Source organism: Crotalus tigris, unplaced genomic scaffold (assembly GCF_016545835.1).
Source record: "Crotalus tigris isolate CLP2741 ecotype Arizona unplaced genomic scaffold, ASM1654583v1 scf7180000017683.1919423, whole genome shotgun sequence".
Taxonomy (NCBI): Eukaryota; Metazoa; Chordata; class Lepidosauria; order Squamata; family Viperidae; genus Crotalus; species Crotalus tigris.
This window is the reverse complement of record NW_024096563.1, coordinates 1,375,067-1,519,245: the sequence shown is the minus strand read 5'-3', so window position 1 is coordinate 1,519,245 and position 144,179 is coordinate 1,375,067. Positions and strand designations below refer to the sequence as shown.

Here is a 144,179-nt window from a genome sequence, read left to right as displayed (position 1 = left end):
TGAAAGCAATTACTTCTCGGTGAAGCCGATTCCTTTTGAGCGCCGAAGATATATTTAAGCATTATGGCTAATGATTCCTCAGGAATGTTCTCCATGAATCTGAGGGAAGCCATCTCTGGTGGGGCCATCAACCTCTCTGGCGACAGGAACGTCGATAAATTACATGTCGAGATGAATCGAAAAGCCTCCTCTTTCATTTTTCCAGTGGTATTCCACGCTCGTTCATTTCCCCCGAATGTTAATTTCAGCAAATGTTTTTTTCTTGATGCCTGATAGAATCTGGTATTACGCAGGTATTTAAAAAATATCGGCCTGTCTTACAATTTCTCTTTTCCCGGCGACGTAAAGCCGGCGGCTGTTTCTGCAGCCTGGGGGCATGAGATGTTTACGAGGCAGCATGGATGCAAGTCAAACATCTGGATCACGACATCTGGGATTTTCTCCGACCTTGTTAACGGAATTAGGTGAATGACAAGCGAGGCGGGTTTTGTCCGAGCTGAACTGTCGTCAGAGGGATTCGCAAGGGCCCGTCCCAGATGATGGGAAGGGGAGGGGGGACACTTCACGGTTTAGGAAGGTAGGTGAGGCCATCCCTTGCAGGGAGATAGGCCTGAGATTTTACCCATTAGGGGTACTCCTTGACTTATCGTTCATTTAATGACGGTTCAAAGTTACAACGGGACTGAAACAAGGGACTTATGACCAGTTCTCACAGTTATGACCACTGTAGCATCCCCAGAGTCACGTGATCAAACGAGCTATCCCATTACCGATCCAACAGCAGATCAGGGAACTGTTTTTGTGTGGAAGCATCTTTTTCAGGGCTGCTTCATCACTGGAGCACAGCGACTTGTCTGAAACAATATAAGGACTCCTGCTTGAGCAGGGGGCTGGACTAGAGGACCTCCAAGGTCCCTTCCAGATCTATTCTGATTCTGATTCTGGTCTTGAGTTGGAGAAGGGGCTTATTTTATTAGCCTGGGGATGCTTCGGAGACCTGATCCACAGCATCCGCCGAGAGAAAAGATAGGCTCAGCAGCACTGAGCAAGGGAGAAAAAAAACAGCTGTGGACACCTGAAGGTGCAGTGATCGCTTTGGGCTTGTAAGCGAGAGATACAGGTTGCCCTCAAATTAAAACCCTTCCAATCAAGCAATTTGGCAGCAAAATGGCATAAAAAGCAGAGGAACGGATTGCTTGTGTCCTACTAAACTGAATACTTGGACAGAGAGCCATGAGAGAGAGAGAGCAGAAAAGAGAGACAGAAAGATAGTGGAAGAGACAGAGAAAGAGGACTAGAGAAAGAGCAGGAGAGGGAGAGAGAGAGAGAGAGAAGAGAAGAGAGAGAGTGGAAGAGAGAGACAGAGAGAGAGAAATAGAGAAAAAGCAGGAGAGGGAGAGAGAGAGAGAGATAGAAAGTTAGCAGGAGAGACAGACAGAGAGAGAGAGGGAGAGAGAGGGAGGGAGGGAGAGAGAGAGAACTTGGATAATTAAATTTGAGGCCAAACAATCTGTCTTACATTTCCTGCAATCACCTGGAAGGCAGAGAAGAACCGGCAGCTGCCAGGCAGAGACATAAAGCAGGCCAGGAAAATGTCTGGAAGCCACGCCAGCTCAGACTGAGCAAGGGGTCAAAGCACCCAGGGATTTTGACACGGCGGTTTTCTTTAGCAACAGGAAGCTGACCTCTGCTTCCCAACCTCTCTGCCGGAGACCAGATGGGGTGATGGAGCTGCGCATCCGCCTTTTCATCTCCGCTAAGCTCCCTCTTCCGAGGGCCTCCCAGACAGCAGAGGGAGGGCACGGATATAGGGATTCCGGGATCTCCCCCCCCCCCCCCCCCGCTAGGCTCAAAGGAGGGGGAGTGGATTTGACTGCCAAGACACTCATGGAAAGAGGTGGGGGTCCTGTCCTCTTGGGTGGCTCTTCTGATGGGAACTGAAACATGGGTCCCCGAGAAGGCAAGAAGCTGGGTGTGATTAATGGTTTCTGTAGTTCATCTCTTCAGTGTGGACCTGGACTCCATACTGGGTAGCTGGTGCAGGCCCTATTCATGAAATTGAGTCCACAAGCCAAGAGAAACACTTTCTTAGGATCATCCCCTACACAGATTAACCAGAATATTGCTGGAAGGGACCTTGGAGGTCTTCTAGTCCCACCCCCTGCTCAATCAGGAGACCCTATGTAATTTCAGACAAGTGACTGTCCAGTCTCTTCTTAAAAACCTCCGGTGATGGAGCATCCACGACTTCTGAAGGCAAGCCCTTCCACTGGTTGGTTGTTCTCACCGTTAGGAAGTTTCTCCTTAGTTCTAGGTTGCTTCTCTCCTTGAGGTGTTTCCATCTGTTGCTTCTTGTTCTGCCTTCCGATGCTTTGGAAAATAAGTTGACTCCCCTCCTTTTTGTGGCAGCCCCTCAAATACTGGAATACTGCTATCGTGTTTCCCCCCCCCCATCCTCCTTTTCTCTAGACTGGCCATTCCCAAATTCTGCACCGTTCTTCATATGTTTTAGTCTCTAGGCCTTTAATCTTCTTTGTTGCTTTTTTTTGCACTTTTTCCAAAGGCTCAACTTCTTATTTATAAGGAGGTGACTCAAACTGGATGCACTATTCCAGGTGTGGCCTTACTAAGGCTTTATAAAACGGTACTAATAATAGTAATAGTAGTAAAGTTGGAAGGGACCTTGGAGGGCATCTAGTCCAACCCCCTGCTCAGGCAGGAAACCCTACACCATTTCGGACAAATGGCTGTCCAGTCTCTTCTTAAAAACTTCCAGTGTTGGAGCATTTACCGCTTCCGGAATACTTTGCGTGATTTTGATTCTGTGCCTCTGTTGATGCAACCCAGGATTGTGTTGTATACCAATTTGCTCACTGTACATCAGCTTCCCTTGGAGATGATTCCAAAGAGGCTCCATGGGGTGCATGCATAGGTCAATGTTTCTCAGACTGAGATTGAGAAAGTTGTAGATGTGTGTGGACTTCAACTCCCACGTTTCCCCAGCCAGCTGGAAATTCTGGGAGCTGAGATCCGCACACCTGAAAGCATGCTGGCTGAGAACGTCTGAGCCAGGAAGAAGCAGCACAGGAATATCCAGAAGAGACCGACAGAATACCCCCCCCCAAATGGAATGACACAAATGGAATGACACATCCATATCCTGTGTCCTCCTTGGAGATCTCCCACCTGGTTCCTGACAACTGCTGCGATCATTTCAGCATCGAGTTGTTAACCTGAACATGTCCTTTAATGACAGCTGATTTAATTTTTCTCCTACTCCTGCTTTCCTTTCTCAATTACATTTTCTTTCTGCTTTCCCCTAACAGCCAAGGACACCCCCAAGGATCTTATCCAATAACTGCAGTGACAGCAGCCAGGAAGGGAATGCAGACGGCCTGTTTATAGCCCCATAAACTTTTTTCAAGCCTTGCATTTAGCTTTGTGTCGCCACCTCGGTGCGTTAAATATGAAACATGTTGCCTTCCGTGACACAATGGCTGCAAGCAGGAATATTTAGGTCTAATAAATAATAAGCACAAAGGCTTCTACATATTAAGAATGGCCACAAAGAAAAACAGTGACACCTGCTCCTTCCAGCGCTCAACCCCTCAGGCACAACCTGAACTGGGGAAAGAGCCCCCATTTTTCTAAAACAATCTCCAGTTCCAATTTATTACATAAATAATGCACATTTGTTAACTTGAACCATTGGCCAGGGGCGTCTGGGCTACGGCACCCCGCACAATGCCTGAAAGACAATATTAAACTTTTGACACACAGGGAGAGAAAAAAGAGAGAAAGAGACTAAAGAAACATCTGTTTCTGCATTTTGCAAATAATTCAAAGTCTAGCTTGCATGATCTCCACTAGAAATCCAGAAAGCAGAGAAGCAGTGCAGGGGGTAGGAAGGAAGGAAGGAAGGGAGGGAGGGAGGAAGGAAGGAAGGGAGGGAGGGAGGGAGGGAGGGAGGGAGGGAGGGAGAGGAAGGAGAGAATGAGAGGGAAGGAGGGAGGAAGGAAGGAAGGGGAGGAGGAGAGGGAGGGAGGGAGGGAGGAGGGAGGAGGGAGGGATGGGAGGGAGGGAGAGAAGGAGGGAGGAAGGGAATGAAGGGAAGGGAGGGAGGAAGGGAGAAGGAAAGGGAGGGAGGGAAGAAGGAAGGGAGGGAGGAAGGGGAGAAGGAGAGGGAGGGAGGGAGGAAGGAAGGAAGAGGGAAGGGAGAAGGAGGGAGGGAAGAAAGGAGGGAGGGAGGAAGAGGAAGGGGAGAAGGAGAGGGAGGAAGGGAGGGAGGAGAGAGGGGAGGGAGGAAGGGGAGAAGGAGAGGGAGGGAGGGAGGAAGGAAGGAAGAGGGAAGGGAGAAGGAGGGAGGGAAGAAGGGAGGGAGGGAGGAAGAGGAAGGGGAGAAGGAAAGGAGGAAGGAAAGAAGGAAGGGAGGAAAGGAGGGAGGATATAATACAAGAGAGAGAATTGCATTACATTTATTTTGCATGATCGTCCTTCCTCACTTGCCATTCCACCACCATCCCCTGGAGCTCAGCATTTTCTATTTCCCTTTTTCTCCCTCCCTGCTTGAAATCCCTTTATCAAAATGGCAATCTGGCTTTCTCAGAGAAGCAAAATCAGCCCTTTGAACAGGACTTTGATGTGGGATTTAAGCCATCTGGGAGGGGGGGGCAGTGGTGTTTTTCTTCCTCTTTTCTTCACACATACACATACACTTTTGTTGAAAATGTTAACAGCCATAATCAGATAATCAGAACGAATGCAAAGTAAAATAGAACAGAGACACTGAAACAGAAGAGAAATAACCAGGAAAAGCTAAAAAGACCCCCCCAAAATTTTTTTCCTCCTGTATGCAACAACAGATACTGGGACAAGATTCAGGAAGGAATTTCATGCTTAAAAATAGTGCCGGTTGATGTTTTAAAAATTAAACATATCCGGTATCTGGGGAAGAAAATTCCTGATGTCAGGATCAGGGATGTGGGTGTGTAAGGACCCACCCCACTTTGCATCTTAAGAAGACAGAACTCTTGCAATATTTCTTCCAACAGGCATCTTTATTAAGAGAAGATGGTTGCAGGCGTTCTAGACAGGACCTGGGGCTCAAGCCCTACCATTCAAGGTTTTAAGGGGTCCCAAGCAGCCCCCCCCCCACCCCACCGTCCTTCCAGCGACAATCCCAGGCGTTACATTTCCACCCCCTTTTTCCTCACAGTTGGCGGAAGGGAGACTTCAGAGAGGAGTAGATGAAAGCTGATGGCCCCATTGTTATGGTTAGTCCTTTTGGTGATACCCACATTCAGTCCCTTTGAAGTTGTAAGGAAGGAAGTGAGGGCCATAAAACCCCTTTGCTCATCCCCCTTCCCCTTCGTAGTATGACAGAATCCAGAGAGGGCAGAAATGGGGTTTTCCACAGTCGATAACTAGAGATGAAATATAATTGGATTCTGACAGGGTGTCTGGAAAGTCGATTTTTTTTTTCAACCCAAAAGCAAACAACAACACTGGGACAAGACTGAGGAGGGGAGAGGTTCATGCTTCAAAAGGGTGCAGGTTGATATTTTAAAATGGGTTGTCAACCTTGGCAACTTTAAGACTTGTGGACTTCTGGGAGTTGAAGTCCACAAGTCTTCAAGTTGCCAAGGTTGGAGACCTGTGTTTTCAAATCTCAAGCATATCGGGTGCCATGTCTAAGGCTTGACTAGAACTCTCCGTCTCTTGGGGATTTCACAAGGAAGCATGCTCCTTTGTCTGAAATAAAATGCCTCTAAAGGAGAATATTTGTAGCTCAGGGCTGAACTGTTGGGGCCTTGGTGCTCTCTGAGCTTGGGGGTTTTCTTGCAGACGTTTCATGATCCAAATTAGGTAACATCGTCAATGAATAATGAAAGGTCTGCGAGAAAACAAGCAAGCTCAGAGAGCACCAAGTCCTTCTCCTCCTCCTGCTCCTGCTCCTGCTCCTCCTCCTCCTCTCCACAAACCCTCTTCCTTCTAGGACTGATGATGTTACCCAGCTGGGTCATGAAATGTCTGCAAGAAAATTACCAAGCTCAGAGCGCACCAAGGATCCTACAGTTCTCCTCCTCCTCCTCCTCCTCCTCCCCCCCCCCACAAACCCCACTCCCTTCTAGCACTGATGATAAAGAAAAGAAGAAAAACAAGCCAGCTCAGAGTACCCCTCACAGATACCTCTGGAAGCCACTTCAGCAAACTCTTTCTGGCAAAAGTTGCCAAAAGAAATAAAGCAATAAAACTCTCCAGAAAGGCAGACTCTGAAGTTTAATGGCCTTTTACAAAGCAGCCTCTCTTCATGGAGCCAAGCCTGGGCCAGAACAGAGCTGAGTGCCTGTCAGTAGCTGCCAAAGGTGCTGGGATTTTTAGCGTGTCTCGAAACCCTGCGCTGCAATATTGACGCTAGGATTGCCATAGCAACTGGGCAAAAATAAGACCCCCACCGTGCTCTAACGCAGTGCTCTTGACTGGTCTCCTTCCATTCCCTGGACCCCCCGACTCGTACTTGTCCTTTGCTTCACAAACTAGCCGAGCGAGCCAGATAGCCCCAGAGGGTGCCAGAAACATGGAAAGACCAATTTTGACCAGAAATGGGATGGGATGGAGAGAGGACATCCAGCTGTCTCTTTTCTAGCAATCCAGATGAAGCTTTCAAAAGGGAAAAGAGATGACTCTGAAGCATCACCCCCATTTCTTTGGAGGCAAATTGGTCCAAAGCTCGCCCAACTGCATTCTATTTCACCTCAAAGACGGTGTTCTCCAGAAAGTCTTCTCCATGGGGTTGGGAATGGATACGGTAAACCATCTCTGCTTCCACTTGGGAAGACTGCAGGAGACCTGAAGGGAGTTCCTCCATTCTCTGAATTCCCCAGAGAAGTACTGCAAATACCAAAGGGTGGACATCCTTTTGACCTCCAAAGGTTATTTCTCGTTGATTTCAACAGTAGACCATGCTCCTCTTCAATGGAGAAACTGCCATCTGCATTGACCTGGCAACATTCTTGACCACAATTATCTAACCTCAACTTTAAAACTTTCAGTCGAAGGGAAACTCACCCTTGACCTCTCCTTGTGACCTTTTACTTCACTTCTGAAGGTCACATCTTCTGGAAGGTTCCTCTTGATGCCCAGTGAAGGAGTGGTCTCTTCTAACCTCTGCCCATCAAATTCCCTAGAGCAGGGGTCCTCAACCTTGGCAACTTTAAGACTTGTGGACTTCAACTCCCAGAATTCCTCAGCCAGCTTCTGGGAGTTGAAGTCTACAAATCTTAAAGTTGCCTAGGTGGAGGACCCCTGCTCTAGACCAGCAGAGATCCAGCTCTACCAGTTTTGCAAACATTTTTCTATTTTTCTGGCCAAAGGGTTTTGCAAATCACTTTGTCTCCCAATAGTGTGGCTAACTCAAGTGTGCTGGATCTTTTTATGTACCTGCTGGCATATTTGCACAGCCTGCTGGATCTAAGAGGCTTCCTTTCTCTTCCAAACCACAGGGAACTGTTTTTTTAAAAGGGTCTCTGAAGGCCCACCTCCGTTAGGAAAGTATATCGCATGCCAGAGTGGTCTTTGCAAATCAAAGGCTGAGTGCGTGGTCAAATCTTGGACTGGACATGAAAAGAGGACCTTGATGGAAGTGCTGTTGGGCTGAGGGAAACGGTCACTAAATAAATCCAGCTAAAGAAACATACCTACAGGTGGTCCTCAACTTACGAGCACAAGGGAGCCCACAATTTAAGTTGCTAAGTGAAAAAAATTGTTCAGTGAGATTTTCCCCCATTTTACGACTTTCCTTGTCTTCACGTTTCTTGAGCGAATCACTGCGGTTGTTAAGCGAATAACGTGGTTGTTAAGCGAATCTGGCTTCCCCCGTTTGACTTTGCCGGTCCAAAGGTCACTAAAAGGGGATCGTGTGACTCCGGGAGAAGCTACGACCGTCACAAAGGGGAGCCAGTTGTCAAGCATCCAAAAGTAAATCACGTGGCCACGGGGGATGCTGCAACGGTCGTATAAGTGTGAAAAATGGCTTTTTTTCAGTGCCATTGTAACTGCCAATGGTCATTAAAGAAACTATTCAAAGTCTAAACCAGCGGTTCTCAACCTGTGGGTCGGGACCCCATTTGGGGTCGAACGACCATTTTACAGGGGTCGCCAAACAACGCAGTCCGCCATTTTTTCCCCTTTTCCTTAGCTGTGCTACTCCCTTTTATTCTATTGGCTTTTGAAAGCCAATAGAATAGGCTCTCTTGAATAGAGTCTAATTCTATTGGCTTTCCAAAGCCAATAGGAATTGTCCAGGCTGTCTCTGCCCTGCTGAGCCCGCCAAAAGTCCCATTCTGCAAACGGGGCTGCACTAGTTGAGTAGTCCTCGACTTACAACCGGTTGAGTAGTCCTTGACTTACGACCGGTTGGGGGTCGCGGCATTAAAAAGGTTGAGAACCACTGGTCTAAACGTTAGTCTTTCGGCTGGCTTCTGGTTTCTTTTCTCCCCATTTTCCTCCCCGGCTCTTCCTCATAGTCCAGTGATGGCGAACCTTTTACAGACCGAGTGATCCAAAACCGCCTCACCCCTGCCCCGCCCCCGCCTCTCTTGCCCACAGGGCCACCCACCACCTCCACGGCCCACCGCTGCAGATCGCCCAAGTGGCCCAGCAGCATCATGCCCTCTGTCCATGCCCCAAAGCATCATCTGTACGCGATGAGGCGCAAGGGCGGAGTCTTGTCCCCGCTGCCCGGCTGCCATGTCCTTGGCTGCGCTGCTCCGCGTAGGCTGCGCCCAGGGTGACTCTCCTCTGGGGGGGACTGCTGGTGAGGAGGGGGCCATGGGGAATGGCAGGGTTGGGGCAACAGTGTGCGTGCCCACAGAGAGGGTTCTGAGTGCCACCTCTGGCACCCATGCCATAGGTTCGCCACCACTGGCATAGTCTCACTCCAGCCTCCCTCCCGATTCTTGCACGCCTAGCGGAACTTTTGATGATGCAAATTAACCCCCATACACACACACACACACACACACACACACACACACACCTCCCCCCCCCCACTCCCAAGCAACTCCACCCCATCCACCATCTCAGACATGGCAGAAGGGAATGAACAAATTGAAAAGGAATAACCTCACCGCTCAGCCCCAGAAGCATTAATTACATCGGGTGACTGACGGACATTCAGCTCCCCAAAGCCTTTGCATAATTATTCCAGCTAATAGCCCAATGGCAGCTCTCCCCTTCCTCCTCCTGCTTCTCCGGGGTGGGAGGGGGTGGGGAGAGACAAAGTAATTGAAGAATGCGTGAACATTTCAAGGAAGAGAGCCGAGGGATCTTCAAGCAGAAGGAGCTGAGAGCAAATTGTCAACATGATGCCTTTGGGGGGGGGAGTGCATGCCCCCCACCACCACCACCAAGCATGGCAAGCCTTAGTCTCTGTTTCACCACAGTGGAAGTTGGCTTTCCCCTGCTTCCCCCAAGCTCCTGCTCTCCAGAGGGTAAGATTATCCCAGTATAATGAGATTTCAAATTCCAATTCAAAATAGAGCTGGAAGGGACCTTGGAGGTCTTCTAGTCCAACCCCCTGCTCAAGCAGGAGACCCTATACCAGTGGTTCTCAACCTTTTTAATGCCGCGACCCCCAACCTGTCGTAAGTCGAGGACTACTCAACTGGTGCAGCACCGTTTGCAGAATGGGACTTTTGGCGGGCTCAGCAGGGCAGAGACAGCCTGGACAATTCCTATTGGCTTTTGAAAGCCAATAGAATTAGACTCTATTCAAGAGAGTCTATTCTATTGGCTGTCAAAAGCCAATAGAATAAAAGGGAATAGCACAGCTAAGGAAAAGGGGAAAAACATGGCAGACTGCATTGTTTGGCGACCCCCATGAAATGGTCGTTCGACCCCAAATGGGGTCCCGACCCACAGGTTGAGAACCACTGCCCTATACCATTTCAGACAAATGGCTGTCCAGTCCCTTCTTACAAGCCTTCAGGGATGGAGCACCCACGATTTCTGGTGGCAAGCTGTTCCACTGGTTGACTGTCCTCACTGTTAGGAAGTTTCTCCTTAATTCCAGGTTGCTTCCTCTGCTTGATTAGTTTCCATCCATTGTTTCTTGTCCTGCCTTCAGGCGCTTTGGAAAATACTGAATACTTTAACGAAACAAGGAATCGTTCAAGTAGATAGAATCCAGGAGCTAGCAGAGACGGTTAACCCCTTTCCTATGCCTGGATTTTGCCCTCTGACACACCACCACCCCCACCACCACCCCACTGCCAGGAGAGGTGTCCAAGCAGAGAAGAACATACATTTTTCACCTGTCATTGGCTGGTGCTTGATCTTTTCGGTTAAATACTCACCTTGCAAGAGATGGAGAAAACAATTCCCAGCTTTGCTAAAGAGGATCAGCATGGATGGTCCAATAATAATCAAAGCCTGCTAATAATTAATAGCTGGTCATCGCTGTTTTATCCATTCCCTGGCTTAGAATCCATATTCAAGCTTTGTTTTTATTGGGAGGCTAAGCTAAATCTTAATGGCTTGGCTCATATAATGCACTAAGCTAGGGTTTACTTAACCACAATCTGCTGAATAAAACTCCTTTGCCTGATCTTAGTCATTTGTTAAGCCAGAGAGCCTTGCTTTGGGTCTTGTGAGAACCTCATCAATATTGTGGGCGATGTTTGGCTTGCTGAGTGATATGAATTTGGCTATTTGTTTTGTAAACATGATTGATGGTTCATGCATGGTTATTTGAACATAGCCAATTATGGCTTTTACCACTACAATATTCTGCAAGCCGTAGCTTGGGAAAAAGGCTGAATTCAGTCTCACGCTCACTTTCTCACTCTTTCGTGTGCACTCACACATAAACACACAGCCCAAGATGTATTTCTATGCTGTAATGTGAGCATTATCTATCCTGAGAACAGATCATTAAACTGGCAGATGGTTGGGTGTCCCAGTGAGGCAAGGTTAAAAATAGAGAACCCTGGAAACCACTAGGGCAGCTGGCTGAGGAATTCTGGCAGTTGAAGTTCACCCATCTTCAAGTTTCCAAGGCTGAGAAACAACCTTGTCAACAACTAAAATCCAGCAGGTCAAATGCAGCACCACGGACAGCTCCTGGCTGAGTGCAGCACCCTGGACAGCTCCCATTGCCACAATAACTGGACAGAAGTTATTAAGGGACCTATAGCAGATCAACAGTCCCAGGTGACCATCACTAGGGTGGTGGGAGGGGTAGTTGTGCAAGCAGGGTCACAAATGTCAACTGGGTTCCTCTCTCACATTAAGCCGTGAGTTGTCTAATCCTGATTTATTGAATAAATCACCATGCACTGAGCCCTCTAAAGCAGAAGCAAATGACATTATGGTTTAGCATGATGTATCAAGCAGGCTGCTGAGATTTGGGTCCCTGATGTGATGGAGGTTGATTCCTTGTGGCAAGCGTAAGCTCAGAAGATCTGTGATTTGCTACAATCCCAATTATTTATTCTACAAAGAAGCTCAGGAGTTCTATTCAGCAAAGGATCTCGGCAAATCAATTACACGTTTATTCAACTTTTGATATTTTTAGGAGCTTTTCTAAAGGGAAAAGAAAAAGAAGGCTCTTCGTCCCTTGGCTATGCTCTGAAAAAGACAAGCAAGGTTAGATTTGGCTAATAACTGGATCGGAGGTGATCAGAAATGTCCAGAGTCATAGGCTCACCTGGAAAAGAAGAAAGAAAGAAAGAAAGAAAGAAAGAAAGAAAGAAAGAAAGAAAGAAAGAAAGAAAGAAAGAAAGAGGAAGGAAGGAGGGAGGGAGGGAAGAAGGAAGGAAGGAAGGAGGGAGGGTGGGAGGGAGGAAGGAAGGAAAGATGGAGGGAAGGAGTGAGGGAGGGAGGGAGGGAGGGAGGGAGGGAGGAAGGAAGGAGGGAAGGAGGGAAAGATGGAGGGAAGGAGTGAGGGAGGAAGGAAGGAAGGAAGGAAGGAAGGAAGGAAGGAAGGAAGGAAGGAAGGAAGGAAGGAAGGAAGGAAAGAACATTTTCATTCCATCATGCTATCTTGTTGCCAGGAACACAACAAAGATGTGTCCCCGTAGTTTGGGAATTTGACCCCGAGGTGTCCTTACTGTTTTTAAAGAAAGAAAACAAGTGAAATGCACTTTTCCCTTTTGCCTGATCAGAAACTGACACGGTGCAATTAAGTTAAGAAAGTCTAGTCAAGAAGTAGCAATTTCTACTTCATACTCATCAGCAGTAAAAACAGCTGGACCTGCAATGGAGGATGCCTGTCATTAAGTGCAAAAAAAAAAAAGGAAAAAAATAAAACCCAGAAGGAGAAGCCCTTAAAAAGCATCAGTAGCACATCATCCATTTGCACAAGCCCTCCCAAAATAACATCTCAGGTTTGTGCCCGAGCAAACCAGGGGCTTCATTGCAAAGGGTCAGAATCTCAGCTGAGTCCTTCCAAACACGAGCCTGGGACTTTCACAAAGCCCTGGGGCTCTTAGGGAGGATCCGCCTTCACCCTCTTCCTCTCACACAAATTAGCTGAACTTCGCTGTCTCTTGCTGCTCTGGAATGCAGCCCCTCCCTTCTGGGAATCCAGAGTACATTCCACCACACTAACAAAGAGAAAGAAATGTAGAAAACAGATGGCAGAAAAAGAATGCATACACTCAAATATGCAAACACACACACACAGACAGAGAAGTGCATTCATGCAATGACACAGAAAGAGAGACATAGACACACAGATCCACAAGCATACCTCATTCCTGAGTGGCCATTATATATATGTATGTATGTATGTATGTACGTATGTATGTATGAATGTATGTATGTGCATGTGTATATTTATATATTGAAATAGGCACACATTACTTGCTCCTGGGCTACCAAGGGTATAAACTAGGTTTCAAGAGAAAATCTTAGAAAGAGAAAGATCAGCTTCCAAATTCTACTGATTCATCTCTCATACATTCATCGTCAGGCATTCCCCTCTCTTGGATTCTGCATCTCAAAGCAACTTCTCTATTTATTCCTTCATTTCATTTGCTGCTTCCCTCTTTAAAGCCGTTTGCAGCCTTCCATCCTTAATTTGCTATCGTGTTTTTGCAATTGGTTAAAAACCAGGAAGTAGGCCCTTTTTTCGTTCACGCTGGTGGGGTCTCCCAATCTCGACTGGGTTGAGCAGACTGGAGATCACGGTTCCTCAAAGCCAGTGACTAATGGGGAGAGCCTACAAATTGCCCCCAGCGGTGAGACCTAATCAGGTCACTCTTGCTTACCCATCTCAATTCATCCAGAGGGAATTTCGTGGCTTTCTGTAAAAGTGGAGCTTTCGCGCTGCATCAAAGCCAGACAAATGTCCCAGGAGAAGAATCTGTTTAATAGGCCGTGCTTGTCTTTAGCAGTTGCTATCTGCACCCCAGTTGCTTTCCATGGAAGTCTCAAGGCCACGTTAAAAGCAAAGCAGGCTTTTAGAACCAGGTCTGCTTCTTTCCTCAACAAAGAGCTAAAGTTAACACATCTTCAACTAAAGATTTACTTTCTTTGGTCGCTAGAAAAATCACTCTTCAGCCAACAACATCAGTCCCCTCCCAAACAGCTTCCAGAAATAAGTCAAGAGAGGAGATGTTCTTGTGCTTAGAAACTAAAAGGAACAGCATAAAAGGAAAAGGCAAAAAATAAGGTCTTACAAGGAAAGCAAGACTCAGCAGAAGCAGCTGACTTGACCTATAATTTTTTTCCTAGATTTGTGGTTCTTCAGTTTCTACAATCCCAGGTAATTGACCCTTGATCTTCTTCCTAGAATCCTAGACCTGGAAAAACACAGTTAGCCCGCTGAGGCATTCTGCTTTAATTAAGTACAGATATAAATCGAACCAATCTAAAGATTCGTCCTGGTCTTAAAAGGGTAGCTCAAAGCAGGCTAAGGCAGGTCACTTGTGATGGAAGGTGGTCTGGAAGGAACTGTTTCTCAGAGGGCAAAGAGGCAGCGGAGTTGGGAATGTCTGACAGGGAGGAAGAGGGCAAAGAGAGTCCCTTCCTAGCAGTTCACAGCTATGCAGTTACAGTTGCTTTAGTCTGGCAAGATTCTGTCCATAGGCAGACAACAATAAAAAAAACAACAACTGAGAAGTAACTCCACAACTCATTCTGGGTTCCTTGGGTCACACGGTGCTGCCTTCCAGTTTATATGCTGGATAGAGGTGGGATTGAAGAGAGGAGGATTTAAGAGAATAGGTAGGGTGGCCTGGAGGATTTGCAAACCGGGAAATAGCTTGGTGGTTGCAGCAAAACCAGTAAGGAGGAAGAGAGGAGAAGAAGGGGAAGGACCCTCCCCGCAACCTTAACCGAGAGGATACAGCAATGCCTGCCCCACCCCCATCCCCCAATGACCAGGAATATCATTATCCTGTAATTATTTGATCCAACATCTTAGGCCAGGGATAGCCAACCTTTTAGAGACCGAGTGCCCAAACTGTAACCCAAAACCCATTTATGTATTGTTGTGTGCCAGGTGGGCGTGGCCCATTGGGTGGGTGTGGCCCATTGGGTCGGTTTGACACATTGAGTGGGCGTGGCTGCGGTGGTAATGGCAAACTGGGTGGGACTAAAAAGTTCAATCAATCAATACCAACTTTGCGAGATCTTTTTTTTTTTCCCACAAGAAGTTGAAATTGACTGATAGATTGAAACTGTTCTCTTTTTTTCCACAGGCAGCAGAGGCCTAAAGCAAAAAGGTTTTATAAAGCCCAGCTGAAGGCCTAGGACTGAGGCGACGGCGCGTGTGCCCACAGAGAGGGCTCTGCATGCCACCAGTGGCACCCGTGCCATAGATTCGCCACCACGGTCTTAGGCCCATTGAAATATTCATAGTTAACTAGTAACTGGAAGGGTAAGAAGCAAATGACCTTCAAAATTATCTCAGCATCGGTTGGACACCACACAAAGACTTCTTGGGAGTCCTGAACTCTTATGGGTGGGGGGTCTCCATGTGTTGCTATTAGAAGATTCCTGCGTCAATCCCAGGCAATTGCTGGGCCCAAGCGCTCCCGTTCTCTCGTTCTCGCTCTTTAAGAAGAAAGAGAGAAAACCTTACATACAGAAATGTACAGGAAGTCCTCAACTTACGATCACAATTTCTGTTGTTAAGTGAGACATTGGTTAAGTGAGTGTTGCCCCATTTTACAACCTTCCTTGCCACCATCGTTAGGGGAATCACTGCAGTTGATGAGTTAGTCCCCCAGAGAATCTGGTTTCTCCACTGACTTTGCTTGTCAGAAGATCGTAAAAGGGGATCAATGACCCCGGGGATGCTGCAACCGTCATAAATATGAACCAGTTGCCGAGCATCTGAATTTTGATCATGCGATCATCGGGATGCTGCAACAGTTGTAAGTGTGAAAAATAGTCATAAGTCGCTTTTTCCAGCGCCATAGTGACTTTAAACGGTCACTAAATGAACTGTTTTAACTTAAGGACTACCTGTATTTATGAATCTCCCGGTTACTTAAGAAAACTAATGATAATGATAATAAAGTTGGAAGGGACCTTGGAGGTCTTCTAGTCCAACCCACTGCTTAGGCAGGAAACCCTATACCATTTCAGACAAATGGCTGTCCAGTCACTTCTTAAAAACTTCCAGTGTGGGAGCGTTCACTGCTTCTGGAGGCAGGTTGTTCCACTGGTTAATTGTTCTCACTCCCAGGAAATTTCTTCTTAGTTCTAGGTTGCTTCTCTTCTTGATTAGTTTCCACCTGTGGCTTCTTGTCCTGCCTTCAGGCACTTTGAAAAATAGCTTGACTCCCTCTTCTTTGTGGCAGCCCCTGAGATACTGGAACACTGCTATCCTGTCCCCCCTCGTCCTTCTCTTCATTAAACTAGACATACCCAATTCCAGCAGCTGTTCCTTATATGCTTTAGCCTCCAGTCCCCTAATCATCTTTGTTGCTCTTCTCTGCACTCTTTCTAGAGTCTCAACATCTTTTTTACATCGTGGTGACCAAAACTGGATGCAGTATTCCAGGTGTGGCCTTACGAAGGCATTGTAAAGTGGTATTAACACTTCACGTGATCTTGATTCTGTCCCTCTGTTAATGCAGCCTAACACTGTGTTGGCTTTTTTGGCAGCTGCAGACCCTTGCAGACATTCCCTTGCGGCTGGCATACTCTGGTTTCATGGAGATGGAGGTCAGCCTTTTGATCAATAGGAAAGTAAGGGGAAATTAAACCTATAGTTAATACATGCCGCGCACATTTTTAACTCGTCCTCCAGGCAAAAGACCAAGCGGTAGAACAGAGAGGTGATTTATGGAGACCATTTGGAAAGGAGATCTCTCCGTCTTTTGCATCTTTTAGGGGCAGTCATAAAAGGGTATCGCATCCATGTCAATTGTCATCTTCTTAAATCCCTGATCTCTGATCAGTAATTCAATCATCAATCATTCAAACGAAGCCTGTGGATCTTACAGAAATAAAATTAATATTTGAAGTGCCCTTATCCAAAACGGAGCTAGTACAGAACACCAGGCTGTAATGTAGAAAATTCTGAGCATCCTGTTTCCAACCACCAGGCAACCTGACTTCCCGTCCCCCCCCATCTCGCCACCCCTATTTTTTTCCTGAAAAGACGCATGGATGGGCCCACAGCTTGGGTCGCAACGAATCAGCTTTCGGTGTTTAATAAGTTGCTGATCGAAGCATCAAGGCAGCGCCAACAAATTACACACTGCAACGTGTGATGCAGTCAGGGAAATGCAGCGGTCCTGTAGAGAAGATGACCTTGACGGAAAGATGCAGAAACAGTTAGCTAGGCAAAAGGGACTGAAATGTTCCTTTGAAGCTCACAGAAACGAGATGACATCAGGAGAGGCTCAGAAAGACACTTCCCTGATTCACTGGAGTATAAGACGGAGGAGGAGGAGGAGGCAGGGGGCTGGTCTAGAAGACCTCCAAGGTCCCTTCCAGCTCTACTCTATTCTAAAGGAAGAGAAGAACAGCACAGCGCAACCTGCAAGATCCGTTATTATGGCCTAATCTCAATCAAAGTGGTGTGAGCCTTCTTCTAGAGCTATCCTGGTCTGTTTACCTCGTAGGGCTGAAAGGTTCCACCTTTTAAGCACCTGGGCAATATCTCAGGTGTGATCAGCAGGAGGCCACCAGGATTGTGAAGCTATTGGAGACTACATCTTAGGGAGGACCCTTGAAATAGCAGCAAATAGATGTTGGTCTTTCAAAACCTGAAACTCAACATGCAGTTGTTAGACCAGGGGCATGGAGTGGACCCATGGATCATGGACCAGGTTCTTCTCTGCTGCTCCTAGATGAGAGCTAGAACCAAAACTTGGGAAAGAAGGGAGCCAGCTAAAAATTAGGAGAAGCTTCCTAAGACAACAAGGTGTTTGACGAAAGAACTCAAAGGCCCATGTGCCTGAGTGTATTGGAACAAAGGCCGAGGATCCCTCAGTATGTGCTAGTTGCAGCTGGGGTAGCAGATGCTCCACTACGCAGGGGTCTAAAAGCTGAATAACCTGATTCCTGGGGGGGGTCACATCTACTCCCCCTAAGACCATTCCAAAACGCACATTTTTAAAATGTAACAGATGGGAGCAACTTTTAGATGTGCTTGTCAAGCAATCAGACTAGCAATATTTTTATTTCCAGGGTAAATGTAGAGAAAGTGGAATCCAATAACCGCTTTGTCCTGGCTGTAAATAAGGATTGTGGGTCCTGCATCAAGTGTCACCCCAAATCTCTTCCATCATTAGGTTGACTTTGCTTCCCCTGTTCTGATCGCCGAGGGAGGTGTCCGGTCCTCTGGCCAGGCAGGGCGACAGGACCCCTCCCTGACGAAAACGACTTCAAAACGGAGACATCGCTAAACGTGACATCTACAAAGGTAGCCCCATGTCACGTGGCCACCAGGCTCACCAGCTATCACCCATTTGCTAACCCAACAGGGCTTGACAGATCAGAGGAGACAATGGCTGATGATCTCAAGACATTGTGAAGGCTGGACTCAAACTGGCTGCTGGCATCTCTGGGTTGCATTAATCTACTGTGACAGTGTGAATCAACGTCCCCCATGTTATCTAAATAGGACAATCGCTCAGAAGCCCTTAAAGGGGGTTCAGGGCAGGAGAAAACCCGCAGGAAGCTGAGACATGGGGGAAAGAGACTGCCCCCCATCATCATCATCATCATCATCATAGAGTTGGAAGAGAGCTTGGAGGTCCTCTAGTCCAACCCCCTGCTCAGGCAGGAAACCCTATACCATTTCAGACAAATGGCTGTCCAATCTCTTCTTAAAAGCTTCTAGTGTTGGAGCATTCAGAGCTTCTGGAGGCAGGTGGTTCCACTGGTTAATTGTTCTCACTGCCAGGAAGTTTCTCCTTAGTTCTAGCTTGCTTCTCTCTTTGATGAGTTTCCATCCGTTGCTTCTTGTCCTGCCTTCAGGTGCTTTGGAGGATAGCTTGACTGCCTCTTCTTTGGGGCAGCCCCTGAGATATTGGAGCACTTCTATCATGTCCCTCCTCGTCCTTCTCTTCATTAAACAAGACCTACCCGATTCCAGCAACAGTTCTTATGGTGGCCATTGTTCCACCACCTCCTTGGGCTCCAAAATTAACCTTTTCAGCCCCGTGCTTTCTGCCTCCCCACGGCAAGACAGGAGTGGTGGGGAGCCGTCACACATGGCCAAGCCTCCTTTGGTATCTAAAAATGTGATTTCGGAAATTGATAGCTTTTAATAGCCGGGCTCCTTTTTTCTGAATGTTTGCTTTTTTTGAGGCTCTTATCGATTTGTTTTGCTTTACCCTATTGATCTCTTCCCTTGCCATAAAAACTCTGGCTGCTGCGTTTGCTGCGGTCTTTGCTGTGATGATTAGTGTTGTTATGCAAATAATAACAGATGTCATTTTTCCGTTCCTGCGATGGTTTCATAATAGGTGTAGACATCTTGGTGGCTTCCAACGGATGCTTTGACCCAGTTTGAAAGCTTTAAATGGAAGTTCCCTGGGGGAACTGCTTTTCTTTTTTTTTAATTTGATTATCTGCCATCAAGTTGTTTTTGACTCCTAGCAAAAACATAGATAGATTTTCTCCAGGATGGTCTTCTCCAATCTGGTCCTTCAGCTTTTCTGACAGGCATCCATTGCCACCATTACTGAGTCTCCTTCAGCTTGCTGCTGATTATCCTCTTCTTCTCTTTCCTTCCTCCTTTTCCTGTGTTATTATGGGCTTCTAGTTTCTGGAGAAGGTGTCTCATAAACCACCATGAGCCCCAGCAGCAACGTGGAGGGACTCAATCACAGTGACGATGAGGGAACCATTGGAAGACCTTGAGGAACCAGGTTGGGGACTGTTCTTCCTGCAAAAAAAGCTATTCATGTGTTCACCAAGACTTGATACCAACTTGATGGCACATAATCAATCAATGGGTGTGGGGTTTTGTGCACATGGATTGTATTATTGTTGTTCTGGAATGCTTCCGATGGGGTTTTCCTCAAGAGGAGCAGAGAAATGTAGTCAGATGAACAGGATTTCAAGACAGGAAGCTGTTTGCAATTGGTTAGAGAGCACTGGGTGTATCTCTACTCTGCCTGTAGACTTAGGACATCCATCGACCTTTCACACCAAACCGGCTTCATTTCAACCATTTGCGCAGGAATAATTGTCTAAGAATCTCTCAAGTCCAGACCACATCTTGAGATAACTCTAGCCCGGTTAATAATCCCAGTTTGTTGAAGGACCCAATCGCTTCTTCCTCCCTCCCTCCCTCCCTCCCTCCATTCCTAATCAGCCAAGACTCCCGTCCCCCTTTTAAGCTATTTTTCAATCTATCAAAGACTGCAAGGAGGGAGAAAATGAGACACGGCTGAGTGGCAGATAAATAAAATTAAAAGGTTTCTGAATGGATGGATGACGGACGGACCAGGGTGGGTGTCAGGCCCGCCATTAACCAGCCCCACATTCAGCTGCACAGCGTCTGGCAGGCAAATTTATCCCAAGCCGGCGCTGCTGATCAGCCACCTAATGAATAAGTTAGTGAGGTTGCCACTGTGGAATCAAAGCAACACCCTGCAGATGTGAGGCTCGTAAGAAACAGGTCAAGCTTCTACGTAAATCCCCAGAACAGAGGAATGGATAAGGAAGAGGATGGCGTTCACAGAGATGGCAACATCGATTGCTTGAATTAGAAAAAAAGAATATGATCCTGCTTATTTGGTTTCTACTTGGAAACCACTTCTGGACTTTGTGCTCAAGATAGTGAAAAAATGAAAACTTTTCCTTTGGACGTTGTGGATTAAGCTAGTACAGTGGTTCGCAACCTATGGGTCATGACCCCATTTGGGGTCAATTGACCATTTCACGGGGTTGCCAAGCAAGGCTGTCCGCCATTTTTTTCCCCTTTTCCGGCGGATGCCTTACCTCCCTTGGGCTGGGCCAGCTGGTGGCCCAGCCGGTGGTCAGCCTGCTCCGTCTCTGCCGCTTGACAGCTATGCCTCAGCTGGCGCAGGGGGCGGCACCACACATGCGTGGCGCCCCCGGGCAGGGAAAGTCCTCGACTTAGGACCAGTTGGGTAGTCCTTGACTTACAACCGGTTTAGTCCTTGACTTAAGACTGGTTTAGTCCTCAACTTATGACCGGTTGGGGGTCGCGGCATTAAAAAGGTTGAGAACCACTGAGCTAGTAGGTCTTTATAGACATGGTTAATGCTTGTTAAGTTGGTAAAATAAAACGTTGAGGGTCTATTTTGTCTTGTACTTCACTGAAAAAAGTTGGAAGTCGGTGGTTTTTTTCTCCTCTTCCTCGCTTATCCTTCCCCTCTCTTTCCCATTCCCATTTCCCTGGCCTAGTGCTTTTATTTACATTCATACTTTATGTTATGATAATCCTAAGGAAAAAAAACTGGAAGAAAAAAAAAAGAAGAAATAGGCAGAGCTTGAAGCACCCTCCCGTGGCTGGATGTCTTGGTAGGACATCACTGGTTCTTCGGGGGGTCTCCTACCCCTTCTCTGAATGTGGGGTAGAGGAAGCTAAAGAGTGGGTCACCATCTATGCAATTGTGAGCAGCCAAAAGGATAAGTCAAGGAAAATCATGTGAATGAATGGATAGTTCAGTGGTGGGATTCAAATATGTGAACAACCAGTTCTCTGTGTGGATGCTGCTTCTGGAAGTCCATTCTGCACCTGGAAAACAAAAAATTAGCTACTGGTTCTGCTGAATCCCACCACTGGGATAGTTTCTTTCTATCAACCACCTGTTGTGAGTCTGTGCCAGCCAGTGGACCCAGCAGCTGAGTCTGAGGAATCAGAGGAGGAGGAGGAAGAGGGGTTTGAAGAGCCATCAGAGTCGGAGGGAGGCTCTGATGAGTTACAAGACTCACAATTTGATGAAGAGCCTGGCCCCTCCAATCGTGGTCAGGATGAGACACAGCTGGGTGGGGAAGATGAGTCAGACTCTGAGGACTCACTGCTGGAAGTCATTAGAGACACTTGTAAACGAAAGCAGTTAACTAGAGGAGGTCAGAGGGAGTCAATACAGCAACTCCAAGGGAGAAGGTATTGAGAAGCCATGCCTTGAGGCTGCTTAATAAAAAGGGAAGGTGTGGGCGGTGCTGGCTGCTGAAGGCAACCATTGCAAAGTACTTCATGGGTTCATGTTCTGTTGGTATTGCCAGTGACTAATTCCTTGTTTTGCATTGTGTTTCATGTGGACAATTTCCTCCATTTGGATTGTGTTTTGTTGCTTTTGTTTTTGGACCATTTGGCAGGTTTGTTACCAATATTAAAATGGGTTTTGTTTTCTTCTGAGTCTCCAGCCTGTTTCTCAAAAGGGGTTTTGTCCTTGTGCATTTCACAAGGACAGCTATAGGCTGGGACAGAACACCACCCTGTCTGACCTAGCATGTTGCATTAAGCCCTGGTTTGTTTTAAGGAGGGTTGTGCGAACCAGCCATACCACAGGAAATAGAAACAACAGAAATAGAAATAGAACCTTGGAGATCTTCTAGTCCAGCCCCCTGCTTAAGCAGGAGAAACTATACCGTTTCAGACAAGGGACTGTCCAGTCTCTTCTTAAAAATCTCCAGTGATGGAGCACCCACAATTTCTGGAGGCAAGCTGTTCCACTGGTTAATTGTCCTCACTGTCAGGAAGGAGGCAAGCCATGAGCTGCAAGGCATGGGACTTTGAGTGCACAGGAGCTAAGCCCAATGCATAAAAAGCAATTTTTTTTCTGTTGTTGTTGTTGTTGTGAAGATAAAACAGAGGATGCTCTGAAGACATAAAGTCTTCTACAAGGATTGCCTTCTTTTCCTTTTCCCTCTGCACCACTTCTTCCTTCGGTGCTGTCTCTAAAGAAACTATCCGGTTTCTACTTTGTACATTGGGCCTTCCAGCTGAATTCTCCTTGTTGCAGCAAACTGTGAAGTCCACACAGCTTAAAGTTGCCAAGGTTGAGGAGCCCTGGGCTAGGAGAACAGGCTTAGTATGGCCAACCAGGTCAATACAATCTTCAGCAAAAGCTCCAGAATTCTCCATCTGATGGGTGAAAGTCTGAATGAGTCAGAAAGTAGAACTTTAACATCTCCCAACATCTCTTCTTATTCTTTCCAAATCCTTTTTTTTTTTTTTTCATTTCCTGGTTCCCTTCACCCGCCCTGTGCCCATCACCTCTTTTCCCCCACGTTCCCGCCCGACTGCCTTTAACGCAAAATAAAAATACATTCCAAATTGTACAAAATAAACCCCTAATTTTGCAATCAGAGGAAACTATGCAAATTAAGGAAATTTATGCCATTCCGTACCATTTGCATAATTTGTTCTTATCAGAGAAATTGCTTTATTTATTTTTAGTGTGGCGTTCTTTACCTGCTTGCCTTAAAATGTTAGCACGGAGGTGTTATTCTCCGGTTACTGAAGACGTCTCCCCAGTTGTCACGCTAAAAATACCAACCTAGAATAAACACAAAAAACTCCGAAGATCCCAGTACCGCTCTTTTAATTCTTCAGGGTCCCCCACTGCCCACTCATCTCCCTAAAGTTTCATTTCTCTAATGCTAAAGTTTACCAGGTTGCAATCTGAATTTTGGGTACAGATATATTCATTCATCATCATCATCATCTCCAAAGCGCCTGAAGGCAGGACAAGAAGCAACGGATGGAAACTAATCAAGGAGAAACTTCCTGACAGTGAGAACAATTAACCAGTGGAACAACCTGCCTCCAGAAGCTGTGAATGCTCCAACACTGGAAGTTTCTAAGAAGAGACTGGACAGCCATTTGTCTGAAATGGTATAGGGTTTCCTGCCTGAGCAGGGGGTTGGACTAGATGACCTCCAAGGTCCCTTATTATTATTATTGTTGTTGTTATCATTTTAGCCATGGTCTATCCACTGCTGGATGAAGCCCTCTTCTGCCTATTTCCAACCCAGACGGTCCTGGGCTTTCTTTTGTCAATTGGACCTGCCCTATTTGCTAATGTGGTCAATCCATTTAGGTCTCTTTCGTGGACTTTTGATCAAGTGAGATCCATTATACGACCACCTTGGTCCACCTGTTCTCTGTTCTTCTTGCTATGTGGCCAGCCCGTTTCCATTCCAACTCTTTTACTCTCTTCATGATATTGCATCCTTTCGTTTGTTCTCCAATCCACGTGTGGGTCTTTCTATTTTGCCTTGTGATGCCTGGCTTGTCTATTTCCATGTCTCTTTGCACCACTCGTAGCTTTTGCGTTGATTAGTGTGTCTTTAACCACTGAGCCATCGCACACATACACACACCCTTCTGTAGCTAGCTCTTTAAAACCTCAAAGATCCCAAAAAAATTAGACCAAGACAACTAGGTTACTTAATTATATTTTAAAAGGTGTACTGTATTTAATGAATTGATACAAAAGATATATTCATTAAATATAGTAAACCTTTTAAAAATAATTAATTAACCTAGTTCTCTTGGTCTAATTTTTGGATTTTTTTTTAAAAGAGCTAGCTACAGAAGGGGGGGCGTGATGGCTCAACTGTTAAAGATGCTGAGATTGTCTGATGGAAAGCTGACATTCTAGGTTTGAGACCCAAGCGCTATGCGATGGAGTGAGCTCCCATCCCTTGCTCCAGCTCCCACCCACCTAGCAGTTTGAAAGCATGCAAATGCGAATAAATCAATGGGTACCACTTTAGTGGGGAGGTAACAGCGTTTGGTGCGCCTCTTCATATAGTCATGCTGGCCATATGACCACAGAAAATGTCTTCAGACAATGTTGGCTTTCTTGGCCAATAAATGGAGATGTGCACTAGAGTCGGACACAACCGGACAGGGTAACCTTTACCATAGCTACAGAAGAAGCATCTTTTCCTGAAATGAAAATATTTCAGAAGTCGTATTTCCTGAATTTGGAAATACGACCTCTGAATCCTGAGATTTTTCTTTCTCAGGCTTTGCACCCACAAATCTCATCCTGATTTCTCTGGAAGGTTGGACTACCCCTCCCCTCGTACTGCAACCAGCAAACCCTTTTTTACACTGATGGATTAGAACAACTTCTTTTTCTGTTTCTGACACAGCAACTGTTGTAATCCCAGTGATTCAAATCTGCACTATATACAGCTTGCAATATCCTCTTTGTCATTCTTTTATTTGTTTTTTTTTAATTGTCATATTTGGGGATTGCTCTGTTAGTTCTTCCTAGCTAAACAAATATACATATATTAATTTTTGCACCAAAAAAATGGGGCCCAATAGTGCCATCTGCTGGCTGTTTTCAATCTCTGCAAGTAGGAAAAAAAACAGAATTGTAGCAGAAGGAATGGAACAAGAGTCCTATAGATCTCTATTCATAGGCAAAGTGGAAAGTCCAAGCTCAGCTGATGACTAAAGCCTTTGTTCAATTCCCAAAGAGCCTCAGGGAAATCTCAACCCTCTGATTTAGGTGTGAAAAGCTTCCACTACGCAGTGCTGCAAAAGTGCAACTATTAAAGGAAATTAAGTATGGTGTCAGAATCCAATTATATTTCATCTCTAGTTATCAATTATAGAAAACCCCATTTCTGCCTTCTCTGGATTCTGTCATATGATGAAGGGAAGGGGGTGAACAAAGGGGCTTTATGGCCCTCACTTCCTTCCTTACACTTCAAAGGAACTGGATGTGTGTATCACCAAAAGGACTAACCATAAGAATGGGGCTATTACCTTTCATGTAGTTCTCTCTGAAGTCTCCATCCAGCCAGCAGTAAGGAAAAGGGGGTGGGAGTGTAATGCCTGAGACTGTCGCTGGAAGAAGGGGGTGATTGGGTGGGGCTACTGGGGAACCCCTTAAAACCTTGAAGGGGAGAGCTTGGCCCCCAAGTCCTGTCTAGAATGCCTGCAACCATTTTCTCTTAATAAAGGATGCCTGTTGGAAGAATTATTCCAAGAGTTCTGTCTTCTTAAGATGCAAAGTGGGGTGGGTCCTTTTTTTCCCATAAAAACGGCCCCCTCTTGTATTATCAGAATTCCATGGTGCATTTGCCCATTTCCCAATCTTGGGAACTGGCTGGGGAATTCTGGGAGTTGAAGTTCACCTTTCTTAAATTTTGCAAGATTGAGAAACACCCATCTACAGTCTGGGGAAGGGGCATCAATCCTCATGCTGGAGAGACCAACAGCTTTGCCTGGAAACCTCTGCAAAATTCTCATCATCACACGAGTTGTGCAAATGGCAGTGTTTGGTACGGAACGAACATTCCTTGTGCTGTTGCAACACAACGCAAGTCAGCTGGTGGAACAGCATCAGCAGAAACATTAGTGCATGGTAGTGGGGGGGGGGGGGAATGGATCCAGCAGGAATAAAGAAAAAAATTACAGTAATCTCAGGGTGGCATTTAAAAAGAATAACTTCCATGTTTAGTTAATCTGAAATTAATGTCACCCCGCTGTGTTATTATCACAAGGACTGGGGGAGAAAGCTTACAGAGCCTGATTAACAATCAGAGGGCCTCATAAACAAGCATTAAAATCACTATTGGGAGAAATGGTATGAACTCTGTAAGAGCACAGCCCTTCCTGGACTATATTCGTGGGAAGTAAGGGGAAAATCTTGGATTTCAAGAGAAATGGGATCCAGGAAAGGGTCGGCGAGCAGACTGGTTCTGATCTGCTAAATCTGAATGGCCACTAGATGGAAGCAGAGGGACACAGAGAACTCTTCCCTGCTCTCGAGTATCCAGTTGATTTTAGGCAGCCCCAACTACTGCAGTAGCCCTAGTCCAACCTCCATCTTTGATATCCAAAGAAGATGTTCAAGACCAATCTGGATGCTTGAGTTAGTGGAGGCAAAACACTGGGGTCCTTGGTGCTCTTTGAGCTTGGTTGCTTACTTGTAGAGGCTTCCATTTCCAAACTAGGTAACATCATCCAGAGTGGGGTTTTGGGAGAGGAGGAGGAGGAGGAGGAGGAGGAGGAGGACAACAACTACGACTGTGGGGTCCTTAGTGCTCTCTGAGTTCGGTTTTCTTTTTATAAAAGTGAGTATAGTCCAGGCCATGGTTTTCCCAGTTGCAATGTATGGCTGTGAAAGTTGGACCATAAGAAAGGCTGAGCGCCAAAGAATTGAGGCCTTTGAACTCTGGTGCTGGAGAAGACTCCTGCGAGTCCCCTGGACTGCAAGGTGTTCAAACCGGTCAGTCCTAGAAGAGATCAACCCCGACTGCTCTTTAGAAGGCCAGATCCTGAAGTTGAAACTCAAATACTTTGGCCACCTAAGGAGAAGGAAGGACTCACTGGAGAAGAGCCTGATGCTGGGAAAGATGGAGGGCAAGAGAAGAAGGGGACGACAGAGAAGGAGGGGGCTGGATGGAGTCACTGAAGCAGTAGGTGTGAACTTAAATGGACTCCAGAAAATGGTAGAGGACAGGAAGACCTGGAGGAACGTTGTCCATGGGGTCGCGATGGGTCGGACACGACTTCACAATTAGCAACAACAACAAAAGCTGTATAAGTGCAGGGACAAACCAAAGGCCCCAGAGTTCAACCTTGATTTACACATTTTCTCTTCTACCAGTAGGGCAGAACAAGCAGAGGATACCCCAAGAAGACACAGGGTTTGAGAAGATACAGTCTTTATCTAGAATTTCTGTAGGCAAAAAAGTTGAAAATCAGTGACGTTCCTACAAAGGAAGACTAAATGATAAAATTAACCAAACTTGGTGAAGCGGACCACTTTGGTCCGAGGGGAAGAAAACTGAGAAAGACTTTTCTAAGAGACTGGAAGCCATATGAAGACTTTTTGATGAAAGAAGAATAGATCAATTTTCTTTCCAGGCCAAGGACACCTTTGGCTTTTGAGCAATAAGACCTTTTCGGGGGGGGGGGAGGGAGGAGGGTATTCCTGCTACGACAATGAGCTAAAGTAGGCCGAGCCCAGGCAAAATCTAATTTTGTTTGAATGAAACGCTGATTTAAATTTAATGTGCTTCATTAAATGCTGTTAATATGGCCCCTCTTGAATTCTTAAATCATTTCTCCTTTCAGTTCAATGGTGTAACTTGGTGACATGCTCTACCTGGAGGCAAATAGAGGGGCAAATGCAATCATATGGGAGTACCCAGGGCACCCCAACTTCAGTCTAGGGCAGTGGTTCTCAACCTGTGGGTCGGGACCCCATTTGGGGTCGAACGACCATTTCACGGGGGTCACCAAACCACGCAGTCCGCCATTTTTCCCCCTTTTCTTTGGCCACGCCCCTGGCACCCGGTGATGTATAAGTGGTTGGGGGTTACCACAACATGGGGAACTGTATTATGGGGTCGCGGCATTAGAAAGGTTGAGAACCACTGGTCTAGGGCAACGTTTCTCATTCTTGGCAACATGGAAGATGGGTGGATGTCAACTCCCAGAATTTCCCAGCCAGCAGGTCAGACCAGCATGGACATCAGTTAATCTGATTGATTAAACCTGTATAACAGCTAAGATTAGCCTAAGATTAGGCTGGATGGTTTGTGGCTCAGCGTATCAGAGGAACTTAGCCATTGTTTTAACACTCAGACCATCATGTTAAATCAGCATTTGGGATAACCTGGGTTGAGCAGGTTATGTAATCACAGCCATTATAACCTGCTTAGGTTTAATTTGGTATTTCTCAACCTGGGCAACTTGAAGATGGGTGGACCAATGGCCAGAATTCCCCAGCCAGCCGTGCTGGGGTAGAACTCCATCTACTTTGAAGTTGTCAAGGATGAGAAAGGAAGGAAGGGAGGGAGGGAGGGAGGGAGGGAGCCAGGGAGGGAGGGAGGGAAGAAGGAAGGGAGGGAGGGAGGGAGAGGGAGGGAGGGAGGGAAGGAGGGAAGAAGGAAGGAAGGAAGGGAGGGAGGGAGGGAGGGAGGGAGGGAAGAAGGAAGGAAGGAAGGAAGGAAGGGAGGGAGGGAGGGAGGGAGGGAGGGAAGAAGGAAGGAAGGGAGGGAGGGAGGGAGGGAGGGAGGGAAGAAGGAAGGAAGGAAGGAAGGAAGGAAGGAAGGAAGGAAGGAAGGAAGGAAGGAAGGAAGGAAGGAAGGAAGACAATTTAGTGTGCTCTGTGATGAAAAATTGGCTTTTCAACCTGCATCCAGAAAGCTCTGCTCAGCACTTCAGGCTCCTACAGGCTGAGGCCCTTGCCAAAGTGCCTGCACTTTAGCAAATTGGAAGAAAATTGGTTTTGATTTCACCAACTTATGAGCCTCTGAAAGCGACATACTTAGCATGCACCAGAGTTAACTGCTGTTGTGCAGCTTCGCCACTCCATTAGCATATTCGTTTTCCATTTCATTAACTAAGTGTGGCAAACGGGTTTTGTGGTGTTTTTTTTCCCCCGTTAATTATTTCAGCTACAGACATTATTATTTTCCCTTTTGGAAAAAAAAAATAATCGGCCTCTTTCAGGGATCTGTCATCCTTGTAGCAACGGACGGCCCCCGGTGGGACTTTGTCTGCTATCCTTTGCCCAAAGCATCGTGTCTGATCCTAAATGAAAACATCCGATAAGAAAGATTTTCCCAGAAGCAACGGAAATGATATTCCAGGCAGGGATATTCTCGCTTACCTCTGGGACTAATTTCACACAAAGACCCGCTGACGGCTAGTATGGAACAGGGGGAGAATTTCTTACTGTAGCGATGTGGTGAGAACTGTTTTAGAAAAGGAGCTGAATATGTAGACCTCGAGTTGTGACTCAAAAATTCTGTTGCTACGTGAGATAGTGGTTGAGTGAGCTTTGCCCCATTTTACAACTTTTCTTGCCACAGTTGTTAAGTAAATCCCTGCAGCTGTTAAATCTTAACACAGCTGTTAAGTGAAACTGGCTTCCCCAAGTGATTTTGCTCATCAGAACGTTGCAAAAGGGGATTGCGTGATCTCGGGACACTGCCAACTGTCATAAATATGAACCAGTTGCCAAGGGTTTGAAATTTGAGCACGTGACGAGAATGGTATATAATAGTTATAATAGCAATAGCCCTTAGACTTATATACCACTTCACAGTGCTTTACAACCCTCTCTAAACCGTTTACAGAGTCAGCATATTTGCCCCCAACAATCTGGGTCCTCATTTTACCAACCTCGGAAGAACGAAAGGCTGAGTCAACCTTGAGCCGGTCCAGGATCGAACGCCTGGCTGTGGGCAGAGTCAGCCTGCAATGCTGCATTCGAACCACTTCACCACCACAGTTCTTAAAAGCAATAGCCCTTAGACTTAGATACAGCTTCACAGTGCTTTACAGCCCTCTCTAAGCAGTTTACAGAATCAGCATATTGCCCCCAAACAATCTGGGTCCTCATTTGACCGACCTCAAAAGGACGGAAGGCTGAGTCGACCTTGAGCTGGCCAGGATCGAACTCCTGGCGGTGGGCAGAATCAGCCTGCAATACTGCCTTCTAACCGCTGCGCCACCACGGCTCTATAAGAATGAAAAACAGTCATACATCATAAGTCCTAACTCACTTTTCTCAATGCCGTTGCAACTGTAAACGGTCACTAAACGAATAGCTTTCCATTGAGGCCTGCTTTATGTTCTGAATCACTCCAAGCTTTGAGGAAATCCTGACGTTTCCTTGAATGAGAGACTGTTGGACGTTCGAGCTCTTGATTAGTTAATTCGCCAAGCTGCTTCCCCTGTCCTGAGGCTGCTTATAAATAATGAATCTGCCCTTTGCTTACTATTTCGTTTGCCCTTTCGGGTCACCATGTGACTCAGGGAGGAATACAGATTGTGAATTTCAGAGATCTGTTTATTAAATATCACCTCTGCCAACCTGGCACGGAGGACGCAACTCGGCCAGGCCTCTTCAAGCTGCCGAAGCAAAACTGCCAGATCTCCCACCCCAAGGCTTTTCAGGAGCTCTGGGCCCTGGATTGGAAAAGGTCAAGTTGCACAGAAGAGGTACCCCAAATTCCTCTTTCCCGGTGCAGAAAAATGAAGTGTCTGCATTTGAGTTATTGATTTTGGGGTCTGGCTTTGTGGGCAAAGTGGCCGTGATGCCTCTTAATGGGGCAGTCTTGGGTTCAACAGGGGCTTGGAACTTGACTCTCAGACACGCTACAACTCCAAGCCCCTGCATAAATAAATCAGAAAACAGGGGCTAAATCGAAGCTGCCTGAAGAGAGACCCAAGGAAAAGGAAAAAAGAGAGAAGCTGGGATAATCTTGTCTGATAGGTCACCACACTATAAAAAAAGGAGTTGAGACTCTAGAAAAAGTGCAGAGAAGAGCAACAAGGACAATCAGGGGACTGGAGGCTAAAACCTATGAAGAACGGTTGCAGGAACTGGGCACGGTGAGTCAAGTGAAGAGAAGGACCAGGGGAGAAATGACAGCAGTCTTCCAATATTTGAGGGGCTGTCACAGAGAGGAGGGGGGGGTCAACCTATTTTCCAAAGCACCTGAAAGCCAGACAAGGAATAACGGATGGAAACTGATCCAAGGAGAGATTCAAGCTGGAAATAAGGAGAAATTTTCTGACAGTGAGAACAATCAGCCAATGGAACAGACGTTGCCGTCAGAAGTTGTGGGAGTTTCATTGCTGGAAGCTTTCAAGAAGAGACTGGACTGCCATCTCTCAGAAATGTGCTTGGGCAGGGGGTTGGACTAGATGCCCTACAAGGTCCCTTCCAACTCTGCTATTCTATTCTATTCTGTTCTATTCTATTCTAGTCTAGTCTAGTCTACTCTACTCTATTCCATTCCATTATTCTATTCTATTCTATTCTATTCTAACTCTACGCTATTCTAACTCTATTCTAATTCTATTCTAATTCTAATTCTATTCTATTCTACTCTATTCTATTCCATTCCATTATTCTATTCTATTCTATTCTGTTCTGTTCTGTTCTATTCTATTCCATTCCATTCTATTCTATATTCTATTCTATTCCCATTCCATATTCTATTCCCATTCCATATTCTATTCTATTCTATTCCATTCCATTATTCTATTCTATTCTATTCTATTCTATTCTATATTCCAATATCTATTCTATTCTATTCCCATTCCATATTCTATTCTATTCTATTCTGTTCTGTTCTGTTCTGTTCTATTCTATTCTATTCTATTCTATTCCATTCCATTCTATTCTATATTCTATTCTATTCCCATTCCATATTCTATTCCCATTCCATATTCTATTCTATTCTATTCCATTCCATTATTCTATTCTATTCTATTCTATTCTATTCTATTCTATTCTATTCTATTCTATTCTATATTCCAATATCTATTCTATTCTATTCCCATTCCATATTCTATTCTATTCTATTCTATTCTATTCTATTCTATTCTATTCTATTCTATTCCATTCCATATTTTCTGTTCTGTTCTGTTCTACTCAAGACGGGGTAGTTCAAATGGGTGTGGAACCTTCTCAGATCTTCCACTGTACAGGTGACCCTGAGGGCAAGGATAAACCTCCAAGTGGCCTTAACTCTCAGAAAGAACGCTAATGACCAGGTGACTGCAAGGAACATAAACCAGTGGTAGCGAACCTATGGCACGCGTTCCAGAGGCGGCACTCGGAGCCCTCTCTGTGGGCACACGCACCGTCGTCCCAGCCCCGCCTCCTCCCACAGCCCCCTCCTCACCAGCAACCCCCCTGGAGGAGAGTCACCCCGGGCACGGCCCACGCAAAGCAATGCAACCAAGGACATGGTAGCCATGCAGCGGGGACAAGACTCCGCCCTTGCGCCCCATCACATGCAGATGATGTTGCGGGGCATGGGTGGAGAGCATGGCCACCATGGTGCTGCTGGGCTGCCTGGGTGATCTGTGGCGGGCCGTGGAGTTGTTGGGTGGCCCAGCGGGCAGGGCGGAGCGGGGACGGGGGGGCGGTTTTGGGGCACCCGGTCTCTAAAAGGTTCGCCATCACTGATATAAACCCTTCCATCCTCCACCATTCAGTCAGAACTGAAGCAGCTTCGTGGATGAGAAGTGAAACATTTTCAAGGAAAAACAAAGACAGTTCAGTTGCCTTTTAGAAAAGCACCTTTGGGACAAAGACCAAATCATTCACTGAAAACCACAGTGTTTCACAACGGTGAAAAACTGGTAAAAGAAATTAGGATTAGCTGACTTACTTTTCTCGTCCAGAGAACGTTTGATATCCTAATTAAACCAGTTCAAGTTTTTCTTGCTTCCCAGCTTCCGTTCCAAGATCAATATTTCCATTCATTTAAAAGCATAACAAGGTTAGAGAGGTGAGCAAAGTAAATAATTAACTAAATTGCAGGTTTGGGGAGGGGAAAAAAATCAAGGCGTTGTTTTAATCTCTGGGGTAATTACCTACGTTGTTGACATCAATCACAGATGCAGCAATTATTTAAAGTATTTTCAGGAGAAGTTTTTTTAAAAAAAAAAAAGTTATTAAAGTGCCTTTTGCCAATCAGGCTGCAAATATTTAGCATTGTGTAGCAATCTCAGATGAGGGAGTTGCTTTATTTTTTTCTGCATCTCGTCCGTATTTCTCCGCAACACTGCACTAAAAAGCCCTACCAAAAATTGCAGAAAGCCGCAATGTTTTCTGGCTCACAAGAAGGAAAAAAGCACGGTTCAGATCACAAACATTGTGTGAAGTCACGGTTTGTTGAGTCAGCCACGACGGCTGATTTACAAAACACACTACATCGAAATTAAACTACATTATAACTTGGCATATGGTATGAATCAAGCTGTTGTGATTGGTAAGTATGAGATACGAAAGCCTAGCCCAGGGATGGCGAACCTTTTAGAGACTGAGTGCCCAAACCGCAACCCAAAACCCACCTATGTATCGCGAAGTGCCAGGGCTACATCGGCATTGTGGTGCCCTCAATGGGGTGGGAGTGGGTGGGGCCCATGGGTGGGCGTGGCTGCGGTGGTCACAGCAGACTGAGTGTGCATGGCTGGGGTGGGCGTGTCCACCTTGATGTTGCTCGTGGGGGGGATGCCTGTGGGGGCTGGGCAGAATTGGGGAAGATCGAGGGGGTCTCTGGTGGGTGGGGCGGTGGGCAGGAGGCTCGTCCTGCGGGGTGAGGCAGGGGGTAGGGGAGGGGTGCCATTGCTGCGGGGCAAGGCGAGGCAGGGGCGGCTGCTGCCTAACACCATCAGCCCCCGCACACAGAGGCCAGCGAGTGCATGGGGGGCGTGCTCTACCACCTCTACTCGAGCTTGCTAGCCAGATGCTTCGCCTCCTTTGTGCTGGGTGGGGCTGCCGCTCCGGGCACCAGCGGTAGCCTAATAGGCCTGCGCAAGCTGGCGGCGGCAGGCGTGCCCACAGAGAGGACTCTGAGTGCCGCCTCTGGCATGCGTGCCATAGGTTCGCCATCACTGGCCTAGCCGTTGTGGTGACTAAAATAAGCCATGGTTTAATACAGGGCATCTATGGAGATTCTCAGTGATCCTGGTCATAGTTATCCCAAAGGTGCTTTTTCACAAGGCAACTGCACTTCCTTGCTTTTTCTTTGAAGATGTTTCGCTTCAGCTTCAGAACTGAAGAAGCTTCTTGGATGAGAAGCGAAACATCTTCAAAGAAAAAACAAGGAAGTCCAGTTGCCTCCTGAAAAAGCACCTTTGGGTCTGAATTCAACCCCAAGGATAGTAGGAAGAGTTCGAAGTCACCAAATACTGTATGTTCATTCGTATGGTTGATTTGTTGACCTTCCTGCCATCCGCTGTCATTCAGACAAGCGTCAGTCCCAGCAACATGTTCAGAAAGCTTGAAGACGTGGTTTTGGGGTGGGATTCCTTATTTTAATAAGTGCTCAAGACCACCGTAAGAGCAGAACAAAATTGAACACAGAACATAGAATTATAGGGCTGGAAGGGACTTCAGAGGTCCTCTAGTCCAACTCTCTGCTCAGTGCAGGAGCCTTGCACCATCCCACACAAACGGACATTCGCTCTATTTTTGAAAACGTCCACACAAGACAATGCAATGCATGACCCATCCCAATCAAACCATGACCCATCCCAATCAAACATGACCCATCCCAATCAAAGCCAACTCAATCCAATCAAAGTCAACCCAACCCAACCCAACCCAATCTAAGCCGATCCCGTAACGGGGATCAATTTAGAATCCAAAACAGCGGAAGTCTAGATGAAGTCAAGTATGTGGAATTCTTGTTTTTCCATTCTTCTTCTTCTTGACAATAACTCAAAGGAGCTTTGTATAGAACTGCAGCCGAACTGAAGACGCTTCCTGCATGAGAAGCGAAACGTCTTCAAGGGAAAACAAAGGCCAGTTGCCTGTTGAAAAAAGCACCTTTGGGACAATTGTGACCTGGATGACGGAGAATCTCCATAGACGTTCCACAGAACATCATCCAAACTTGGAGCTCCTTACTCAGAGATGTTCGTTTCAATTATCTGTTATTTCCTGGATATTCATCATGCCTCTGCTCAGATAAAGTGTTCCTTGCCAACAGACACGCAGCAGTGACACTCTCGGAGAACTCCTCTCTCAGAAGCCCTGCTGACAGCTCCTGTTCTCTCCTGCGGGTGATCGTGTCATGCTTCTAATAATATTTATCGGGAACCAAATGTTGACAAGCTGGCTTGCAATTTCTCGCCTCAGCTAAATACCTTTATTTAAAAATGTAATAAATCATCATCCTATTAGCTTCTTTCTATCTGCCAGATCTGGAGTTTTATTGGCAGTTCAGAAATGCTGCAGGTTTCCATCAGTTTGTAGAGCTAGACGTCTTCAGAAACAAAATGCTACCAAGAATTCAGAAGAAGCTCTGGATTATGATACTCTTCTGACAGCTTTCTCGTGGCTGCCAGGAAAACACGTTGGGAATGTGATGTTGCTGCTTTCATTTAATTGACTTGACTTTTTTTTCCACCAGTAATTGATAGAGAAATGTTTCTCATAGATCCAGGAGGGTAGAAAGGGAAAGCACGTGTACGCTAAAATCCATTTATTTTCTCCACTGCAATTTATTTACTTATCTTTTTCCTCAAAGGGATTTTGAGACCTTTAAGCAGGCATGTGAGGCTCTGGAAAAATTGTTCTGCTTCATTTTGTTCATGCGATACAATAATCCAACCACAGGACCACCAGTCTCTTAACAGTAACAGGACAATCTGTGTTTCCTCTGCCTTAGCAACAGGTCAGCAACGCTGCTTCAGAATCCTGCCAGTTTTTAAAGGAGGAGAACTTTTCTGTCCACAAAACCCACCGCAACCCTCTGAAAAGGATTCCACAAACAGCCCTGTGGCTCTAGGCAAGGTGTCGGTTCTAGCAAGTATTCAGAAAGCTGGAAGGCAGAATTTGGGGAAGGGGGGGACTTGTTGTTTTAATAACTGCTCAAGACCATTGTAAGAACATAACTGAGTACACTGTAACACAACACAAGGCAAGGCAAGGCAGTGCAATACAACATAACCCAACCATGCCCAATCCAACCCAACACAATGCATCCCAACACAACCACAACCACACCCAACACAACACAACCCAATCCAATTCATCCCAACACAACACCACACCCAACCCAACTCAACCCACCTCAACCCAATTCATTCCAGCACAACACAACCACAGCCAACCCAACTCAACCCAACCCAACTCAACCCAACCCAACCAATCCAATCCAATCAAACCATTTAATGGCGGCCTTATTGCAAGGAAAAAGTTCCATGACTATTTTGGTAGGCAATCAACTGAGGTCAGATCTAATGGCCATATTAGTAGCAGGAGCTTCATGTTATCCTTAGTGACTAAATTGGTATTCTCTCCTTGATACAATGAAGCCACAAAGCTCTTGACTGAATTGAAATAAGATCACTAACCAAGCCTCTCCAGACTGCCCCCCCCTCCCATTATAAGTGCAGAATACTGGCCCATAAAATGTTGCCTCCAGAACAAGAACAGCCTATGCGGTTCTCTCCGTGACCTCTCGTTTCCTGGTAACCCAGACCTTAGATGCAAAACAGGAGAGTTGAGCTGCATAATTCATTCCAGAGGTTAAGCTCTGTAAAGCCTCTCAGGAGGGCATTTTAAATTTTGGGCACTTCATTTTTAAAAAAAAAAGAAAAAAAGAAAAAGAAAAGAAATAAGCAACAGTCTTTTTTTTAAGGGATCTATAATGGCTGTGATATTAAATATTTAAACTTCTATGAATATTAAAGGTTCTTTGGTCGCCATTAGCAGCACAGACCACGCGAAGGCTGCAAACAGCTGGGGCTGGCAAGAGGTCAGGGTGCCGGAACAAGATCTGGAACCCAGGGACAGAGTCAGTTTGCGGAGAAATGTTAGCTCTCCCCGTGCGCCCCCCCTTTCCCCCCAATCTCTGGGCTGTGCAAAAGGCCCAATTAAGCATCTTTTTTCATTTGCCTGTTTGCTCCTTCCAAACTGACTTTTTCTAAAACCTGCAAGCATTCAGAAAAAAAGGCACTCGAGATTTAGGCAGCTGGATATAATGAGGCCCAAATAAAACCTAATTGGGGGCATAGTCTCCTGCTTGAGGAGTTTTGTCAAACTTGGTTTTAAAGTTTGCTTATTTATATATTTCATCTGGAAAGCAAAGACACGCAGTTGAAATATTTTGCTTTTCCACACATTTTTCCCTCCGGGAGTTGTGGAAAATTGGTTGAAAGAGGGAAGGAGGGAGATGCTCAGTCACAAGCAATTGTTTTTCGCCGAGCATTTTTAATATAAAACTTCACTGATTCCATCCCGCTGCTACAGGATGGTAAAGCAGAGATTTCAGAATTAATGACAAATATAATAGGGAACGTTTTTATGCAGAGAGAAGGACAGGCAAGAATCCATCTCACTAAAAAGGGCTTAACTCTTTCAGGAGCTGTTGATTGGCAGAAAGCCTTGGGGCTAGTGCAGGGGTAGGCAACCTTGGCTCTTTTATGACTCGTGGATTTCAACTCTCAGAATTCCTGAGTCAGCATGGCTCAGCTTGGAAACCTCTCCCTTTCCCCTCAGCGTGGCTGGCTCAGGAATTCTGGGAGTTGACGTCCACAAGTCATAAAAGAGCCAAGGTTGCTTATCCCTGGCCTAGGCCTAGGCCGCTTTATGACTCGTAGACTTCAACTCCCAGAATTCCTGAGCCAGCATGGCTCAGCTTAGAAACCTCTCCCTTTCCCCTCAGCGTGGCTGGCTCAGGAATTCTGGGAGTTGAAGTCCACGAGTCATAAAAGAGCCAAGGTTGCCTACCCCTGGGCTAGTGGGTCTATGTTTGAAGAATGCCCCATCTAGGTTCTCATTTTACACTGAGTTATGATTTAACTGTGGGGGGAAGGTGGCCTAGTGGTTAAGACACTGGGCTTGTTGACCAAAAGATTGGCAGCTTGAGACCCAAGTACCACATGATGGGGTGAGCTCCCGTTCCTTGCTCCAGCTCCTGCCAATCTAGCAGCTTGAAAACATGCTAATGCAAGTAGATAAATAGGTACCACTTTGATGGGAAGGTAACAGTGTTCCATGTGCCTCGGCCTATAGTCATGCTAGCCACGTGACCACGGAAAGGGTCTTTGGACAACGCTGGTTCCCTTGGCTAGGAAACAGAGATAAGTAAAAAGTAACGGATGGAAACTACCCAAGGAGAAAAGCAACCTGGAACTAAGGAGACATTGCCTGACAGTGAGGACAATTAATCGGGTTCCCTCCAGAAGTTGTGGGTGCTCCAATACTAGACATTTTCAAGAACTGTTTGTCTGAAATGGTACAGGGTTTCCTGCTCATCCGGCGAGTTGAGTTGCAAAACCAAAACCACACAAATCAAACGTGAAACCAACCATCAACAGGTTTTCAGTCTGAGCTCCGATTCCCCTCTCGAAAATAAATGTAGATTTAACAGCTTCAATGTCAACGAGAAATCAGTGGGGACCCCAAACTTAATTCAAGGCCTGTTTATTGCGAAAGAGTGGGTTTTTGCAACCCCACAATTTATATTTATCCAAACCAGCAGTTCTCAACCTATGGGTCGTGACCCCATTTGGGGTCGATCGACCATTTTTCGGGGGTCGCCAAAGGCGGCAATCCGCCATTTTCTCCCCTCCAGGGGCGGTGCCGCGCATGCGCGCCACGCATGGGGGCGGCGGCGCGCCTCCGGGGGCGGCGGCATGCCGCGCATGCGCATAACGTTTGTGTGACGGGGTCGCCATCACACAAACGTTGAGAACCGCTGATCCAAACTTGCCAAATTTGGTAGCCGTGGAGCTTTTCACCCTTAACGAAAGCCTCGGGAAGGAAAACTGTCTCTCAAATTAGGGGGTGAAGCAGACCCAAGGGCAACTCTTCCAAGCTTAACTGAAAGGGGAAACACCCACTCAGCAGGGCTTCCTTGGAGAAGGCACCGGCTGTATAACTCCCATCTCAAATTAAAATAACAATGTCTCTGCTTAGCCTGTGTTTAGAGGTTAATAAATTGCACTTCGTGGTTGGTGAGATGCTGACTTAAGCAGCCGCTGCTCACGAAAATCATCCATCATGGCTCCATTTGCTGGAGAAACAGAAAGGGTGTCTTTATTTCTTACTGGTGGGTTGAAACGAGGAGAGTATCGGGCCGTAGCAGAGGCTGCCCTGGGTACCTGCTCTGAAGGCGCCCCGACGTCCCAGACGCACATCCCGACGGCCCGACATCCAGCTGACTAGTGGCATGCGTGGAAAGCGCTCCGACAACCAGCTGGCCTTGATTGCTCTGCACATGCGCAGAAGACAACCAGCACACCACAACGCATGCGCAGATGGTCGAAAGGGCTAGAACTGCCCAGTGTGCATGCGCGGACACCGGAACGAAGCCACGGACACTAATTGAAGAAATACAAGCTGCCAAAGCGTCGGGAAGCCGTCGAAGCGTCGGGAAGTGTCAGGAGGTGGCAGCTAAAGGCTAGTATTATTGGGACGGTTGCCCATATAGGGGTATGTAGGACGGTCCGGAAGAGGGTGGTGGTGCTGGGGTGCTGGCGTGGGTGTGGACTAGGCGGGGTATTTTGAATTGTATAAAAGATCCATGATTGTAATGGTTGTCAGTGCTGACTTTAAACTGCATTTTTGCTGAATAAAAGTAAAGTTCTTCGTTCCTGACGTGGTGGTTCATGACTGTTGGTTGCGAAGTCAAGATGAGGCAACAAGAGGCCGGGAGACAAGGAACAGAGGGGACAATTTCCCCTCTCTCAGATACAGGTAATCCTTGACTTAAAACAGTTCATTCAGTGACGTTTCAAAGTTACAACGGCACTGAAAAAAAATACCATTTTTCACACTTACGGCCGTTGCAGCATCCCTGTGGCCACGTGAACAAAGTTCAGATTCTTGGCAACTGGCGTCCCGGCGTCATGTGATCCACTTTTGCGACCATCTGACAACGGGGAAGACGGATTCACTTAACCCCCGCGTCGCTAACTTAAGAGCTGCAGGGTTTCACTTAGCAACTGGGGCAAGCACATAAAACGGGGCAAAACTCGCTCGATAAATGTCTCGCTTAGCAACAGAAACTTAGCAACCGTAAGCCGAGGTCTTTCTGTATAGGATCCATGCAATTTTTTTCTCTCTCTGTATGATCCGCCATCCTTCAGAAACTATTTCACTTCAAAGCAAGGATATAATTCTGTTCCGATTGCTTCCGGAGCTTTGCAGTCCTCCATAATGCAGTAGACTGGGATGGATGGATCCAACCTTCAGAAGGGAATTATTTTTTGCAACCCTTAAAGAGATTGTGGTGGGTTTTTTTAAAAAAAACTTTTGGAGACATTTACATTTCCTTCAGCTCCTTCCAGTCATTGAATAATGCAGCAGGATGCCACCTGATTGAGTTGTGCACAACTAGAGATGAGAAGGCTTGGGGGGGGGGACAAAAAATGGGGGGAAAACGTGTTTTTTTTCTGTTTTTTTCTTTTCTTGTTTTCCAAAGCCATTTGGGAAAAGAGCCTGGTTTTTGCCCCATTTCTTTCAGGTTTTTTCCCAGGCCTTCCCATCTCTATGGGATAACCAAAAACACCTTTGCTGATTTAACGTGGTCATGCGTCCTCCCGCGTTTTGCCAGAGAAGGAACTTTGCCGAGGATGAGGAATTAAATAAGGAATTAATAACCTTCTGATATTTCCAAAGCCGGAAAAAGCGATTTTCTTCTCTCCTTGAAAGAGAGAGGAAGCTGAACTATTGTAATAACACTTCCTTATTAACCAAGCCTTTAACTGAACAAATCCATTGGGGTTGTGAACACTTGAAACAGTATTGGAGGGGGGAAAAAGCTTTGGGGCTCAGGAGAGCAGAAGACCACCTGCTAGTCCATAAGACACCTTCCTTCTTTCAAGCTTCAGCAGAAGCCTGGGAGACAAATCCCTGTTGCTTTAAGATTTGACAGAATAGCCCACACGACCTCCTACTACCCCTTATCAAGTAGTGAAAAGCTTAAGGCAGTGGTGGCGAACCTATGGCACGGGTGCCAGAGGCGGCACTCGGAGCCCTCTCTGTGGGCACACATGCTGTTACCTCAGCCTTGCCTCCCCCCGTGACCCCCTCCTTTCCAGAAGCCCCCCTGGAGGAGAGTCACCCCTGAGTGTGGCCCACGCGGAGCAACATAGCCAGGGACATGGCAACCAGGCAGTATAGACAAGACTCTGCCGTCACGCCCCAACGCGCATAGTTGATGCTGCAGGACATGGGCAGAGGGCATGGCCGCCACGGTGCTGCTGGTCTGCCTGGGCGATCTGCGGTGGGCCCTGCAGGTGGGCAGGCAGGGTACGGCGGAGCGGAGGTGGGGCAGGGGGTGGGGCAGGGGGTGGAGCAGGGGTGGGGCCAGTTGTTGGGCGCTCGGTCTCTGAAAGGTTCGCCATCACCGGCTTAAGGGGAATAGGACAGGATGATCACCTAGAGCAGGGTTAGTCAACCTTGGCTCTTTTGTGACTCCTGGACTTCAACTCCCAGAATTCCTGAGCCAGCATGGCTCAGCTTGGAAACCTCTCCCTTTCCCCTCAGCATGGCTGGCTCAGGAATTCTGGGAGTTGAAGTCCATGAGTCATAAAAGAGCCAAGGTAGACTACATCTGGCCTAGGCCTAGGCTGCTTCATGACTCGTGGACTTCAACTCCCAGAATTCCTGAGCCAGCCTGGCTCAGCTAGGAAACCTCTCCATTTCCCCTCAGCATGGCTGGCTCAGGAATTCTGGGAGTTGAAGTCCACGAGTCATAAAAGAGCAAAGGTTGCCTACCCCTGACCTAGAAGTCCTTGACTTACAACAGTCCATTTAATGACCATCCGAATTACAACGGCACTGAAAAAAGAGGCTTATGACTGTTCTTCACATGAGCGTTGCAACATTCCCTGTGATCATGTGATCAAAATTCCGACACTTAGCAACTGACTCATATTTATGACGGTCGCAGGGTCCCGGTGTCACGTGATCCCTTTTTGCGACCTTCTGACCAGCAAAGTCAACGAGGGAAGCTGGACTCACTTAACAACCGTGCTATTAACTTAACAAGTGCAGTGATTCACTTAACGATGCAAGAAAGGTCGTAAAACGGGACAAAACTGAACAAATGTCTCGCTTAGCCACAGAAAGTTTGAGCTCAAATGTGCTCCCAAGTCCTAAGGGTTGGTTAGATGGCTTTTGGCTCCTCTGCCTAGCCCATCGCGTAGTCAGAGAAATCCCATCAAAATCACCTTGAACTCTTAAGAGGAAATGCAAGATACAAATGTATTCCACAAGGTACAACTTAGCAAGGATGGCAGAAATTCATTAATTATCCTCTCCAGAATAATGCAAAGGGGTCCTGCTGATTCCACTATGAACGCAGAGTCTACTTTTGCCAGATTGCAACGCATACCAGGGAATTTCCAAGCGATTGTCTGGTTATTTATTATCTTCCTCTTTTATCTGTGAACTTATTTTCCTATTTCCTGTGAGATAAGAGCCTAGTTTACAGTGTCCGCCTCCTGACCTTGTCAGGATTTCAGCCTCATCTAGAAATCCGTCTCCCAGCAAGCAGCAGAGCTTCGGGGAAGTTTTGGGTGGTTCAATGTAGTTCCATTTTTCCCTTCCTTTTTATTCCTTTCGGAATAAAAATTTAAGAGAAATCTTCTCTCTCCCTCCCTCCCCCCGTTTGATTTTGTCTTTGCACCGTCTTCTTAAGCTATGCTCATTTAGTCAGCAAGCAGGAAACACCTATACAAACATTTGTACAAACCATCCCTGTTAAAATTAATGCAGTCAAATCCAGCACTTAGAAAAAAAAATTGCAATGTAATGTAAAATTACTGATAAGCCAGAGCAGGAAAAACAGTCACGCTTCAAGGAATCCATTGACCTTCGGTACAGTTGTTGAAAGACGGTGATTTAACATTCTGACTATTTTTTTTTAAGTGCAAGTAAGAGATGGCCCCAGTATTGCAGCCAAACCAGTATTTCAACCATCTCCTGACTCACCAACAGAAGCTGATTCACCTAGCACGCTAAGCCATAATTCATTAATTTGTATTTGATATCCTAAGTCTCAGCCTCCAGCCAATAAAAACAATTGTAAATACACCCGCCAAAAAATGTTAATTAGGAACCGAGGCATTTATGATGTCCTCTCTGCAAGATCAGGACTGCCTATAATAGCCTTGCCGTTCACCCGTGCTTGAAGCTGAAATGTGATTTTTGTTCATTTACAGCAGTGGTTCTCAACCTGTGGGTCGGGACTCCATTTGGCGTCGAACAACCATTTCACGGGGGTCGCCAAACAACGCAGTCCGCCATTTTCCCCCCCCACTTTTCTTTAGCTGTGCTCCTCCCTTTTATTCTATTGGCTTTTGAAAGCCAATAGAATAGACTCTCTTGAATAGAGTCTAATTCTATTGGCTTTCAAAAGCCAATAGGAATTGTCCAGGCTGTCTCTGCCCTGCTGAGCCCGCCAAAAGTCCCCTTCTGCAAACGGTGCTGCACCAGTTGAGTAGTCCTCGACTTATGACCGGTTGAGTAGTCCTTGACTTACGACCAGTTGGGGTCACGGCATTAAAAAGGTTGAGAACCACTGATTTACAGCAATGTACCATTCATTTATAATTTACCAAGGATCGGAGCTCCTTGACACTTTTTCCTTGTTTATGCTTAGCACTATATTCCTTTGATCTGTTTCTTTTTTTTTTTTTACTTGTGTTTGTTTAGATGTTTTCTCTAAAAAGATTTTTTTTAATTAAAAGGTTCAGTTACAGTGCTAATGATTTTTTTTCCCCTCCAGGGTTACTCCGAATTTGAAGTACACACCCAAGACAGGCCACTAGATGGCAGTGCCTCTCCCCAAAAATATCGGATCCACCGAGCTGTGTTAAACATCTGGAAATAGGGAGTCGCCCTCTGTCAAATCCTTTGCATTGCACAGAGGGCAAAGACTTGGCTCCACTCCCTCCCCTCTCGTGAGCATTTGGGGAATGTACGGAATTCACCCAGATACATATATATACACACATACACGTAATAAACATATGGCACATCCCGTACAATAGCAAACAAGCCGGATTAACTGCGTGAGCCGTCTCCAGCGTGCAAATTTGTGCCAAGGGTCCTTTTGAAAAACAGATGAGGAATGATGAGATCAGCCACGGCAATGCTTTAAAAAAACAAAGAGTAAAGTGATAAAGTATTCCAATATCTCAGGGGCTGCCATAAAGAAGAGGGAATCAAGCTATTTTCCAAAGCACCTGAAGGCAGGACAAGAAGCAACGGGTGGAAACTAACCAAGGAGAGAAGCAACCTAGAACTAAGGAGAAACTTCCTGACAGTGAGAACAATTAATCAGTGGAACAGCCTGCCTCCAGAAGCAGTAAATGCTCCAACACTGGAAGTTTTTAAGAAGAGACTGGACAGCCATTTGTCCGAAATGGTGTAGGGTTTCCTGCCTGAGCAGGGGGTTGGACTAGATGACCTCCAAGGTCCCTTCCAACTTTACTACTACTATTATTATTATATTTGTTTCTCAACCTTGTGGTCTTTTAAGATGCATGGATTTCAACTCCCAGAACATGGCTGGCTGGGGAATTCTGGAAGTTGAAATCCAGGCATCTTAAAACTGCCAAGATTGAGAAATACATCACGGAAGGGGTTGGCTTGATTCTCCCAGTCTGCTGAAATCTGCAACCTGAGCTATGAATATTCTCTACAATTTCTCTCCTGTTCTGTCTCTGGGTGTGTACTTTGGGGGGTCTTTCCTTTCCCGCCCCATCCTTCAGTCTACAGTTACACACACACATTCACACACACTCAATACACAATGCTGCCGCCTTGTGAGAACCTAAACAACAGCAGCAGCAACAACAACAACAACAAAAAGAGGTTTTCTTTTGTTTCTCCCATGGCCAAAGTTGCGTGCCAACCTCACTTCCGGTGGCTGAAGCAGAATTGCCCATGGAGCAATTAAAACGTTTGGACGAAGAAGAGCAGGAATTCAAAAAGAAAACAAAAAAACAAAAGGCACTTGTTTGAATCTTCAGCCAGGGAGTTTTCTCTCCCAGGACACTTCCCTAGGCTGATGCAGGCGCTGAATTGAAGGAAATAACACCAGGACTGGATTGTCTCCGACTGATGCACTCAGAGGCGTGTCCAGATGGCAAGTCCTGCTCTGGGACTTATATACAGATTGTCCTTGACTTATGATCACAGTTGAGCCCAAAGTTTCTGTCGCTAAGTGGGACAGTTGTTGTGAACGTTGCCCCATTTTACGACCAGTGAATCACATTGCAGCCGTTTAGTAAAACCACATGGGGATTCCTTTACGGTCTTATCCTCCTCCTACAAGGATGGAGGTCTTTGTTTCTGCCAGCCACAGAGCCGGCTTTGCAGCGCCCATACAAGGCTCACTGCTGCATCTCCCAGGGCAGGGGTAGGCAGTGGCTCTTTTATGACTCGTGGACTTCAGCTCCCAGAATTCCTGAGTCAGCTGGGAGTTGAAGTCCACAAGTCATAAAAGAGCCAAGGTTGCCTACCCCTGTCTCAGGGGAAGGGGACAGGAACCAACAGAAGATGTGGAGGTCCTTTTGGGGGGGGGACAGCTCCCACCTTCTTCTTCTCCCACAAAATAAACACCTGATACCCCCACGTTTCATGGAGAAAATACATTTTATTGGAGCTCTTGTTGAAATCCAACTAGCCATTGTTAGCGTCGAACGAGATGGTGTGCCCGCACACGGTGCCTTGCAGTGACTGACTTGCTTGTTGGGGTAAGCCCTAATCACCTTGGCTTGTAAACCACAACTGATGATGGCTTTGTTCGCCAAGGCAGGGCCAAGAAAACAGAATCTTTGTACAAATGGGCGAAGGCAGCCACCAGGCGAAGGAGAGAAATAGGCTGCAATTAGTGAATCAAACAAGCCTCTCATTCTTAGCGTAAAAAAAAAAAAGCTTGTGCTCTCGAATCAAATTAAATCATTGTGACAATGTAATTTCTTCCATAAAACCGTACGTTCCTCACCCGTTCAGCAAGATAATCGTCTTATATAGCGGCAAAGCCCACTTTTGCTGCAAAGAGGTAGAAACTTCTTTTGGAAGCAAAACAATCATTCATTCCAGGGTGAATTTAGCCCTTTAAAAAAGAAATAGGAACAGAATAAAATATACATCCCTGGATTGAACTCCTGTTATTTTTAATCCTGGATTTATGACTGCAATTGGGATTGGAATTTAGCTGGATTAGATGTGGTCTACAGCTACAACCTCATGCAGATACAACTGTCGTCCTACGAGCAGCTACAAGGAATAGCTTTCCCCAAGCTAGCCTCTTCCAGCTTCATTGGGAACGTCTATGGAAATTCTCCATCATCCAGGTCAATAGTTGTCCCAAAAGGCAACCGGACTTTCTCTAGTTTTTTTCCTTGAAAATATTTCTCTTCTCCTCCACTGAAGAAACTTCTTGGATGAGAAACGAAACATTTTCAAAGGAAAAAAAAACAGAAAGTCCAATTGCCTTTTGGAAAAGTGCCTTTGGGACTTCGTTGGGAGCCCTTCCTTCATCCTGGGAAATGTGGCTGTTGGGTTGAAGAAAACCGATGCCGAAGGTCAACTCAACTAAATCCAAAGGAAATCTGCCCCCCCTCCCCCTTTCGGGGAAACCCACGTAAATTACAAAGGGGAAGTAGTTGGCGGAAGAGGCTGCGACCTTGGTTCAGTTTTGACACTGACCAATATTAAGCAGGGAATCAGCCCAGCAGCTGATAAGGAGAACAAACTGAGGAGATGTTTTTTCTTTTTCCGTCTCCCGCATTCTGCTCTTCCTCCCGAGGCTAGTCGCCAGCTGCTGCTTGATGTCAACAAGCTTAAGTCGTGCTGGCCAAACGGAAGCGGGTCTCCTGCCCTTTGGGTTGGAGTGAAGGCTTCAGAGCTGGCTTCGGGGTGCAGCTGGTGTTCTGCACCGAGTTTGGGGACGGAAGAGGATGCAGAATGGAGGAAATGTCATTTTGCCGGTCGCTTCTCCGACCGGACTGTCTACTCCAAATGGCTTCTGATCCCTGGCAGCTATCCAGCGTTGCAACTGTATTTCTTAAGGTCGTCATTTTGAGGGTCAGGTTGGAAAGCTAAACTTAGTCATAATGCGCAAATGAACCCCAGGTAGTCCTTGACGGCGGCCACAATTGAGCCCAATTCAGCGAGACCTTTGTTAAGTTTGAGTTTTGCCCCATTGTACGACTTTTCTTGCCTCCCCACGTGGCTAAGTGTATCGCTGCGGTGGATAAGTTAATAACCCGGTTGTTAAGTGAATGTGGCTTTTCCCACCCTGACTTTGCCTGTCGGAAGGTCGCAAAAGGAGATCATGTGACCTTGGGACACGGCAATGGTCATAAGTACTGACCAGTTGCCCAGTGTCTGAATGTTGATCAATGATCCTGGGGATGCTGCAAAGCTAGCCTCTTCCAGCTTCACTGGGAACGTCTGTGGAGATTCTCCATCATCCAGGTCAATAGTTGTCCCAAAAGGCAACCGGACTTTTGTGAAAAACGGTCCTAGGTCACTTTTTTCACTGCCGTTGTAACTTCAAATGGTCACTAAATGATTCTACGAATCAAAAAGGGATTTCTCCTATCACTGACTACCTGAAAATTTGAAATTGCTTCTGCGCAAATATCTGTAAGATATTGTTGCAAAGCCAATGAGCGCCAATTCTCCGAAGACAAGCAAGCAGAAAATCTCATACAGGCTTCCTCGTGGGAAGTCTTGCCGTGTTGAATACGCTTGCCCCTGAAAATTCATTATTATTGCTTTTAAAATCCACAAAGCCCATTGCTTCTCAAGCCGACAGAACATAATTCGAAACAGGATCAAGGGAATGAACATGTTACAATCTGGAGCTTCCGGGTGCTGTGAGCTGCAGCCGGGTCCTGGGTAAAACTCCCCTCATTAAAAGGCAATTAAAATCAAGGTCGGAACAAATCTAGCCTTAATCATATTGAATGGAGGCAATGTTAGGAAAGCCCATGCATTCTCTTTTTAAAAACACTTCTGGAGAAAACGGTGGCATTTTCTTAAATTAAGAGTGATCAAAACCGGCAACCGAGTGGTGTTTTGTCTCCATACTGCAAAAGATGGATATTCTTTCTTTAACCTGCCAGATTGGGGAAACCCCACAATTTATTGCCATAAAAACGATTATAACGCATTCGAATATGTTCTGAATGGAAATCCGGAGAAGCTGAATTTGTAAACCAGAAGCAAGGTTTACATTTTCAAATCGAAATTGAACTGAAGGACATTTGTTTTTGTTTTTTAAATGTGCTTTTGTGGTGGGGGTTAAATGACTCTTATTTGCAAATAGATCACGAGTTCTAATCCCACCTTAGGCATGAAAGCCAGCTGGGTGGCTTTGGGCCAGCCCCTCTCTCTCAGCCCAACCTACCTCACAGGGCTGTTGTTCTGGGGAAAACAGGGGGAACGAGTATTAGATATGTTTGCCTCTTTGAGTTACTTATAAAGTAATAAAAATGGGATAAAAATCTAACAAATAAAAATAACTCATTGGATAGGAAGATCTGAAATAAGTATTGATAGTTGTTACCTGTCAGAAGAAGCTGACTGAAACACAACGGTTCAAGTCTAAACCCTGATTTATTAAAAGACTTCCCCAATCTGGAGCCCTTCAAATGTTTTAGATTTTAATTCTCAGGTTTTCTCTTTAGCCTGGGAAAATCTGAAAGATATTGTTCTAGAAAATGCAGAAGGCATCAGGCTGGCAAAGGGCTGAAGAGTTATAAAAGCAGGTTCAGCAAGTCATGAGCATCAGGCAGAATCACTACATGGCAGAATCCCTTGCAGCTACCTGTATAATTTACACCTGTGGAACACCTGGCTGTACCTGGGCAGCTTTCGCTGCTACAAAACTGCTTAACAGTTAAAAGAAACAAGGTGAACTTTTCAGCTACTCAGAAAGTAGTACAAAAGAAATGGACATCCCTTTTTAACATCATTTATTTCTTAAGGATCATCACATTTTACCAAAAAAAAGGGGAAGAAATGTAACCCCCCTCCCAGACACACACAGAGACCCTTTGCACATTTCCTGGTTTTGAGACAGAGACAGACAGACAGACAGACACAGAGAGAGAGAGATTGGAGTAAGACTCCCGTAAACACCAAACTAAGTAGCATGCTACAAAATAAAAAGAAGCTGGGACCATGAAGATCTACAAAGTGTACGTGAAGATCTTGTATTTTTAATGTCGGGAGGAGGCTGGTCGGTCTTCACGCCAAGGGAAGCCCAGGGAAGTTTGTGTTGGGCAAGACAGGACCCAAATGAAACTGAGGAGCAAAGAGGCAGGCAAAATGCTCTCCTCTGGAGCACGTGAAGAAAAAACATTTCAGAGCTTAGTTTTCATTGCCACGAAAATACAACAACCTTGACTCAGATGAGAACGAAGCACAGCCCTCGTGTTGTTCTGCGCAGTTGGTCCATGGCTAGTGGATAAACGATAAGGAATGGAGGATGGGGCAGAAAAACTGAATTGAGAGGAGGCCATTATCTTATCGCAACTTCTCAAAACCATAGTCCTCCTCAAGCTTTAAAGTAAAGAACTGGAGCTTATCTCCAACTTTTTGCCTTCCATTTCTTGGCTTAGTTCCACACAAGGGGTCATGTTCCAGGCTTCTTTCCCACTTTAAGGGGGAAAAAAATCCCTAGAAACTGCAGATAAAAACAGAAGAGGGGAGAAAGGTGGATGAGAAGATGAGCTGGGATTTTGTGAAGGTACCTTTGAAGAGTTAAGCCCAATCCAGCTAAGGTCCATAGAGAAGTTGTGTCTTGGGAGGTAAATTGGCAATGTCCCCCTGCGTCACACTTGCTGGCAGATGTGAACTGTTAACCCACGTGACCTGCTTTGAAACCATCATCTCCTAGATCAGAAGTGTCCAACCTTGGCCACTTTTAAGACGTTGTGGACTTCAACTCCCAGAAGTCCCCAGCCAGCAGATGTTTTCATGATCCAACCAGGGATGGCGGGCTGGGGAATTGTGGGAGCTGAAGTCCACAAAGTCTTAAAAGTGACCACGGTTGGAGACTCCTGCTCCTCACGTTCTCCTCCTTCACTTTTGCTATCATCTTCCGCTGAAGAAAATTGCTGAGACGAGGCCGACGGGAGTCTTCGGGAGTCCCACCCACTGGGAACCAGCACGGTTAACTGCCTTGTCTAGGTTATTTTTAGGAAGCGAGAATGTGACACTGATGGGGGGGGGGGAATAAGGAAGAAAGAGAAGAGTTTGCTTTGGGATTTTTTTTCTGTGGTTGTCATTTCTAGTCGCTGAAACCATTTTTTTCGAGAAGGAAGCTACGCTTGCCTTTGGATACCCCAAGACACATTCTTAACTCCCCCGGGATTCATCCTCAGAAATGAAACGGGGACTGGGAGCCTTTGGGGTGTCGGACTCCTTGGAGAAGCCTTGGTTGAAAAGGAGAAACCAGGAAGAAAAACAGCTGGCCCAGAGTCTCCGCTGCCCTTCCAGAGCCCGTCTAAACGGAACTGCCATGTTCTGTCACTGCTCTCCCCCCATCTGGAATCCCCCGAGTCAGCCTTGGCAGTTTCCGGGCAGAATAACCGCCCCTGTCCCCGAAAGAGATGCTTTGTCAAAAGAAAGGACCCGTCAGATGCGGAAAAATCCCAGGCTTGCATCCACAAGCTGTTTCCCTTCAACACAGGGCAGCAGAAGTGCGGCTGATGTCTCCCGCGGGGAGTAGTCATCTGTTCCATCTGGCTGCTCGCTGGAAGGACAACGGACTTTCCGCAGACGCCAGGGGATAATGGCGAGCGTGCAATTAACAGCACTTGGCAGTGATTATCAAAGGTCAGACTGGAAAAGGTTGGGCTCTTCTCCCTTCTCCAGCACAGATGGGCCTGAACTGAAATGGCATTTGGGGTTTTTTTGTTTGTTTGTTCCCCCCCCCCCACTCGCAATTCACAACTGAGAAGACAGGAATTTAGCCTTATGGACTGGGAGGGAAGGGGAAGGGGAAGGGGGGGAGGGGAGGGGAAGGGAAGGGAAGGGAAAGGAAAGGAAAGGAAAGGAAAGGAAAGGGAAGGAAAAAAAGGGAAGAGAAATAAAGCAACCATGCTTCTGCTCTTTGCTATTTTGAAAAATATATCTAGACCAGTGGTTCTCAACCTGTGGGCCGGGACCCCATTTGGGGTCGGACGACCATTTCACGGGGGTCGTCAAACAACGCAGTCCGCCATTTCCCCCCCCCCCTTTTCCTTAGCTGTGCTCCTCCCTTTTGTTCTATTGGCTTTTGAAAGCCAATAGAAGAGACTCTCTTGAATAGAGTCTCATTCTATTGGCTTTCAAAAGCCAATAGGAATTGTCCAGGCTGTCTCTGCCCTGCTGAGCCCGCCAAAAGTCCCATTCTGCAAATGGTGCTGCACCAGTTGAATAGTCCTTGACTTACGACCGACTGAGTAGTCCTCGACGTACGACCGGTTGGGGGTCGCGGCATTAAAAAGGTTGAGAACCACTGATATAGAAAGATATAAACATTACTGAAACTAAAGCACTGTAGGAGGATTGGTTATTTATGAGCGAATACTAAGAGTTTGGTATTGCTGCATGCGTTTTTTTTACAGTCTGGGCAAGGGTAGGCAACCTCGGCTCTTTTACGACTTGTGGACTTCAACTCCCAGAATTCCTGAGTCAGCCATGCTGACTCAGGAATTCTGGGAGTTGAAGTCCACAAGTCATAAAAGAGCTTGCCTACCCCTGGGATTCTGGGCCAAGATTTCAATTCAGCTCTGAACTGCCCCAGGTCCTGATAAGGTAGAAACTCACCAAGTGATCAATTAACGTTCCAGATGGTTTATAACCTCCCGGACGGTCGCTATAAGAGTCTCGTTGTCTTGTGGGTTGGCCAGGATAAGGTTGTGCAGCCGATTCATGTAGGAATCAATAGTGTCTAAGGTGGGGGTCTCCCCGCTCCCTGGAAAATAGAAACAGAAGATGGGCCACTTGGCAATTGCCTTCCCGAGGAATGCAGGGAATCTGCAGGATGTCACTAGCCCAGTAGCAGAAGGGAAGGATTCCCTGGGGCCCCTTGGTGGCATCTGAAGCCAACCGTGCTCCAATCCACACAAGCCTTGATGCTCTGCTCTTGGTTTTTTTTTAGACAACCTTCAACAAAACCAAATAGGACGGTAAGCGAGCGGGCTGCAAAGTGAAGCGCCAGCCTCAAGCACAGCGGTTCTCAACCTATGGGTCGCGACCCCATTTGGGGTCGATCGACCATTTCACGGGGGTCGCCAAGCAAGGCTGTCTGCCATTTTTTCACCCTTTTCCAGCGGGTGCCTTACCTCCCTTGGGCTGGGCCAGCTGGTGGCCCAGCTGGTGGTCGGCCTGCTCCGTCTTTGCCGCTTGCCAGCTATGCCTCGGCCGGCGCAGGGGGCGGCACCACGCATGCGCGGCGCTCCCGGGCAGGGAAAGTCCTCGACTTACAACCGGTTAGGTAGTCCTCGACTTACGACTGGTTTAGTCCTCGACTTACGACCGGTTGGGGGTCGCGGCATTAAAAAGGTTGAGAACCACTGCTCAAGCATGACCCACATTCCCAGCGCTTCCTTTGGATCTTGACAGATTCTAGAGCAGGAATGTCCACAACCGTGACTACTTTAAGACTTGGGGATTTTAACTCAAAGTTCCCCAGGCAGCCGTGGGAGTTGAAATCCACATGTCTATCTAGGATGTGGAACCTGGAGAACTATTTCTAAACATTCTCAAAAGGTATCTCGAGATGTGAAACATCAAGAAGATCAAAACCAAGGATGAAAAGGAAGATGGTGGACATAACCCCGCGAAGGAGGTGGTTCTTCTACTAAAGGCCTGTGTAAGAGCCGTGGAGGTGCAGTGGTTAGAATGCAGAATGGCAGGCTAATTCTGCCCACTGCCAGCAGTTCGATCCTGACCAGCTCAAGGTTGACTCAGCCTTCCATCCTTCCGAGGTTGGTCAAATGAGGACCCAGATTGTTGGGGGGGGGGGGCAAATATGCTGACTCTGTAAACTGCTTAGTGAGGGCTGTAAGAGCACTATGAAGCGGTATATAAGTCTAAGGGCTATTGCTAGTGCTATTCACCTGGTAAGGGGACCCCAGCAAAGCTACCAGCTAGAGCCTGTCGTAACGTTTCCAAGTGCTGTTGCAGCACCGTGTTGCGACTGCGCTCGTGGATCACGTCCACCTCCAGCTTTTCCACCGCGGTCCTCATGCTCTCCACATGCTTCTGCAGGGCCGCGTTCCTTTCCTCAAACTCCATGTTGGACTTGCGCAGCTGGCGCAGCTCGGCTTCTCGCGCTGACAACAACAGAAAAGAATATGAGAATCCCGTATCTAAAATTCAGAAGATTTGGCCTGAATAGGGAAAGATTTGGACCACGGATCGTTCCCCTCTTTTCTCGTCTCGTAATCACCCACGTTTCATATGGCCAAGACTATATGCAAAGGAGCCCAGAACGCTGTTACTTTCCCACCAAAGTGGTACCCATTTATCTACTTGCATTTGCACGCTTACACAGTGAAGGTAATTTCTGCTTCATGTATTCTGCAGAACTAGTGAGAAGTCTCAACAGTTACAAATGAAATAAGTACAACAATTTCTTCTTCTCTAACTTTGGCAACTTTTAAGACGTGCGAACATCAACTCCCAGAATTCCCCAGCTAGCCAGTTGAAGTCTACATGTCTTGAAAGTTGCCCAAGTTGGGGAAACCCTGTCTTAAACTCATCTTAGCAACAGGAACATTAATCAAATTGAAGAATGCTGCATAACCGCAACGATACCATCTAGAACAGAGGTGGGGAACGATGACTTTTATGACTTGTGGACTTCAACTCCCAGAATTCCTGAGCCAGCCATGCTGGCTCAGGAATTCTGGGAGTTGAAGCCCACAAGTCATAAAGGGGCCATCGTTCCCCACCCTGATCTAGAAGCTTTATATCAAATTTTTTAAAGAAGTTCTCTTTAAAATCTTTAAAAGGTAAAGGAAGACGACTTGGGGTTTGTGTCTGATGCGTCGTATTGGAATTCTATTTAGGATAAAATTACTTTTAAATTAATTTTAGCAAGCAAGCAAGAATTGATTATAAGAATGTTCAAAGATGGTCCTACATGCCCTCAGCATTTCATTAGATTAAATGAAGGGTTTTTTTTCCTAAGCTGTGTTGGAAGATTTCTAATCAAACAGTTACATATTATCAACTCTGATCAAAGGGTTTCTAAGGAAACTGGGGAAAAAAATCACGTAGATTAATGCTAGTGTAATTTTACTGCCCATATTTTCCACGACATGGCAAAATGACAAATATTAAAGAAACACAGATCTGGCCATCCTTATTTTATCTGTCATTACTTTCACAAAGGAACTGCATGACTTCTGTAGATGCTGTACCCTAAATAAATGACTAAATTCTATAAAGGAGCTTTTCCTGCAGTGAGCTAAAGAAAATTTATGTTTCCTGGACTTAAGAGTGTATTTTCCTAGGCCTGCACAATTATTGTGCACAGCTCCTGTAGGGAGCTACTATAAGGGTGCCAGTTTTGGCATGATCTTAATTCAGCTGTATTAGCTGCAGGATTCACTATAACAAAGCAACAGAAAAATATGTCTTTCTTAGGATCACATCATCCTTTTTTAAAATGAAGCAAATCTTATAGGTTTTAAACCAGGGCTGGCTGGGGAATTCTGGGAGTTGAAGTCCACAGGTCTTAAAGTTGCCCTGGTTTAAACATCATCTGACCTTGAAACTAATGTAGTATTTCCTGGGCACCTACCCTGTCCATTTCCACAGAACTGCAAAACTCAAACAAATAAACATACATACATACATACATACATACATACATACACATACATATATATATATATATATATATATATATATATATATATATATATATATATATATATATTACACTTCCCTGGGAGTAAGCCCTATGGCAGTGATGGTGAACCTTTTAGAGACCAAGTGCCCAAACTGCAACCCAAAACCCACTTATGCATCGTCTGGTGCCGGGTGGGTGTGGCCCATTGGGTGGGTGTGGCCCATTGGGTGGGTGTGGCCCATTGGGTGGGTGTGGCTACAGTGGTAACGGCAGACTGGGTGGGACTAAAAAGTTCAATCAATCAATTCCAACTTTGCAAGATCTTTTTTTTCCGTGAGAAGTTGAAATTGATTGATTGAACCTTTTTTTTTTTGGCACATGGAGGTGGAGGCCTCAAGCGAAAAGGTTTTATAAAACCCAGCTGAAGGCCTAGGACTGGGGTGACGTTGCGCATGCCCACAGAGAGGGCTCTGCGTGCCGCCTCTGGCACCCGTGCCATAGGTTCGCCACCACGGCCCTATGGAATAAAGCGTTGGCCCTGAATAGATATCAACAGCATTGCTCTATAACACGTGCCAACACTTTGAGAACATACATCATGTGAAAGGAGATAGAGAATATGAGTTTTTTTATTTTATTCTGCTCACCTTTACTGTGGTTTAAAAACTCCTCTGTAAATATTGGAATGTCGAAAACCGATCTCTCCTTTGTATCCGGTTCCTTCTGCAATCAGACAAAGGGACCTCTTGAAAAATCACAACAGGAAACAACTCTGAAGACATTAACCCTTTCCGTGCATTAGGCAAAGGGAGGGCATTGCGATAAGGAAGCGAGTAGGGTCTTTCAGGCCTGTCCCACACGTTTCCTTCTAACACCCGTGCACTGACTGCAGTCATCTGCAAAGAAAATCCTTCCCACGCACTCTTCAGCTGGGTACCTGACCCGTGAAGACGCAAACAGCCCCCCCCCAGTGAACTGGGGTTCCTATTCAAACAGACGGACCCAACACAGAGATTTCAGGGAAAAGGCATAACGTTGAAGGCAAGGCTGAAAGTACAGAGTTCCTAACTGAAACAGGGAGAAAGGTACAGACTGAATTGCAAGGCAAAATATGCCTGGGGTTCAGGCAAACAGCTTGACAAAAACCCAAATATTTCTCTTTTTCCAGTTCTCGGATCTTCCGTCAGGAATCTTGGCTTTGGGAGCTGGCACTTGCGATTCCTCTGTTACCTTTGCTGTAACAACTGCAGTCAAAACAGTTGTGCAAGAACAAAAGTGACTGGCAAGGAGAAGGGTTTTTAAATAGCTAAAAGCATCCTGGCCGCCGGCCGAATTCTATCAAGCAGAGGTGACTCTTTTGTTTGGTTAGGATTGGGGCCTTTTGTGGTTGTTGTTTTAGATTGAAGGAAGAAGGGTCAAACACAACTTGGAGCCCAGCGAAGGGCTTAAGACCCTACGAGGGAATTCTGGCAGGTCAACCACAGATCTTTAAGAGGGAGACAGCCTTCCATGGAACACTTGAAAGCTCTTGTAGAGTTGGGGGAGTCAGTCACACAAGGCGAGCAAGTCATCTCCTAACCAGGGAACTAGAAATTAAGTCACGAGGAGAAAAGAAAAATTCAAGCCATCCCCCTGCTCTAAAATTAGAGGAAGTCGTATACTTCCTGTCTGAGGTCCACAATCTGTCAATTATACCCATGCTGACCCAAAATAACACAACAACAACAATAGTAATAATAATGATGATATGATGATGATGAAACAACAACATCTGCCTGTCCCAAGTCCTTGGGAAGGACTCAGTAGTTTGATAACAACATCAAATCCAGTCTAAACATCTGGCTGACTGTGCCGCCAACTATAATAACAATAATATACTTATCAGACATGTATTTTGTAAAAAAAAAATGCCTACAATAAATATATTAGCTTGCGGTGCCATGTCACGACAGATCAGACAAAGATACAGTTGGGACAGCTCCAACATGGAGCGCTTTGATTTTCTTTAATCTTCAGTTTAAGATACTAAACTCAAAACACTCTGCTGGGAAAGCCTTTGGCCTCAATCTTGGAGAAGCCAAGATGGGCCTTCCATACAAGGCAGATTCACGTGTCCTTGAATTCAAGAGGCTACCTTCGAAACCTCAGTGAACCCGGGAGAAGTTCACCGACCTCCACTCACACCCATTTCCCCTCTCTCAATCTATTTTTCCAGCCCCAGAACTAACAGAACAAAACAACAGAGTTTAGAGGGACCTTAGAGGTCTTCTAGTCCACCCCTGCTTAAGCATGAACCCTAGACCATTTCAGACAAATGCATGTCCAATCTCTTCTTGAAAACCTCCTGTGTTGGAGCACCCACAACTTCTTGAGGCAGGTTGTTCCACTGATTAATTGTTCCTCACTGTCAGGAAATTCCTCCTTAGTTCTAGGTTGCTTCTCTCCTTGATTAGTTTCCATCCATTGCCCTCCCTTCCTTCCTTCCTTCCTTTCCTTCTTTCTAGAATCATAGAATCCTTGGGCTGGAAGGGATCTTGAAGGTCATCTAGTCCAACCCCCTGCTCAGGCAGGAAACCCTGTAGCATTTCGGACAAATGGCCGTCCAGTCTCTTCTTAAAAACTTCCAGTGTTGGAGCATTCACCACTTCTGGAGGCAGGTGGTTCTACTGGTTAATTGTTCTAACTGTCAGGAAGTTTCTCCTTAGTTCTAGGTTGCTCCTCTCCTTGATTAGTTTCCATCTGCTGCTTCCTGTCCTGGCTTCAGGGGCTTTGGAGAACAGGTTGACCCTCTCCTCTTCTTTGTGGCAGCCCCTTAGATATTGGAACACTGCTATCATGTCCCCCCCCCCTCGTCCTTCTTTTCATTAAAGAAGACATGCCCAATTCCTGGAATGGAGTGGAAAACCTTCAGGGGAGGGCTCATATTGCAACGTCCCCTTCTCGGTTTTGCTCTTCTGAACGCACTGTACACAAAGTGGCTTACTACAATGCCCGGCGTCAAACAATGAAACGTAGAAACAGATCGACACGGAATGCAATGAATGATTTAGTCCACTAATCACCCATTATCCATCAGATTTCTATTTAAAGAACCATCTCAGAAGCAGCGTCACGATAAACTTCATTATAAAAGGAAATATAAGGGACCAAAGAGGCAGGAGGGGAATGTCTGCCTACGGCAACAGCTTTCATCAGATTCCAAAGAGAACCGGCATTAAAAAGGGCGGGGAGCATGAACTCTTTTAAGAATTGATGGGGGGGGGAGCACAAAATACTGCTTCCCTAGCAGCTTCCCCACATGCACCCTCCCCGCTCCAAGCAATTAAGTCCCAGAGATTGGGCAAAGACATTCAGCTTAATGGAAGCATGTTTTAATGAAAACCATCAGCGCCTTTCCATTATCAAGTACATTTTGCCAACATGCGAAGAATTTCCCGGGGGGGGGTGTCTCCCACAATTTAAACCACTCATGGGAATAACACCACAGAGATCTCATTACCCTTTTATTGCAAAGGAGTAATTTGTTCGGGCTTAATGTCAGGGTGTCATTTATCATACATCGGAAGAGAAACTCCAGATATGATGGCTGCTTTCGTGGTCTTTAAGAGGAGATTCAGGGACACGAGAACTGACTTGGCGGTGTGGAAAGAAGTGCATTGTGTCCTTAGGACAAGCCTGGGTTCTGAGGCTGCAGGAATTACCTGAATCCTGACAGGACTGATAGAGGAGGAGGTTTGTGGCTCAGGGTTGAAATCAGAGGCCCTCGGTGCGCTCTGAGCTTGGTGCTTTTCTTGCAGGTGTTTCATTACCCAACTAGGTAACATCATCAGTGCTAGAATGGAATGGAGTTTGTGGAGAGGAGGAGGAGAAGGAGGAGAAGGACGACGACTGTGGGATCCTTGCGCTCTCTGAGTTGGGTTGTTTTCCTGCAGAAGTTTCATAACCCAACTAGGTAACTACAGCACTGATGATGCTACCTAGTTGGGTATGAAAGGTCCACAAGAAAATAACCAAACTCAGAGACCACTAAGGACCTCTCAATCCAGACAGTATCAGTAGAGCTTTAAGATCCATGGAAAGAAAACAATGAAACAAAAATATATTTTTTTTCAGTTAAGTGTATTCGGACATTTTCATAACCTCCCTTTTTCGTGTCATTCAACTCACCTGATCAGTTCAGCTGTTATTCTTCACAAGCCTGGTCTAAACCACATGCTAATTCACAGCATGATTTTTGGCGTGGGGTCCTGTATATATCGCATGGCTTATACCTTAGTGTGCTGTGTGAATTCGGTTCATTGGGTGTCATTCATTATGCTCTAGTTAAGCAAAGCTAGGCTAGCACAATATGTGAACTGGGCCATTGTAGATGATAGATGTTCTTAATCCAAACAATTCAAGCACTTGCTCAGGGTAACGCTTTTAGGACTAACAGGGACGTTGTTTCTGCCACAGCAGATTAATGTGGTATGAAAACTCACACCTTATAAACATCTCTTCTCCAATGGGGAATGAGATTAGTGAAGTTTGCAAAAGCTCCTTATTTATGTTGGCGATGGAAACAGACCCATTTGCTGTTTGGAGAACGGCTGTAACTTGTGACAATGAATTCTAACTAGATAAAGGAACAACTATCAACACTTGGCATGGTCGTTTAATATACTTGTTTTTTAAAAAAATGTTTCAGGAAAATGGAATTAATAGGACTGAGAATCCCGAACAAGATTCTTAAATCCTAAGAATAATTGTGGAATGCATTGCTAGAACCCTGCTTTTTCATTTTGCTTCATGACAAATTATCCTCTGGTTGCAATGCTCCTGGTTGATTTAGGACTGTTCGGAGTGCAGCACTCCCAAACCAGGAATGTAAATCCAATTCTGTTTTAAATAGTTATGCAGTGCCCCTAAGGGCCACCCAGCACTTTCAAGGCTGCTCAAAAGAATTATAAAAATAAATGTACTAGAAAATGCGGCACTGGTATAATATGGCATGTACTATGCCAGCAGTTCTCAACGTTTGTGTGACGGCGCCCCCTGTCACACAAACATTATGCGCATGCGCGGCGTGGCGGCGCCCCCGTCCGCGGCGCGCATGCGCGGCACCCCCCCGGAGGCGCAGCATCGCACCGGGAGGGGAGAAAATGGCGGATCGCCGCCTTTGGCGACCCCCGAAAAATGGTCGATCGACCCCAAATGGGGTCGCAACCCATAGGTTGAGAACCGCTGTACTATGCAAAGAGTAACAAGTTTTTAAACACTTGAGCCAGGATTTCTAAGATGAAGGGGCCGCCACTAAAAAGACATTGTTTTTTGTGCTTGCTAGGCCAAGGAATAAGCTTTACAGCCAGTCAAGTGTGAAGCGTGGGAAAATTAGAAATCCAGGCAGTTCAAATGTATGTTAAGGGTTTTACTGCCAGCTTAAGCTGCCTATAAGAATCTGAACTACTAACGGTCAAAGCAAATTGGCGGCAGATAATCGTTGACGGCATTCAAGGTGGGCTGGGCTGAGATCTCTTGTGGGCGCGAAGGGATTCAAGACTGATGACATATTTGACCTTTCCCTCCTTCGGCTTAGCTTGCTCATCTGCTACATCCAGTTTGCGGAAAATGATCCTATTGGGAAGAGCCTTTTAGCCATGCTACTCTGTGGGGAAATGGACAAACTTCAACAACTGTGATCCCAGTACCAGCTGCTGAGAAATTCCAGAGGAATAACAAGATTGCATGGCGTCACCACCACCCATTCCCTAGGGTAGGTTACTTAATACAGCAACCCAATGGATCCCGATCACCAGAGCTGCAAAAGACCAGTTAGAAATGAAAAGGGATCACTTGATACTTGGGATACCAAAACAGGGAGGAGGGGGGGTGTTCTCTCCTTGGCTTAGCATCACACAATCCCAACAATGTTTTCTCTTAAGGTTTGAGACTAGATTTTGCAGAATCTTAACCAAGTGGTCCAGCAATGGACAGGATTGAGGTTACTGTAACCTTTTGACTATGGGATAGTATTTCATTCTATTTAAGATGGCATTATTAACTATATGGGACCTCAATGTCCTTTCAATTAATTCCGGTGACGCTTAATGGGAAAAGAATCAGCTCCGGATGTCATCGTAAAAAGGAAGATATTTACCTGATGGTCGTGGGTAGCTGGGCGTGTTCCTTCTGAAACAAGACAGAGGAGGAGTCAATTCACCATGTGTTTACAATGACTGCCATGTCTCAGGATCATGGGATCACCACTGGCCACATTCCCAGCCCATTCTGACATGCAAAGTCAATGAGGGACATCAGGAATGGCCTAACAACAGCACAATTTGCTTAATAACTGCAGAAAAGGTCATAAAATTGGAGGGGGGTGTGTGCCACATAACAGCCACCTTGCTTAGCCACCATAGTTCTGACCCCAACCGCAGTTGTTAAGTTAATGAGTACCTGTAATTGTTGCACATATGCAGATGTAGATGTAGGTAAATAAAAAACCAGAAGATATTTGCTGAAAATCTGACAGAAACACCACTCAGAAGGAAATCCATCTGAGAGAGTAAGAACTTAACTAGTATTACTAAATATAAGAAATCAACCCAGACAAAATGTTGTTTACTAAGCACTAATGAAATGTAACAAATAGAAAATCAATAAAATATTATTTAAAAAAGGAGGAGGAGGAGGAACTCCATCTGCTTCTGCAGTCCAGGAAGGAGACAGCAACCCACCCAGACACTGAGGAAGCTTCCTGCCACCCATCTCGGCATCTTATCACGTCAGCAGTTGTAGCTTTTAGGAGCTTCAACTGCAACCACGCAACCTTCTGGCCATCACCGTCCTTTGCTCAGAAAGCACAGATCTTCGAGAAGGTGCCGAGAAATAAAACAGTTGTGGCTTATTGTCTGCAGGGTCCCGATACCTGTATGGTTATTGTGCATGTCCTAATGCACGAAAAAAGAACAAGCGGATCTACAATAACGTCCCTCAGACAGGATAGGAGTATTCCTCATCTTACAACAGTTCACTTAGTGACCATTCGAAGTTATGATGGCACTGAAAAAAGGGACTTATGGCCATTTTTCACACGTGCAGCATCCCCGTGCTCACATGGTCAAAACTCAGCCGCTGGGCAACCGACTCACATTTACGACGGCTGCAATATCCCAGGGTCCTGTGATCTCCTCTTGCAACCTTCGGACAGGCAAAGTCAATGTGGGAAGCCCCGTTCACTTACAAACTGTAGCAAGCAAGGTCGCAAAATGGGGCAAAACTCATTTAACGACTGTCTCGCTTAGCAAGGAAAATGTTGGGCTCCGTTGCGGCTGCAAGTCAAGGACGGCTTGTGTTGCCCTGAAGGAGTGGCCCCGCGTGTAACGCCATACCTTGCCGATGTGATTTGCCTTTCTGTCTGTCCTGGGTTTTCCTGCTAAAGACCTTGTACGCCTCCGTCTTCTGGTACTGCTCCAGCTCCTTCATGTAGCGCTCCTTATCTCTGTCGGCTTCGTCAAGGTAGCGCTGCAACGAGAGAGCAATCACTGCTCTGTTCTTGGTCAACTGGCTGAGGAAGCCAGAGTGTTGAAATTCAGCCCCCGTCCCTGGCTCCCCAAAGAATGTAAAGTGGGGCTGAATACTCAGCGCTGGCATGGTTAAAAAGCAGCAGAGTCCCTTTCCGGTACCACCCATCTGTTAACCTCAGCCCAGAGTTCGGCATTTTGTTCATGGATCCTCAGTTGTGACCTGCTTCAGGATGTGGGCTGTGCCTATCATTTCTTGCATGCACAAAGCAATCCTACAAGTCTCCCTGTGACGGGCCGTGAGTAACTCAGAATAGATCAGTCTGAGCGTGGAGTGTCTGCACCTCTGGCTTTACTTTGGGGTTGAACTGCAGAAATCTTGGGAAAGAGGAAAAATAGATAGAGAGGATGGATGGATGGATGCACAGATGATGGATGGGAGGGAGATATGGATGGATGGATGGATGGATGGATGGATGGGAGGGAGATATGGATGGATGGATGGATGGATGGATGGATGGATGGGAGGGAGATATGGATGGATGGATGGATGGATGGATGGATGGATGGATAGGAGATATAGATGATGGGTGAATGAATGGATGGATGGGGAGGGAGCTATAGAGGATGGATGGATGGATTGTTGGATGGGGAGGGAGGGAGGGAGACATGGATGGATGGATGGATGGATGATATGTATGCATGTATGTGTGTATGGACGGATGGGAGGGAGGGAGATATAGATGGATGGATGGGGAGAGGGAGGGAGATATAGATGAATGGATGGGGAGGAAGATATAGATGACAGATGGATGGATGGATGGATGGATGGAGGAGGTAGGGAGGGAGATATAGGTGATAGATGGAGGGAGGGAGGGAGCGAGGGAGATATAGATGGATGATAGATAGATAGATAGATAGATAGATAGATAGATAGATAGATAGATAGATAGATACATACATACATACATACATACATACATACATACATATAAAGATGTAAAAGGTGGTGGAATAAATGAAGAACAGAAGACGCTTATCACAAGTTTAATTGTGCATCTGTTCTCCTGCCTCTGTATGGGATGAATCAAGCATAAAAGTTTAGCTTTCCTATCAGCAACATGTTTGAATCTAGGTCTAAAAAAAATCATATCAAAGTTTGCTTGGAGCAGCCTGTCACTGTTCTTTAATGAATGGAGCCGGGCTGCAAAACTCTTCAAAGGGAGCCGTTAATGTGCAAAGAGCTTCAAACACAGACCTGAGCGTGCAGAGAAAGGATGGGGCCCTTTTGGATTAAAAACGCCTCTCCCCACTCCTTCCTCTCCAAATTTGTTCCCTTGTTTAGAAATTGGGGAGGCCCAAGGAAAAGGTGAGCGGTGACAGCAGAACGGAAGAGCAAAGGGACTCGGCTTCTACCTGCCCACAAGCCACAACGCAAGTGTGTCCTTGGAGGGTTGAGGCAACTTTTCAGTGGAGGCAGCAGCGCCACACCCAAAATCCCCCGGGATGCCCTGCATTTCTCTCACTATATCGCTAAGGTGCGGCCTGAATATCGAATCCCTTCCAAAGTGTGCTCAAAGGAAGCAAAGCGGCAACAGGCATCAAGCACAGCTAGTCCTCGACTTAACAACAGTTCACTTAGTGACCATTCGAACTTACAACAGCCCTGGGGGGAAAAAAAAGATTTGCAAACATTTTTCACACCTACAACCGTTGCGGCCTCCCTGGGGTCACGTGATTTAAATTCGGATTGCTTGGCAGCCGACTCACATTTATGACGGTTGCAGCGTCCCGGACTCACCCGCTCCCCTTTTGCGACCTTCTGACAAAGCAAAGTCAACGGGGAGAGCGGGTTCCCTTAACGGCCGCGTTACTAATTTGAGGAACTGCAGTGACTCTCTGAGCAAAAGGGGGCGAGAAACGTCGTCAGAACTCGCTTCGCACCTGTCTCCCTGAGCGACATAAATTTGGGGGCTCCATCGTGGTCGTAAGCCGAGGAGTACCCGCAAAGTGACAAGTGAGGCACGCAGAGGGATCAAGGTCCTATTGCTAAAGGAGGGGTCCTTGGTGCCCTCTGAGCTTGGCTGTGCTTTGCAAATCTCCTGTCAGTGGCCTTTTTTGGGACTTGCCAGACACGGCGTGAGACGCTTTGTGTTTATCATGTTGCTCCTGTTTGACTCCTTTGTCCAACAAACTGATTTATTTCCCGAGCTTGCAAGCCACTCAGGAAGAAAAATTGCTAACCTGACATCTTCTATCCCAGATACACAACAGAAAGCCCTTCGGAATTCAAAGCCTTACTTTTGAGGAAACCCAGGCGGGATGCCGGTGCCGGAAACGCTGCTGGAAGCCGCAGCCAGCTTCCGACAAACCAATTCGCTCAAGGAAGCATGTTAGCCCGTCAGCCAGCACCCCACAAACCTCCTTTGGGTTTCATCCTTCTTTTGACGAAAAAGAAGAGTGAGGCAAGGCTCCCCATTATGAGCGGGGTTTTTCTCTACCTCCTTTCTAAATGGGGGAATGAATGATCCCCTTGTGCCTTCAATCTGCATGCCGCTCAGATCTGTTCTTTCAGTTGTATCTGTTTTGCCTGGGACGCCGGCTGTACCGATGAATGCAACGTGGCATCGTTCCATCAGCCTGCCTCGCCATTTCCCCAGACTCCCTCTGGAATAGGAATGTCCTACTCCTACCTGCCATGCTCCACAGTTGTCTCCTGAAGGCTAAAGGGCTGCATTATGTTCTGGGGGAAACTACAGGTCCAAGAGGAAAGCGTTTCTAGAAAGCACCCTACCCTAGCAGAGAGTATCTGTAGCTGAGGTTTCAACTGTGGGATACTTGGTGCTCTCTCAGCTTGGTGGTTTTCTCGCAGACGTTTCATGACCCAGCTAAGTAACATCATCAGTAATGGAAGGGAGTGGGGTTCGCTCTGTTTATATTCAGTGGCTTGCCCTTTCAGTGTGGGTGGGAGTGATCTTGATGGTTCCTTGGTTAGGTTGTTGTTTACAGAGAGGAGGGAGGAGGACTGAGGGGTCCTTGGTGCTCTCTGAGCTTGGTTGTTTTCTTGCAGACGTTTCATGACCCAACTAGGTAACATCATCAGGGCTAGAAGGAAGTGGGATTTGAGGAGGAGGAGGAGGAAGAGGAAGAGGAGAAGGACTGAGGGGTCTTTGGTGCCCTCTGAGCTTTTTTGTTTCCCTGCAGACATTTCATGACCCAACTAGGTAACATCATCAGTGCTGTGGATTGAATCTCTGACTGGTTCTTTTAGAATCCATTATTTTTCTCTCTGGTTTCCCCAAAGAAGTTGAGGATGCCATCAAATGCCATGACAAAAAAAAAAAAAGGCTCTCCAACCTTGGCCCCTTTGAAGACTTGTGGACTTCAACTCCCAGAATTCCCCAGTTCTGGGAGTTGAAGTCCACAGGCCTTCAAAGGGGCCAAGGTTGCAGACGCCCTGCCACAAAACATCCCCTCACATGGAAAGGCGAATACAGCAGTACCCGTTTCTCCTCCGGTGGGAGTTTGCTCCACTCGTTGCCCAACATCCGGGTGATTTCTGGAAACGGGACTTCGGGTCTCTTGGCTCGAAGCTGCTCCCGGCGCTCGTTCATAAACCTGACGTAGCCCGTGAGGGGGGACTTGGGGGCATTGCTGTCCCGTAAAGGCTTCTTCCTCTTCCGCCCTTTAGACCAGCCTCCTCTCTTGGCGCTCTGCGGTAGGAGAAAATGCAGACACCGATCGCTCGTTTTAGACAGGACATTATCACCTCCCCGGCTTCTACAAGCTGCAGGCAGTCCTCGACTTACCACAAGGGAGCGCCAGATTTCCGCCGCTAAGCCAGACGGCTGTCAAGTGAGTTTTGCCCCATTTTACCCTTCCTTTGCCACCGCTCTTAAGCGAATCGCTGCCGTTCAGACGGTTGTTAAGTGAACCTGGCTTCCCCATTGACTTTGCTCGTCAGAAGGTCGCAAAAGGGGGGGGGGGAGAGTGTCCCGTGATCCTGGGACTCCGCGAACATCACAACGTAAGAGTCAGTTGCTAAACCTCCAAATTTTGATCGCGTGACCCCGGGGACGTTGCAACGGTCGTACGGGTGGAAAACGGTCGTTAAGTCCCCTTTTTTTTCCAGTGCAATTTCAAATGGTCACTAAACGCACTGTCGTAAGTCGAGGACTCCCTGCACTGAAGGCTTTCATGCACCTATTTCTGCTCCAGCCCAATCCTCAGAACCTGCTAGGGATCTATTTGTGGATGGCCTCCCATTACACCGAGCCCCCTGCGGTAGGGCAGGAGGGCTAGAATAAAAATATTAAACCATCGGTTCTCCACTGAGGAAGAAAAGATGAATGGAGAGAACGGGCGGGTGGAGGAGGAAATCTTGTAGAAGCCTTCCAGCCGCTTCCGCTCACCTCCTCCTCGGCCCTCAGTTCGCTATGTTCAGCTTTATGAAATGACTCATTGCGCAACAGTTGGCTTTGCAAGACGTCTTCAGCAAAATCTGGATGGCTGGCAGGCTGGGAGGCGCTGCCACCACACGATCCTTCTGAATGATTTACCCTGAGAGAGAGAGAGAGAGAGAGAGAGAGAGAGAGAGAGAGAGAGAGAGAGAGAGAGAGAGAGAGAAAGAAAGAAAAAGTGTCAGATAATCATCGGAAATACTCCCACTCGCGTTGCCACAAAACAGAGCTACTCCAGCGCAAATTTGTCCCATCCACTCAGCCTCCAAAATGGCACATCTGAGAAATGTTCGGAGATGAGCGTGGCAAAGAGCAGCTGATAAGGGCCCCTGAATGGCAAAAAAGTTGCCTTTGCTCACTGCAGGCGATTTCTGATCTCAACAGGGTGCATTATCAGGGAAAATAATTTTGTTTGTAATTAAGAGCAGACGCTCCATGTCTTCTCCGTGTTATGAAGGGCTGAAATCTTCAGAGGAAGGACCAGTGTTCTATTATTCAGTAGGTTTCAGACAACATTTCTAGCTCTGCTGCTGATGCTAGCTTTGATCTATACTGCTCTCGTTTCTTGCTTTCATTTATTGTCACACCACTGCTGGCTGTTGCACTGGGGGGAAAAAAGGAAGGATTTTTTTTTTCTTTTAGAAACAAAACAACCTTGGAGGGATATGACACACCAAAGCGTGTTCCATGGCGTTCCGAGCCCTTAATAAATTGCTGGGCGCAGCACATTTGTCTATCTCAGTGGTTCTCAACTTTTTTAATGCCGCGACCCCCAACCGGTTGTAAGTCGAGGACTACTCAACTGGTGCAGCACCGTTTGCAGACTGGGGCTTTTGGCGGGCTCAGCAGGGCAGAGATAGCCTGGACAATTCCTATTGGCTTTTGAAAGCCAATAGAATTGAACTCTATTCAAGAGTCTATTTTATTGGCTTTCAAAAGCCAATAGAATAAAAGGGAGTAGCACAGCTAAGGAAAAGGGGGGGGGAAAATGGCGTACTGCGTTGTTTGGCGACCCCCGTGAAATGGTCGTTCGACCCCAAATGGGGTCCCGACCCACAGGTTGAGAACCACTGGTCTATCTGAAAACAGGTCACAGGGAAACGCACGCACTGCAGCTTCCATGGCTTGGGGCTTGGGTGTTCTCTCCCTTTTCCCCCCATCAGGTCAGAGCCGGAGAAAGATAGGCAACAAATACGCCAAATAAATCCATTTTTTTTTCATCCCTTCCCTACAAATCGAGAAAGATCTTAGGCCTGAGCTAAAAAAGAACCAGTCAGAGAAAGTGGCCAAACTTGTTTAATGCCACTGTAATTCAGAATAACAGAATAAAGAGTTGGAAGGGACCTTGGAGGTCTTCTAGTCCAACTCCCTGCTCAAGACCCTGTACCATTCCAGACAAATGGCTGTCCAGTCTCTTCTTAGAAACCTCCAGGGATGGAGCACCCACAACTTCTAGAGGCAGGTTGTTCCACTGACTATTTATTCTTTATTTATTATTGGGAAGTTTCTTCTTAGTTCTAGGTTGTTTCTCTCCTTGATTAGTTTCCATCCGTAGCTTCTTGTCCTGCTTTTAGGCGCTTTGGAGAATAAGTTCACTCCCTTTTCTTTAAGATAACTCCTCAAATATTGGAACACTGCCATCATGTCATCCTCTAGTCCAGTGGTTCTCCACCTGTGGGTCGGGACCCCATTTGGGGTCGAACGACCATTTCAACGCAGTCCGCCATTTTTTCCCCCTTTTCCTTAGCTGTGCTACTCCCTTTTATTCTATTGGCTTTTGAAAGCCAATAGAATAGACACTCTTGAATAGAGTCTAATTCTATTGGCTTTCCAAAGCCAATAGGAATTGTCCAGGCTGTCTCTGCCCTGCTGAGCCCGCCAAAAGTCCCCTTCTGCAAACGGTGCTGCACCAGTTAATAGTCCTCGACTTATGACCGGTTGAGTAGTCCTCGACTTATGACCAGTTGGGGGGCGCGGCATTAAAAAGGTTGAGAACCACTGCTCTAGTCCTTCTCTTCATTAACCTAGACATACTCAATTCCTGCAACCATTCTCCGTATGTTTTAGCCTCCAGCCCACTAAACATCTTCGTTGCTCTTCTCTGCACTCTTTCAAATCCCACTAGAGTTTAAACGCTTATTTTACTGCCTGTGAAAAATCTAAAGGTGGTGAGAACTGGAAGACAATTCTTATTCCCTATGTACTGATCAAGTTGGGAAAAGAGACGAGAGGCAGAGAAAGAAAATGGTTTAGGATACAAGCCAGGTTAAATATGCAACAGCCTAAAGTTGGACAATAAGTTGCTCACCCAGGTGGAACATCGGTGTTCTCTTTTAAGCCATCATCTTCTTGAATACGTGACGGAGGAAATGCGCTGCTCATTGGATTCTCCATTACTGTTACGAAAGGAAATGGAGAGGCAATTTTCAAATTAGTGTCTATGGAGATTCTCCATCATCTTGGCCATCCTTGTCCCATGCAGTCATTTGTATTCCAATGATCAGCTGGCAACTTTCAGAAATGGGTCAGAGTTTGTTATGGCAGCTACAGAGCACTCCCCAATATTACATGTACTGGGAAGACTAAAACAAATGGAGCTATAAACATGTCAGAACACCCATGAGACACCAATCCACATCAGTTAAGCTAGAAGGGAGAAATGGAAGGGACAACCACCATCACAGAATTTTCCTTGGCTGAACGCTTTATTCCCTGCTCCGTAAAGCCATAACCGTCCTTCTGGAAAACTTATTTGCTTTAAATAATATGATTTTCTATGATTGTTTCAGAAATGTTGCTATCCTGAAACTGCAGCCTACATGATTGTGATAAATAAGTAAATATTTATGCGTCTATTTTCCCTCTTATCCTCCTTTCCTTCCATCGCTTCCCTGGGTTGGATTTTACATTGCAAATTCCACAGCTGAGGGGCTTCTTATTTCATCTTCACGCCCACTGGTGCTGCTATGTGAATAATAAATGCAAAGCGAAGGCAAGAGCTTTTTATGGGGAACAATTAAATTCTATTTTATAGCAGTCAATAAAGAGCAGGGGGATGGATACTCTCCCAATTCAAAAAAAAAAAAAATCTCCAAATGAGAAAGGATTAATTTTTGTCCCAGCAATCATCAGTATGATTCCGAATGAATTCCCCCCTATGAATACAATACAGCTAATCCTTGAGTTACAACCACAACTGAGCCCAACATTTTGTTGCTAAGTAAAACATTGCAACCATGAGAAATATGAACCGGGGGCCAAGCGCCTGGATTTTGATCGCGGAACCAAGGGGATGCTGTAGCGGTCCTAAGCGTGACAAACGGTCGTAAGTTGCTTTTTCCAGTGCCGTTGCAACTTCAAACGGCCACGAAATGAATAAGTCAAACACTACCTGTATTTGGCTGCCCCAAATCCATCCACAGTCCCATATTTTAGAGTACTGTAACTGCCAGGCCTAACTATAGATGAGAGGCCACTGTCATTTATACAGGCCCCCGAGCTACCCTCACGTTTCAATCCTCTGGGTATTAGGAAACACGTTACAGGTATAGAAGAGTTACCAAAAAAGGAAAAGAAGAAAAAAGAATATTTGTGTAATGCGCAGCAATCGATAGCGAAAACAAAAGAAAAATGGCAATGACGCCTGTGGGAAAGACGCAGGTGGAATTTGTCAAGACATTCCTGTTTCTCTTCTGTTCGTGCTAGGTGCCGTCTCTTGGAAATGGCCTCTTCGCGAGCCTGAAGGAAAAGGGTTGCTTTCAAGCATCTTCGGAGATGCCTCTGAGCTTCAGGTGGGCTGCGGGAAAATGCTCCCCTCACCTGTTCCAATCCAGCAAGCCGCACTGGAGACCAAGGCAGGGGATAAATGCATCGTTTTAGGGGCCCACAATGGAGCCCACATTTTCTGAGACTTCTCTGAAGCGAATTTTGCCCCGTTTCACGACCTTCCATGCCACAGTCGTTAAGGAGACGACTGCCGTTTTGAGTTAGTCACACGGTTGTGAAGTGAATCACAACCTGGACTCTCTGCTTGTCAGAAGATTGCAAAAAGGGGGATCCCGTGACCCCAGGGACACTGGGTCCATCATAAAGCTGAGCCAGCTGCCAAGCGTGTCTGAATTTTGATCGCCTGACCCGGGGGATGCTGCAACGGTGGCAGGTGTGAAAAACGGTCACGAGTCCCATTTTTCAGCGCCGCTGTAACTTCGAACGGTCACTAAACAAGCTGTTGTAAGTCAAGGACTGCCTGTATATCCTTTCAAGGAAGCATTGATATAATGGCCAGGCTTCGGGGGGGGGGGGGAGGAATCAATCCAAGGTGCAAGTGAAAGAGACACCATCATCCTGCAGGCAAGAAGGCCGTCCTAGCCAAATTTTTATTTACTGTCTGAAGAAGGGAGTGGTGAGGTGTTGTGCTAATTAACCAACATCATCTGGCTGAGATGCAAGGAAACAATTTGTTCCACCCCACTCCCACCCCCGAAAGCAGCAAGATAAATGCTCCTAAGCTACTTTATATTAATAATACTAATAATAGTTGGAAGGGACCTTGGAGGTCATCTAGTCCAACCCCCTGCTCAGGCAGGAAACCCTATGAGATTTTCCCATGTATTTTACCAGGAAACACAGATAGGGCGGGCTCCAAAACTCAACACCCTCCTAAGCATACCGATGCGCTACGAATCCATTGGCGATGTCAATTTTGCTCTCCGAGTTCATGGGGACCTAACCCTAACCCTAAGTGCGTTTTTCCCCTATACTATTTCAGACAAATGGCTGTCCAGTCTCTTCTGAAAAATGTCCAGTGTTGGAGCATTCACAGCTTCTGGAGGCAGGTTGTTCCACTGGTTAATTGTTCTCACTGTCAGGAAGTTTCTCCTTAGTTCTAGGTTGCTTCACTCGTTGGTCAGTTTCCACCCGTTGCTTTTTGTCCTGCCTCCAGGTGGTTTAGAGAATAGCTTGACTCCCTCTTCTTTGGGGCAGCCCCTGAGATATTGGAATGCTGCTATCATATCCCCCCTTGTCCTTCTCTTCATTAAACTAGACCTACCCAATTCCAGCAACTGTTCCTTATATATTTTAGCCTCCAGTCCCCTGATCCTCTTTGTTGCTCTTCTCTGTACTCTTTCTAGAGTCTCAACATCTTTTTTACATCGTGGTGACCAAAACTGGATGCAGTATTCCAAGTGTGGCCTTACCAAGGCATTGTAAAGTGGTATTAATACTTCACGTGATCTTGATTCTATCCCTCGGTTAATGCAGTCTAACACTGTTTTTGGTTTGGTTTAGTTCCTGAGAGTCAAAAGGATGAAAAAGCATATAATAGGGTCCTTATAGTTTGGTTTGGTTTCCTTGTTTTGTTTTCCGATTTTATGAATGCCGCTTTGAAAGAAATCTGGCAAAGGGCTCCTTCCCCCCCCCCCCATTCCTGAATACAATGCTAGGTTGCTAACGAGGACAGCAGAGTGTATTGCTCGCTCTGTTGTCAACTCAGCCCAAAATTTTGGTTGCTAAGCGAGAGAGTTATTCAGTGAAGTTTACAAGCTTTCTTGAACCACAGTTGTTCAATGAACCACGCAGCTGTTAAGTTAGTAACATGGTCGTTAAGCAAATCCAGCTTCACTTTGATTTTGACTTTTTTGACTTCACTTTGCTTGTCAAAAGGCCGCAAAAGGAGATCACGTGACCTGGGGACACTGCAACTGTCGTAAGTATGACTCACTTCCCAAGCGTCTGATTTATGATCACGTGGCCACAGAGATGCTGCAACTGTCTATACCAGGGGTCTTCAAACTTGGCCCTTTTATGACTTGTGGACTTCAGCTCCCAGAATTCTGGGAGTTGAAGTCCACAAGTCATAAAAGGGCCAAGTTTGAAAACCCCTGGTCTACACATTATATTCTATACATTATATTCTGCTATCCTATATGTTATATTTCATATTGGCCTTCAGACTTGATAAGCAACAATTAAGCGTCAACCTTGCTTTCAATTCAGCGTGGGAAGCAGCTGGACACCAGTGTTACCACCGGGCAAAAGAGGCCGTATAAACACAGGAAGTCAGAAGAACGCAAACTCCTTTCTTGCTTTAAAGGTTTGTTTTATTTAATCCATATGGCTGGACACTCAACAGCCGAGGTCAAATATTTCTGAACGGTGGAGAAGCTATTCAACTCTTCCAACAGGCAGGATGAGGGAGGGGAGGGGAAAGCTGGTTCCCACTGGAACAAGCTGGAAGAGGATTTTTAAAAAAGATGCGCAAAGGATATGCTGGGTCAGAGGTTGCTCTGCTGCCGTTATGGGCCTTGCAGCTGCGCTCCCAACCCCTGGGCTGGGTGGGTTTTCAGGCCGTTCAAGGCTCTGAAACAATTTGCAGAAACTCAAGAGATGTTTATGATTGGCATCGTCGCATTATCGGGTGATGAGTTTCCCCTCTTAAATTTTGGAGCCCTCTGGGGTCAGGTGAGCAAGTGAAGGTGATGGGCTGGTTTTAGCCAGATATTTCCTTCCTGTACACTTTGTCAGGAGGAGAACAATCCTGGTCAGGATACGGAAAGGAAATAGCCTCTCTGCCCTTCCTCGTTAGGATACGCTCGGAGAGGGCAGATGGAAAAGCAGTTGCACATTCACTGAAAGTGTCAAGTCAGTAAAAAGTTGATGGTTTCCCTTAAGTACACAGGATACTGTATATCTATTTATTTCACTGTTATGGTCCGCGCTGACTAAGTAGCTGTAGGCTTGGCTTTTTCAGAGCTTAGCCCAGTGGTTCTCAACCTGTGGGTCGGGACCCCATTTGGGGTCGAACGACCATTTCACGGGGGTCGCCAAACAACGCAGTCCGCCATTTTTTCCCCCTTTTCCTTAGCTGTGCTACTCCCTTTTATTCTATTGGCTTTTGAAAGCCAATAGAATAGACTCTCTTGAATAGAGTCTAATTCTATTGGCTTTCAAAAGCCAATAGGAATTGTCCAGGCTGTCTCTGCCCTGCTGAGCCCGCCAAAAGTCCCATTCTGCAAACGGTGCTGCACCAGTTGAGTAGTCCTCGACTTACGACCGGTTGAGTAGTCCTCGACTTACGACCGGTTGGGGGTCGTGGCATTAAAAAGATTGAGAACCACTGGCTTAGATGCTATACAGGTGGTCCTTGACTTGCAATCAAATTTTTGTTGCTAAGTGAGACATTTGTGAAGTGAATTTTGCTCCATTTCACAACCTTTCTTGCCCCACTTGTTAAGTGAATCACTGCAGCTGTTAAATTAGTAACACAGCTGTTAAGTTACTCTGGTTTTCCCATTGACTTTGCTTATCAGAAGACAATAAACAATTAAACAGTAAGGAGATACATTCTCTAAACAATTTCTCATTTTAGAGACTGACTTGGCCTTTAATTGCAGGTAAGTACTGGAAAAAAAACTCAGTCACTTTTGACACTTGGGTTCTGGTCTTTTTAATTTAAGGAGATGGCAGCAGCCATTTCTACCCTTAGATCTCTGCTCAAGATCTGACAGAGCTCAAAAATCATGCTGGGAAAAAAAAAACATTAAGAGAAGCTATTGAGGAAGAATGGAGATAAACAGAGCTACATACAGTAGTGGCCAAAATTGTGGAAACCTTTTGAGAAAAGTGTATTTTTGAGGTTTGATGGCTAATAACACCACTTTTGGGGGGAGTAGTACCATAAAATTATATATCAATGGAAAGATAATTTAATCAAGAGCGTAATGCAACATAGTTTGTTCAATTATCTGTACTGCATTCTATGAAAAGGTATAGCCAAATAACCAGAAAAAGGAAGCACAACTTACTTAGGTTAATATCAGGTAGCTCTCCTTCGTCCAATTGTAGCCAATGAGCATGAGTGTTTAGAGAGCCAATCGGGTGTCATCTTGTTTTGGCAATGAGCCAGTCAGATCACAATAGGATTCAGTGATTGATGTCATGTTTTGAAGCTGAGAGGAGGACATTTATCAGGGTGTTACGTGATGGCTATCAAGTTGGTTGGAGGTTTTTTTTTCTTTCATTTAGTGAGCTTGTAAAATGTAATAAAATTAAAATAATGGTGCAAAGAGTTGACTGGTCGCCCAGAAAGCGATGTAAAATAGTATTATTAAGGGAACAAGGCTGCAGTTATAAAGAAATTAGAAGAACAATGGGTGGAAACTTAACCAAAGGTGGCATTTCTACTGTACACTTTTCCCAAAAGGTTTCCACAATTTTGGCCACTGCTGTATTAGGATCATGGCAAGAAATGACAAATGTAAGAAGGAAGCAAAATGCTCTAAAATGATAATGCTATAATTCGTAAAGGGATCATTAATAGCCTGAGATTGCATGTCTTAAATTGCAGCTTACATAGACTATATACTACAAATGTATAATAGGTTCATCAATCCACCTATAAATATTAAATCAGGCAGTCCACAGCTATAGGCAAACAATGGCATTTGCTCTGAAAGCCTCATTCCATTATCGTTCCTCTTTCTCTAAAATCTTGCCTTGGCGGTTTCTAATCCAGGAGCAGAAGAGAACACTGATATATAAAAAGACTGTGAGGAATCCATGGCAATAATGAAAAACCACCAGCACTGCAATGTGGAGTCTAGACAAATGGCTGTAACATGAAAGATCTGGCAAAGCCCAGAAGAGATGTCACACATTGCAGCATTTTTTAAAAATGCTGAATGCCCTCTGATTTTCCCCCAAAAGGCTGCCAAAAAAAAAAGTGTCCGGACATTGGAAAGATACTCCATATTAAAGAAAAAGATACCAAATGCAATTTGGATTTCTAACTAGGGTGCAGGGTGGAGGAGAAAGGGTTAAAAATTAAACCCACTTCAATTCGCAGCTTGTCCTTTCTTAAGGCAAAATGACTATATTTCACTTATAGAAGCAGGTTGGGACAGCTCAAGAAAATAATACTAGATTAAAGGGCACAGGCCAGCTTGGGTGCAGTCTGCAGAGAGATGAATCAAACTGAAAGAAACTGAATAATGGAATTACTAAAAAAATAAATTCAACAGTGGGACACATCGTTTTGCCTGTTTTTACTGTTTTTATTCGCAAAAGAGCAAGGACAACTAGGTTTGAATGGCTGACAGAAGGGCGGCATATAAATTTAATAAATAAACAGTGCATTACAGTGGACTTTGGAGGCAACATTATCTACTGATAGAATTGTCTTTTTTTTCTTATTTTTTTTTTTTTCAGTTTCCATTAATGATCCGCCTGCCTTTCTAGAATCAGGGCACACACACGGAACATCTATTTTTAATCTCCTGGAAAATATTTTCAAGTTGGAGAACACAGAGCATCTTAACCTTGTGGGTTGCCAGCATTTATTAATGTTGCTTGTGGTCTGTGGACAGTCTGCTTTACTGGAAAGGGATGACCCTGTACCGGCTCTTGCTGATTATGAACAAAAGGATGTATTAAGCGGAGGGCGTATTTCAAACTCAGACAATAAAAGCACATTTGCACAAAAAGAAAGCAGAGCCTGGCTGGTTGGGTTATTTTCAATCCCTTTTATCAACTGAGCCCATAAAAAAATGTCTTCCTTTTTCTGGATAACGAAGTACAGTAACAGGGTTATTTTTTTTAAGCAGGAGGAGAAGCACTTTCTTGCCAGAGACTAAGAAGATTGTAGGCTTATATGTTTGAAGACATAATCATGCATCAATGCGTATCTGCTGCTACATACATATATACATATTACACACAAACACACACACACACACATATGCATCTACCTATGTATCGATCCATCCATCATCTATTGATTGATCAATCACTCTATCACTCTATCTATCACTCTATCACTCTACTATCTATCTATCTATCTATCTATCTATCTAATACCCAATACACTTTCCTCCTTCTATAATCCTCACAACAACAACCCTGTGAGATAGGTTGGTCTGAGAGAAAGGAATTGTCCCAAAGTCCCCCAGCTGGCTTTCATAGTTAAAGTGGCCCTAGAATTCACAGACTCTCTCTTTTTTCTAGCCTGGTGCCTTCACACTAGACCAGGGGTAGGCAACCTTGGCTCTTTTATGACTCGTGGACTTCAACTCCCAGAATTCCTGAGCCAGCCATGCTGAGGGGAAAGGGAGAGGTTTCTAAGCTGAGCCAACCTGGCTCAGGAATTCTGGGAGTTGAAGTCCACGAGTCATAAAAGAGCCATGGTTGCCTATCCCTGCACTAGACCATACTCCATTCTGGGCTGGACAGTCACCAATATCCTATTCTTTCTCTCATAGGTGTGCAATTGGGGGAGGGGCTTTCACATTGCAGGCTAACCCCGCCCATTTCCCAGGGGGTCCCCCATTAATTTCTTAATAAGCCCCCAATTAATACTTAGCCAAAGCTTCAGATGCAATTTGAAACAGGAATTGGTTCAGTTTCGGCTTTGTACACTATATAAAACTGGACATGATAGATTATAAACCACGGCTTAGCCTTGTGATGGTCTAATTAATGAATTATGACTTATGGCAACGCTGAATATCTTCAAAAGAGCTGCTTTAATTTTGAACGTATGTCTGTCACGTTCAAGGCGGAAGAGCTGACTGCACACATCTAATTACGCTCAGTAAAAAATATCTAAGGGAAAACTCTTGCCTTCTTTTTTTAACGCTGATCAAAAACATCATTGCTGATTTTTATATCCCTTCAAAGAGCCCGAAATTCTTCTGTGAAGGCAGAAATATGCTCCAATGATTTGCCTGGACTGCTTCCCATAAATGTTGTTCAGAATTCAAAACGGGACCTCCAAAGCATTTCCTGTAACCCAGTTTCCTCAACAGTTGGGCACTCCGTTCATCCACGGGCAGAACGGCCACGGCCACCCCTTTCCCACCGGGTCTAGGACAATTGGCCACGGACAACTGACCACGGACAATTCACTTAGCAACATAAACGTGGGGCTCAATTGTAGTCGTGAATTGAGGACTACCTGTATTTATAAATCTTTCTTTCTTTTGTACTAAACTGGCTATGTCCAGTCTAAGGAAGAGATGGACGCAGGTCTCTGTCGGCGACAGCTCTGATGCCAGCTAGGCTCCCTGAAATGAGACACATACCAGGTCTGCATTAGCAATAATCCTCTGGCTCATGTATTCCCCTTTGTGCCTGTACACTGTTCTCTGAACACGCTGCGCAATCCTGCTCAGCAGCATTCTTGCTATAGGCCATGAAAACACAGCTGGCTTGTACATGAGTAAGCACGCCAAAAGCCCAGGCTTCAAAGCCCTTCGATCACGATGGCTGGCGTGGCTACTGAAAGGAGTCTATCCCGGGATCTGCGGTCAATGTGGGATTCGCTGGGGAGAACTGGTGCCCAGGCTGATGACTCAGTTCATGCTCCTGAAAGACTAGGCAGGGAAGAAGAAGCTGGTAGCAGATTCAGACAATTATCTTGGCTTCTTTTCCCCTCCATTGATGGCATCCCATCTTGCAGCAAATTAAAGTCTCGTCAAAAGAGAAAAACGTGCGATTTATATAGCGTTCAACAAATATCATTTGAAGTCATACAGGATTGGCTGTATCAGAATTTTTTTTTTTTAGTGTTCAAGGCTCTTAAGAGGTAAAACAGGGCCTTGGGCCTTTGATCTTAATTCCAACTTCATATTCCAAACATTAAAAAGCCAAAATCTGTTGTACCCTTTATTCTGGGATCCTCGAAAGAGCTGCAGAGGTATAGCTACAAAACGCAAAATAAGACATCGGCTACAGTCTACGTATACAGCTTAACCCCTCAAAGGTGATAACGTAGCTCAGACTCTTTCCTTCAGCAGAATGATTGGCAAATGGACTGAGGTCAAAAGTTAGTTAACTTCAACCCTGGGCTACAAGTACTCTCTTCCAGTTGATAGTTAACTCATCAGAGCAGGCCTTTGGCCACGTCTTGATCTTCCCAACTGTTCTTCCAACAGTCATTGCTACGTTCGGACTTTTGCTCATATAGGGCAGTTTTTTAGCCCCTCGCTCCAAGGCATGGTCTTGATCGCTTACAGGACATGGCTGGGCAGAGGTATGAACTTTGAGGGGTTTTGAAGCACAGAGTCATTGACGGAGATGGGCAGCAATAGAAAACAGATAGATAATTTGGATGGATGGATGGATGGAGAGAGAGAGAGAAAGAGAGAGACAGAGAGAGAGACAGACAAACAGACACAGAGAGAGAGACAAACAGACAGATGGAGATGGATGGAGGGAAGATAGATTTGCATTTTGATACTTGGAGGATTTAGCCAGCCAAGTCAAGCTGTGTGGATATTGGTCAACACTTTTATATACAGACTTCCGTTCTCTTGGCTCTTTAATCATGCTGATCTAGATGACCCAGAAACTGACACAGCCATCGCTGACTTATCTCCAGAAGTTCTGGGTGCTCCAATACTGGAAGTTTTTAAGAGGAGATTGGACAGCCATTTGTCTGAAGTGCTACAGGGTTTCTTGCCTGAGCGGGGGGTTGGACTAGAAGACCTCCAAAGTCCCTTCCAACTCTGTTATTCTGAAAAGTAAGCAAGTCAGTCTACCTCATGCAGCTGTTTAACACAGGCCACCTTGATTTCATTGTCATGGTTTTTTGCAACCATTATTTTTAACCCTCCTTTGATGTCCTGGCTTCAAAATCCAATTTCTAAGGAGCTCCACATGCTGGTACATCTGACAGGATTCTGAGTAAGGCTGGCTCATAGAAAACATGTGGAGATGGGGCTTTTGCACTTTTGCCAGGAATGAATGTCGGAGAAGCAACACCCTGAATATTTTGGCTTAAGGCTGCGCTGTATGGGGAGCAGGGAAGGGAGAGAAAGAGAGGAGTGCGCAGAACACTAACAGCGCGTATGTTCACAACTAGGGCAACTACAGGAAACAACATTTTTTGGGCTGGGAGAAAGCAGGGGAACAGGAAGCAGCAGAAAGGAACAAAAGAACCCAATTATACTAAACAAAGCTGTGCAGATGAAAATGTCTACCTTTCCATGGAATGAAAGCCTTTGACAGCTCTTTTTTTCCCCCCAGTTAAATGGGCCAATAAACTCAGACAATATGAAATTGGAACATTTCTCTGGTTAATTACCGCACTGAAGGCGAGAGAAGAGTGACCTAACATTTAAGCTTAATTATAGCCAAGTGAAATCAACTGATGTATGAAGCTGACAACTTTGTAACTATAATGGCCGTTAAGCCATTTGGGTGACACGTTCTGCCAAACCATGGAATATGAATTGGTCAAGAAACAGATTTGCTACGTTGTCCAAAATGATAAGGGGGGGGGAAAGGCAAACTGTTGGTCTTTTTATTCCAAATATCTGACAGCAACTATGGTAAAATGGTTACTTTGAGCGTGCTTGTGGAAGAATTTAAACGATTTATTTCTGGAAATGCCCAACACTCTCCTTCTGTGTATTAATTGATCCTAAACTGTTCCTTGGCTGAAATTAGGGAAGGCAAGCATTGAGTCATGCGGTGGGATAAGAGGAAGCAGTCTGAGCGAGTCACCAAAAGGGTTGTTTCGTGTGTCACCACTAATAAAAAAAAAAGATCTCGCCACATGAAATGCATAATGGCAGAAGAATTGCCAACCCACCAGCACAAACTGGAAGAGGACGAGACAGAACAAGAAGTCCTGCATTAAATCAAAGGACTCTTTGCTCTAGGGATGAACATGCTGCTGGACCCCAAGGGGTGAATTTAACCTAAATGTGTATTTTCAAGAATTGTTGCATTATGGATACCCAACCAAGAGTACAGGTAGCCCAAAAATTTTTGTTGTGAGACTTTTATTGAGTTTTGCCCCATTTTACGACCTTTCTTGCCACAGTTGTTAAGTGAATCACTGCAATTGTTAAGTTAGTAAAACGGTTCTGCCTGTCAGAAGGTCGCAAAAGGGGATCGCGTGACCCCAGGAGACACTGCAACCGTTGTAAGGACGAGTCCGTTGCCCAGTGGCTGAATTCCGATCACGTGATCACAGGGATGCCGCAAAGGCCGTAACTATGAAGAAGGGTCCCAAGTCACATTTTTCCGTGCCGTTGTTAACTTTGAACGGTCACTAAACGAACTGTTGAGGACTGCCTGTATTGCAAGCACTACTATTAATATAGAATTAGAAAAATGGCAAAATTTATGGGAAATTACAAACTGACAAAGTCAACGTCCTACAAAGAAAATTTATATAAAATGTTCTATAGATGGCGCTTGCCACCAGCAAGATTAGCAAAAATGTTTAAAAACACGTCAGATAGATGTTGGAAATGTAAACATAAGTCAGGCATGTATTATCATGTTTGGTGGACATGTGACAAAGTAAAGAGTTATAGGAAAAAGATACACACCTGGCTAGAAAAGATTGTTGGGAGAACATGTAGATTTTAAACCTGAACTTTTTTTTATTAGGTATAATGCCAGAAAAGACTAACAAACAAAGCATATATTTGATTTTGCATGTCACAACAGTGGCAAGAATTATATTTGCGCAATACTGGAAAAATAAAGGAATACCATCAGATGAAGAAAAAAATCAAAAAATACTAGAATGCGCAGAGATGGACAGGCTAATTATGAGACTGAAAGAAAAATAAGAAGTGGAATATTGCAAGCACTACTATAACCTCAAACTGTTCTGATCTCTGAAATGCTACTAGTAGAGAGCCTAAAATGGGTGTTATTGAGATTGACAGAGGTGGTGAATTAGTAGGATGCTCTTTGGCTTGGCAGGATCCTATAATGGGCGTTTTTTTAAAAAAAAGAAAAGAAAACAATCATATGACTGACTAATTGGCAGTTTATTGTATAACAGTCTGTCTGAATTGCACTCAACACTGGTCTCCAATCCCAGGTTTGCTTCTGACACGCTAATCTGAGACGCAGGACAGGGAAGGGATGTCAAATCCTACCCTTCCACTCATTTCTGTCTTCCAAAGCAAAAGAGCTTCGTTTTATTCCGGCCTGCCTCTTCTTCCCGGCCGTGGGAACTCCCTTACTTATCATCATTATGTCTAGCCCCTTTGCGTGAAGTTAAAAACAAAAACAGACATCTCCATGAGAAAAATCAGCCAGCCACACAATGAAGTCAGCCTCAACATTCCAGCCATGAGATTGATTTTTCCATTCGGGACAGCTCTTTCAACTATTCTTCTTCCCTGCTTAAACATTTCTTCCCAGGGATTCGCCCCCTGTTTAAGGTTCCCTAGGAGAAACACCTGCCGCCTTTCCGGGTCTGGTCACCATAAGGTCAGGTTCTGAGTTTAAGAGATTCAGACAGAAACTCACAATGTCAAGTGTTTAGACACCCATCACTGGGAACGTACGGGATTTTTATCCAGAAATTCTTAACCTTGGAAAATATGAATTATGTTTAAGTTAAGACACAACATGCAGTTTATCTGTTGTTTGGCAAGCGTTCTTATGGAAGTCAGGCAAACGCATAAACACTATGTCTAGTTTAATGAAGAGAAGGACGAGGGGGGATATGATAGCTGTGTTCTAATATCTCAGGGGCTGCCCCAAAGAAGAGGGAGTCAAGCTATCCTGCAAAGCGCCTGAAGGCAGGACAAGAAGCAACGGATGGAAACTAACCAAGGAGAGAAGCAACCTTGGAACTAAAGAGAAATTTCCTAACAGTGAGGACAGTCAACCAGTGGAACAACCTGCCTCCAGAAGTGGTGGGTGCTCCATCACTGGAAGTTTTTAAGAAGAGACTGGATGACCATTTGTCTGAAATGATATAGGGTTTCCTGCCTGAGCAGGGGGCTGGACTAGATGACCTCCAAGGCCCCTTCCAACTTTATCATCATCATCATCACTTGAAGCAATCACTTTAAACCCCTAAATCAATCCTCAAAAATGAGCCTTCTTGCTGTACAGGTAGTCCTCAACCTACGGCCACAACAGAGCCCCAAATGTCTGTTGCTAAGCAAGACCTTTGTTAAGTGAGTTTTACCTCTTTTACCACTTTTCTCGCCGTGAATTGCTGCAGGGGTTAAATTAGTCACAGGGTCATTAAGGGAATCTGCCTTCCCCCATTGACTCTGCTTGTCAGAAGATCACAAAAGGGGATCGCATGATCCTGGGCAGACACTGCAACCATCATAAATGTGAGTCAGTGGTCAAGTGTCTGAATATAAATCACATGAGCATGGGGATATACTGCAACGGTTGGGTGAAAAATGGTCCTGGGTCACTGTTTTTACTGCCCTTTGTAACTTTGAATGGTCACTAAATGGACCGTTGTAAAGTCGAGGACTACCTGTACTGTCATTACAACACCATTCAGAAAAAAAAAAACACCTTTGGATGCTGCTGCATAAACCTTCTACCTTAAGAGTAGAGTACGGTAGGCTTTGAGAGACAGACTGTCCCTAATGCACAATATTATAAGTGGAGAGAGGCAGTTAAGGGTTTGGGATATGCAGATTCTGGTCTTTTATGGAGCCCAATTGGCTATCTAGCCCAGGGTTCCTCAACCCCCAGTCTGTGGACCGGCACCAGTCGGCACATGCCACCAAGCGGGCCACACAAACAAGCAAAGCCCCATCCGTGGGATGCAGGCAGCCCACAAAACCACACACTCTCCAGTCCATGGAAAAACCTTTCTCCAGAGCACTGGTCCCTGGTGCCCAAAAGCTTGGGGACCTCTGATCTAGCGCAATTGTTCCCTCAGTCCAATCTACCTCACAAGGTTGTTGTGATAGCAAAGATGTTTAAGATAGCAAAGATGTTTAAGATAGCAAAGGCCAGCATGGTACACCGCTTAGAACCCCTGAATGGAAGGTGAGATCTGACTCTGTACCAATAAATATTGTATAAATCAAGGCCTGTCAGAAAAAAAAAGAATGTTCTTTCCTACCTGTGCCCTTTTTATGTTGGATTATACATCGTGTTCAAGGATAGATATTCACAGAAAAAATTGGCGGGGGGGGGGGAAGCACTGTTGACAACATAGAATTTGGGTGAAGCAGGAAAAACTAATCTTTGGGTCCGTGTGACTCACCAAAGTCAATTTGAGCTCAAGTAGTTCTGCCTCCCACCACCTCTTCATCGTCACATTCAACATTCTGGCAAGATTAAAATCTGTTCTCTCCATTCATAAACAGAGCGGCTCGCATCTGAGTCACCCAAATTAAGAACTGAAAAGGTTATTTCATAGCATTTATCATTTGCCTTTCTTTCAAAGTTTCAGCAAAACTTTATGCAACGATAGGCCAGAGTTTCAATCTTGTTTTCTTGGATAAACCTGAGACCCGCCATTCCAAGTGAGGAACCGGTTCTCCAGGGTCAAAAGAGCTCTTTGAACTTGCAAGGTAAAAAAGCAAGGCGAAATACAGGTAGTCCTCGGGTTACGACTCTAATTGAGACCGGAATTTCGGTCACTAAGCAAAACATCGCGTGACCGTGTCACTTAGCAACAGCAGTTCTGGTTGTGTTGATTAGGCACAGGAAGTAATGGTACTCTTTGTAAAACACAGGAAGTCCTCAATTTACAACAGTACATTTAGTGACTGTTCAAAGTTATAAGGGTCTTGAAAAAAAGGGACTTATGACCGTTTATTTATTTATTTATTTATGAGACTTATATACCGCTTTAAGTGCAAGCACTCTCTAAGCGGTGATTGCCCCCAACAATCTGGGTCCTCATTTTACCTACCCCGGAAGGATGGAAGGCTGAGTCAACCTTGAGCCAGTGAGATTTGAACCGCTGACCTGCTGAACACAGTCAGCTAAAGTGGCCTGCAGTACTGCACTCCAACTGCTGCGCCACCTTTTCCCACAACCATTGTAGCATCCCCTGGGCCATGTGATCAAAATTCAGATGCTTGGGAACTGACTCGCATTCATGACCGGGATCATGTGATCACCTTTTCTGACCTTCTTATAAGCAATGGGAAAACCCAATTCACTTAACAACTGGGTCACTAATTTAACAACTGCAGTTGTGGCAAGAAAGGTCATAAAATGGGGGAAAATTCACTAAAATGTTTCACTTAGCAACAAAAATTTTGAGCTTAATTGTGGTTATAAGTTGAGGATGACCTGAATACATCCAGGAAGGCCAACAGACCTGCCAGCTTTTTTTTCCCTTCTTTCCTTCCTTCTTCCCTTCCCTTCCCTTCCCTTCCTTCCATACACTGAACAGGTTCACACATCACTCAAAGCTACTATGAAGTTTATTGATGTGAGACAATGCTGGGTAAGATACCACTTGATGGTTATTACGTAGCTTGGTAGGGGCTTAACATAAGTGTACATCAATTATGTGGTTTGTAACCCACACTGGATGGCTTAGCATGATGCAGGAATCCAGCCAATTGTGGTTTATTCAACAATTCAATAATTCATGGCTTAGTCTGATGTTTATATACAGACACTGTATTTAAACAAGCTCAGAAGACTGGAAAGACAATGTTTTATTTATTCCTTATATATAATCAAGTCACTAAAAATATAGTGCATAGTCCCAAAATTATTAGGGCGAAACACAAGAAACCACAGAAATAAATGCTTTTGAGTATTTGGGGAAGTGAGATAGTGAAGTACACATCAAGACTGAAGTGTTAAAGAGAATTCCCATTATTAGCACCCATTCTGAAAGTTCAAAAGTAATAACTAAAACAGAGCTTACAATTTCTAAAAAAAAAATAGAATTGTTTCACAAGTTTTTATATAGTTCTAACTACAAATATCACAACAGCCAGTTTCAGGACAAAGCCTTTTCAGACTGCAGCCAGAAGTCCATATGATCAAATGATCATCTATATATCCCACAAAATCATAAAATAATAAGAATTCTAAATAAACGTCTTGTTGCTATGCTATAGCTTTACAGCTTTCCAGAGTGGATGGATTCCCAAACCATGATTATGCATTACTTGTAAATCAGCATTAAACAACTATGCTTTTTAAAATGGAAGTGTGTTCCTCCACAAACATAAGCCGTTACCAAAATTACTGCAGAAAGACACATGATTGGATTTATTATTGCAATATTCCACTGAATATCACCATATATTAACATATATTACTCCTTCTCAATTATTCCTCAGCTATATTTGTGGGTGTGGGCATGGGCGTTTGTGTACTGTTGACTTACAGAAACTATCAAATTTGAAATGAACAGTAATCCTCCTCAAATATTTATGTCTACTTACTAGAGAATGGAAGTTCCAGCAAGCTTCTGCTAAGTTAATCTTAATATTGCTAAAAATATAAAATATACCGGTACCATAAAATACACACTAGAGCAATGTCTGAGCATTTGCAGTTTTTGCCTCTTTTTTATAACACTTTATATTTATTCTGTATTTGCATATCAATACCCACAATGCTCTTCAGACTCACAGCAGTGCATTCAAGCCCTGGGAACAAGTTGAAAGATGCTCATGTTATTTTCTGTATGCTTTGAAACTTTAATAAACATACCCTTACAGAGTTCACTCGGTAATTGCTTCTCTGGAATAAGCTCTTAGAACAGAATTTCAGAAACTTGACAAGTGGTTACAAGAACGCTTACATAAGCTCTGAGCAAAAAGAAATGTAACGCAGAACTTTCAAATGCTCAGTGGCAAATTAAAATAAATGAAATCTAAATTCAAAAAGTCAAAGGTAAGTGCTCTAATATTTCAAAATGTACTTTCGTACATAAAGGAAATATCTCTCAAAGAACTTTTTAAGTATAAAAGGATTTTTGAAAACAAAACCAGACTTCACCGACAAAGTTACCTGAAATAATTAGAACTATCAGTTATGTTTATTTCTAATCTTAGTTTGTGCACCAAGCATTGCAAATCTTACCCTGATAGGTCTTCATCTGACAGCTCTCTTTCTTGGAAATAATGGCAGACAGCAGTCTCTTGCTCCACAGTTGCAAAGAGTTAGTGGACAGATGTTAGCCCTTTGCAAATTAATTTCCAGTCAGTGCTATTACGTAAATTCTATGAATAAACAAATCTTACATGTCATAGCATTAAAGCAATGATAACAGTATAATATCTTCCAATAAAGTAGACCTTGCTGAAGACCCTGATGTGCATATGGCCATTTACCCATTTACAGAAGTTGAAAGAATTGTCTTAATTTTTCACACACATGAATTCCCTGTTTGTAGAATTTTTGAAGCAGAACGCACCCTGGAATCGCTGGAAATATTATGCATACTTTTACTGCCTGCCTATATCATTATCATCATAAATAATTATAGTAAATTATTTGCATTTAGAAGGGTAGCAATGACCTCACGTCAGAGAATGCCAGAAAGTTCTACTTTCAACACCCTTATGACACCGATTCCATTTCCTGCTTTTTCTTCAGAACAATGTTCTGGAACGGGAGCGTATTTGCCTCCACCCAAGCATGCTTAAAATATCTCACTGCCTGCACCTTTCTCTTGACCCGCCTTACAGGTAGTCCTTGCCTCACAACAGTTCCTTCAGTGACCGTTCAAAGTTATGACAGCACTGAAAAAAGGGACTTATGACCATTTTTCACAGGTATGACCGCTGCAGCATCCCCATGGTCACGTGATCAAAACTCAGCCGCTGGGCAACTGACTCGCATTTGTGATGGCGGCAATATCCCAGGGTCACGTGATCTCCTTTTGTGACCTTCCGACAAGCAAAGTCAATGGGGAAGGCAGGTTCACTTAACAACCATTTTACTAAACAACTGCAGTGATTCACTTAGCAACTGTGGCAAGAAAGGACGTAAAATGGGGCAAAATTCACTCAACAAATGTCTCACTTCGCAAAATTGTAGTCGTAAATCAAGGACTACCTATACTTCCTATGAACAGAGATGTTCATTGGACATGACTGAAGGGGGCTAACTCCATAAATATTCAGCAACCAAGCAAAAGCTTCTCAATTGTCCCACGGATCCATTTAGGCAGACAACCAGCATATCAGCCTTTCTGCTAAAAGGGGCTCCGAGTCTGCTTGCATTATTTTCCTGAATCACCCTATTTCTTTAATTCTATCATCACATGAATAAAGAATAAAAATTCGCCATGTCAATGACCCAACAGACAAGCACATTCAACAATGGGGGGGAAACCCTGACAAACCACCCCCCACACCCAAATGACTTAATTTATTTCAAAGTGATAGCTGCAGAAACCAAACAAAGCTTTCTTATTTTTATCCACCGGCAGCAAAAGTGGAAAAACTCCAGAGAAGTTACAGTTGATAAAACACGGAGGGAGATTGGTTTTCTTAACGTGGCTTAGTTGTGACAACAATACACGTGCTTGTAAATATAACGCTGAATAATCGCCCGTGTTTACACTCGCAGGTTTCTCTAAACGCTTACACGTTAAAGACCATCTTTAAGGCTTTTCTAAAACTCGAGAGTTTAACCATTCAGCTCAGCTGAGTTTCTCTGGTAGGCGGAAAAACAAGTTGCTGAAGGGATGAAGAATGGCAGGAAGCAGGCTTCCACTCCTTTTGCCAGAAACTTTTTTAAAAGATTTCCCAGATGGCAGCGCCCTCCCAAATTGTACCAAGGTAACTGCCAGAGGATGCTGACTAACGAGATGCTAAATAATGGGAAATGAATAAAAAAGTGTAGAGCATCTTAAAGTTTCCACAGTTGAGAAGCCCTGTTGTAGTGCACCAAGGCCACGGGGGAACATTTTACCTGCCTGTTCTATAGTATGTAAAAGTTCACATAGTGGAAGTCCTCGCTTATTGACCGTTCAAAATTACAATGGCACTGGAAAAGTGATTTACACCCCAACCGTTCCAGCATCTTCATGGTCATAAGATCAAAATATGGGCATTTTGGCCGTTGTTCATTTATGGGAAAAGGTTTGCAGCATCTCAGAGTCACATGATCGCTATCTGCGTCCTTCCCAGCCAGCTTCTGACAAGCAAAGTCAATGGGGGAAGCCAAATTCACTTAGTGACATGATTCACTTAACAACTTCAGTGATCCATATGACCACTGTGGGAAAAATGGCAGTAAAATTGGGCCTGACTCATTTAACAACCGTCTCACATTAAATTCTGTGGTCATAAGTTGAGAACTGCCTGTATTGGGCTACACCAAGCTTTATTAGTTTAGTAAATAATCCACAGCTGCCTTGAGTTCATCTCATTTACTCAGGAAAAAACCCAAGTACACAATGTTATATATAGCATGATGAGTGGAATATGTCAAAGGAAAGCCAAGGTGTTTTCGCTCTACGGGAACTCAATTATGTGTCAATTTCTGTCAGAGTTGCCTGCTACATTACAGGGAATATGTTTTTGCTCAGCAGTCTAGTTTGGATTAATATTTATATAAGAACTTTTAAAGTACTGTAAAGAATTCCTCAAATCACTAAACAGATAATCATCCTTCTGTTTGCAGAACCATGTTATTAAAATAATTCTTCCTGTGAAATTAAAATAAATTCATAGGAGGATTCTCATAATACAATATTAATCCCTGATTTGCTTTATACAGGCCTGAAGCTTTCTCCTAAACCATTATGCATTTCAAGATCACCATTCCAGCCCAGAGTATTTATAGGAATATTTTAAGACAGGAGGGGGAAATTTCCCACTGTTCTCATTATTTGTCCCTATATTACTATACTCAAAGGAATATTCAAATTGACCAGCCCAATAACACTAACTTTTATGGATGCTAAATGTATCCCGAATGCATGCCAGATAAATCAAAACCCTGATATACCAATCTAAAGAGCTGAAAGCCAAGGGAATATTTGATGACAGCTCATACCTGGAACATCCAGATTTTGCTTCTCAATCCCAGGGGATGGATGGTCCTGTGCAGATTCCAAATTCGCCAGATTACATAAATAAGACGTGGCTTGAAAAACAAAACAAACGTTATAGTGTTATATAGCGCGCACAGTTAATATATTGACGGTCTTTGCCCCGGCATCTTCAAAGAGAAAAGGGTAAGATCTATACAAAACTCTGGAGAGCTAATGCCAGGTTGACACAGAAAATGCCATTTACAAAACTAACTTTCCATAAGATACAAAAGGCCTGGACCACACCGACAAAGAAGCTAGTTATTGTGTATGTTTAGACCACAAAACCCAGAGATTAACAAGAGATAGATGATGCAGATCTGAGGGAGATTTGCAAGGATTTGTAGATCAGCACAGATTAGGACACATTACTATATACACAGGCTGCTGAAATGATGACAAAGTTGAATAACTGGGAAACGAGTTTGTTCATGTAGGACTGAGTTCAGCTCAGCGATGATGCACAAAACAAACACTTGGGCTCAGAATTAGTAAAAGAGAAGGGTATATCTGCTCTTGGTTCCCGTAGCTGACTCTCAGGAGTCTCTACTCCAGGGTCCTCAACCTTGGCACCTCAAAAGCAAGGTAGATCCTGGGAGTCTAAAACTTATCCACTTTTGACATGACTTACATACAACATTCCAGAGATAGAAGGTCAGCTAGGAAAAGTACAAAAAATCAGCGTGGCAAGCATCTAATTTATTATCTTACATTATGCTCACGATTAAATGCTACCATAAAAGGCGTTTTATGCACATTTATGGAGGTTACTCTTTTCATTACTTGAAACAGCCAGAGATTCAATGAGTTAGAAGGCCATGGGCTCTGAAACAGCACTAAGGCTTTGCAGCTTTGTTACTCATATAAAATCATATTTGCTATTGAACTACATATTCCTATGCATATTTCCTCCAAACTAAGTCACATTGCATTCAATGGTTTTACTCTCAAACAGCGAGTAAGAGCCAACAGCAACATTCCCCTTTAAAGTGTGTAAAGAAGACCACTAAGATATTTATCTAATGAGATGATTTTAACATATGAGAGAATTTGACCTTTCCAGTGTTTTCACGGAACTGCAAATTGGGCTCATGACACTGCAAGGAGCAAAAAATGCACCGTCTATCATTCTGGAAGGTTCTCCTTAAGTTATAGACTCTTCCATTCCTTAAAGGTTGCCCAAATCCAAGAATTCTCATGAGTGAGTACAAGCAGCTGCATATACCGTACTCGTTTTTCCATCTGACCATCTGGCAAAGAAATCACGCAGATAATGCAAAAAGTATGTTTAAGCGCTTTACCTTAGAAAAAAAACTACTGGCCGACAACAGAATTTCTTTTCCAAGAATTATTTTTCTAAGGTTTGTAATAAAAACGAGAGAATGCTCCTTATTCACCCTTCAAAAACATTTTTTTTTATTGTTTGCTTCCTAAATCACTTCAAAGAAGTGAAAAGTGATTTCCAAATAGCTTGCATTCATAAACATATCGACTGGGAAATTAAGTCCTGATCAATATTATTAGAATTATAAATTGTAAGATACATTTATCATGTTCCTATTATTTCCTGTTCACTATTTAGGAATTTGCTTTATGGAAAACACTATACACATTTTAATAAATCATTAATATATTGTAAGCTACTTGGATGAAATGAATTCCTATTATGTTCAACAAACAGCTTACAACGAGCACGAATGCAAATATATTACATAACAGAATTCTGGAAAGAGTATTTCACAATTCAATAAGTGGCAAATGGCATGCAGAACACCACAACATGTAAGAATACAGGTAGTCCTCAACTTATGACCATAATTGAGCCACAATTTATGTTGCTAAGTGAGACATTTGCTAAATGAATTTTGCCTCATGTTACGACTTTTCCTGCCACAGTTGTTAAGTGAAACATTGCAATTGTTAAGTTACTAACATGTTTGTTAAGTGAATCTGGCTTCCCCATTGACTTTGCTTGTTAGAAAGTTGCAAAAGTTGGTCACATGACCCCAGGACACTGCAACCATCATAAATATGAATCAGTTACCAAGCATCTGAATTCTGATCAGGTGACCAATGGGATGCTGCAATGGTCGTGTTAAAAAAAACAATATTGGGACACTGATTAACTAACAGGCAATACAGAGAATAGTTTCACTCCCTAGAGCAGGGGTTCTCAACCTTGGCAACTTTAAGACTTGTGGACTTCAATTCCCAGAATTCCTCAGCCAGCTTTGCTGGCTGAGGAATTCTGGGAGTTGAAGTCCACAAGTCTTAAAGTTGCCAAGGTTGAGAACCCCTGCCCTAGAGCTCTCCTCTCTACAGCATCAACAAATCAGCCAAACCATCTCTATAAAACAGGGGTGTCAAACTGCCGGCCCGCGTCACGTGGAAGCTGCACCCACCCCATTGCTGGCAATGGCAAAACTGGCCCAATATGTTGCGCGACATTACGTGACGTCGCGAGTTTGACACCCCTGCTATTAAATGAGCAATGCAGTTCAGCACCATTTTTCAATTTCCACAGTGCCCATTCCAAATAAATAAACAGTCTTCCAAAAAAGTGGAGGGAAGCTAGTTTAAGAAAAGGCATGCCCCCTGAATTGTCTGCAAAGGTGCTTATATTTATAAAGCAGGGTGCTGCATCAGTCATTAAAGAGTATAAAGATGAGATGCCACATGACACGATTATTTTTTAAATATTTGAACGTTATCTTTCTACCTTACAGAAACATGGAATGCATGCAAAGGATGTTCCAACTTAACTAGGCCAAGATGCAAATATCCAAACAATTTAAAACCTCAAGTAGAGGAACAGAGGGCAACCTCAGGAAAACCCTACCCACAATTAAGGTAACAACAGTTTCACTCTAGACATTCATTAAGTAGAAACCCTGTGATTTAAATGGAGCTGATGGAAATTCACATTTCTTATTGTTTATTGTTAATTTTACTGGTTAATGTCTAATATCATTCGTAAACTACCCAAAGTCACTGGGAGTGGCGTAAAACATACATTTCATACACAATAACAATACCAACTCCTCTTTCAAGGCACGGCACCCCTTTGATAGTTTTCTTGCCAGAGCAGAGTGGCAACCACAGGATAGCATACAACCCACAGCCTGTTTGCTGTGACCCTCGTAGGCCTTTTTTATTTATCATCTTGACACTTTGAGAGGGAAAAGAGGTGGAGACTCTTATCAGCTGGCCTATCTGTATAAAAAAATAAACCCCTCATTCTGGGTCCTCAAGCCTCCCTGAAAAGTCAAGCACTGAATTTGCTAAGTTCACATCTCATTTCATTTCTCTATCTGTATCTATCTCTCTATCATCTATCTATCCATGCTTCCATCTACCTATCCTATCTTCTCTATTCATCTGTTTCTTCATCCATCTACCTATCATCTCTAGATATCTACTTTTATCAATCTACCTTTCACCTCCATCTATCCATCTGCCTCTGTATCTTCTCTAGCCATCTTTCCTACTATCCATGCTTCCATGTACCTACCGTATCTTCTTTATTCACCTATTTCTCCATCCACCTATCTTCTCTATATATTTACTGTATCAATCTACCTACCTATATCATCTCCATCCAACTTCTATATCTTCTCTACCCTTTTCCTATCTACCTACCTATCCTTCTGTATCTTCTCTATCCATCTTTCCTACTATCCATGCTTCCATGTACCTACCGTATCTTCTTTATTCACCTATTTCTCCATCCACCTATCTTCTCTATATATTTACTGTATCAATCTACCTACCTATATCATCTCCATCCAACTTCTATATTTTCTCTATCCTTTTCCTATCTACCTACCTATCCTTCTATATCTTCTCTATCCATCTTTCCTACTATCCATGCTTCCATGTACCTACCGTATCTTCTTTATTCACCTATTTCTCCATCCACCTATCTTCTCTATATATTTACTGTATCAATCTACCTACCTATATCATCTCCATCCAACTTCTATATCTTCTCTATCCTTTTCCTATCTACCTACCTATCCTTCTGTATCTTCTCTATCCATCTTTCCTGTCTGTCTGTGTCCGTATCTATCTATCTATCTATCTATCTATCTATCTATCTATCTATCTATCTATCTATCTATCTATCTATCTATGTCTGCCTATCATCTCTATCAAATTTATGGTCGACACCCCCCCTCACTTCTCAAAAGTGGCCCTTCATTCCTCTCCTGGGCACGTTCTAAACATAAACCCCCCCCAAAGGAGTAAGAATGAAGTAAGAGAAAAGGAAAATAAAGGAGGGGGTGGGGGTGGGGTGGAATTCATAACAGACCCGAGTTGCATTTTATATTATTGGTTCCACCAAAGAAGAAGAGCTTGGGAGAGGAACGTGGGGAGGGCATCCCACCTTATGTCAACCCCCCCCCGGAAGCGGCCTCTGGGGCCGGCGCTCTCTGGAAGGGCCCTGGGTGGAGAAGGGGCGACCAGGCCCCTCATTCATGGGGGGGGGAGAGAGACAAGAAAACAAATGATGGGAGAAAAGGAAGCAGCGGGGTCTTTGGAGGGGGGGCGGAGAGGCAGCCCCCCCAAATGGCTGTGCTTTGTCCAGGAGGGGGAGGGGGGCTAGGCGCCCCTGCGCCAGTCAGAGGGAAGGAGCCCCCCACACAGAGACCTGCCCCCCAATCCCCTCTCCTCGAGTGGGGGCGACACATTTCCTGCCTCTCCCCCCGAAACTGACCTGTTGCAGATGGCGGGACGGGGAGGGGGCTCCCCTAGAGACTGCTGCCCCTTCACCCCCACTCAGACACCTTCACATCCTCTTTCTCTTTCTGCTCCCCCCCCTCAGACACTCGGCCTTCTCACCGGCCCCCATATCCCTCCGCCCTCTTCCTTTTTTTTTTTTTTTTATTCTCGGAGGGGTGAAAAACAGTCTTTCCGTCCCCGGCCTGTCCGAACACGAGTTCCGAGAGGATTATTTCAAAACAAAAAAAAATAGAGGAATCCTAGTCACAAGAACAGCGGGGGGATTATTTTTTCGGGCCGAGGCGGAAGGATCTCGCGCGCGATGACACGCGGAGCATGCTGGGAGTCGTAGTTCTCCGGTTGGGGTTTTTTTTGGGTTGGTCTTTTTTTTCGCCTCTGACGTTCCCGCTTCCCTCCAAGCTTACTCCGACTCCGAAAGCAGGCAAAAGCTGATTGGGTGGGTGGAAGAGGCCACGCCCTCTCCCCGCCTGGAGAATGAGAGAGAGAGAGAGAGAGTGGGGACTCGTGCGCCGCTCGCCTTGACGCTTTCCCCCGGCGCTTTCTGCCTCCCCAGCCCCGCCCACCGCAGCCCCCACCCCTCCGGGCGCGAGCCGAGGCGGTTGGCGGCGCGCGCAGCCGGGCGCGAGTGGGCGTGGCCGCGCTCGAGCGCTGCCTCCTTGGCAGGCCGCCGGTTCTTCGCCCGCCAGCGAGTGAGCGAGGCAGCGGCCGCGCGGGAGCCGAGTCTCTCCGGCGGGGAAGGAACGGGCGCGCTCGCGGCGGCGGCGGCGCCCGCGGAGAGCCGCCCTCCGCCTCCCCGGACCCGAGCAGGTCAGCCTGGCTGCCTTTCTCCTCACTTTCCGAAAAAGTTTTACCTCAGGCGGGAGAGGAAAACAGGCCCGAGAGGCGAGAGGAGCGGTGGGGAAGCCGCTTTGTTTCGCTGTGGGACGGCCCGGGGAGGGGTCGGACTGGGGGAGGGCGAAGGAAGGACGGGAGCCCCCTCTCTCTTTTTTTTTTTTTGCCCCACCTTTTCCCTCTCCCCGGCGGGGGTGTCTTCGAAGGCGGCTTGGGGGGAAAAGGGGGCAGCGGGCGCGACTTCCTATCGAGGGGGAGGGAAGGAAGCAGCCCCCCCCCCCGGATGGCCTTGAGGCAATTTGGCACTTCTCCCCACAGACCTCTCCCCCCCCCCGCTGGGGAGCTGAACTTCGCCCCATCCCGTTTCTTGGGATGGGGGGGGGGAAGATGGTCGAAATGCGGTTCTTTCTTACTTTTTCTTTCTGGGTCTTCTTAAAAAAATAAAAAATAAATAAACGGGGGTGGTGGTTAGGAGGCGAGAAATATGCCCCCTTGCAGAAGCGAGCTTCTTAGGGCTCCCCCCCCCAACCTCAGCCGAACTTCCCCACTCCGAAATGGGGAAAGAAAGAAAAAAAAAACCGACTCTTCTTTCTTAGAGTCTCCCATTCAAGGGAGGGGAAAGGTTTGATTTTATTACGGTCTCCGGCTGTTGAAGGGGATGGAAACGGGAAAGAGGATCAAAGAGTGCATCCGGTTTTTATTCTTGAATGTACTGGCCCTCTTTAAAATAACAAGCTGCACAACTTTTTAAAGTTATCCCCTCTGTAATTTTTGTATCTGTGTTTATTGCTCGCAGGTTATAAGGTCCTTGGGTTGAATGGGGTTCGTCCTCCTGCTTTGAAGTTCTGGGACTGTCTCTTAGTTGCTCTTTAAGAAAGTGTTTTTGTTTTGTTTTTTAATCTGCTGCTTTTGGCAGCAAAGATGCTTCAGAGGATGCCTTGATCTCCCAGGGATGGAAGTAATTATGGTACCGATAAAGGAGAATATTTGTAGCTCAGAGTGGAAGTGTCGGATCCTTGGTTTTCTCTGAGCTTGGTGGTTTTCTGGCAGACTTTTTATGACCAGACTGGGTAACGTCATCAGTGCTACAACGGAGGAAGGTTTGTGGAGAGGAGGACTGTGAAGACCTTGGTGCTCTCTGAGCTTGGTTGTTTCCTTGCAGATGTTTCTTTACCCAAACTAGGTAAGATCATCAGTGCTACTAAAGAAAAGGGTTTGCTCTCAGTTTAACACTGACAGCAAGCAACTAGAATATAAACTGAGAGCATGCCTACGCCTTACTAATACTGATGATGTTATCTAGTTTGGGTAATGAAACGTCTGCAAACAACCAAAGTCTGAGAGCACCAAACACTCCTCAGTGGTTATAGTCCTGTAGATTGCAACATACCTAACTATGGGACCAAAGGGAAGCCAAGATTGTTTTAGAGCAGCAAGGGTTTCTCTCTCTCTCTCTCTCTCTCTCTTTTTTTTTTACTATGTTACATTCAGTGTTGTGCTCAGAATTTGGGGAAACAAAGCAAGGTAGAGGGTAGCATTTCAAGAAACATTAGCTTTCTCTTGGATTTATCTGTATAATTTTTATTTATTTGTATCCCACCTTTATTATTTGTTTTTACAAATAGCTCAAGGCAGTAAACTATCCAACACATCTTCATCCTAGTTCCCCCCAAGAACAACCCTATAGGGTGGAGTGGGCCCAGAGACTGACTGGCCCAAGGTCACCCAGCTAGCTTTCATGGCTAAAGTGGGATTAGAAGTCACAGGTCCTCTGTTTTCTAGTCCATGCCTTAACCATTACATCAATCTGGAATCTCTGGTGGAGATCTTATTCAGTTATGTATTCAATATATAGCAAACAACTATTTGTCTTAGTCCCCCTTTCAGTAAGAAGATAACATCAATCTGATATGATTAATACTGTACACATTTTTGCCAATGTCCAAAATACTTCAAAGTTATGTAAATATTAAATATTTAATGTTATAGAGAATTAGAAGTCTGTCATTCTTAGAGTTATAAAAGAGTTTAAAATGTGAGTGTAAAACTTCCTAGGATCAAATCAAAATATTCTTTATATTATATTATTGAATATACGCACATAGAATTCTGCTTTGTTTTTTCAGGCTTTCTTAACTACTTATAGAAAGCAGACTGGTTCTCATATGTTAAGAATGTACTTTTTCTGCTTGCATTATAAGAACATAGAAATCATAATTGATGGACAGTGATAACTAAGAAACAAGTATTTTATGCGGGCCTTTATAGCTGCATAAGTTATTTTCATAATTTTGGCCATAGGAATTTTCAGAAAGCAATAGATGTTTCTGTTGGCTTAAGGAAGTGAATGTTTTCCAAAACAAGCATAATTTAAATACTCCACAAAGCTAATGCAATTGTATTGAGCTAGTTTTATTTTGAAAATCTACAGCTCTTTCTTAATTTATGACACATTACATTTAATGTATCATAAATTAAAAGGCTGAATATTGTTCTGTATTAAATTTTGCATCAATAGTTTGTTTCTTCTGAAAATATTAATTAAATAATTTTTTAAAATAGAAAACTACTAATGGCTTAAACAGACCAAAAATAGTCCTGGCAAAAGTTTTCAGTTCTCAGATATGTTAGAAAAGAGTTACCCATGAAGTTATATTTTCTGTAACAATTTTCTATTCATTATATGGTATTTATCTTATTGTAGAAGTATCCAAATATGCTGTTTTCTCAAATTATTTATTAACTACTATAATTTATTTTGAACCATATAATTTACTGCTGACTTAGAATGACACTTTTTTGAAATATTAGAAAGAATTGTTTAATTATATTTTGTGGATTTTGTTAAGATTTCCTCAAATTAATATTTTTATTGACTACAGTATTGTAAGTTTCTTGATGTGTAACTTTTAAGAAAGTTAACTTCAGTGTAGGTTTAATTTAACTTTAGCTTTATTTCAATATATAGAGGACTGAATTATACATCTTTATTTCAGTATCTAATGTAAAGTTAAAGGTTCTGTGTGATCATAAAGTATAACCTGAATACTGTTTTGAAAGCTGAGTAATTCAGCACAAATAAATATTTCTTTCATGTTACTGTTTAAAAATTACATTTCATATTCCCTACGAACCTAGGAAGCTTGCTTATCTTTGGCTATAATTTAGCCAGTTAAGTACATTTAAACAATTTATATCCATTTTATTTCAATAGTGCACATTCTTAAGTTTCTTTAATTGAAATTAATGCATCTTAAGCAGATAATTCATTGTACTGTACCATTGCATTTATACTTTCATAAAGATATTTGTTTACAGAATTGGGACAAAATATAAACTGCACTAAAAGCAGAGTGTGCTACATTTTATCTAAAGTATAACACTACCAAATGAGAGAAAACAATAGTTGCATCTCTTCATAATCTTGTTGGAAACGGTGACATAGTAGGGTGTCCTTCTTGTGTCTTTAACATAAAACTCTAGTAAAAATCTCTCTTTGAAACTGTCAAGATAGATTATTTGAAACAAAGCATTAAGTAATTACCATGTGTCTATATTTTTAAATAATATACAAAATTTAAGGTACTGTGTTGCTCAGGGTTCTAAGCTAGTAACTGCATAGAATTTTTTCTAAGGTTGATGTATCTCTGCTCAAAGAAATAAGTAGGATACATTATAATAAGACATATTTTTCTGTAGCTTTTAAAGACTCTGTTAGTAACAGTTGCCATGCAAATGTTCTGTTGGAACATTGCGGATTTAAGGTGAAAATTCTGAATGGTTAGATGCAGTCTCATCCTTAAGAGATGTGTGGTAAGTTAATGCCCCATCCTTTGTCACTAAAGCTATGTTTATGTAATGTGAGGAATAATTCAATTATTTCTTATCTCCTTACAGCTTTTAAAAAGCTAGTGTTGATACTTGCATGACATGCAGTGTACTGCAGTTCGTGATGTAATGCTGAAGCTGTTGGATATTTATATGTAAACATTGTTTCTTGCATTGTGATAGGGTTGCATTTTTCTTTACATTTTGTAAGGCAGCCTATTTTATTGGCCTTTACCATGAAAACAACACACAAGGTCACTGTGGAATAGATAAAGTAATATACTATGTTCTTGATGATAAGCAACATAAGATCTTTGTCACAATATCTTCAATATTTGCTCATTATATATTAAAAGGGTATGTCTATTAATATAAGTTAATATTTCCTGCTTCAAATGTTTTAGCCAGCTCAGAAATGCACAATTATGATAGAATAAAATGCTAAAATTCTAATAAGGGAAGAATGTATAGGAGCTAAGAAGCACTCCCATTCAAAATAAAAAAACGTATTGCTGTTTTTTCCTGTAGACATATTTTTGGTTATCCAATCATTTCTAAATGCAAACTGAAATACAAGCTTATCATGCTGGCTTTTCGTAAGGCCTGGGCCTACAGTCCCTGAGTATATGTAAACCCACTTTGTAATTAATTTGGTCATTATTCTTGTCTGCGATGTTTTTTAATATTTGTATTATTTTAATTCTTTACTTTTAAAAATATTTTCCGCCACCATAGTCATTTGGTGAGATGGGCAGCAATATTAATTAAATGTTTTTGCATTATGTGTACTAGATACATCAGCCAAAGTTGATAAAGTGAATGTATAATAAACGTAAAATAATATTCTTTCATTAAAGAATATTTAGATAAGGAATACTGCATTATGATTCACCCCAAGGTTTTGATAATTGTTTTTATTTTTTTTATTTCAAATGAACTGCTAGCAAAAATTAATTGGAAATAATCTATTAAAAGTTTAAAAAATAGAGCTAGTGCAATCTCTTACATGTCACAAAATCACAATGCTGCTACGGTACATTTTGGAGCATCCAAATTTCAAACTAGGTAGATAATTAATGCAAAAATAGTTACCCGTAAATGCCGGCGTAAAAGGCGACTTCCGCGAGCGCTGAAATCGGCGCCAAAGACAGGGGTCGTCTTATACGCCGAGTCGTCTTATACGCTGGAAATACTGGTAGTTTCCGGCGTATAAGACGACGTTCTAGGAATGCGGCCCGGCTATAAAGACGGGGGTCGTCTTATACGCCGGGTCGCCTTGTACGCCGGCATTTACGGTAGATGTCATTGAATTAGGCCTGACTTATTGATGACTACATATACAAATGCTCCACATCCAACCTGTTCCCAGTGTGGCTCTTCTAGGGATATTTCAGTGATATCCTTGCTGCTCTTCATCAGTTTTTTTTTTTTTTTTTTCATTGTCATCCCCTTCTGTCCCCTGAGCAAGCTAAGCATAGTCATTGTTTTTAGGCCATTATCGCTCACACTCAAGTGAGTGCCTTCTTGGTAGCCATGTTCTGAAAATTGCCCACCCCAATGTAACCCTGGCCATTAAAATGTCATTTTAGACAAAGTTTAAAATTTTGTTTCAAAATGAATTTAAAAGATTTGGTACGTAAGAATATATTATTTAACACTGTAGAAGAAAATTACAGATAATATGTTAATACACCTGTTTGTTTATTAATCAAATTTATTTCTTGTTTTGTCTGCACAGGGGAGGAAAATATCTTGGTAATCTTTAAATAAGAAAAGCAAATGCTACAAAGGATTCATGATGATCCCTTAAATTCAGAGGCCAACTGAAAACCAGTGCTAATATATGCATAATTTTGTGCCACATATTCAGGTATAGTTAAGAATATTGTATATTTATTTGTCTAGAATGTCACTGTTCTACTGCATAATTTTAATCTTTAGCTCAGAAATAAAATAGGGAATCAATTCCAAACAATAACCACTGGATTTCCAGATATGTCATTTACAAATATATTTATAATCTACTGGAAGCATTTAGAGGGAATCATGGTATTGTATATAAATGTCAATATATTGTTTTGTTGGAGAAGCAGCTTTAGAGAATCCTGAAGTTCCAAAAAAATGTATCAGGATTGAGAATTGGAATGGAGTAGTTTCAGACCTACTTGCTTCATGCCAGAGAAATGAAAATCTAATTCAGATTGCTGCATTTGTTTCCTGGGTTATCCAACAGAAAATCATAATGAATAGAAAGAGTAAAGCAGCTGTAAAAATAGAAAATCCCTGGTGCTTCCTCTAGCACTAGTATGTGCGTTATTGTTAAGAGGCTGACACCCTTCTGTGCTTAGTGTTATTTTGCACCATTTGAAGATGCAAATATTGCTACAAAGTAGTATTAAAATGATGACACTGTATAAAAGAGTAGGTCAAGCTTACAGTGTTTTTTTCATGGGCCCTACTCAGTGTTTCATTATTTTAAATAAATTATTCATGGACATCTAAATGCTGTTTCATAAACATGAACTTAACGTTAATGGAATAGAAATTCCCACAGCATTATATTCATTTCCAATAGAGCTAGGCTAATGAGTCTCTTACTTCTTATAAGAGGTATTGATTTAGTTGGTTGTTGTGGCAGTTGCTTAGTGGAAATGTTCTGCTTTTGTCTTTTACTTGATATGGTTGCCCTTGGAGCTAGTACAAGTAGTCCTCACTTACTTGGGACTGGCTAAGGGATGTGGTCATTAAGTGAAAGTTATGTGACTGCACTGCCTTACATGAGTTCCAGCTATGGTCATTAAATGAATCACTATGGGTCATGAAGCACAACTTGTGACTGAAAGGTTGCAAATGTGCGTCAGTTGCCAAGAGCCCAAATCACAGTCATGGGGATGCTTTGGCAGCCACAATTTTGAGGACTGATCCAAAATATCCTTTTTCAGCATCATTACAACTTTCAACAACCACTCATTCTAGAAGCATTTCAGATAAAATCAGCTAGAAATAATCAAGTGATATATATACATGCATAGAAATATCCACACATGCTATCCTCAGGGGACATGTTGTCTCAGCAACCACCAAGAGTTCTACAAGTTGCAGAGGGAGAATATAAATATTATATTATTGTATTATAATGTGGAAACTTTAAAATTATTTATATGAAATGCAATCAATCTTTTACCTATGTTTTATTATCTTTAAAACAAGTAGGATAAATTGTAGACAATTCTGGTAAGAACTTTATAATGCTTGTAAAAATGTTGTTTGATTATTTAATCCTTCTATAAACTTTTAGAAAACATAACTTGAAGGGACGTAGTTTTTGCTGGCTGACATATTTGGATGTGGTTCAGACTAGGTGCACTCTATTAAAACAAAGGAAATGATTTCAGACAATTCTCTTGGCTGAGCAAGACTACTGTAAAAATAGTTGCTAGCTGTCATTTAAGTGCTAGATGATGCTGCATGGGAAGATTTCCTTGTAGCATGGGAAGGGGTCAGGAGTACCATTTGGGCAGCACTTTCTCAGATGATTAAAAAGTGTACAATTTGGACAGGAAATGGTAAAAAGCTGCTATTTCAAAGTTTTTTTTTCTTCTTGAGAACTACTGGAGGGTATTGTATGAAAATACTTTGGTTTGGATGCATTTTACTAGGTGGGTTCTATGATTGCAATAACATTTTTTCCACTTGACTCATAGGGAGAAACTAAACTTCTAAATCTATATTTGGTAATAATATATACTTTTATCGGAAAGGATAAAAATGTTAAGAGTGTTAAATTTTGTCTATCATCAGATCCAGCTGTACTTAAATCTTAGTAAGTAGGAAATGGAAAAATACCTAAAGTAGGCTAGAGGAGAAAGAATTTGTACATAGGCCACTTTAGCTGATTGTGTTCAGCAGGTCAGAGGTTCAAATCTCACCGGCTCAAGGTTGACTCAGCCTTCCATCCTTCTGGGGTAGGTAAATGAGGACCCAGATTGTTGGGGGCAATGGAAATATATATATATACATTGCTTACTGGTGTACACCGCTTAGAGAGTGCTTGTACTTAAAGCGGTATATAAGTCTCATAAATAAATAAATAAACATTGTTTTTTAACAGTATTATTTTTAATTTGACAATGCTGGAATACATACTTTACACATTAGTTTTTATAAACCTTTTGTGCAAAGTAGCTCCCAACTTCTGCAACAAACTTTGATTGCATTATTTTATTTATATATTGATGGGATTATAATAAATACTAAGATATACTTAAGAAATGTTTAAAATAGCATTAAGCTATAGCAATCTCAGGAATACAAGATTGTATTACCAACTACCTTCTCCAGTAACTGTTCAGAGTTATAACAGTGCTGAAAAGTTTTATAACAAATGCCCACATTTACACACTTCACAGTGTCCCTTAGTCACATGATTGCCATTGCAGTCAGTGTGCATTGTCCTGTGCTTGACCTGCTGTTTTTTTTCCTCCCCTGGCAGAGTAGAGAGGTGGAAAGAAAGAGATTACAAGAGAGCAAGCAAGCACACCATAGGGTTGATGGCACTAGCATATTGCTTTCAAAATGTATTTCCCCACCATGTGCCTGCTTTCTCTCTTGTAATCCCTTCCTCTGCAATGAATGTAAATACAAACATTAATTCCCTCCTTGCTGATTATCCTAGCATGTCTGTGCATTCCAAAGGGAGAGTGTGGATGATTTCCCACTTAGCAACTGCTTTGCTTAATGGCAGAACTGCAATTTCCAATTGCCACTACTTGAGGACTATGTGTGTTAAAAGAAAGATCATGACACGTATATTGTTTTCCTTCATATCCTGTATCACTGACATTTAAAAAAACTTTTGCTTTTAAAGCTCTGTAGTTTGCTCTCCAGTTAACTTATCTTCTTCTGTTGATTTGATTCAGTTTCCAATAGAGACGAAAAGATATTCTAGGGCTGACAAAAGCACAGTATCCATTTCCAACTCTTTAATAAACACTACAAAAAGTATAAATGGAAACAGTAAAAATTATGCTAACAGAAAAACTGTGTGTATCTAGTTACTATATCAACTAAAACAGACATGGGGAAACAGCTCACAATATATAGTCTGACATTATAAATTAGGATTTATATTGATTCATTTTTTAATTATGAAATGTTTTAATAGCATAGGTTAGGCATAAGTGGTTCCTGGAAGGAGAGAGTAAGGAATTAAAATAACTGAAGAAGCAAAGTTGATGAAGTTCTGGAAGAATTAGCAGGATCAGTGATCACAGGCAGAGGAATATCCTACCTTTGGTGATCACAAGCAGGGGAATATCATAAAAGGAAAGAAGAATTGGATGAGGCAACGTAGAATGATTTAAATTCAGAGCAGTATTAACCTGAATTTTAAACCTTAAGTTTTATGGAATGCAGCATGCTACCGGTAGTTGCTATTAGAAACTGCCTTGTCCATCACCATTATTTCATATAGAGCAAGGATTCTCTTGGGGAAAGCAATGAGAGCAGTTATGACATTTATAGAAACGTTGGTTTCTGGCTTTGACTTTTGGAGTCTGTGGCTTTCATGTCCTAAGCATACTGATGAGATTTTATTCCAGATCGAGATACCTTTTTCCAGGAGCAATATATTAAAAAATGAGATGTATTAGACCCTGAATACTGGAACAAGGCAGAAGGTTAAGATTCCCCTTATAAAATTATGGGAGATGTTGGTGTGTCAGTCATCAGAAAACAAACTGAAGATGATTCTGAATATATATTTAATAGTAGTCATCATAATAAACCTGAGATATGACTCCAGAAGAGCATGATGAGACTGCTAATCTATATAAGGGAAAATGCTTCCCCAAAATAAGGCAAATATACAAATGTACTTGAACAGAATGACTGTGTGAACATCTTGGCCCATTGAGAGGTTTTGGAATGTTCAGAAACAATAGATTGCAAGACAAATTGCATTAAAATATGCTGTAAGTATTTTAAATAGGCTGATGTTTGCGTCTCTGAAATCAAATGTGTTTTCCCTTATATAATGAAATGTTCACATTGAAGCAGGACTTATATAATAACTTTGTACATATAACATTAGTTCTTGTCTCTTCCAATCTCTCACACATATTTTTTTCTTTTTGGCTTTCTGCCTGTGAGTTGCATCTTTCTATTGACTTCATTCTAAAATGCATTTAAACGTTTTGTGATTTAATTTTATTTAATCAGAAGAAAAATGGCATTAATATCAATCCATAGTGGATAGAATGAAAGTAATAGATTTCCAGATTCTTTTTCAACTGCGTCTTAAACTAAACCTCTCTCAACCCCACCCAGTGAATCATATGTGCATATATGGGTAACTGGAATAACACTTTCATTATGCTGATGAAATGGGCTGTAGTTTATGAAATGTAATACTGAATTAAATTTGTTTTTAATAATCAGGAAAGATTTTCTTTTTGTGAGCATGGAATGCACCTTTTCTATGCCAATATATACTAATCTTATGTTACAAGTATATTTAGGTGTTAACAATAGTCATTGTATTAGAAAATATCTGACATCTATTCAGGCTATTGTATAAGACAAAGGAGAAGGCAAAGTTCATATAAATTGATTATATCCAGAGTGTAGTACAAATGGTCCTCATTGAGTGATTGTCTTGTTTAGTGGACATTCACAGTTACAAAAATGATGAAAAAAGTAATTATGCCCATCCTCACATTTACAACCTTTGCAGGTTGAAAGCTGAATTAAGATCATAAGTACCATTGCAAATGTTTTCATACAGCTCTGGGTAATACTGTTGTTTCAAAAACCTGCATGTATTGCCAAATAAGTCAATAAATCATGTTCTCAAATTAGAAATTAAAAAAAGATGTTTAAAGATATTTATACTGTGCCCTTTCGTTATTTGCATGTACTTGTGCTGTTTTTTCTAAAATGCAAAGTTTTTTCCTGGAGTCCAAATCTTAACTGATCATTCTGCAATTTTGGTCTGATGATGAACTATAGAAATGCTGATGAAAGGCCGGGTTCTTATAAGAGCCTTTTATTGCTCTGAATAGTGATTAGCTAGCTATACAGAGAGCTGTCAGGGATGACGTTTAATGCCTGCAGAGCATTCTGGAACATGCCAATACTAGGAAACTCCTCCCAAACCGTGGAAGAAAAAAAGGGTCCAACATTTTCTTCAGTTGAATAAAAACAAAATTAAGATGTGTATTGGCCTGAAATACCTATTGATAGAAATGGATGAGATAATTTTGCACTGTCAGATGACCTCTCAGCACACACTTGTCTATATTGCTCACTAAATGAATCAAGCATTTCTTTAAAGGCAAGCATTAAAAACAGGTTTAATAGGTGCATTCATTTTAATAGGCTCATTCATTGAGCTAGCCTGATTAATTAGTGCATGTTACCATCTGGTATTTACTGAGACCATTCATTTTTAGAATACTGAAATTGCAGGGAATATTGCATACCAATTAAGTTCTTTTAACTGGATTATGTTAGTATACAGTATTAGTGTAGGAGGGTTTCTTTGTGATTCAGCCAAGCACGCCTCAGAAAGAACCTGTCAGCCTGAAAATTAGAACAGAGAACTAGTCCCTTAAAATGCATAGTGGATAAAAGGAGACACCATGTATAATGTCTCTTGGACAAAGTACCCATTGGACAAGCTTATGATTCACTTAACAACCAAATATTTGCTTAATGACTTGTTAAACAATAACTTGCTTAACAAACATCATAAAAACAGTTACAGAATTGAGTCCAGTTACATGGTGACTCAGCTTATAACTGCAATGACTTACAATCAAAATTCTGGACTAAGCTGTGATTGTAATTCAAGAACTACTTGTATCGCTCTTTAAACAAAGGCAACAAAGCCAGAAATACATTATGCAAAAGTTTTAAAGATTATAAAATGCCCTCCAATGAAATATTATGGAAAGCTCTTCTAGTTATGTTACAGCTCCATCTGGTGTTCAGTAAAAATGCTTGTCTATCTTCTGTAATTAACTTGACATGTAGTATTTACACAAACTTATAGATCATTATTTCTATTTACTATGTATCAACATGAGATGAAAATTTACCCTTGTACTTTTACTATATTTGAAAACATAGCTGGCTACTTGTAAAAATATTTAGCTGTTTTATCTTACAACATCATTATGGAATAGATTAAGCTTAAAGTTAGTTCTTATTTTGTCACTAAAAAGATCAACACGAAGCCTAATGAAGTTGAGAAGATCAGCTCCTTGAGTGGCAGTTTGTACATTCACTTCTCACTGATTTTTAATCTCTCTCTTTCACTTTCCTAGGATGAACCAGATTTGATTATGCAAGCAAGACAGCATTAAATAATAAGGAATGATCTTATCACGCACTGAACAATCTTTAAACATTGGGTGTTTGGGCCTCAGAAAATGTCTGCTTGCAATGCCTTCACTGAACATGTGTGGAAACCTGGTGAATGTAAAAATTGCTTCAAGCCAAAAAACTTGCATCAGCTGCCTCCAGGCCCTGAAAAAGCTCCAGTCTCGAATTCAAATATAAAAACCAATGCAATTCACAGCAACCAGCATAATAAGAATACAGGAAATTTTCGGCCACCTGTGGCAAAGAAACCCACCATCGCTGTGAAACCCACCATGGTGACAATAGATGGACAGGGTATATGTGGTGAAATCACCTCCCAAGATCTTGGTGAGAACAAACCAGCCCTTGTAGGCTGGAATCAAAATATAACTGTTTTGAAGAAAAAGCCACTGAATAATAACAATAATAATGAAGAAGAAGAGAAAGAAGAGGTTGAAAGTTACAACAATATTCATAGATCTTTTGGAAATAATGATGATACAGATAAAGCTCCAAGCAACAATAATGGACTCACTGATGTATTGAAGGAAATTGCCGGCTTAGATCATTCAACTTTCCTAACAAGAAATGAAATTAATTCAAGGGAAGTATTCTTGGGACGAATAAACACTTGTTATAAGAAGTCATTAGAAAGAAAAATTCCTCCAAGTTGCCTGGTGGGTGGAACAAAGTCACAAAATAAGCATGTTGTCTTGAGTGGAACCACTGCTGTAATAAGCAGTGAAGGTGGCCGTTTCTGCTACCCGGAATTCTCCAGTGGAGATGAAAGTGAGGATGATCTGTTTTTTGGCAGCATCCATGATGATCATGAGAGTTGGGATGAAAGTGATGAAGAATTGCTAGCAATGGAAATCCGCATGAGGGGACAGCCACGTTTTGCTAACTTTAGGGCGAACACGCTGTCACCTGTTCGATTTTGTGTGGACAAGAAATGGAATACAGTGCCTTTAAGGCTTAAGTCTCTTCAGAGATTTTGTGCGGTAGACTATGATGACAGCTATGATGAAATTTTGAATGGCTATGGAGATGACCCTGTAATTCTTTTTGGACCGGAAGGCGTGCAAAGTATAGTTTCATCTGATTCTATGTCCCCTGATTCTTCTCTGACTGAAGAATCTCATTCTGGAACAGCCAGCAGTTCTTCACAAAAGCTTTGCAATGGTAGAATGTCTCCTAACAGTCCTAAAGGTAGCAGATTAATGGAAGGAGGTGATAACAGGTTTTCTGATGACCAGCAAGTTAAACTTTCAATTAAAAGCACTCAAAATGCTACCCAGATTGTAGAGACCCACAAAGCTGTGCTTGCCATTAGGCTAGAAGAAAAAAATAGCAAAAGTGCTATTCCCAGTAATAAGCAAGAATGGAAAAGTTCCTTAACTACGCCAGTTCAGACAACAACTACAAATTTGATCCCCATGGAAGAACAAGCAAAGCCTTACAGAGTAGTAAATATGGAACAACCAGTGTGCAAACCTTACACAATAGTGGATGTATCAGCAGCCATGACACATGAATGTATAGAGAATCGGGCAAAAAAACTGGATACCAGATATGTTCTGTCTAACCCAAATTCACCAGATGCCCTCAGTACAAATGCTATGTCTCATTCTGTGTCATGTGGGCAAGTAACTCCTAATCTTAAAAAATCCAACACTGCCAGATACCAGGAAGTTTGGACTTCTAGTACAAGTCCCCGACAAAAAATCCCCAAAGTGGAATTACCTGCCAGTGTTCCAGGGCCTTCTGTTCCTGTAAGGAAAAATATCCATAAATCTGCTCCCACTTCGCCTACATCAACAAATATTTCTACAAAAACAATCCCGGTCAAGTCCCCTAACTTGTCCGAAATAAAGTTCAACAGCTATAATAATGCTGGCATGCCCCCCTTCCCGATTATTATTCATGATGAGCCAACTTATGCTCGATGTTCCAAGAATGCCATCAAAGTTCCTATTGTAATAAATCCCAATGCATATGACAACTTGGCCATCTATAAAAGCTTTTTAGGCACTAACGGAAATCTCTCTGTTAAAGATAAAACCACTAGTATCATCAGCCATACGTATGAAGAAATAGAAACAGGAAGCACCGCATCTGAAAATACACCTAGTAGGTCTGCAGAATTACCCCAAGCGAAAGGTTCAGGCAATAACACGGAGAGGAGACTGACCTCTGTAGCTCAGAAGGTTCAGGAATTCAATAGCTGCCTTGGAAAAGGTCAGACTTCACCCAAAACCTCTTGCCGTGGCTCCCCAACAAAAGTACAAAGACCTTTTCAGGATTCTTTAGCTGAAGTAGAAGATAGACAGGAAATACTTAATGACGGTCGGGAAAATGCCTGTGCAGTACTGTCACAGATTGTAGCATCAATCCAACCTCCACAATCTCCCCCTGAAGTCCCTCAGACTGGCCCTAAGTCTTGCAGCGTGGAAGAACTCTACTCTCTACCTCCTGATGCAGACCCAGACAAGACCACCCCAGTGCGACCAAATTCACTGTTTTCAATGCAATCTCATCCGAATGCCGAGGGAATCAAATCCACAGAAGTTACGTCCAAAGAAATCCCGTCAAAATCCCCAGTCGTGCAGCCTTCAAAACCCATGGCAACTTCTCAGAGTCCGAAAACTGAGCAGGCTCCCCCTTTCCCACCTCCCCGGTCCACCTCTTCTCCTTATCATGCCAGCAAAGTGTTGCAAAAACATTTCGGCAATTGGAGCAAACCCCTGAGCCCAGCTAGGTCCACTGAGGCTGAATCCGTTTTGCACTCGGAAGGTAGGAGAGCAGTTGATGCCAAGCCTAAGCGATGGATATCGTTTAAGAGCTTCTTTCGCCGCAGAAAGACTGAAGAAGAGGAGGACAGAGAAAGAGAGAAAGGGAAACTTGTGGGTCTTGATGGAACTGTCATTCATATGCTTCCGCCACCTCCTGTCGAACGTCACAATTGGTTCAGCGAATCCAGAACAGATTCTAGTGAGAAACCTTCAGTTGTTTTTATGTTTAACTGTGATCAGGCAAAGTTGGAAACAAAAACCAATCAAACCAAAACTGAAGTGGAGCCAACCACTGAAGTTATGACAGCAGAGAGGGGAGAGACGGAAAAACAACCAGAGACGTCAGAAGAAAACTTAAAGAGCCATTCCTCTTCACCTCAACTTCCAAAGGAAATTCTCAGGTAAAATTTACATCACTAATTGGCCACTGGATTTTTTAATTACGTTTTTAATAACTTGGTTTGCTCAGTACGTTTTTTTAGTTCTTTCAACTATTGTAAGCACTATTCTATAATTTATATTCTCTAGATACAAGCAGAAGATCATGCCATTCCTCAATTAAGACAAATAAGTTTGATGGACTTTTAAAAAGTAAAACAATTATGGGATAAGCTTTCATATATTAGGATATTTTATCTACTTGTGAAGTTTACTCACCTCCCCCCCCCAAAAAACAAATGAGATAATTTACCATGATATGCTTCTGCTTATCATGGTAAATTAAAGCCCACACCTTTTGTAAACAGCTGATGTTGTGTCTCAGTTTATTCTTCTAATGGAACAAATCAATTTAGATGGATAAATGTAGATCAGAAAGACAGTTGTCCAAACATGGGGCTGTTTCCAGTAGGGACTTCTGGACTAGAGGAGAGAAAAGGGGGTTAACTTCAAAATCTGTAATTTAACTGTTATTTTTTTACAAATATGGATCATGTTTCTGGCCTATATGCAGGTGTTAAAATAGAAGTCTGGAATTTCAAAATACAGGCTTTTTAAAATTTGATTTCTGCCTTCTTTACACATCCTTCTCAATTAGATTAGGAATGTATTTCATATATTCAGTGCTGCTTCATTTAAAACATTTTACAGACAAATTTCTCAAGGCTAGAAATATTAGATTGTCATTTAATGAAGTGGAGCCTTCCAGTTTCGACATACAGATTTATTGCTTGTTATCCTCAGTATTACGAGTAGACAATGTTATGCTTTCTGAGAATGAAGACTTGACAAAACTCATACTTTTTCCTATCTTCCTGAATCATGTTTCAAGGCACATTTCCACATAGATTTTTTTTTAAAAAAGTTTTTTTAAAAAAATTGCTGCAAACAGCTATCTTAAGAGGAATAAAGGAGGAAAAATGTAAATAAGTAGGATTGCATTTAGATACAGCCCATCGTGATATATCTTTATAGGTTAAAGCATTGTTTTAACATACACACTTCATTTCCTATGGTTTAATGTTGCAATTCCACAAGCAGCAAAGACAAAAAGGCACTAATTAATGCAAATTAAAGCTGATACCTAGCAGCATCCCAGGTAGCTAACTTTTTACAGGTAATCTTTTTTTTTTCTCCTCAAGCAGCATTAATGAGCATTCATTCTTTCTAATATACCTTTTATATGTGGCTGGATGGATTTTGAATCACTCAGAAAATCTTCACTTCAGCTTTCTATTGCTGCTTTCTCTTTCGTATCATTACTTCTCTTTCCAAAGAATTATTGCTACCAAAAAAAAACACTGCGCAAATCTTGAGCTACTTGGGTACTATCTAAAAATTTGAATGACACTTAACTTCATCCCAAAAATGCTGATGCAAACACAAGCTCAAACGAGATTTGATTTTATTCAAAAAGCTGATACTGTAAAGGCTTAGGTCCAAATGAATGTATAATTGACCCAAATATTGTTTATTTTACCTTTTGTATAACAGATGCCATTTCACTTAAATTCTCATAAATTCTAACAATGCTTCGCATGAAACTGGGACTATTCTGATTATGTTACTTCTGCATCCAGCAATGATTAGGGTGAAAACTAGTGTTTTGTGATTTACAGCTCTTGTAAATCAGCCCCTTATCTACAGTTTCCTAGTTCCCTCACATGACCAGCTATTAACTCTGTTGATAGCCAAATCACTAATTTACTTCTTAAATCAGCCCACATCTTTCCTGAGCCAATATGTTAACTATCTCAAATTATTTGTAATTTCAAAAATAATTTTTGGTACTATGATCTACCAGCATCCGGATATACATCAGTAAAATCAACCTGACACAGTTGCACCCAGACTTTTATGGCTAAACAGGAATGTCGAAGATTCACATTCTGTCCATTCCATAACTTCAGAACATTCAGTTGGGATTTTATTGTTATGAATCTCGAGGTGGGATATAGAATTGGCTGTATTGTTTTACGAAGAACCACACATGATGTTTCTTTAGTTAATGCTACTTATTGACGGTCAGTTTATTATTAATTTTTATTGTTTAGGAAAATAATAGTATATCTATAGAAATTAAAAAATACAATTCTTTGTATTCTGCCCTTATGCAACTAGGCAGTAAAATGGTGAGCAGCACTGATCTTTCAAGCTGAGTAAAACACATGAAAATACATCTTGATGAAAACACAACTTTCCTTCCGTTTTCTTTGTGCAGTTGCACTGTAGAAGCAGGGAGCAGATAACTATGTCCTAGATGTTCCTTTCTTTTTTCATTTCCTTCCTTCAAAAGGATTCTGAAATTTAAGAAATACTTGGTAATAGCATTTTTCCTACTTTAATTTGTTTTATTGGAAATGAGAGAATTCTGCCCTCTTTTGCAATAGGAACTGAATAATTGCATACTACTCTTACAACTGTATTCTCAGAACCTCTCTCTCTTTTTTATATAGCTGTGAGTGGCTAAAGTACTATGTTTGTTTCTTCCATTAGCCCAGCTCCTTTATTGGTCCAATTCCAAAACAAGCCAATTTTCACAATTTTAAATAAATTCATCTTTGTTTCAGCATTCTCCAAATGAAGAGTAACAAGGTGTAAGATGTGCACGCTATTCTGTAGTAAAGAAAGGGTTAACAAAGAAAGCTTGCACTTTGCTTATGCCAGAGTTTCTAAGGTGTTTTGGCACATTCCCCAGACCAACCCCTGAAGGTAAACATCAAGGTGCAGGAGGTGATATCATTCTGTGCAGACTTCAGCTTTGTTGCTCACTGCTTTACACAACTTATAGCTCACCAGACCCCAGTGGAATAAATGCTTCACCAGAGTTTCGAGACATGATTAAAAGGCTCAAGAAGGCTCTGAGAGAATTTCCTTTAATGGGGAACTGTGTGAGTGAGTATAGTGGGTGAGTTTCTCCTTTTTGTTTACCTTCTCAGTGGATGAATTTACTTTGGTAGCACATTTCTGAAAGGGACGCATGAAAGAGATTCTCCTCCATGGGAACTAGAAATGAGTCTGTTCCAAACTTATCAATCTAGAGAAGTTTGTAGAAATACTATTCCGCAGCAGGAATTCTTCCTTCAAATTAAGCAACTGTTAGGTGGGGTTGTTTTGAATGGAGCAGTTGTATTGGAGTTAATGAGAGCAAAGAGCAAAGTTTGTTAAACAGAAAAGTGTTTTCCATACCTTCAGTTCCCAAAGTGAATTTACAACTCCACAGTTTTAGTTTTGAATGTGCAAAGTTACTTGGGCTAACCTTTTAATGGTTTCACTTTTTGTGCAATTTGTTATGTTTACACTGTTCTGCTGCATGTTAATAAAATATCAACACTGATAATATGACTTTTTAACTTCACCTTTTTATCAGTACTAACTTCTGTGGATGACTTTATGTCAGCATTACAAAATTCCTTGAATGTGGTAATGGATATGTGTATATTGATAATGTTATTGTGTTGGGCTGAAACTAAAGAGATACTAAGTATTGATTTCTAGTATTGCAAGATGTTCAGCTGGAATCTGGAACTCTAATCAGTTGTGTTCAATGATGGGGTCTATATTCTGTATTGTGAATCCTGTGTAATTTTTCCAAGGCACATTAACTCTTAATTTAATTGATACTCCTTTGTCTTTGTTCCATACTAAGTTTTTAAGTGTGATATAAATAACTGTAACTACTATCATTGTTTGTACAGTTTAAAATGCTTGCCTATGTATTTTAAAGCATTCTAGAAACTCTTATGCTTTTTTATTTTCTTTAACACAATTCATTAAAGATAACTGACATTTGCTTTTATTTCAGTCAAGTGCCTGATGAGAAAACAAAAACTGTGGAAAATGCATCCCCTCCAATTCCAACTTCTGCATTTGAAAAGCAGGACGTTGACAGTCCTGCATTCCGAACTCCAGAAATATTACGGTTGGAAGATGAGAGAGAAGAAACGTCTGATTCTTCTGACATGAGTGCCTATAGTGCTACATATAGTAACTTAGGTAAGTACCTTACGTCTGTGTCAGAATCCAATTATATTTCATCTCTAGTTATCGACTATGGAAAACCCCTTTTCTGCCCTCTTTGGATTCTGTCATACTACGAAGGGGAAGGGGGATGAGCAAAGGGGTTTATGGCTCTCACTTCCTTCGTTACAACTTCAAAGGGACTGAATGTGGATCTCACCAAGAGGACTGACCATAACAATATGGCCATCACCTTTCATGTACTCCTCTGAAGTCTCTCTTCCGCCAACTGTGAGGAAAAGAGGGTGGAAATGTAACGCCTGGGATTGTCGCTGGAAGGACGGTGGAGTGGGGGGGCTGCTTGGGAACACTTAAAACCTTGAATGGTAAGGCTTGGGCCCCAGGTCCTGTCTAGAACACCTGCAACCATCTTCTCTTAATAAAGATGCCTGTTGGAAGAAATATTCCAAGATTTTGGTCTTCTTAAGATGCAAAGTGGGATGGGTCCTTACATTAGACAAGACCTGCAGAATTAGTCCACCTGGAAGGGAGAACATTGCCGGGGGACTGTGCAAAAATTACCATGTCAGACGACGGAGCAGGTAGGGAGAAAACTCCCTGGAAAGGGAGCCGCTGCCCCGACTGAAATCCTGCCAGATGTCGGGATCTGAGAGGTCAGATTCCTCTGGAGAAGAGGTGGTGGAGACATGGGACACAAACTTCGGTGGTCAATGGGCGTTGGAAAGAAAGCCGAGTGAGAAAAGAAATCAAGAAAGGTGACTCTGAGACGGGGGGGCAACCAACCAGAATGGAAGCAGGAGATGGAGAAATCCCTGCACGCAAGTGAGGAGGAAGGGAGCTGGGCACCGTATTCGGGCTGGATCCTAGAGAAAGCTATCGACCTGATGAAGAGGGCTCTCAGCTCCCTAGGAGAGGAGAATTCTGAGCCCTACGGCCGCCCCAGCTCCTGGAGCCCAAAGGGAGAGACACCGAGAGGGAAGTGGAACCTGCAGCCCCGAGGACGTCTGCTGATCCAGTAGTCCCCACTCCCTGCTGACGGCAATCTGGATGGAAGACACTACCACTGACACCGAAGGCACCGATCCATTCAAAGACTCCCGCCGCTGGACGTGAGATTCAAGGGGGAGCCGACACGCTTGGGGTTTTTCCTAACCCAAGTCCTCAGCTACATGGAGGAATAAGGGCAGCACATCCCCAGCAACAAAGCCCGTATTCGGATCGTGCAATCTGCCCTGAACGGCCTGGATTGGGTGGTGAACTTGCACGACTCCAATGCCCCAGAGCTCAATGATTTCAACCGTTTCATGTCCTCTCTGAGAAGGCGATTTGAGGACCCCCTGGCTGATCGCAAAGCCCACGAAAGGATCAAAACGATGAGGCAAGGCAAATGCCCGGTAGCCGAATATAGGCAAGAATTCCAGGCTGTTGCCAGCAAACTGAACTGGCCGGAAGACATCCTCCTTAGCCATTTCAAAGACGGACCTATATGATGCTTGCCTGCCCTGAGGGGACTCACACCAACTTGAGGAATGATACGTCCTGGCAGAGGAAGCAGAGATCGACATACTGAAGAGGCACCGCCAAGGAAAACAATGGAGCCGCTCACCACCTGAGTTGACACGTGAACCAGTGAAACCATCGGCTATGACCAAGAAGCAAATGGGGTGTTTCAAGTGCGGGAGAGAAGGGCATTGGGCTGTAGACTGCCACTCAAAAGCCCCCCCAGACAACCCAGATAGATCACCGGCCAGCAAATCCGGGAAGTCTCCAGCTAAGCCAAAAGAACCTGCCATGAGAATGATGGAGGCTGTGGAATCCCCCACCTCTGCTCATCAGGGGGAAAGAACTCCAGCCTACACCACAGGGCCGGTGGACGCCTCAGACGACAGCTCGGAGGGCGAACCCCTGGTAAGTGGACGCATCGCACCCATCCTCAAGACAGTGACTATATTAATTCCCCCCATGCCCAAAGCCGTGAAGGTGAAAGCCTAAATAGACTCTGGCTGCACCTGCTGCCTCATTAGCCGGACGCTAGTGGGGAATCTGGGCATTCCGTCAAGGAGACTGGAACAACCAATCTCATTTGGCCAGTTAGATGGGTCCATAGCAGGGGGGGGGTGCCAGCTACCCTAGCCACCTCTCCCTGGCAAACATGAGGAAGGCATAACGTTTGTGGTGACCCCAGGCATGGAATACCCGATGATCCTAGGGTTGGAATGGTTAAAAAAATGGAACCCCTGGGTGAATTGGAGGACGGCAGAAATCAATTTCCCAAAAGGGGATTCTGTGGACTTAAAATCCCAAGGGGAGCTACCAAAATTAAGAATGGAAAAAGCATCCATGGGAGAGGAAAAGGGACTACCAGAAATACCAGAGGAATACAGAGATCTAGCTGAAGTTTTCAGTGAGGAGAGGGCGGATGAGCTCCCCCCCCCCACCGACCCACGGACTGTGCCATTGAATTCAAGCCTGGGGCAATACTCCCGAAGCCCAGATTATACTCCATGAACCCAAAGGAAGAGGAGGAAATGGAAAGATTCTTAAAGAAAAACCTTTCATGTACTTCTCTCTGAAGTCTCCCTTCCACCGACCATGAGGAAAAGGGGGTAGAAATGTAACGCCTGGGATTGTCTCTGGAAGGACGGTGGAGTGGGGGGGGCTGCTTGGGCCCCAGGTCCTGTCTAGAACGCCTGCAACCATCTTCTCTTAATAAAGATGCCTGTTGGAAGAAATATTCCAAGATTTTTGTCTTCTTAAGATGCAGAGTGGGGTGGGTCCTTACAGTCTGCACAAAATATCAATTGTGGCTTGGTTATTGGCTGGGTTCACAGACAATACTAGGCCTGAACAGTATTAGACAAAACCTATTGGATTTGTTTGTTAAATTTACGTATGACTCATGGGTCATGATTTCTGGCAGTTCACAACAATTGTGCAGTGTAGCAATACAACATTCCCAGAAGATTAAAAGCACATAAAGTTGTTGCTTCTTCACTAGACCTCCCAGTTTGTCACTTCTCCCTTTTAGGGAGCAACAGATATTTCGTTCTCCTGCCCTATTCTAGCAAAACAAGTGTAATTGAAATAATTGCACATTTTCCCGTTCATTATCTAGTTCTTCTGCTTTCTTTATTACTTTCCTTTTGTTGAATTATCGGTAGTAAACGTCTTGGAACAGGGATATTCTTTTTGTGTTCTGTAAAAGGACTGTGCATGCAATATTAGCAAATGTAATTGTGGCCATAATTAGGTTGTGTGGAGCATCATGCTTTAGTTTGAGAAGTGATTTGCTAAACCAGCTTGGCTTGCCATATGGGATTGCAACTTCCTGGATCTCCAGTCAGCAAGGCAAACAGCTTTTTTTCAGTTAATCTCTGTTCAGCAAAATGCATTCTTCAAAATAGTGTCATACGAAAAAGACGGTGCTTGGCAAAAATATTGCTTTGGGGAAGACAGGATTACAAGGTATGAAAGGAATGTATAGGGGAAAAATACTCAGTGCATGAGCTGCTGAGCTCAAGGAAAGACTTTTTAGCTGAATTGAGAGTATAACTGGTGAGGTGTAAAGAAAAAAAAGCTACATTGTCCTGGGTGAAGACCACAACGCTTCCTTTTAACGTAGTACGTATATTTTTGAAAAAGAGGCAAAGCAAGTTGAAATATGTGCTATTAACTTTTTGAACAATGTTATAGGATTCCTTCGGTTCCAAATATCAGATTGTCATAGGGCATCTAATGTTTAGCTGCATACAGCTATTAGAAGAAGGTGACATAATTTATATGGTACATTTTAGCTATGTTCTGTGTAAAGCAAATATGTTTTGCATCTTCAAAGCAATAATACACAATAATATATGGTAATAATTGTAATCTTATTTGATTGTCTCCATTTGGTGGAAAACGGGTTTGTTATAAAAAGTACAGTTGTTTCCTTGCCAGCTACCCAACTATAAAATCCTGATATATACTATATCTGTGCATACTATTGAGTCACAAAAAAAAAAAAACCTTTCAATTGTTTTATTACTCCACAGGGCAGTCCAGAGCAGCAATGATGCCTCCAAAGCATCCACGGCAACTCAAGGGAGCTTTGGAGGATGCCATTGCATTTGGGGGAATATCTGATCCAGAAATATCAGCCATCTTAAATCCCACCCCACCTCCACTGCCAAAGAAGACTATTTTGAGAGCGCACACTGAACCTCTCCCGAAAGACCTCCAGAAGCAGGCTGTTGAAAATAGTCTTTGTGTGATGGCTAATCCTACCTATGACATCGAGACTAACTGGGAAGGAAGCAGCATCTGCTCTTCTGTCAGCTCAGAATTCAAGGCAGTGGACAATGAATCCGGGGATTCTCTGGGCAGACCCCCAGACAAAGGGCTGCCAGTTTCACCTAGCACCAACCTCACTGCTATCAGTATTAAGAAGAGCGGTTCCAGTAGCATGGAGTCTGTCTCCGTTAGACCTGTTACCCACAGTAAGGCGAGTAAAGCTGCCCAAAAGCCACAGCAGCAAGCGCTTTATAGAGGAATTGAAAACAGAGAAGAGGTAGTGAGCAAGATCAGAAGCCTTCACGCAGATTCACTGAAGAAACTATCTGTCAGATGTGAGGATCTTTTTATGGCCGGACAGAAAGATCAACTTCGATTTGGGGTAGACAGCTGGTCGGATTTCAGATTAACCAGTGACAAGCCCTGCTGCGAGGCAGGAGACGCTATCTACTACCCTGCTTCTTATGCAAAAGATTCACTTAACCATTATGCTGTCAAGGTAATGAAGATTTTTCTGCTGCTAGGTTTAATTGCTTTTTAATTGCATTCTATAAGTTCATGCAATAAAGCCCTTTTTATAACTTTATATTCCATATGTTTACAGGATGTTCCCAGGAAAAGTCTTCCAGTAGGCCTTCAAAGATGTATTCTTTTTTTAATGTGAATAATTTGACATTGAATCTCTAGCTGCTTGGCTTATTTCTATTACATATTGTTTATTTTTAAAGAAATGTTTTCTTATTACTGTTTGCTTTCTACAAAATATGTGGGAGAGAGGGAGAGATTCTAGCAGATAAAGAAGATGGTGCCTTAATACCGTCAGCTTCAGCAAATACACCAAATACAGCAAATACATTGCTGAATTAGGTCTCCTTTTCTGCTCATGCCTCTTCAGAATCACTTTTTTCAGTAGCTGTTTTTATTTATTTGTAAAGAGGCACAAGTGGATATGTTTTCAAATAACAGTTTTTCATTAACATTTCAAACCTTTTTTTAAATTCTTTTTTCCCTCTGCCTTCAGATTTGCAAGAGCAGAGCTAAAGAATCCCAGCAGTATTATCACAGTTTGGCCATTCGCCAGAGCTTGGCCATTCATTTCAACATACAGCAGGATTGTGGCCACTTTCTGGCAGATGTACCTGTTCGTCTCCTTCCGTGGGAAGATCCCAGTTCACCTGAAGTAGAGGAGGAGGTTGAACAGAAGAGCGAAGAGAGCCTCTCTGCTATGGACCTTTCTCAGGACAGTCCAGGTCCACAAAGCCCCATCAGTAAGCAGCGCAGCAGAGTTGTGGTTATTACCCGTGAGGTTCCCTACCTATCAGTGGCCGATTTTGTGCGAAATTCTGTGAATCACCACTCTAGATGTCCGGATTTGTATGAAAGACAAGTGTGCCTACTACTCTTACAGTTGTGTTCCGGTCTAGAGCACCTAAAACCGTATCACATCACCCACTGCGATCTGCGTTTGGAGAACCTTTTGCTGGTAGGCTGTCGGCCAAGCAAAAGCTTTCTGAACCACGACTCGGCGGAGCTCAACCCCAGGGCTGTCTCCCCCACCCGGCTTCTGGTGAGCAATTTCTCCCAAGCCAAGCAAAAGAGTCACATGGTGGATCCAGAGATTCTGAAGGACCAGTCTCGCCTCGCCCCAGAAATCATCACCGCCATGCAGTATAAGAAATGTGACGAGTTCCAGACTGGCATCCTCATTTACGAAATGTTGCATCTGCCCAACCCTTTTGATGAGAATCCAGAGCTGAAAGAGAAGGAATACACTTGGGCTGACCTACCCCAAATCCCTCGCCGGTCACTTTATTCTCTGGGGCTTCAGAAGCTGGCTGCTTGCCTACTGAACCCCAACCCCTCCGAAAGGATCCTGATCTCTGAGGCCAAGGGGGTCCTTCAGTGTTTGCTTTGGGGTCCTCGGGAGGATTTGTTTCAGAGTCTCAGGGCCTCTGCTAAACCTTCACCAAGAGAGGCTGTGCTCCAAAACTGGCTGGACATCAAACGGACCCTGTTGATGATTAAGTTTGCCGAAAAGTCTTTGGACAAGGAATGTCAGGTCAGCCTTGAAGACTGGCTGTGTTGTCAGTATCTGGCTTTTGCCACTATAGACTCGCTCAGTCGCATAGTGAAAATTATGCGGCAGCATTAGTGTCCCAGGAGTGGTTGCTTCACTTGGATAAGCCCAAATCCTTTCCTTGGCACAAGCTTCATGCTGTGTTAACATTCTTATCTAGGTCTTGAGGTCACCAGCACTGAGCAAACAGATTTCAACAGGAAGTTCTATTTCCAGTCTCTTGGGAGAGGTCTGAAAATCATCACACCGCTGTGAGTGGGCGAGGAAGGTGAAAATGTAGTAAGGAAGCCATTATTTCTGATATACCTGTTTTGAAGCAAAGTTGCTATAATGACTAAAAAGAAATGAGTCATCCCCAATCGAGCACCAAAATCTAAAAAAAAAAAAAAAGACCTCCTGACCCTGTGATCTTTGTCAGTTTATCCCTGTTTTTATCCCAACTTACTGGACACATTTCCTGTATACATAGCTTTTACAGGATTTGGGGGCGGGGGTCGCATTCTTGATCTAGGACAGAAAACAGTGATTTAATGGTACTCACTGCCTCCTAAATAAATAAATAACTTTCTCTTTAACAGAAAAAAATAGGTTGTAGAATTGAGGAATGGAAGAATAGGGGTGATTTTCCCACTCAGATTTAGCCATCCTTTCCCTGAGTTCTCTTTGTAAATGTATTTTTCTTTTATTTTGTCATTTTTCAGATTTAGTCATCACCTCAATATACTGCCAACTACTTCCTTTAATGGAGTGAGCAGGATCAGTAAAGATTATTTATGAAGTGTTACTCATCATGTTGCTAACTTACATGCACCATAAGATCCTAGGGGAACTGAAGCCAACACCTATTTAAAAAACTGTCCTCATATTCTTACCCAGCTGATGTATAAAATCAGGGTTGGTTTTTGAAAAGTATTCAGTATTGCACTGTGTGCCACTTTCCAAAACAAAGTGAAAGCCAGCTAGGCTGACTGCCGCAAATGTTTCTTAAAGCTCAGCTTGGTGTGATAAGTAAAGTGCACAACTAGAGATTGGCTTTGTACAGGCAAGGTTCTGGAGAAGAAGTGGTCACATGAGCAAATACACTGTGTGAGTTCTCTGAGACCTGAAAGTTTAGGCAGACACAATTAAATTGTGCCCCATTGCAGCTTCCTTTGGAATTGACCTCATAGCTGCTATCAGGATTTTTAAGTGATTACTTTTGAAAATCCAAAATTGTAGAGATATCACTGACTCTTATGAAAGTGCACATGAAAGTGACTCTAATAGAGAAATATAACTGCCTGAAGATGTGTTTGGTCTTTAGACCTCTTTTCTGACTTCCTTAACCCACCATCCTGGCCTTTTCCTGCAGAGGCAATTTAATCCCACTGTATCTAATCTGTCTGCTCAGTGTGGTTGGGGTTGCTTGATTAGCTCTGAAACAGTGGAGCTGCTGACCAGTATTGAATTCCCAAATCTGGGGATGTTTGTTGGAACATGGATAGCTCTTGTGTTGAGCCTGTGCTTCTCTTCTGGATATATGTGCAATTTTTGGATATATTATAAGAAAAACTGTTTATGTTTACGTTACATTACAGATGTAACCATATATTAGACCTGCCTTCCCTTTCTTTTCTTATAAGGCACATAGATGCACAAAGTTGTGTGTTTTTTCTATGGATTGGTGTTTCTGTTTCTTTATTGTTAAACTGTGACTGATGTGTTTACTTCAGCCTTTGAGACAAATAGCCACTTTGAACAGAATATGCAGGTTTGGACCAGAGATTAAAAGATAATCTGCAGAAACTAAATCACTACATCTGATTTCTAGGCTCATGGAGTAGAGTATGGCCCCTCATTTAATGGAAACTGAGCCCAGCATAGAATATGTGGTGGCTTCTTAAAATGTTTGAAATCTTTCTGCTTCCATATCCATAGACAATTGGAGAAAGATTGACTAGAATTCAGGACCAGGTGTGTGAATGTTTTATTGCTTTAAAACAAAAGTGCAAAAATTGTTTGCATGCTGAACACTAGAATGTGAGTTATGGGTGTTGCACAATTGACCACCAAAACAAGCATTTGCTATGAGTGCACTACAGAACTGTTTATTAAAAACATGAATTATGGTCCTGCTTGAAATAGTGAAAAGTGACTATATACACTTTTATGGGTGTACTTTGCTCACAGCCTGCTACTTGCTCTTCACGCTGGACTTTTTCTCCAATTAGGTATGCTTTTAATTGATATCTGCATGTATATAAACATTCATTTAGCTTCCTTACCATCATGGTAGGCTATATTCCATAAGGCCACTTTACATACTTTTGCGTGTAAGATAATTGCATTGTGTCCCTCTCATGTTGATATTACCTGTAAAATAGACTATTGAATGTTTAAAATGGCCATGCATATTTTATGCAGCAGCGCCCAAATGTCATGTTATCTTTCAGATATTATTAGCATTGTGCACTCCATTCAAGCAGAGGTATGTGTTCACTACCATCTCCTTTTTATATAATACTAGCTGAACTTTGAAAATGAAGGATAACTGATTGCTCTGTATCAGTGAATATTTCTCTGTGTGTGTGTGTGTGTGTGTGTGTGTGTGTGTGTGTGAGAGAGAGAGAGAGAGAGAGAGAGAGAGAGAGAGAGAGATATGCAGAGGGATACATAAAGATGCAATATAGCCGAAGCTTCCACATTTGGTGGACCCTGGGACTGCTTTTGCAAACAGTCCTATTGAAACCCAATTCTCATATAGATATCTGCCATTTAAGAGTTTAGCCAGTCCAGACTGATACAAAACGTTGCAGTATCATTTCTGAACAAAATGAAATTCTTCCTTGTTTTTATAAAAACATAAAACATTAACAAATACAAACATACTTCTACTATACTTTAAATACATGTATTAATGGAGTGCAAGGGATTGTAATTTTCAAATAGCCATACTGACTGTAAATAGATATTTTTCTTACATAGATATATTTGCAAATTGTAAATATATTTTTTGGAAAGCTGCTGCTAAATTTATGTTAGCACAATATATACAATTTTTCTAATGGCAAACAAAAATTCTCTGAAATTCACTTTAAATTTAAATATTTGAATACAGTACACCCTGGAACATTTAGTGTCATTAATCTTTTCTGGGCTAAGAACATTGCCTCGTCACAGATATAAAAGCTACTAAGAGGAGAATTCTGTGGTGGGAATTGCTCAGTGCCACTACCAATTTAATAATAAAGTCTATATTAAAGAAAAGAGAATAAAATTACCTGTTCTGCATGAAACTAACAATCTCACCAAGAGCACTATTTGGTTATGTAAATTTAAGAGTTCTATTGACATTATTGAAAACGAAAATGAAATAATAACATCTTCCAAATCTGCAATTTCTATAGAATAAAACAAGACACAGCTTTAAAATTATCTAGACAAAATAAAACTGGGAAAATTCTTACATTTTTCAAATGATAACCAATAGGGAAGGCGAACTACTGCTAATGCTGTTAGAGACAAATCAGCATTATTTATCTGCCTTACACAGTGCTGCAAAATCTAAAATGTGGAGAGCAGCAAAATTCAGAGAAGTGGCAATTTTCTTATTCAGAAGAATAAGAAAATATTCACATGAAACACGAAGGAGAAATCTTGGAGTCATTGGCACCTTTTTTCAATATTAAAAAGGTCTGAATGGTCCCCTTCCTGAAATGTGTTTAATGAGGCTTACGGTCTGCCTCAAGTGATTAATTACGTAGCAATTTTTATGTCTCCCAGCCTGTTGCCCTGTTCAAGCAGAGCCTTCCGCAGCAGTTAGAGTGCAGTACTGCAGGCCACTTTAGCTGACTGTGTTCAGCAGGTCAGCGGTTCAAATCTCACCGGCTCAAGGTTGACTCAGCCTTCCATCCTTCCGGGGTAGGTAAAATGAGGACCCAGATGGTTGGGGGCAATGTAAATGTGTGTGTGTGTGTATGTATGTATATGTATGTGTGTGTGTGTGTGTGTGTATATGTATATGTATATGTATATATATATATATATATATATATATATATATATATATATATATATATATATATATATATATGTATGTATGTCTTTGGTTGTTGGGTTTTCTCCCACGTAAAATTGGAAGTGTCTTGGCGACGTTTCGACGAAGTCCCATTCGTCATCTTCAGGCTGGTGTTTTCAGCTTCGTGCCTCGAGCAGCAGTGTGTGGTCTTGGCTGTTTCTTCCTTTTAACTGCCAGTGGAGGTATGAACTGATTGGGTGGGAGCTTGGCTGTGTTCTGATTGGGTGGAGGTGTGTTCTGATTGGTTAGGGGCTTGGCTGTGCTCTGATTGGCTGGGGGGTTGGCTGTGCTCTGATTGGCTGGGGGGTTGGCTGTGCTCTGATTGGCTGGGGGAGTGTTCTGTTTGGTTGTGCTCAGGTTAGTCTGAGTTGCAGAGGGATTCAAGATTTTGGGCTGCCCTGCCATTCCTTGGGTTAGGTTAGGGTTCCCTCTGCAACTCAGACTAACCTGAGCACAACCAAACAGAACACTCCCCCAGCCAATCAGAGCACAGCCAACCCCCCAGCCAATCAGAGCACAGCCAACCCCCCAGCCAATCAGAGCACAGCCAAGCCCCTAACCAATCAGAACACACCTCCACCCAATCAGAACACAGCCAAGCTCCCACCCAATCAGTTCATACCTCCACTGGCAGTTAAAAGGAAGAAACAGCCAAGACCACACACTGCTGCTCGAGGCACGAAGCTGAAAGCACCAGCCTGAAGATGACGAATGGGACTTCGTCGAAACGTCGCCAAGACACTTCCAATTTTACGTGGGAGAAAACCCAAACAACCAAAGACCTACATACAAATACCCGCGAAAACCTCAGAAAACATATATATATATATATATATATATATATATATATATATATATATATATATATACACACACACACACACACACACACACACACACACACACACATACACACATTGCTTACTGGTGTACACCACTTAGAGAGTGCTTGCACTTAAAGCGGTATATAAGTCTCATAAATAAATAAATAAATAATAAACTTGATGCCAGATCCCAGAATCCGTGGCCAGCATGATATTAGTTTTAGAAAAAGTGCACTAGCCTGGTCAAGAAATGGCTCTCGGGCCACAAGAAGCAGAATTGTTTTTAAATGGCTTTGTTCTTAGCTGCTATCTACCACTCCAGCCCCCCCCCCCCCCAAAACACCTTCCTTATAAAGGAACAGATGTAGTCCTGGAAGTAGAGAACTGAACATGGAAATACTGTAGCCTCTCTTCCCTCGCCCTATAAATACTGTGCCTTTAACGATAGCACACATTTTTGCAAGTTGGTTTACACATTTAAAATACAGGTAGTCCTTGAGTTAACAACCACAACTGAGCGCAACATTTCTGTTGTTAAATGAGACATTTGTTAAGTGGGTTCTGCCCCATTTTACAACCTTCCTTGCCACTGTTAATAAGTGAATCGCTGCCGTTGTTAAGTTAGTAACACGGCTGTTAAGTGAATCCGGCTTCCCCATTGACTTTGCCTGTCAGAAAGTCGCAACAGGGCAGCACATGACTTTGGGACACTGCAGCCCGTCCGAAATGTGAACCAGTTGCCAAGCATCTGAATTTTGATCACATGATCACGAGGATGCAAAGGTTGTAACTATGAAAAACAGTTATAAATCACTTTTTTCAGTGCTGTTGTAACTTTGAACGGTCACTAAATGAATTTGTAAGTCGAAGACTAACTGTAGATGCAACAAGGGAACTTCTGATTAATATTCACTGTATATTCAAGATATTGCTATTGTATATAGGCCTAAAAAAACAGCAAGGCCTCTGTCCAGTTGTTTCAGAGTAGCGTTGTTTGGTAAAAGAACTGGGGGAGCCCATTTGGCCTAGTGCAAGGATTCTCAACCTTGGCAACTTTAAGACTTGTGGACTTTAACTCCCAGGATTCCTCAGCCAGCAAAGCTGGAAGTTGAAGTCCACAAGTCTTAAAGTTGCAAGGTTGAGAACCCCTGGCCTAGTGGTTAAAGGCATCAGGCAAGAAATTGTAAGAAAGTGAGTTCGAGTCTCGTCTTAGGTATAAAGTCAACTGAGTGACTTTGGGCCAGTCATTCTCAGTCCTAGGAAGGAGGCAGTTAGTAAACCAGTCTGAAAAACCTTGCCAAGAAAACTGGGGGGACTTGTCCAGACAAGTCTCTGAAACACAATTGAATGAAGGGGAGGGGGGTGAAGCATAGAGGGAAATTGCCTTGTTTGGTCTCATCATACAAATGAATGTACTTAGAAGTGCATTGTGAATCCTTGACAGAGTTAAATTGTTCCTAAACCTGTGTTTTCACGGATTGGAGCTACACTTAACTATTTATAGGATTGCCATCCCCATATCCAGGAACTTTATTGAAAATTATTAATTCCTAATGAAATTCTCCCATAGCATTTCCCTTTCCATCCAACTTTTTGTTAGAACGCTGTTTGCTATAATGCTGAAGCAAGGTTGAATCGATGGAGAAGGGGAAAACTGTCCGTTTAGCTTGTTCCAGAGTGCTTCCTTTAGCTTGCACAGATCCTGCTTCCAGTTCCTTGACTGTTCCTCTAGTCTCGGAATTAGAAAGTTTGATATATATATATATTTTAATAATGGAAGGAAATTGTTGAGTGTCTATATTTTTATAAATGAATTCTACTGAACTACAAGCATAATCCAATTTGTTTTTATGCCAAGTGTATTATGTATTTGAATATACATTTCTTGAATTTTAAAAATTCACATAGTAGGCCGGCCTCTCTTTCCGGGCGTTTGGCATAGGCACCTCCAGAAACCAGCTGAACTTTCCTCAATCTGATGCTCAGAGATGCTGGCGCTGTGGGCTGGGAAATTTGCAGATTTGTAGTCCCAACCAAGCTAGAGGCTTCAGGCTGGGAAAGGTCTACTCTAGAGTAAATTCCTCTACCAGCCTGCAGTTTGGTACATATTGTAATGATGAGGATGGGCTTATTCCAAAATGATGTTTCCAACGTACCATTTGATGACCTGAATTCAGACTTAGAAAGGTTTTTTTGTCCTGAGGTGGTTCTGTGTGTGATTAAAAAAAAAAAAGATTTAATTATGATGAGCAGTATGTGGAAAGATCTATTTTACTTTTTATTGGGAAGACAAAGTATTTTAAGTCAAAAATTCTTATTCAGATACAGTTTTATATGGTATTCCTTTTCCAGTGCCTCAAGATGGTGTGTGTGTGTGTGTGTGTGTGTGTGTGTGTGTGTAAGACTCTGCCCCTCAGCAGATCATTGTATTTGGAGTTCACTGCATTGCTCTGTCGGGTGCTTCATCATATTTATATTTATCCATTCTTATAGCTACCTTATACCTTTTCTGTGTTCAGACGGCAGTTACACTTTGCTGTGGTACTTTGCAGTGTACTCTGTGACATACATGTTATTATGTAAATAAACCAGTTTTATTACACTGAAAAATCCAGGCATACCATTTCTTTCATTTTCTTATCTCGATGCTTTCAATATAAAGGAATTTAAATACCGCTGGGAAGCCCTCTTCTTTTAAGGATTCCTTAGTAAAAGATACTAAGAACTTCTCTTCATATCCCGTTTCCTCAACCCAAATGTTCTTTTGTGTGGCGTGGGACAAGCTTGCTGCCGTCAATTTGTCACGGGACAACTCACCATGGTACAATTTAACAATTCAATTTAATTATTTCAAACAAAAAGTGTATTTTAATTTTTGTCATTCACGTTTCATTCATTCATTCTGCCCCTCCTTTTACGTCCATTCATTAACGATTCTATTGCACCATTTTTTTTGATATTACTATAACTCTTGTCCCACAGCAAGTTTGGCTGTGGTGAGTTGTCCATGGCAGCAAACTGTCATAGACCCCTTTATGTGACAGAACCCTCTTTAAAAAAAAATAAATAAATTCTCAGCCTGGCCCTTCAAAATGTAACAGACCTGAGTCGAGGGTATTCTTTGCAGAGAATTTCCCAGGCATCTCACAGCTATGAAACCTCCCTGGGAAATGCTAAAATGTGTGGCATAAGAAACTAGTCAAGTAGATCAGATTTAAAGGATGAAGCTTCCCCTGTTCCTCATAGCAATGCAGCATCTCTTCTCATTTTGACATATCTAGGTTGCACCCGTTTTTGATCCACTGGGTGAGATTTTAAACTTAGCTTTTTTTGCTCACTTTTTTTTTTCCTGAGGAGAAGAAGAAAAACAACCCTGAAGCAAAGGAAAAGTAATCATGCTGGCTGGGGAATTCTGGGAGTGGAAGTCCATACATCTTAGAACTTGCCAAATTTGAAAAACAGCACCGCACTGCTGTTATAAGTATTACCACCATGCTGGAGAAAGCAAGAGAGGAAAGGCTTAATGACACCAGTAATTAAGTCAAGGATCATAATATGCACCTCGATTCAGGAGGAAACATAATTTCAGCTTCATCACCCAATTAGTACTAATGGTTTTCCTGTTCTCTATTTCTACCTGTTGAAAAGACAACTCATTCAAACCATAATCCAATACGTAATTAGGCAAGATTTCTTTTTTGTGTTTAACGGTATTAAAATATAGCTGCTGTTGTGATTTGTTTCGCTTTTCAAAAAAATATATATATTTCTTCCAAATGTATTGGCAGGTTGCCATCTAGAGGACGCAGAAGGAAAAATCTCTGCCCCACCACACATTTTTCTTCTGTATTGTGCATGAACTTAAAACAGAAGTAATTTTTTCCCTGTAATTATGTTGTTAACTTGCTCAATTTATCTCTGTTCCTTTTGTTAACCTTCATTATTGACATTTGTCATATTTCCCTGTTGGGGTGTTTGTTTCTTGTTCTATATTTTTAACTGCAGCCTTCTGCTCTTTTCCATTTTTGCACAGATTAATAGAGCATTGAAACATTGAAAACTGCAAACAGCTTTGCAATCTCGGAAGGCTTCATTCCTACAGAAAGAAATATACTTTTTTCCAGCACATAGGCATGCAACATATATACTGTATACATACAGTATATGAAAATACCTCCATTCTTTAGAAATATTTAATTCAGGGTCTTTATAACTCAGCAGATATTTTTCAGAGAATGCATCTGCTATGACTTTTGCTCTGCTTGTAATATGGTAAATAATATTAAGAAAGCTTTAAACCAAACAAAACACATCTTGTAGCATTGACTCATGACGTATTTTTTTCCTTAGAAAAATGGGTCAAGCAGCTAAAACTCTTAACTAATGGGAAGTCTCGCAACAGGATACTTTCCTGTTTTTATTTTTTAACTTGTCAACTTTTATTGTCAATGCCATATACAGCAGCCTGTGAATTGCTTCATACAAGCTATATTTCAAATTCTGCCTCTGCATTCTTGACAAAAGAGTACATCCTATTCCTCTTTTATTTAAATGTCAGCTTCCTCTTGTAATCAGATTACTGCATAATCACTTGCTCAAATCTGTCAGAAGTAATTAAAACACAGACTATACGCTCTATCCCCCCCACACACACCTTTTGTGTGTATAAATCATTTGATTCCTGAAGTTCAGATTGAAATAAACGGGAGATAAAATTATCCAGAGGATAAATTTAAGTTTGGGAGTAGAATTTGTGGGAGACATGCATCACAGGTGGAAGTTGTGAAGGTAAAATGTTCTCTCTTTTTTTAAGCCTTGTTTTCCTGAATAAAGAAACCATGGGTGGGTTTACACATCAATATTATCCCATTGGTGATCGGGAATGAGATCTAAAGCCAGACTGTATTTGGAGGGTGGTAAACTGTAGCAGGTACCCCTTGATGGAAGTTAGCCCCCCCAGAAGGAAATATTAAAAAGGCAGAAAAATATATTTTTCCTCAAAGGACTTTTTAAAACCAAACCTGGCCCCAAATCTATCTCTCTGCCCCAAGCAAGACTTTAGCCCTATACAAATGCAGATGTAAAACCATCAGAAAATTGAAGCCAGAGCAATCAAGAAGACAAAAGAGAAGATCTGCATACCCCACCCAAACTCTAGGAGTCATTAGCCCCATCACCTGGGAAGCAGGATATGATAATAGAATTAAACCACAGATATCAAGGCCTAGACAAACTCAGAAACAGCCTCAAGGTTCATGCCACAGGAACAGGAAACAATTCCAAACAAGGCTAGAGGGGGTATAAAAGCCTACTGCCCCATGTGCTCAGCCCTTCTCTCTCCTCTGCACTTTCCTGAAGAACCATCTTTCTGCAATAAACTGTAACCTTCTTCCCAAAGCAGTCACCATGTTTGCTTATTTATTCCCGGCTTGGATGAACCAGGATGAAGACTTTACTTCTAACACCCTGTCTCTCTCAACAGCTTTTGATACCATCGGTCAGCTAACCTGTTTTGCAAGTTGGATAAAGAATTGCGCTGGATTCACTTTTATGGCAGGACCAGCTTCAGAAAAATTGGCAAGCGTTCTATTTAACCTCTTGACATTTGAGCTCAGCCATCCTAGCAGGAGAGCCATCTCAATTCAACATCCACAGGTTCCAATAGCTAAATGGAAATCCAGAGGGAATTGCAAAGCGGAACACCAGTTAACGGAGCTAACTAGCCAGGAAAGCCCGTTTCCATGCAACTATTTGAAATCAGAAGATGGATTAATCAGCTCCAATAGGGTGGAGTTGTTTACTTTCCCCTTTACACCCAAAATCCATCTTAGATTTGTTTTAATACCAAATAAGAGGATTTAAGCAACTCCTGGACAAATTTTTTTTAAAAAGAAAACCTCATCCACTTAACACCCAGGACATTTAAGTTGGCAGATCTGTGCTGTTGAGGTGTGTTGTGCCTTGCCTCCTTGTGATAAATGTTAATTACATGACTCGGTTGTTAAAAAATAAATATTCTTCTTCTCCACTACGAGGCTTCTTTTCCTGTACGCCATTTCATTTAAATTCTGTTGTGCTCAGGAAATAATCCATCAAAGTGGAAGAGTGGGATTATCCCCTCCGAGATATTTTAGATGCAGTCAAGCCCCTTGAAAAAAACAAAACAAAAAGCTGAAAAAGCCGAGGGAATCTTGGCATCCAGTGCTGTGAACTGATTTTCTCCTTGGCAGATCTAATGTAATACCTCCTCCCCTGCGGGGTGGGTGGGGAAAAAAATTTACTCTTTTCCCAGTTTATCCCCTCCTGGGATGGCAACAGATCAAATTGTAGCTAGCCTTCTCCAAACAACCCTTTCCAAAAGGGCCGAAGCCAAGAATTCTCTCAAATTCCCCCCTTGTGCATTATTCTTTTCATTACAAAAGATCGTTTCACAAAGTAGCAACCTTCACAAACCTGTGTGCCTCAGTCTAGGGGCCCTCCATATAAAAATAACCTGTCTTCTTTTTATTATTTTTTTTGACACTGAATATTCCTTTCATGAGCTTCGAAAGGGGCAGTTTGAATAAAAAGGCTGTCATTTGGAATAAAAATCGGGGCATGAAAGCATTGGATTTTGCCACCGTGACCTTAAGTACAATCAGATCCTACTTTCTTTCATTTTTGTGGGGCCTTAGATCACAGCCACTTTTTATTTCACGGGGTGTCTTATCTATAGTCGACATTTCCAGCACTTACAGACCAAATCACAAGCTGAGTTCACCCACAGCATGCAAACCGCCTGTTAGTTTCGTAACAGGATTTGCTGCCTAAGATATCCCTCCTGAGTTGACCTCTTGGCTGTGTGGCTGTAAGTCTAGTTTATGACAGTGAGAACAATTAACCAGTGGAACAACCTGCATCCAGAAGCGGTGAATGCTCCAACACTGGAAGTTTTTAAGAAGAGACTGGACAGCCATTTGCCTGAAATGGTATAGGGCGGTGGTGGCGAACCTATGGCACGAGGTGGCACTTGGAGCCGTCTGTGGGCACACATGCCGTTGCCCCAGCCTTGCCTCTGCCCGCAACCCCCTCACCCCCGAGCGTGGCCCACACGGAGCAGCGCAGCCAAGGACATGACAGCCAGGCAGTGTAGACAAGACTCTGCCCTCACACCCCAACTTGCTGGGCAGAGGGCGTAGCTGCCTGGGCGATCTGCAGCGGGCCTTGGAGGCAGTGAGTGGCCCTGCGGCCAGGCAGGGGAGATGGGGATGGGGGTGGGGCAGGGCCAGTTTTGGGGCATTCGGTCTCTAAAAGGTTCTCCATCAGTGGTATAGGGTTTCCTGTCTGAGCAGGGGGTTGGACTAGATGATCTCCAAAGTACCTTCCAACTTTATTATTGTTGTTGTTATATCACTCTTTCCCCCAAGCCCCCCCCCGCAACAATACTGCAGCCACAACCCAGCTTCACAAACCTCCCCAGGGAATTACAACAAAACAACAACAAAATAACAACAACAACAACAACAATAATAATAATAATAATAATAATAATATATAATAATAATAATAATAATACACTGTCCGTATATATAGCCAAGATATTGTAATGGAGTTTGGCTTGGACAAATGTGCCACACTTACTATCAAACAAGGAAAAATAGTGAAAACTGAAGGAATCAAGATGCCCCACGAAAATAACATTAAGAGTCTGGATGAGGAAGAGTACTACAAATACTTGGGTATCCTTCAAGCTGACAACATCAAGCACACTGAAGTCAAGAAAAAGATTAGAGGTGAATACATCAAGAGAGTGAAGAAGATCTTAAAATCCAAACTCAATGGAGGAAATACCATAAAGGCAATCAACACCTGGGCAATCCCAGTCATTAGGTACACAGCTGGAATAGTGGACTGGACTCAAGCAGAACTAAAAGCAATGGATAGGCAGACCAGAAAAATAATGACAATGAATCATGCCCTTCATCCACGCAGTGACATTGATAGACTTTATCTACCAAGGCAAATAGGTGGGCGTGGAATGCTACAAGTACATCAGATGGTTGAAGAAGAAAAAATGGCTTTGGAAGAATATCTGAAGAACAATGATGAAGATGCACTGAAATTAGTATATCAGGAAGGCTTACTAACTACTGGAGAGACCAAACTGGCCTACAAGAAAGACCAAATGAAGAACAGAATAGAGGCATGGGAAGACAAAGCACTACATGGCCAATACATGAAAAAAATAGCTGGGAAAGCAGATAATAATAAAACCTGGCAATGGCTAAGAGCAGGAAAATTGAAGAAAGAGACCGAGGGACTAATTCTGGCTGCACAAGACCAAGCCTTAAGGACAATGCATACAAAGTCAAAATTGAGAAGACAGCAACAGACAGTAAGTGCCGCCTATGCAAAGAAGCTGAAGAAACAGTGGACCACTTGGTAAGCTGTTGCAAGAAGATTGCACAAACTGATTACAAGCAGCGGCATGACAAAGTAGCAACAATGGTGCATTGGAAGATCTGCAAAAAATATCATTTGCCTGTAAGCAAAAACTGGTGGGATCATAAAATAGAGAAAGTCATAGAAAATGATAAAATTAAACTGCTCTGGGACTTCAGAATTCAAACAGACAAGCACCTGCAACATAACACCCCAGACTTAACAATTGTCGATAAGAAAGACAAAAAAGTCTGGATAGTGGACGTGGCAGTGCCTGGAGACAGCAGAATAGAAGAGAAAGAACTGGAGAAGATAACAAAATACAAAGACCTACAAATAGAAATAGAAAGACTGTGGCAAAAGCAAGCAAGGGTAGTACCAATAGTCATAGGCTCCTTGGGTGCAATCCCAAAACAACTGGAGCACCACTTGACCACCATTGGCATTGACAAATTCGCTATTAGTCAATTGCAAAAGGCGGCCTTATTAGGAACTGCTTCCATCCTGCGACGATACCTGTAATACCATCAAACATCCACATTCTGCCTATCCCAGGTCCTGGGTAAGGACTCGATAGGTAGACAAAATGCCAAATCCAGTCTGAACATCTGGCTGACTGTGCGATGATCCAAAATAATAATAATAATAGGACAAAAAGTCTGGATAGTGGACGTGGCAGTGCCTGGAGACAGCAGAATAGAAGAGAAAGAACTGGAGAAGATAACAAAATACAAAGACCTACAAATAGAAATAGAAAGACTGTGGCAAAAGCAAGCAAGGGTAGTACCAATAGTAATAGGCTCCTTGGGTGCAATCCCAAAACAACTGGAGCACCACTTGAACACCATTGGCATTGACAAATTTGCTATTAGTCAATTGCAAAAGGCGGCCTTACTAGGAACTGCTTCCATCCTGCGACGATACCTGTAATACCCTCAAACATCCACATCTGCCTATCCCAGGTCCTGAGTAAGGACTCGATAGGTAGAGAAAATGCCAAATCCAGTCTGAACATCTGGCTGACTGTGCGATGATCAATAATAATAATAATAATAATAATAATTAAAAGAACCCAAATCTTATTCCAGCTTGGAATGCTGGGCGTTGTAAATCCCAAGCCTATAAGGGCTCAAAGGAGCTTCCATTCGGCCGGACTACAATTCCCAGCAGCCCTCCGCATCACGTGGGAGATTCAGGCGGGCCCGCCCTTCGCCTCGCAAGCTGGGCCGCCGTCACGTGACGAGGCCAGAGGCCATTTTTAAGTCCCTACCCTCCTCCTTTTCCCCCCGCCGCTCCTGAAGCGGCTCCGCCTCCATCCGGGTCCTGGGCAGGGGTGGAGCTTGAGAGCGGCGGCTGAGGCGGCTGAGGCGGCCCGAGCGGGGCGGGAGGCCGCGGGACGGCGGCGGACATGGGGCAGTGCGGCATCACCTCCTCCAAGACCGTCCTCGTCTTCCTCAACCTCATTTTCTGGGTAGGCGGCCCGGGGAGCTCGCGAGGGCCCCTCCTTCCTTTCCGCCCTCGCTCCCTGGCGGGGACCAGGCCTCACTCGAGCCCGCGCCTGAGGTGGCGGGGGGGGGGCGGCCTCGTCCCTCTCCCCGCCCGCCCGCCCCGGGGGTCCCTTCTCGGCTTCTCCTTTCCGCCCTCGGAGGGTTTGGGGCCGGGGAGTCCGGGGGCGACCCCCCCCGCACACCCCGCTCTTTCCTGACGGGGAGGGGGGACCAGGCCCGGGGTCCTCCCTTAAGGGGAGGGGGGAGAGAGGAGGGTCCCGTAAGTGGGGGGGGGCCTTGAGCCTTCTTTATTCCTCCTTTCATCCCCTCAGTCCCCGCCCCCCCCCCAGGAAAGTGGGGCGGTGCCAGGCTTTTCCCTTTTGAGCTCATCCTTGCTGGGTTTCTACGGTGGGCGGGGGGGGGGCTGGTTGCGAGCTGCACAGAATTGGCTTTATTTAAAGGGAGGGGGGTTCACCCAGGTTTTGAAGTAAATAAATGTTCGGGTGGGGGACTGGGAGGGATGGAAGAAGGTATTACCTTAGGGGGGGCGTCTCCTGAGAGTCGCACAGGAAGGGGGGGTTGACTCTTCTTAATGCCCTCTTTTGATCCCCTCCGACATAGGAAAGTGGGGGGAGGTGCCAGGTTTTTCCTTCTTCTTTTTTTTTAACTTAATTGTTTCCGGGTGATTATAGCTTTGCTGGTAATGGGCCGCACAGAGTTGACCCGTCTCTCTATATATAGACAAGATAAGAATGGGCTGCAGCCATGTTTTAAGAAAAGAAAATGAATAACGTATCTAGGCCATCAGTGCTAAGTTTACAGGATTTGGGGGGGGGGGGAGAGAGAGAGAGAGAGAGAGAGAGAGAGAGAGAGAACAAAATTAATAAAATTATTCTTATTTTTGGGATACGCCTCTTCCCAAGGCAGAGAGAGAGAGAGAGAGAACAAACTTAATAAAATTATTCTTATTTTTGGGATACGCCTCTTCCCAAGGCAGTTGGAGGCAAAACTGCACTTGGTTGGCTCATCCCAAGTCATGGATGGATGGATAAATCGTTGTTTCATTTGATTGTTGGGCGATGCCATAAAGAAATAAAGGGCACTCCAGCCTCCTTGGGAGGAGGCAAGATGAGCATCCCCCATACTTACCAAAAACAACAACAACATGGGATACTGTCTCTGGAATGGGAGTCACAAAAAATGGGAGCAGGAGGGTCTGATGAGCAAACCTCAATTTATTACAGGAAGTAACCCAGAGGATCTGCCTGCTCCAAAATGTTGAGCTCAGATGTGATTTGGGAATTGGACCAAGGACAAAAAAAAAAAAAAGACAATACCTCTTTTCTTGGTTGTGTCACCCTCTCCTCAGACAAGATCTTTGTCTGCTTTTAAGAGCAGAGTTTCCACTGGGCTGAAAGCCTTATTAAGGCTGCAGGCGTCCTTAGCCTTGCATTCAGTTCATCCTTAAAGTAGATCAGCCGTCTCGGGCTTTAATCTGGCCTCGGCCAATCTGGGCATGGATGGCAAGGGGGTGGAAGGAGATAAAAGAGAATGGAAAGGCTCAAAAGGCTGCCTTTTATTCTGGGGCTCCTTTCATTGTGGCAACTAGACAGCCATCACTCAGGGAGGATTTAATTTAGAGTCCTGCAGTGTGGAGTTTGGGGGGGGGGTGCCTTGGTCGCCTAAATGGCTCTTTGTCATTCTGGAAGGAAAATTCAGAAGTCTCAATAAGGGAGAATATTTGTAGCTCAGGGTTGATGTGAGGGGTCCTCGGTGCTCTCTGAACGTGGTAATTTACTTGCAGATGTTTCATTACCCAAACTAGGTAACTTCATCAGAGCACTAGTTTGGGTAATGAAACGTCTGCAAGAAAACAACCAAGCTCAGAGGGCACCAAGGACCCCTCATTCAGAACTCTGGTAGCACCTTTTATTAAATAGTGTAAGTTTTTAAAAACTGCAGCTGACTTTATTGGATGCATAGACCGATAGTGTGAGCTGCATATCACAGAAACCGATGCCTTTTAATAAAATGTGTTAGTTTGAAATCAGCCAAACTCCAGATGTTTTTGTGACCATAGACTAACAGGGCTATGTTTGTGCTGCATGTAGAAGATCACAGAAATTGCTAAAGAGCAAGTAATTGAAAATTGCTATGTATGAGGTCACAGAAGTAAATTTTCTCCTAGTTAGTGATGCCATTTGAACTTTACACTATGCCGAAGATACTGCTGTGAGCTATACTGTTTGTATGAGTCTCATTTCCTAATTTCCTTGCCATTTTAGAGGAACCCTGTATATATAACAAACGGAGAAGTAAGGTTGAATAGTAAATAGCGCTATCGAAGCTGGCAAGGAAAGCTGATCCCCTCCTGTGAATCCATCTGGGCCTCTCCCATCTAGCTTCACATCTTTGCTCCAGCTTTTCTTCCCTCAGTTTAGAGACCAGGAACCTACCATGGTTGCTTAGCAACAGATAACTTCTGGGGTTAATCCCAGCCTAGAGAAATATGAATGGATGAAGGACCAGCACAGATCACATTTCTCAAGGATGGCCATCTCTGCCGCTTACATGAGCTCCTTCCAATCAAATTTCAGTTTGTTCCTTGATATTTCAAAATAATTTGAAATGTTCTGCATTTGTAGAGCATATTAAAATGATGTGTACATGTTAGTACAGCAAGAATGCAGTTAAGCTGGATAAAAGAGGAAGAGCATCGTGCTATGAACTTGGGAGTCACAAGAGCTGATTGCTTGAAAGAACATAGCTTCAAACCATGATAGTAAATAAACAGTGCAGACTTTTGGAGCTGATGAGTTGGAATTTAATTCCTGTCATTCCAGATTCATTCTCCCAGCTATTTTAAAAATAGACCTTAGAAAGGGGCAAAGAAGGCCTTAAAGCTATACAAACAAAAATATTGCTGTGAGTAATGCTTATATGGTTTTTTAAACAGTTAATGTCCAGCTTTTTCAGTGATGAATGATTATTCCCATATAGATATATCCCTTATTTGTATATTAACTAAATATCAGATAAAGCCCTGATTGGTCTTCTAGTTTTTTGACTGCACTTTTGAAATGCTGTGAAAGAACTGCAAAGGAACTCTGATGGCAACTTACTTTTATCTTCACGAGGCTCTTAATTATATTCATTCTATTCTATGTTATTTTCAGGACTTCAAGGTGACTTACAGATCACCTCTTCTTCTAGTTTTTCCCTGTAACAGCCTTGTAGGTTGGGCTGAGTGAAAATGACTGGTCTAAAGTTAGCTAGGATCTTCCATGATTGAAGGGGATGTTGAAACTGGGTGCCCTTCTAATTCAACATATCACCATTACATCACCCTGATTTTCATGATGCACTGAACAGTCTGAACAGATTTTTTAAAAAATTCTCTTTAAACATAACGTGGACTATGTTCTAAGTATATCAGATAAAGGTAATTAAACTGGTTTAGATATCACTTTTGTGAGCGGTACATTCTCTAGAACAGGGGCCTCCAGCCTTGGCAATTTTAAGACTTATGGACTTCAATTTCCAGAATTCCTCAGCCAGCCATAATGGGGATAACATTGAGATTTTAAGGTAGTGTTATAAAACACCCAAACATTTCTTTTGTATGATTGTGTAATTTTGGCCTTCTTGGTAAGGCTTACGAATAAGATTTGTATGTTTTGCAAAAAACAAAGTAACTGCATGCTCAGCAATTACTGTAAGTGGAAACGCATGTGATTTTTCTGATTTGTTCTGTTTTTTGTTTTTAGACCACAAAGATGGTTTGTCATAAGCTAAATGAAATTTCATGTGCTGAACAAATGTTTAATACTACAAAAAGTTAGAACACGGCTTGCTGTGCTTTAAGAAATAAGTCAATGAGCAGGAAGTACTTTTAGATGTTCTTAAATCATCCTGAAAGTGCTAAATGGTACATTTTTGTGAGGATAGTTAAACAGACAGTGGTCTATAATATAGATTTTCCTTCACAGAGTAGCTTATTTATTAGAAAAACAATGACAGGGGCATTTTTCTAAGTTCATTTTCTGTGACTCTAGTATTCCTGAAGTGAATTATATGGTATAATTCCCAGGGAAACTTAGAAATGCTTGAAGTAGCAGGCACACATCATCAGTATCAGTTAAGGGTTTATGAAAAAAAAATACTGCATTACTGCTGCTAATTTTTCACATAGCTTGCTAAAATGTTTGTGTGAAAACTAGTCTTTTGAATGAAAATATAGTACTGTTAGAATCATTCAGCCATTACAATTACAGTTCATCATCTTCTAAGTCAGCGGTTCCCAACCTTTGTGTGACGGCAAACCCCGTCACTAACGCGCCGCGCATGCGCGGCGGCACCCCCTGAGGGGGAAAAATGGCGGATCGCGTTGTTTGGCGACCTCCGTAAAATGGTCGTTCGACCCCAAATGGGGTCGCGACGCATAGGTTGAGAACCGCTGTTCTAAGTGGAAAAAGTAATAGGACTAAGAGATATCTAGTGAATTGATTGGAAACAAAAAGATTCAGATCCCTTGATTTACAGAAGTCATTGTGGCAAAATATGATAAAAGAAAATAAAAGAACACTAAATGCTAAAATGTACAGATTCTTTCTAATTTTTCCTTGTATCTAATGAAGTGGACTGGGACCTGCAGAAACGTGTGTGAAAATAAATTGCTAAGACTTTATAAGATGCCACAAGATTTACAGTGCTTTCCTGCAGGAATCTCTATAATTTGTTATTCTTTTGAGTAATGATGGCCTGGATGTACAACTCTGTAAAAATAATAGAAATGTGTGACAACTGTAGAAGCAGATTAATGAAATGGAGCACAGATAGTCCTGTTGGCAGCTGTAAATCACAAGAGCCTGTATGTATAATGTTGAATTGTCAGGTGCTGGGATGGCCAAATAGTTGTTTCCTGTCTTGCTTTTTTGGGTTAAGAAGGAGCTGTCTCTTGCTCAACTGCTATGGAAAAACTCACTTGTCTTGATAGTAAAATCCAATAGGACTCCTCTTTATATTAACAAATGTGTTAATATAAAGGAAGCGTTTTCACCTCCTAGCCTTTTATTGCTCCACATGCCTAAGATTTTATTTTATTTTTCATAAAGGAAGTATTTCCCAGCTAGCCTTTCATCGGTCAGCATGCCTAAGACCTTACTTGAATTGAACATAGGTTTTAAAACATGGCCAAGTTAGTGTTCATATAGCATGTAACAAACTTTGAATTGTACTCAAACCACTGGCCATTTTCCAGAAAAACATATAAATACTGTCACATGTATGTACCTCAGCTACGGCTGCATCAATGAACAGGTTTCATTGGGCTCCAAATCCATGAATTATTACTAGATAGAAACTTGAGAACCTCTACTAATGTTCTCGCTAAACGTAATTTGAACACAGTTTTGGGAGAGTCCTTAATTGGGAACAATGGGCCATAGTTGCTTGAAATGCATCAGTAAATGTGTCGATCTAGGCATTTCTCCAGATACTTTTTCATAGCCGTTTTGAATTGCATAACCACCTTGGAAGGTGGTTTCCTTTGTACAATCCAGGAACCTGGTAGCGCTGAAGATTCAGTTCAGATTACAAAGCCATGTGACCCAGCACAGCAGAGAATAAGGGCATTGTTCAGATCTTTCTCTCCCTCTGCATACCTTTCTCTTTTATTTTGCTCCATGTCTCTGCTGCACTTTATCTCTACCCTTAACAAAGTGGGCCTTTCTTGAGAGAAATGCCTTTGTAACTGATAACTGTTCTGACTGATGTTGATCATTTCTACCCTCTTTTTCCAGTCCTGATGTTCAAAAATGTTGTGTTTTGAAATGCCAGTTGCTGAGAAAGTCAATGAAAGACTGTTTTGTGTGTCGGCTTTCCAAAACCTGGTCAGACACGTAAGGAAAACCGAATACTGACCTGGCTAAGCCTTTGGTGATGTCCAGAAGAATTCATCTTCAGGAACATTTTTTTTTTTTAATTTTCAAATACATCCTTCAAGTAGCTCAGACAGACAGAACTAGGAGCTGTCATGAGTAGGATACATTATGCCCAGTTGTAAAATAGGAAAACGAAATCTATATGCAGAAACAAATGAAAGCTTGCATAAGATGCTCTTAATTACAGTACTGCATTAATGCAAAGTCATAGATTCTGTGTCTTCTTTACTTGAGGTGATGTCAGACAGATCATGTTTTGTTAAATGCGTATTGATTTATATAAAGTTATATAGTGGATTATTTTTTCTTCTAATGAAATCTAACAAATTAGTGCCTAAATAAATTAGGACCTGATAATCTGAGGCTTTTTTGTGATGGCAAAAAATACAGATATGTCATTAAAGTACAAAAGGAAGAGAGGAGTCTGCTCCAGAATCTTTCTAGGCTTTCCTTTTCTTTTCTTTTCTTTTTTTCGCCATCCAGCATCTCTAATGATGAGAGAGATGATACCATTAACAAGCTATTTTTGTGCTCCATTGCTAGGCAACCGTTAATAATTATAGTATTCCCCATCTCTTGGCTGGTTCTCAAATCCGAAAGAACTTAAAATGTTGCACTCTAAAAATTTGAATTTCTTGGTTGACTGTGTACAAAAACCATTGGCTGTATTAATTCGTGCTCATGGGAATAGGTTCATTCCATTTATGTTACTGTCACAATACTATAAATAGAGAGATTAAAAGCCTCAGCAACTGATTTATGACTGATGAATCATTGCTGAGTTAATCTTTGATCCTTGCTTAGACACCACATGTACCTTATTTGGCTCACACAGAATGCGCACGTTTGGCTTGGCTTTTGAGTTTGGCTTACTGTATTGTGTTGTGTGAAATTAGTGATTGTAGCTCATAAACAGTTGTTTATAGTTGAGTATTTGTGCCAGTCAGTGTTGATTTATTCAATAAACCATAATTAAGTTGTGGCATAATGTGTGCGAGCACAGCTTTCCTCCATCTAAAGAACATCTGGAGTAATTGGCAACAGATCTAAAGCTTAACTGGCAGTTTTTCCCAACCTAGTCCAGGATCTGACTCTGGAACTATACATGCAAGTTGGTACAAGTTTATGCACACCGATCGTCGATAAGCATTTGGACAAAGTTGGTGGGGTGATTTAACTCATAATCTTGAAACTTCTCTACCATATAGGGAAATGAAATGTTTCTGCTTTAATGTGTTTTTTTGCAAATAGATCCCCATGACTGTCGCCATGTGCTTTTGATTCCTTCCCAGGACAGAAGAGGCTGGTTTCCCTCCAAACATATTTTGAGATTATTGTTGTTGTTAATTGTGAAGTCGTGTCCGACCCATCGCGACCCCATGGACAATGTTCCTCCAGGTCTTCCTGTCCTCTACCATCTTCTGGAGTCCATTGAATTCACGCCTACTGCTTCAGTGACTCCATCCAGCCATCTCATTCTCTGTCGTCCCCTTCTTCTATTGCCCTCAATCTTTCCCAGCATTAGGCTCTTCTCCAGTGAGTCCTTCTCATTAGGTGGCCAAAGTATTTGAGTTTCAACTTCAGGATCTGGCCTTCTAAAGAGCAGTCGGGGTTGATCTCCTCTAGGACTGACCGGTTGGATCGCCTTGCAGTCCAGGGGACTCACAGGAGTCTTCTCCAGCACCAGAGTTCAAAGGCCTCCATTCTTTGTTGCTCAGCCTTTCTTATGGTCCAACTTTCACATCCATGGATTAGTGATGTGAATTTTAAGTCTACTCCTGTCTTAACTGCAGTAAAAAACAGAGGGGGGGGGGAAAGGAGGGCCAATTGATGTTTTTTCTTGGTTTGAAAAGTTCCTTCTCAGTAGTTAGGGTAAACGCTTCGGTTGTGTGTCCTTATTTCCACTGATATTGAATGAAAAATGAAATGCGGGCATATCTGTTAAGGGCATCTTCATACAAATTCAAAGAATAGGTCATAGTTACCGTCACATTTAACCATTGGCTTGTAACTTTAAGCAGGCTGTACTTGCCACTGTGGAATTGCGTAATGCGAATTACAAAGCATGGAATAACAGAAAAACTCTCCTGCCCCCAATCCCCCTCTTCCAAACTTGAGCTTACAATACCGGGGTCAGCCTTAGTGGTAGAGACCAAGGAGGTCTTCTGAGTGGCTTTTATTTTTCTTCGTTTCCTTTGTTTCCTAGGCTGCTGCAGGCATCCTGTGCTATGTGGGGGCTTACGTCTTCATCACCTACGATGACTACGATCACTTCTTTGAAGATGTCTACACGCTCATCCCTGCAGTGGTCATCATAGCGGTGGGGACACTTTTATTTATCATCGGTCTGATTGGCTGCTGTGCCACAATCCGGGAAAGCCGCTGTGGCCTCGCCACGGTAAGTTTAATATTAGGAAGCAATTTCCTGTGTGATGGGCTTTCTCTGGACGCACGCGCACACACCGCCTTCCAGCTGACTTTGTACATTTTTGTTTGGCCTCTTTGAAATATACACTGTCAGCTCCTACAGCAGACTGTAACCTGGTTAAAGCAGCAGAAAGATGCATCTGAAACCGAACACCTTATTAATGAGTAAAGCATCAGCCTGCCTACAAGGCATATCGGATTCCATTCGGGTATCTCTAGCTCAAGGGGGGGGG

General features: G+C 43.4%; 3 protein-coding genes across 14 annotated transcripts in view; 2 read left to right on the top strand and 1 right to left on the bottom strand.

Annotated features, from left to right (window-relative positions):
- Positions 1-45,540: 45,540 nt before the first annotated feature.
- On the bottom strand, positions 45,541-94,302 carry HMG20A (high mobility group 20A). Of its 10 annotated transcripts, none has more exons than XM_039337626.1 (12): positions 94,180-94,302; positions 89,426-89,515; positions 86,498-86,637; positions 69,012-69,099; positions 66,656-66,803; positions 65,747-65,956; positions 62,112-62,244; positions 60,875-60,906; positions 55,386-55,461; positions 52,997-53,212; positions 51,702-51,849; positions 45,541-45,987 (listed from the first exon to the last, which is right to left on the bottom strand). In XM_039337626.1, the coding sequence occupies exons 3-11, from the start codon at positions 86,511-86,513 to the stop codon at positions 51,713-51,715; spliced, it is 1,056 nt and encodes a 351-aa protein (XP_039193560.1). In that variant the 5' UTR covers positions 86,514-86,637; positions 89,426-89,515; positions 94,180-94,302; the 3' UTR covers positions 45,541-45,987; positions 51,702-51,712. The 10 variants fall into 10 exon arrangements, with proteins under 10 accessions (XP_039193560.1, XP_039193557.1, XP_039193563.1 ...); XM_039337623.1 differs by lacking the exon at positions 45,541-45,987 and adding an exon at positions 48,843-49,572; XM_039337629.1 differs by lacking the exon at positions 45,541-45,987 and adding an exon at positions 48,843-49,572 and having other exon boundaries at positions 60,875-60,903.
- A 552-nt stretch (positions 94,303-94,854) lies between these two features.
- On the top strand, positions 94,855-131,658 carry PEAK1 (pseudopodium enriched atypical kinase 1). 3 transcript variants are annotated; one of them, XM_039337622.1, is made up of 7 exons: positions 94,855-95,012; positions 100,603-100,734; positions 107,192-110,421; positions 113,250-113,366; positions 114,264-114,454; positions 118,474-119,210; positions 119,733-123,332. In XM_039337622.1, the coding sequence occupies exons 3-7, from the start codon at positions 107,297-107,299 to the stop codon at positions 120,861-120,863; spliced, it is 5,301 nt and encodes a 1,766-aa protein (XP_039193556.1). In that variant the 5' UTR covers positions 94,855-95,012; positions 100,603-100,734; positions 107,192-107,296; the 3' UTR covers positions 120,864-123,332. The 3 variants fall into 3 exon arrangements, with proteins under 3 accessions (XP_039193556.1, XP_039193554.1, XP_039193555.1); XM_039337620.1 differs by lacking the exon at positions 113,250-113,366; XM_039337621.1 differs by lacking the exons at positions 113,250-113,366; positions 118,474-119,210; positions 119,733-123,332 and adding an exon at positions 131,152-131,658.
- A 3,745-nt stretch (positions 131,659-135,403) lies between these two features.
- The window catches only part of TSPAN3 (tetraspanin 3), a 14,258-nt gene continuing 5,482 nt past the window's right edge, over positions 135,404-144,179 (top strand). Inside the window, exons 1-2 of the mRNA XM_039337619.1 lie at positions 135,404-135,561; positions 143,726-143,917. Of these exons, the coding sequence (XP_039193553.1) occupies positions 135,499-135,561; positions 143,726-143,917 (255 nt within the window). The 5' untranslated portion in view covers positions 135,404-135,498. The remainder of the gene's footprint in view (positions 135,562-143,725; positions 143,918-144,179) is intronic.

Coding starts and splice junctions, on each gene's coding strand:
- PEAK1 (XM_039337622.1), top strand. CDS start 107,297: ATGTCTGCTTGCAATGCCTTCACTGAACATGTGTGGAAACCTGGTGAA. Junction 114,455..118,473: donor TGCTACATATAGTAACTTAG/GTAAGTACCTTA, acceptor ATTACTCCACAG/GGCAGTCCAGAGCAGCAATG. Junction 119,211..119,732: donor TTAACCATTATGCTGTCAAG/GTAATGAAGATT, acceptor CTCTGCCTTCAG/ATTTGCAAGAGCAGAGCTAA.
- HMG20A (XM_039337626.1), bottom strand. Junction 53,213..55,385: donor GTTTTTAAACCACAGTAAAG/GTGAGCAGAATA, acceptor TGTTGTTGTCAG/CGCGAGAAGCCGAGCTGCGC. Junction 51,850..52,996: donor TGCTGGGGTCCCCTTACCAG/GTGAATAGCACT, acceptor TCTATTTTCCAG/GGAGCGGGGAGACCCCCACC.